We start from the raw sequence: 144,179 nt of genomic DNA on the forward strand, positions 1-144,179 counted from the left end.
TATTTGCAGATTTATCTCAAGGGAAGGGGCCTGACGGACATATTTCGAGATGTTTCTTCTTCTTGTTGTTCTTCTTCTGCACAGCTAAGCTGGAAGTGGCATTTGCAGCTCGCAATAGTGCAGAGTTATCTCAAAGAGAGGGGCCACGGTATTTCTGTATCTCTATTATGTTGGTGCGGCTTCGGAACTTTTAAATATCTTGATATATCTCGAGAACTACGCATCTGATCAAAAAATATCATAGAAGATAAAACGTAGGAAACTTGATTCTCTACAAAAAAGGTCTCTTAACATTTCGCCATAGCTCGCTTCGTTTCCGACATATTTGCAGATTTATCTCAAGGGAAGGGGCCTGTCGGACATATTTCGAGATATTTCTTCTTCTTGTTGTTCTTCTTCTGCACAGCTAAGCTGGAAGTGGCATTTGCGGCTCGCACTAGTGCAGAGTTATCTCAAAGAAAGGGGCCACGGTGTTTCTGTATCTCTATTATGTTGGTGCGGCTTCGGAACTTTTAAATATCTCGATATATCGCGAAAACTACGCTTCTGATCAAAAAATATCATAGAACATAAATTGTAGGAAACATAATTCTCTACAAAAAACGTCTCTTCACATTTTGCCATAGCTCGCTTCGTTTCCGAGATATTTGCAGATTTATCTCAAGAGAAGGGGCCTGACGGACATATTTCGAGATATTTCTTCTTCTTGTTGTTCTTCTTCTGCACAGCTAAGCTGGAAGTGGCATTTGCAGCTCGCAATAGTGCAGAGTTACCTCAAAGAAAGGGGCCACGGTGTTTCTGTATCTCTATTATCTTGGTGCCGCTTCGGAACTTTTAAATATCTGGATATATCTCGAGAACTACGCATCTGATCAAAAAATATCATAGAACATAAAAAGTAGGAAACTTAATTCTCTACAAAAAAGGTCTCTTAACATTTTGCCATACCTCGCTTCGTTTCCGAGATATTTGCAGATTTATCTCAAGGGAAGGGGCCTAACGGACATATTTCGAGATATTTCTTCTTCTTGTTGTTCTTCTTGTGCACAGCTAAACTGGAAGTGGCATTTCCAGCTCGCAATAGTGCAGAGTTATCTCAAAGAAAGGGGCCACGGTGTTTCTGTATCCCTATTATGTTGGTGCGGCTTCGGAACTTTTAAATATCTCGATATATCTCGAAAACTACGCTTCTGATCAAAAAATATCATAGAACATAAATTGTAGGAAACATAATTCTCTACAAAAAACGTCTCTTAACATTTTGCCATAGCTCGCTTCGTTTCCGAGATATTTGCAGATTCAACTCAAAGGAACTGGCCTGACGGACATATTTCGAGATATTTCTTCTTCTTGTTGTTCTTCCTCTGCACAGCTAAGCTGGAAGTGGCATTTGCAGCTCGCAATAGTCCAGAGATATCTCAAAGAAAGGGGCCACGGTGTTTCTGTAGCTCTATTATGTTGGTGCGGCTTCGGAACTTTTAAATATCTTGATATATCTCGAGAACTACGCGTCTGATCGAAAAATATCATAGAACATAAAAAGTAGGAAACATAATTCTCTACAAAAAAGGTCTCTTAACATTTTGCCATAGCTCGCTTCGTTTCCGAGATATTTGCAGATTTATCTCAAGGGAAGGGGCCTAACGGACATATTTCCAGATATTTCTTCTTCTTGTTGTTCTTCTTCTGCACAGCTAAGCTGGAAGTGGCATTTGCGGCTCGCACTAGTGCAGAGTTATCTCAAAGAAATGGGCCACGGTGTTTCTGTATCTCTATTAAGTTGGTGCAGCTTCAGGACTTTTAAATATCTTGATATATCTCGAGAACTACGCATCTGATCAAAAAATATCATGGAACATAAAAAGTAGAAAACTTAATTCTCTACAGAAAAGGTCTCTTAACATTTTGCCATAGCTCGCTTCGTTTCCGAGATATTTGCAGATTTATCTCAAGGGAAGGGGCCTGACGGACATATTTCGAGATATTTCTTCTTCTTGTTGTTCTTCTCCTGCACAGCTAAGCTGGAAGTGGCATTTGCAGCTCGCAATAGTGCAGAGTTATCGCAAAGAAAGGGGCCACGGTGTTTCTGTATCTCTATTATGTTGGTGCGGCTTCGGAACTTTTAAATATCTTGATATATCTCGAGAACTACGCATCTGATCAAAAAATATCATAGAACATAAAAAGTAGGAATCCTAATTTTCTACAAAAAAGGTCTCTGAACATTTTGCCGTAGCTCGCTTCGTTTCCGAGATATTTGCAGATTTATCTCAAGGGAAGGGGCCTGACGGACATATTTCGAGATATTTCTTCTTCTTGTTGTTCTTCTTCTGCACTGCTAAGCTGGAAGTGGCATTTGCTGCTCGCACTAGTGCAGAGTTATCTCAAAGAAAGGGGCCACGGTGTTTCTGTACCTCTATTATGTTGGTGCAGCTTCGGAGCTTTTAAATATCTTGATATATCTCGAGAACTACGCATCTGATCAAAAAATATCATAGAACATAAAAAGTAGGAAACCTAATTCTCTACAAAAAAGGTCTCTTAACGTTTTGCAATAGCTCGCTTCGTTTCCGAGATATTTGCAGATTTATCTCAAGGGAGGGGTCCTGACGGACATATTTCGAGATATTTCTTCTTCTTGTTCTTCTTCTTCTGCACAGCTAAACTGGAAGTGGCATTTCCAGCTCGCAATCGTGCAGAGTTATCTCAAAGAAAGGGGCCACGGTGTTTCTGTATCTCTATTATGTTGATGCGGCTTCGGAACTTTTAAATATCTTGATATATCTCGGGAACTACGCCTCCGATCGAAAAATATCATAGAACATAAAAAGTAGGAAACTTAATTCTCTACAAAAAAGGTCTCTTAACATTTTGCCATAGCTCGCTTCGTTTCCGAGATATTTGCAGATTAATCTCAAGGGAAGTGGCCTGACGGACATATTTCGAGATATTCCTTCTTCTTGTTGTTCTTCTTCTGCACAGCTAAGCTGGAAGTGGCATTTGCAGCTCGCAATAGTGCAGAGTTATCCCAAAGAAAGGGGCCACGGTGTTTCTGTATCTCTATTATGTTGGTGCGGCTTCGGAACTTTTAAATATCTCGATATATCTCGAAAACTACGCTTCTGATCAAAAAATATTGTAGAAGATAAATTGTAGGAAACATAATTCTCTACAAAAAAGGTCTCTTAACATTTTGCCATAGCTCGCTTCGTTTCCGAGATATTTGCAGATTTATCTCAAGGGAAGGGGCCTGACGGACATATTTCGAGATATTTCTTCTTCTTGTTGTTCTTCTTCTGCACAGCTAAGCTGGAAGTGGCATTTGCAGCGCGCAATAGTGCAGAGTTATCTCAAAGAAAGGGGCCACGGTGTTTCTGTATCTCTATTATGTTGGTGCGGCTTCTGAACTTTTAAATATCTTGATATATCTCGAGAACTACGCATCTGATCAAAAAATATCATACTACATAAAAAGTAGGAAACTTAATTCTCTACAAGAAAGGTCTCTAAACATTTTGCCATAGCTCGCTTCGTTTCCGAGATATTTGCAGATTTATCTCAAGGGAAGGGGCCTGACGGACATATTTCGAGATGTTTCTTCTTCTTGTTGTTCTTCTTCTGCACAGCTAAGCTGGAAGTGGCATTTGCAGCTCGCAATAGTGCAGAGTTATCTCAAAGAGAGGGGCCACGGTATTTCTGTATCTCTATTATGTTGGTGCGGCTTCGGAACTTTTAAATATCTTGATATATCTCGAGAACTACGCATCTGATCAAAAAATATCATACTACATAAAAAGTAGGAAACTTAATTCTCTACAAGAAAGGTCTCTAAACATTTTGCCATAGCTCGCTTCGTTTCCGAGATATTTGCAGATTTATCTCAAGGGAAGGGGCCTGACGGACATATTTCGAGATGTTTCTTCTTCTTGTTGTTCTTCTTCTGCACAGCTAAGCTGGAAGTGGCATTTGCAGCTCGCAATAGTGCAGAGTTATCTCAAAGAGAGGGGCCACGGTATTTCTGTATCTCTATTATGTTGGTGCGGCTTCGGAACTTTTAAATATCTTGATATATCTCGAGAACTACGCATCTGATCAAAAAATATCATAGAAGATAAAACGTAGGAAACTTGATTCTCTACAAAAAAGGTCTCTTAACATTTCGCCATAGCTCGCTTCGTTTCCGACATATTTGCAGATTTATCTCAAGGGAAGGGGCCTGTCGGACATATTTCGAGATATTTCTTCTTCTTGTTGTTCTTCTTCTGCACAGCTAAGCTGGAAGTGGCATTTGCGGCTCGCACTAGTGCAGAGTTATCTCAAAGAAAGGGGCCACGGTGTTTCTGTATCTCTATTATGTTGGTGCGGCTTCGGAACTTTTAAATATCTCGATATATCGCGAAAACTACGCTTCTGATCAAAAAATATCATAGAACATAAATTGTAGGAAACATAATTCTCTACAAAAAACGTCTCTTCACATTTTGCCATAGCTCGCTTCGTTTCCGAGATATTTGCAGATTTATCTCAAGAGAAGGGGCCTGACGGACATATTTCGAGATATTTCTTCTTCTTGTTGTTCTTCTTCTGCACAGCTAAGCTGGAAGTGGCATTTGCAGCTCGCAATAGTGCAGAGTTACCTCAAAGAAAGGGGCCACGGTGTTTCTGTATCTCTATTATCTTGGTGCCGCTTCGGAACTTTTAAATATCTGGATATATCTCGAGAACTACGCATCTGATCAAAAAATATCATAGAACATAAAAAGTAGGAAACTTAATTCTCTACAAAAAAGGTCTCTTAACATTTTGCCATACCTCGCTTCGTTTCCGAGATATTTGCAGATTTATCTCAATGGAAGGGGCCTGACGGGCATATTTCGAGATATTTCTTCTTCTTGTTGTTCTTCTTCTGCACAGCTAAGCTGGAAGTGGCATTTGCAGCGCGCAATAGTGCAGAGTTATCTCAAAGAAAGGGGCCACGGTGTTTCTGTATCTCTATTATGTTGGTGCGGCTTCGGAACTTTTAAATATCTTGATATATCTCGAGAACTACGCATCCGATCAAAAAATATCATAGAACATAAAAAGTAGGAAACATAATTCTCTACAAAAAAGGTCTCTTAACATTTTGCCATAGCACGCTTCGTTTCCGAGATATTTGCAGATTTATCTCGAGGGAAGGGGCCTGACGGACATATTTCGAGATATTTCTTCTTCTTGTTGTTCTTCTTCTGCACAGCTAAGCTGGAAGTGGCATTTGCAGCTCGCAATAGTGCAGAGTTACCTCAAAGAAAGGGGCCACGGTGTTTCTGTATCTCTATTATCTTGGTGCCGCTTCGGAACTTTTAAATATCTGGATATATCTCGAGAACTACGCATCTGATCAAAAAATATCATAGAACATAAAAAGTAGGAAACTTAATTCTCTACAAAAAAGGTCTCTTAACATTTTGCCATACCTCGCTTCGTTTCCGAGATATTTGCAGATTTATCTCGATGGAAGGGGCCTGACGGGCATATTTCGAGATATTTCTTCTTCTTGTTGTTCTTCTTCTGCACAGCTAAGCTGGAAGTGGCATTTGCAGCTCGCAATTGTGCAGAGTTATCTCAAAGAAAGGGGCCACGGTGTTTCTGTATCTCTATTATGTTGGTGCGGCTTCGGAACTTTTAAATATCTTGGTATATCTCGAGAACTACGCATCTGATCAAAAAATATCATCGAACATAAAAAGTAGGAAACTTAATTCTCTACAAAAAAGGTCTCTTAACATTTTGCCATAGCTCGCTTCGTTTCCGAGATATTTGCAGATTTATCTCAAGGGAAGTGGCCTGACGGACATATTTCGAGATATTCCTTCTTCTTGTTGTTCTTCTTCTGCACAGCTAAGCTGGAAGTGGCATTTGCAGCTCGCAATAGTGCAGAGTTATCCCAAAGAAAGGGGCCACGGTGTTTCTGTATCTCTATTATGTTGGTGCGGCTTCGGAACTTTTAAATATCTCGATATATCTCGAAAACTACGCTTCTGATCAAAAAATATCGTAGAAGATAAATTGTAGGAAACATAATTCTCTACAAAAAAGGTCTCTTAACATTTTGCCATAGCTCGCTTCGTTTCCGAGATATTTGCAGATTTATCTCAAGGGAAGGGGCCTGACGGACATATTTCGAGATATTTCTTCTTCTTGTTGTTCTTCTTCTGCACAGCTAAGCTGGAAGTGGCATTTGCAGCGCGCAATAGTGCAGAGTTATCTCAAAGAAAGGGGCCACGGTGTTTCTGTATCTCTATTATGTTGGTGCGGCTTCGGAACTTTTAAATATCTTGATATATCTCGAGAACTACGCATCTGATCAAAAAATATCATACTACATAAAAAGTAGGAAACTTAATTCTCTACAAGAAAGGTCTCTAAACATTTTGCCATAGCTCGCTTCGTTTCCGAGATATTTGCAGATTTATCTCAAGGGAAGGGGCCTGACGGACATATTTCGAGATGTTTCTTCTTCTTGTTGTTCTTCTTCTGCACAGCTAAGCTGGAAGTGGCATTTGCAGCTCGCAATAGTGCAGAGTTATCTCAAAGAGAGGGGCCACGGTATTTCTGTATCTCTATTATGTTGGTGCGGCTTCGGAACTTTTAAATATCTTGATATATCTCGAGAACTACGCATCTGATCAAAAAATATCATACTACATAAAAAGTAGGAAACTTAATTCTGTACAAGAAAGGTCTCTAAACATTTTGCCATAGCTCGCTTCGTTTCCGAGATATTTGCAGATTTATCTCAAGGGAAGGGGCCTGACGGACATATTTCGAGATGTTTCTTCTTCTTGTTGTTCTTCTTCTGCACAGCTAAGCTGGAAGTGGCATTTGCAGCTCGCAATAGTGCAGAGTTATCTCAAAGAGAGGGGCCACGGTATTTCTGTATCTCTGTTATGTTGGTGCGGCTTCGGAACTTTTAAATATCTTGATATATCTCGAGAACTACGCATCTGATCAAAAAATATCATAGAAGATAAAACGTAGGAAACTTGATTCTCTACAAAAAAGGTCTCTTAACATTTCGCCATAGCTCGCTTCGTTTCCGACATATTTGCAGATTTATCTCAAGGGAAGGGGCCTGTCGGACATATTTCGAGATATTTCTTCTTCTTGTTGTTCTTCTTCTGCACAGCTAAGCTGGAAGTGGCATTTGCGGCTCGCACTAGTGCAGAGTTATCTCAAAGAAAGGGGCCACGGTGTTTCTGTATCTCTATTATGTTGGTGCGGCTTCGGAACTTTTAAATATCTCGATATATCGCGAAAACTACGCTTCTGATCAAAAAATATGATAGAACATAAATTGTAGGAAACATAATTCTCTACAAAAAAGGTCTCTTAACATTTTGCCATAGCTCTCTTCGTTTCCGAGATATTTGCAGATTTATCTCAAGGGAAGGGGCCTGACGGACATATTTCGAGATATTTCTTCTTCTTGTTGTTCTTCTTCTGCACAGCTAAGCTGGAAGTGGCATTTGCGGCTCGCACTAGTGCAGAGTTATCTCAAAGAAAGGGGCCACGGTGTTTCTGTATCCCTATTATGTTGGTGCGGCTTCGGAACTTTTAAATATCTCGATATATCTCGAGAACTACGCTTCTGATCAAAAAATATCATAGAACATAAATTGTAGGAAACATAATTCTCTACAAAAAACGTCTCTTCACATTTTGCCATAGCTCGCTTCGTTTCCGAGATATTTGCAGATTTATCTCAAGAGAAGGGGCCTGACGGACATATTTCGAGATATTTCTTCTTCTTGTTGTTCTTCTTCTGCACAGCTAAGCTGGAAGTGGCATTTGCAGCTCGCAATAGTGCAGAGTTACCTCAAAGAAAGGGGCCACGGTGTTTCTGTATCTCTATTATCTTGGTGCCGCTTCGGAACTTTTAAATATCTGGATATATCTCGAGAACTACGCATCTGATCAAAAAATATCATAGAACATAAAAAGTAGGAAACTTAATTCTCTACAAAAAAGGTCTCTTAACATTTTGCCATACCTCGCTTCGTTTCCGAGATATTTGCAGATTTATCTCAATGGAAGGGGCCTGACGGGCATATTTCGAGATATTTCTTCTTCTTGTTGTTCTTCTTCTGCACAGCTAAGCTGGAAGTGGCATTTGCAGCGCGCAATAGTGCAGAGTTATCTCAAAGAAAGGGGCCACGGTGTTTCTGTATCTCTATTATGTTGGTGCGGCTTCGGAACTTTTAAATATCTTGATATATCTCGAGAACTACGCATCCGATCAAAAAATATCATAGAACATAAAAAGTAGGAAACATAATTCTCTACAAAAAAGGTCTCTTAACATTTTGCCATAGCTCGCTTCGTTTCCGAGATATTTGCAGATTTATCTCGAGGGAAGGGGCCTGACGGACATATTTCGAGATATTTCTTCTTCTTGTTGTTCTTCTTCTGCACAGCTAAGCTGGAAGTGGCATTTGCAGCTCGCAATAGTGCAGAGTTACCTCAAAGAAAGGGGCCACGGTGTTTCTGTATCTCTATTATCTTGGTGCCGCTTCGGAACTTTTAAATATCTGGATATATCTCGAGAACTACGCATCTGATCAAAAAATATCATAGAACATAAAAAGTAGGAAACTTAATTCTCTACAAAAAAGGTCTCTTAACATTTTGCCATACCTCGCTTCGTTTCCGAGATATTTGCAGATTTATCTCAATGGAAGGGGCCTGACGGGCATATTTCGAGATATTTCTTCTTCTTGTTGTTCTTCTTCTGCACAGCTAAGCTGGAAGTGGCATTTGCAGCGCGCAATAGTGCAGAGTTATCTCAAAGAAAGGGGCCACGGTGTTTCTGTATCTCTATTATGTTGGTGCGGCTTCGGAACTTTTAAATATCTTGATATATCTCGAGAACTACGCATCCGATCAAAAAATATCATAGAACATAAAAAGTAGGAAACTTAATTCTCTACAAAAAAGGTCTCTTAACATTTTGCCATAGCTCGCTTCGTTTCCGAGATATTTGCAGATTTATCTCGAGGGAAGGGGCCTGACGGACATATTTCGAGATATTTCTTCTTCTTGTTGTTCTTCTTCTGCACAGCTAAGCTGGAAGCGGCATTTGCGCCTCGCACTAGTGCAGAGTTATCTCAAAGAAAGGGGCCACGGTGTTTCTGTATCTCTATTATGTTGGTGCAGCTTCAGAACTTTTAAATATCTTGATATATCTCGAGAACTACGCATCTGATCAAAAAATATCATGGAACATAAAAAGTAGAAAACTTAATTCTCTACAAAAAAGGTCTCTTAACATTTTGCCGTAGCTCGCTTCGTTTCCGAGATATTTGCAGATTTATCTCAAGGGAGGGGTCCTGACGGACATATTTCGAGATATTTCTTCTTCTTGTTGTTCTTCTTCTGCACAGCTAAACTGGAAGTGGCATTTCCAGCTCGCAATAGTGCAGAGTTATCCCAAAGAAAGGGGCCACGCTGTTTCTGTATCTCTATTATGTTGGTGCGGCTTCGGAACTTTTAAATATCTCGATATATCTCGAAAACTACGCTTCTGATGAAAAAATATCATAGAATATAAATTGTAGGAAACATAATTCTCTACAAAAAAGGTCTCTTAACATTTTGCCATAGCTCGCTTCGTTTCCGAGATATTTGCAGATTTATCTCAAGGGAAGGGGCCTGACGGACATATTTCGAGATATTTCTTCTTCTTGTTGTTCTTCTTCTGCACAGCTAAGCTGGAAGTGGCATTTGCAGGTCGCAATAGTGCAGAGTTATCTCAAAGAAAGGGGCCACGGTGTTTCTGTATCTCTATTATGTTGGTGCGGCTTCGGAACTTTTAAATATCTTGATATATCTCGAGAACTACGCTTCTGATCAAAAAATATCATAGAACATAAAAAGTAGGAAACTTAATTCTCTACAAAAAAGGTCTGTTAACATTTTGCCATAGCTCGCTTCGTTTCCGAGATATTTGCAGATTTATCTCAAGGGAAGGGGCCTAACGGACATATTTCGAGATATTTCTTCTTCTTGTTGTTCTTCTTCTGCACAGCTAAACTGGAAGTGGCATTTCCAGCTCGCAATAGTGCAGAGTTATCTCAAAGAGAGGGGCCACGGTGTTTCTGTATCTCTATTATGTTGGTGCGGCTTCGGAACTTTTAAATATCTTGATATATCTCGAGAACTACGCATCTGATCAAAAAATATCATAGAAGATGAAAAGTAGGAAACTTAATTCTCTACAAAAAAGGTCTCTTAACATTTTGCCATAGCTCGCTTCGTTTCCGAGATATTTGCAGATATATCTCAAGGGAGGGGGCCTGACGGACATATTTCGAGATATTTCTTCTTCTTGTTGTTCTTCTTCTGCACAGCTAAGCTGGAAGTGGCATTTACAGCTCGGAATAGTGCAGAGTTATCTCAAAGAGAGGGGCCACGGTGTTTCTGTATCTCTATTATGTTGGTGCGGCTTCGGAACTTTTAAATATCTTGATATATCTCGAGAACTACGCATCTGATCAAAAAATATCATAGAACATGAAAAGTAGGAAACTTAATTCTCTACAAAAAAGGTCTCTTAACATTTTGCCATAGCTCTCTTCGTTTCCGAGATATTTGCAGATTTATCTCAAGGGAAGGGGCCTGACGGACATATTTCGAGATATTTCTTCTTCTTGTTGTTCTTCTTCTGCACAGCTAAGCTGGAAGTGGCATTTGCGGCTCGCACTAGTGCAGAGTTATCTCAAAGAAAGGGGCCACGGTGTTTCTGTATCCCTATTATGTTGGTGCGGCTTCGGAACTTTTAAATATCTCGATATATCTCGAGAACTACGCTTCTGATCAAAAAATATCATAGAACATAAATTGTAGGAAACAGAATTCTCTACAAAAAACGTCTCTTAACATTCTGCCATAGCTCGCTTCGTTTCCGAGATATTTGCAGATTTATCTCAAGGGAAGGGGCCTGACGGACATATTTCGAGATATTTCTTCTTCTTGTTGTTCTTCTTCTGCACAGCTAAGCTGGAAGTGGCATTTGCAGCTCGCAATAGTGCAGAGTTACCTCAAAGAAAGGGGCCACGGTGTTTCTGTATCTCTATTATCTTGGTGCCGCTTCGGAACTTTTAAATATCTGGATATATCTCGAGAACTACGCATCTGATCAAAAAATATCATAGAACATAAAAAGTAGGAAACTTAATTCTCTACAAAAAAGGTCTCTTAACATTTTGCCATACCTCGCTTCGTTTCCGAGATATTTGCAGATTTATCTCAATGGAAGGGGCCTGACGGGCATATTTCGAGATATTTCTTCTTCTTGTTGTTCTTCTTCTGCACAGCTAAGCTGGAAGTGGCATTTGCAGCGCGCAATAGTGCAGAGTTATCTCAAAGAAAGGGGCCACGGTGTTTCTGTATCTCTATTATGTTGGTGCGGCTTCGGAACTTTTAAATATCTTGATATATCTCGAGAACTACGCATCCGATCAAAAAATATCATAGAACATAAAAAGTAGGAAACTTAATTCTCTACAAAAAAGGTCTCTTAACATTTTGCCATAGCTCGCTTCGTTTCCGAGATATTTGCAGATTTATCTCGAGGGAAGGGGCCTGACGGACATATTTCGAGATATTTCTTCTTCTTGTTGTTCTTCTTCTGCACAGCTAAGCTGGAAGCGGCATTTGCGCCTCGCACTAGTGCAGAGTTATCTCAAAGAAAGGGGCCACGGTGTTTCTGTATCTCTATTATGTTGGTGCAGCTTCAGAACTTTTAAATATCTTGATATATCTCGAGAACTACGCATCTGATCAAAAAATATCATGGAACATAAAAAGTAGAAAACTTAATTCTCTACAAAAAAGGTCTCTTAACATTTTGCCGTAGCTCGCTTCGTTTCCGAGATATTTGCAGATTTATCTCAAGGGAGGGGTCCTGACTGACATATTTCGAGATATTTCTTCTTCTTGTTGTTCTTCTTCTGCACAGCTAAACTGGAAGTGGCATTTCCAGCTCGCAATAGTGCAGAGTTATCCCAAAGAAAGGGGCCACGCTGTTTCTGTATCTCTATTATGTTGGTGCGGCTTCGGAACTTTTAAATATCTCGATATATCTCGAAAACTACGCTTCTGATCAAAAAATATCATAGAATATAAATTGTAGGAAACATAATTCTCTACAAAAAAGGTCTCTTAACATTTTGCCATAGCTCGCTTCGTTTCCGAGATATTTGCAGATTTATCTCAAGGGAAGGGGCCTGACGGACATATTTCGAGATATTTCTTCTTCTTGTTGTTCTTCTTCTGCACAGCTAAGCTGGAAGTGGCATTTGCAGGTCGCAATAGTGCAGAGTTATCTCAAAGAAAGGGGCCACGGTGTTTCTGTATCTCTATTATGTTGGTGCGGCTTCGGAACTTTTAAATATCTTGATATATCTCGAGAACTACGCTTCTGATCAAAAAATATCATAGAACATAAAAAGTAGGAAACTTAATTCTCTACAAAAAAGGTCTGTTAACATTTTGCCATAGCTCGCTTCGTTTCCGAGATATTTGCAGATTTATCTCAAGGGAAGGGGCCTAACGGACATATTTCGAGATATTTCTTCTTCTTGTTGTTCTTCTTCTGCACAGCTAAACTGGAAGTGGCATTTCCAGCTCGCAATAGTGCAGAGTTATCTCAAAGAGAGGGGCCACGGTGTTTCTGTATCTCTATTATGTTGGTGCGGCTTCGGAACTTTTAAATATCTTGATATATCTCGAGAACTACGCATCTGATCAAAAAATATCATAGAACATGAAAAGTAGGAAACTTAATTCTCTACAAAAAAGGTCTCTTAACATTTTGCCATAGCTCTCTTCGTTTCCGAGATATTTGCAGATTTATCTCAAGGGAAGGGGCCTGACGGACATATTTCGAGATATTTCTTCTTCTTGTTGTTCTTCTTCTGCACAGCTAAGCTGGAAGTGGCATTTGCAGCTCGCAATAGTGCAGAGTTACCTCAAAGAAAGGGGCCACGGTGTTTCTGTATCTCTATTATCTTGGTGCCGCTTCGGAACTTTTAAATATCTGGATATATCTCGAGAACTACGCATCTGATCAAAAAATATCATAGAACATAAAAAGTAGGAAACTTAATTCTCTACAAAAAAGGTCTCTTAACATTTTGCCATACCTCGCTTCGTTTCCGAGATATTTGCAGATTTATCTCAATGGAAGGGGCCTGACGGGCATATTTCGAGATATTTCTTCTTCTTGTTGTTCTTCTTCTGCACAGCTAAGCTGGAAGTGGCATTTGCAGCGCGCAATAGTGCAGAGTTATCTCAAAGAAAGGGGCCACGGTGTTTCTGTATCTCTATTATGTTGGTGCGGCTTCGGAACTTTTAAATATCTTGATATATCTCGAGAACTACGCATCCGATCAAAAAATATCATAGAACATAAAAAGTAGGAAACTTAATTCTCTACAAAAAAGGTCTCTTAACATTTTGCCATAGCTCGCTTCGTTTCCGAGATATTTGCAGATTTATCTCGAGGGAAGGGGCCTGACGGACATATTTCGAGATATTTCTTCTTCTTGTTGTTCTTCTTCTGCACAGCTAAGCTGGAAGCGGCATTTGCGCCTCGCACTAGTGCAGAGTTATCTCAAAGAAAGGGGCCACGGTGTTTCTGTATCTCTATTATGTTGGTGCAGCTTCAGAACTTTTAAATATCTTGATATATCTCGAGAACTACGCATCTGATCAAAAAATATCATGGAACATAAAAAGTAGAAAACTTAATTCTCTACAAAAAAGGTCTCTTAACATTTTGCCGTAGCTCGCTTCGTTTCCGAGATATTTGCAGATTTATCTCAAGGGAGGGGTCCTGACTGACATATTTCGAGATATTTCTTCTTCTTGTTGTTCTTCTTCTGCACAGCTAAACTGGAAGTGGCATTTCCAGCTCGCAATAGTGCAGAGTTATCCCAAAGAAAGGGGCCACGCTGTTTCTGTATCTCTATTATGTTGGTGCGGCTTCGGAACTTTTAAATATCTCGATATATCTCGAAAACTACGCTTCTGATCAAAAAATATCATAGAATATAAATTGTAGGAAACATAATTCTCTACAAAAAAGGTCTCTCAACATTTTGCCATAGCTCGCTTCGTTTCCGAGATATTTGCAGATTTATCTCAAGGGAAGGGGCCTGACGGACATATTTCGAGATATTTCTTCTTCTTGTTGTTCTTCTTCTGCACAGCTAAGCTGGAAGTGGCATTTGCAGGTCGCAATAGTGCAGAGTTATCTCAAAGAAAGGGGCCACGGTGTTTCTGTATCTCTATTATGTTGGTGCGGCTTCGGAACTTTTAAATATCTTGATATATCTCGAGAACTACGCTTCTGATCAAAAAATATCATAGAACATAAAAAGTAGGAAACTTAATTCTCTACAAAAAAGGTCTGTTAACATTTTGCCATAGCTCGCTTCGTTTCCGAGATATTTGCAGATTTATCTCAAGGGAAGGGGCCTAACGGACATATTTCGAGATATTTCTTCTTCTTGTTGTTCTTCTTCTGCACAGCTAAACTGGAAGTGGCATTTACAGCTCGCAATAGTGCAGAGTTATCTCAAAGAGAGGGGCCACGGTGTTTCTGTATCTCTATTATGTTGGTGCGGCTTCGGAACTTTTAAATATCTTGATATATCTCGAGAACTACGCATCTGATCAAAAAATATCATAGAAGATGAAAAGTAGGAAACTTAATTCTCTACAAAAAAGGTCTCTTAACATTTTGCCATAGCTCGCTTCGTTTCCGAGATATTTGCAGATATATCTCAAGGGAGGGGGCCTGACGGACATATTTCGAGATATTTCTTCTTCTTGTTGTTCTTCTTCTGCACAGCTAAGCTGGAAGTGGCATTTACAGCTCGGAATAGTGCAGAGTTATCTCAAAGAGAGGGGCCACGGTGTTTCTGTATCTCTATTATGTTGGTGCGGCTTCGGAACTTTTAAATATCTTGATATATCTCGAGAACTACGCATCTGATCAAAAAATATCATAGAACATGAAAAGTAGGAAACTTAATTCTCTACAAAAAAGGTCTCTTAACATTTTGCCATAGCTCTCTTCGTTTCCGAGATATTTGCAGATTTATCTCAAGGGAAGGGGCCTGACGGACATATTTCGAGATATTTCTTCTTCTTGTTGTTCTTCTTCTGCACAGCTAAGCTGGAAGTGGCATTTGCGGCTCGCACTAGTGCAGAGTTATCTCAAAGAAAGGGGCCACGGTGTTTCTGTATCCCTATTATGTTGGTGCGGCTTCGGAACTTTTAAATATCTCGATATATCTCGAGAACTACGCTTCTGATCAAAAAATATCATAGAACATAAATTGTAGGAAACATAATTCTCTACAAAAAACGTCTCGTAACATTCTGCCATAGCTCGCTTCGTTTCCGAGATATTTGCAGATTTATCTCAAGGGAAGGGGCCTGACGGACATATTTCGAGATATTTCTTCTTCTTGTTGTTCTTCTTCTGCACAGCTAAGCTGGAAGTGGCATTTGCGGCTCGCACTAGTGCAGAGTTATGTCAAAGAAAGGGGCCACGGTGTTTCTGTATCCCTATTATGTTGGTGCGGCTTCGGAACTTTTAAATATCTCGATATATCTCGAGAACTACGCTTCTGATCAAAAAATATCATAGAACATAAATTGTAGGAAACATAATTCTCTACAAAAAACGTCTCTTAACATTCTGCCATAGCTCGCTTCGTTTCCGAGATATTTGCAGATTTATCTCAAGGGAAGGGGCCTGACGGACATATTTCGAGATATTTCTTCTTCTTGTTGTTCTTCTTCTGCACAGCTAAGCTGGAAGTGGCATTTACAGCTCGGAATAGTGCAGAGTTATCTCAAAGAAAGGGGCCACGGTGTTTCTGTATCTCTATTATGTTGGTGCGGCTTCGGAACTTTTAAATATCTTGATATATCTCGAGAACTACGCATCTGATCAAAAAATATCATAGAACATGAAAAGTAGGAAACTTAATTCTCTACAAAAAAGGTCTCTTAACATTTTGCCATAGCTCCCTCCGTTTCCGAGATATTTGCAGATTTATCTCAAGGGAAGGGGCCTGACGGACATATTTCGAGATATTTCTTCTTCTTGTTGTTCCTCTTCTGCACAGCTAAGCTGGAAGTGGCATTTGCGGCTCGCACTAGTGCAGAGTTATCTCAAAGAAAGGGGCCACGGTGTTTCTGTATCCCTATTATGTTGGTGCGGCTTCGGAACTTTTAAATATCTCGATATATCTCGAGAACTACGCTTCTGATCAAAAAATATCATAGAACATAAATTGTAGGAAACATAATTCTCTACAAAAAACGTCTCTTAACATTTTGCCATAGCTCGCTTCGTTTCCGAGATATTTGCAGATTCAGCTCAAAGGAACTGGCCTGACGGACATATTTCGAGATATTTCTTCTTCTTTTTGTTCTTCCTCTGCACAGCTAAGCTGGAAGTGGCATTTGCAGCTCGCAATAGTGCAGAGTTATCTCAAAGAAAGGGGCCACGGTGTTTCTGTATCTCTATTATGTTGGTGCGGCTTCGGAACTTTTAAATATCTTGATATATCTCGAGAACTACGCATCTGATCAAAAAATATCATAGAACATAAAAAGCAGGAAACTTAATTCTCTACAAAAAAGGTCTCTTAACATTTTGCCATAGCTCGCTTCGTTTCCGAGATATTTGCAGATTTATCTCAAGGGAAGGGGCCTGACGGACATATTTCGAGATATTTCTTCTTCTTGTTGTTCTTCTTCTGCACAGCTAAGCTGGAAGTGGCATTTGCGGCTCGCACTAGTGCAGACTTATCTCAAAGAAAGGGGCCACGGTGTTTCTGTATCTCTATTATGTTGGTGCGGCTTCGGAACTTTTAAATATCTTGATATATCTCGAGAACTACGCATCTGATCAAAAAATATCATAGAACATGAAAAGTAGGAAACTTAATTCTCTACAAAAGAGGTCTCTTAACATTTTGCCATAGCTCGCTTCCTTCCCGAGATATTTGCAGATATATCTCAAGGGAAGGGGCCTGACGGACATATTTCGAGATATTTCTTCTTCTTGTTGTTCTTCTTCTGCACAGCTAAGCTGGAAGTGGCATTTGCGGCTCGCACTAGTGCACAGTTATCTCAAAGAAAGGGGCCACGGTGTTTCTGTATCTCTATTATGTTGGTGCGTCTTCGGAACTTTTAAATATCTCGATATATCTCGAAAACTACGCTTCTGATCAAAAAATATCATAGAACATAAATTGTAGGAAACATAATTCTCTACAAAAAACGTCTCTTAACATTTTGCCATAGCTCTCTTCGTTTCCGAGATATTTGCAGATTTATCTCAAGGGAAGGGGCCTGACGGACATATTTCGAGATATTTCTTCTTCTTGTTGTTCTTCTTCTGCACAGCTAAGCTGGAAGTGGCATTTGCGGCTCGCACTAGTGCAGAGTTATCTCAAAGAAAGGGGCCACGGTGTTTCTGTATCCCTATTATGTTGGTGCGGCTTCGGAACTTTTAAATATCTCGATATATCTCGAGAACTACGCTTCTGATCAAAAAATATCATAGAACATAAATTGTAGGAAACATAATTCTCTACAAAAAAGGTCTCTTAACATTTTGCCATAGCTCGCTTCGTTTTCGAGATATTTGCAGATATATCTCAAGGGTAGGGGCCTGACGGACATATTTCGAGATATTTCTTCTTCTTGTTGTTCTTCTTCTGCACAGCTAAGCTGGAAGTGGCATTTACAGCTCGGAATAGTGCAGAGTTATCTCAAAGAGAGGGCCCACGGTGTTTCTGTATCTCTATTATGTTGGTGCGGCTTCGGAACTTTTAAATATCTTGATATATCTCGAGAACTACGCATCTGATCAAAAAATATCATAGAACATAAAAAGTAGGAAACTTAATTCTCTACAAAAAAGGTCTGTTAACATTTTGCCATAGCTCGCTTGGTTTCCGAGATATTTGCAGATTTATCTCAAGGGAAGGGGCCTAACGGACATATTTCGAGATATTTCTTCTTCTTGTTGTTCTTCTTCTGCACAGCTAAACTGGAAGTGGCATTTCCAGCTCGCAATAGTGCAGAGTTATCTCAAAGAGAGGGGCCACGGTGTTTCTGTATCTCTATTATGTTGGTGCGGCTTCGGAACTTTTAAATATCTTGATATATCTCGAGAACTACGCATCTGATCAAAAAATATCATAGAACATGAAAAGTAGGAAACTTAATTCTCTACAAAAAAGGTCTCTTAACATTTTGCCATAGCTCTCTTCGTTTCCGAGATATTTGCAGATTTATCTCAAGGGAAGGGGCCTGACGGACATATTTCGAGATATTTCTTCGTCTTGTTGTTCTTCTTCTGCACAGCTAAGCTGGAAGTGGCATTTGCGGCTCGCACTAGTGCAGAGTTATCTCAAAGAAAGGGGCCACGGTGTTTCTGTATCCCTATTATGTTGGTGCGGCTTCGGAACTTTTAAATATCTCGATATATCTCGAGAACTACGCTTCTGATCAAAAAATATCATAGAACATAAATTGTAGGAAACATAATTCTCTACAAAAAACGTCTCTTAACATTCTGCCATAGCTCGCTTCGTTTCCGAGATATTTGCAGATTTATCTCAAGGGAAGGGGCCTGACGGACATATTTCGAGATATTTCTTCTTCTTGTTGTTCTTCTTCTGCACAGCTAAGCTGGAAGTGGCATTTGCGGCTCGCACTAGTGCAGAGTTATCTCAAAGAAAGGGGCCACGGTGTTTCTGTATCCCTATTATGTTGGTGCGGCTTCGGAACTTTTAAATATCTCGATATATCTCGAGAACTACGCTTCTGATCAAAAAATATCATAGAACATAAATTGTAGGAAACATAATTCTCTACAAAAAAGGTCTCTTAACATTTTGCCATAGCTCGCTTCGTTTCCGAGATATTTGCAGATATATCTCAAGGGAAGGGGCCTGACGGACATATTTCGAGATATTTCTTCTTCTTGTTGTTCTTCTTCTGCACAGCTAAGCTGGAAGTGGCATTTACAGCTCGGAATAGTGCAGAGTTATCTCAAAGAAAGGGGCCACGGTGTTTCTGTATCTCTATTATGTTGGTGCGGCTTCGGAACTTTTAAATATCTTGATATATCTCGAGAACTACGCATCTGATCAAAAAATATCATAGAACATGAAAAGTAGGAAACTTAATTCTCTACAAGAAAGGTCTCTTAACATTTTGCCATAGCTCCCTCCGTTTCCGAGATATTTGCAGATTTATCTCAAGGGAAGGGGCCTGACGGACATATTTCGAGATATTTCTTCTTCTTGTTGTTCCTCTTCTGCACAGCTAAGCTGGAAGTGGCATTTGCGGCTCGCACTAGTGCAGAGTTATCTCAAAGAAAGGGGCCACGGTGTTTCTGTATCCCTATTATGTTGGTGCGGCTTCGGAACTTTTAAATATCTCGATATATCTCGAGAACTACGCTTCTGATCAAAAAATATCATAGAACATAAATTGTAGGAAACATAATTCTCTACAAAAAACGTCTCTTAACATTTTGCCATAGCTCGCTTTGTTTCCGAGATATTTGCAGATTCAGCTCAAAGGAACTGGCCTGACGGACATATTTCGAGATATTTCTTCTTCTTTTTGTTCTTCCTCTGCACAGCTAAGCTGGAAGTGGCATTTGCAGCTCGCAATAGTGCAGAGTTATCTCAAAGAAAGGGGCCACGGTGTTTCTGTATCTCTATTATGTTGGTGCGGCTTCGGAACTTTTAAATATCTTGATATATCTCGAGAACTACGCATCTGATCAAAAAATATCATAGAACATAAAAAGCAGGAAACTTAATTCTCTACAAAAAAGGTCTCTTAACATTTTGCCATAGCTCGCTTCGTTTCCGAGATATTTGCAGATTTATCTCAAGGGAAGGGGCCTGACGGACATATTTCGAGATATTTCTTCTTCTTGTTGTTCTTCTTCTGCACAGCTAAGCTGGAAGTGGCATTTGCGGCTCGCACTAGTGCAGACTTATCTCAAAGAGAGGGGCCACGGTGTTTCTGTATCTCTATTATGTTGGTGCGGCTTCGGAACTTTTAAATATCTTGATATATCTCGAGAACTACGCATCTGATCAAAAAATATCATAGAACATGAAAAGTAGGAAACTTAATTCTCTACAAAAGAGGTCTCTTAACATTTTGCCATAGCTCGCTTCCTTCCCGAGATATTTGCAGATATATCTCAAGGGAAGGGGCCTGACGGACATATTTCGAGATATTTCTTCTTCTTGTTGTTCTTCTTCTGCACAGCTAAGCTGGAAGTGGCATTTGCGGCTCGCACTAGTGCACAGTTATCTCAAAGAAAGGGTCCACGGTGTTTCTGTATCTCTATTATGTTGGTGCGTCTTCGGAACTTTTAAATATCTCGATATATCTCGAAAACTACGCTTCTGATCAAAAAATATCATAGAACATAAATTGTAGGAAACATAATTCTCTACAAAAAACGTCTCTTAACATTTTGCCATAGCTCGCTTCGTTTCCGAGATATTTGCAGATTCAGCTCAAAGGAACTGGCCTGACGGACATATTTCGAGATATTTCTTCTTCTTGTTGTTCTTCCTCTGCACAGCTAAGCTGGAAGTGGCATTTGCAGCTCGCAATAGTGCAGAGTTATCTCAAAGAAAGGGGCCACGGTGTTTCTGTATCTCTATTATGTTGGTGCGGCTTCGGAACTTTTAAATATCTTGATATATCTCGAGAACTACGCATCTGATCACAAAATATGATAGAACATAAAAAGTAGGAAACTTAATTCTCTACAAAAAAGGTCTCTTAACATTTTGCCATAGCTCGCTTGGTTTCCGAGATATTTGCAGATATATCTCAAGGGAAGGGGCCTGACGGACATATTTCGAGATATTTCTTCTTCTTGTTGTTCTTCTTCTGCACAGCTAAGCTGGAAGTGGCATTTGCGGCTCGCACTAGTGCAGAGTTATCTCAAAGAAAGGGGCCACGGTGTTTCTGTACCTCTATCATGTTGGTGCGGCTTCGGAACTTTTAAATATCTCGATATATCTCGAAAACTACGCTTCTGATCAAAAAATATCATAGAACATAAATTGTAGGAAACTTAATTCTCTACAAAAAAGGTCTCTTATCATTTTGCCATAGCTCGCTTCGTTTCCGAGATATTTGCAGATATATCTCAAGGGAAGGGGCCTGACGGACATATTTCGAGATATTTCTTCTTCTTGTTGTTCTTCTTCTGCACAGCTAAGCTGGAAGTGGCATTTGCGGCTCGCACTAGTGCAGAGTTATCTCAAAGAAAGGGGCCACGGTGTTTCTGTACCTCTATTATGTTGGTGCGGCTTCGGAACTTTTAAATATCTCGATATATCTCGAAAACTACGCTTCTGATCAAAAAATATCATAGAACATAAATTGTAGGAAACATAATTCTCTACAAAAAAGGTCTCTTAACATTTTGCCATAGCTCGCTTCGTTTCCGAGATATTTGCAGATATATCACAAGGGAAGGGGCCTGACGGACATATTTCGAGATATTTCTTCTTCTTGTTGTTCTTCTTCTGCACAGCTAAGCTGGAAGTGGCATTTGCAGCTCGCAATAGTGCGGAGTTATCTCAAAGAAAGGGGCCACGGTGTTTCTGTATCTCCATTATGTTGGTGCGGCTTCGGAACTTTTAAATATCTTGAGATATCTCGAGAACTACGCATCTGATCAAAAAATATCATAGAACACAAAAAGTAGGAAACTTAATTCTCTATAAAAAAGGTCTCTTAACATTTTGCCATAGCTCGCTTCGTTTCCGAGATATTTGCAGATTTATCTCAAGGGAAGGGGCCTGACGGACATATTTCGAGATATTTCTTCTTCTTGTTGTTCTTCTTCTGCACAGCTAAGCGGGAAGTGGCATTTGCAGCTCGCAACAGTGCAGAGTTATCTCAAAGAAAGGGGCCACGGTGTTTCTGTATCTCTATTATGTTGGTGCGGCTTCGGAACTTTTAAATATCTTGATATATCTCGAGAACTACGCATCTGATCAAAAAATATCATAGAACATAAAAAGTATGAAACATAATTCTCTACAAAAAAGGTCTCTAAACATTTTGCCATAGCTCGCTTCGTTTCCGAGATATTTGCAGATACATCTCAAGGGAAGGGGCCTGACGGACATATTTCGAGATATTTCTTCTTCTTGTTGTTCTTCTTCTGCACAGCTAAGCTGGAAGTGGCATTTGCAGCTCGCAATAGTGCAGAGTTATCTCAAAGAAAGGGGCCACGGTGTTTCTGTATCTCCATTATGTTGGTGCGGCTTCGGAACTTTTAAATATCTTGAGATATCTCGAGAACTACGCATCTGATCAAAAAAGATCATAGAACATAAAAAGTAGGAAACATAATTCTCTACAAAAAAGGTCTCTCAACATTTTGCCATAGCTCGCTTCGTTTCCGAGATATGTGCAGATACATCTCAAGGGAAGGGGCCTGACGGACATATTTCGAGATATTTCTTCTTCTTGTTGTTCTTCTTCTGCACAGCTAAGCTGGAAGTGGCATTTGCAGCTCGCAATAGTGCAGAGTTATCTCAAAGAAAGGGGCCACGGTGTTTCTGTATCTCCATTATGTTGGTGCGGCTTCGGAACTTTTTAATATCTTGAGATATCTCGAGAACTACGCATCTGATCAAAAAAGATCATAGAACATAAAAAGTAGGAAACTTAATTCTCTACAAAAAAGGTCTCTTAACATTTTGCCATAGCACGCTTCGTTTCCGAGATATTTGCAGATATATCTCAAGGGAAGGGGCCTGACGGACATATTTCGAGATATTTCTTCTTCTTGTTGTTCTTCTTCTGCACAGCTAAGCTGGAAGTGGCATTTGCAGCTCGCAATAGTGCAGAGTTATCTCAAAGAAAGGGGCCACGGTGTTTCTGTATCTCTATTATGTTGGTGCGGCTTCGGAACTTTTAAATATCTTGATATATCTCGAGAACTACGCATCTGATCAAAAAATATCATAGAACATAAAAAGTAGGAAACATAATTCTCTACAAAAAAGGTCTCTCAACATTTTGCCATAGCTCGCTTCGTTTCCGAGATATTTGCAGATACATCTCAAGGGAAGGGGCCTGACGGACATATTTCGAGATATTTCTTCTTCTTGTTGCTCTTCTTCTGCACAGCTAAGCTGGAAGTGGCATTTGCAGCTCGCGATAGTGCAGAGTTATCTCAAAGAAAGGGGCCACGTTGTTTCTGTACCTCTATTATGTTGGTGCATCTTCGGAACTTTTAAATATCTTGATATATCTCGAGATCTACGCATCTGATCAAAAAATATCATAGAACATGAAAAGTAGGAAACTTAATTCTCTACAAAAAAGGTCTCTTAACATTTTGCCATAGCTCGCTTCGTTTCCGAGATATTTGCAGATTTATCTCAAGGGAAGGGGCCTAACGGACATATTTCGTGATATTTCTTCTTCTTGTTGTTCTTCTTCTGCACAGCTAAGCTGGAAGTGGCATTTGCAGCTCGCAATAGTGCAGAGTTATCTCAAAGAAAGGGGCCACGGTGTTTCTGTATCTCTATTATGTTGGTGCGGCTTCGGAACTTTTAAATATCTTGATATATCTCGAGAACAACGCATCTGATCAAAAAATATCATAGAACATAAAAAGTAGGAAACTTAATTCTCTACAACAAAGGTCTCTTAACATTTTGCCATAGCTCGCTTCGTTTCCGAGATATTTGCAGATTTATCTCGAGGGAAGGGGCCTGACGGACATATTTCGAGATATTTCTTCTTCTTGTTGTTCTTCTTCTGCACAGCTAAGCTGGAAGTGGCATTTGCGGCTCGCACTAGTGCAGAGTTATCTCAAAGAAAGGGGCCACGGTGTTTCTGGATCTCTATTATGTTGGTGCGGCTTCGGAACTTTTAAATATCTCGATATATCTCGAAAACTATGCTTCTGATCAAAAAATATCATAGAACATAAATTGTAGGAAACATAATTCTCTACAAAAAAGGTCTCTTAACATTTTGCCATAGCTCGTTTCGTTTCCGAGATATTTGCAGATATATCTCAAGGGAAGGGGCCTGACGGACATATTTCGAGATATTTCTTCTTCTTGTTGTTCTTCTTCTGCACAGCTAAACTGGAAGTGGCATTTCCAGCTCGCAATAGTGCAGAGTTATCTCAAAGAAAGGGGCCACGGTGTTTCTGTATCTCTATTATGTTGGTGCGGCTTCGGAACTTTTAAATATCTTGATATATCTCGAGAACTACGCATCTGATCAAAAAATATCATAGAACATAAAAAGTAGGAAACTTAATTCTCTACAAACAAGGTCTCTTAACATTATGCCATAGCTCGCTTCGTTTCCGAGATATTTGCTGATTTATCTCAAGGGAAGGGGCCTGACGGACATATTTCGAGATATTTCTTCTTCTTGTTGTTCTTCTTCTGCACAGCTAAACTGGAAGTGGCATTTCCAGCTCGCAATAGTGCAGAGTTATCTCAAAGAAAGGGTCCACGGTGTTTCTGTATCTCTATTATGTTGGTGCGGCTTCGGAACTTTTAAATATCTTGATATATCTCGAGAACTACGCATCTGATCAAAAAATATCATAGAACATAAAAAGTAGGAAACTTAATTCTCTACAAGAAAGGTCTCTTAACATTTTGCCATAGCTCGCTTCGTTTCCGAGATATTTGCAGATTTATCTCAAGGGATGGGGCCTGACGGACATATTTCGAGATATTTCTTCTTCTTGTTGTTCTTCTTCTGCACAGCTAAGCTGGAAGTGGCATTTGCAGCTCGCAATAGTGCAGAGTTATCTCAAAGAAAGAGGCCACGGTGTTTCTGTATCTCTATTATGTTGGTGCGGCTTCGGAACTTTTAAATATCTTGATATATCTCGAGAACTACGCATCTGATCAAAAAATATCATAGAACATAAAAAGTAGGAAACTTAATTCTCTACAAATAAGGTCTCTTAACATTTTGCCATAGCCCGCTTCGTTTCCGAGATATTTGCAGATTTATCTCAAGGGAAGGGGCCTGACGGACATATTTCGAGATATTTCTTCTTCTTGTTGTTCTTCTTCTGCACAGCTAAGCTGGAAGTGGCATTTGCAGCTCGCAATAGTGCAGAGTAATCTCAAAGAAAGGGGCCACGGTGTTTCTGTATCTCTATTATGTTGGTGCGGCTTCGGAACTTTTAAATATCTTGATATATCTCGAGAACTACGCATCTGATCAAAAAATACCATAGAACATAAAAAGTAGGAAACTTAATTCTCTACAAAAAAGGTCTCTTAACATTTTGCCATAGCTCGCTTCGTTTCCGAGATATTTGCAGATATATCTCAAGGGAAGGGGCCTGACGGACATATTTCGAGATATTTCTTCTTCTTGTCGTTCTTCTTCTGCACAGCTAAGCTGGAAGTGGCATTTGCGGCTCGCACTAGTGCAGAGTTATCTCGAAGAAAGGGGCCACGGTGTTTCTGTATCTCTATTATGTTGGTGCGGCTTCGGAACTTTTAAATATCTTGATATATCTCGAGAACTACGCATCTGATCAAAAAATATCATAGAACATAAAAAGTAGGAAACTTAATTCTCTACAAAAAAGGTCTCTTAACATTTTGCCATAGCTCGCTTCGTTTCCGAGATATTTGCAGATTTATCTCAAGGGAAGGGGCCTGACGGACATATTTCGAGATATTTCTTCTTCTTGTTGTTCTTCTTCTGCACAGCTAAGCTGGAAGTGGCATTTGCAGCTCGCAATAGTGCAGAGTAATCTCAAAGAAAGGGGCCACGGTGTTTCTGTATCTCTATTATGTTGGTGCGGCTTCGGAACTTTTAAATATCTTGATATATCTCGAGAACTACGCATCTGATCAAAAAATACCATAGAACATAAAAAGTAGGAAACTTAATTCTCTACAAAAAAGGTCTCTTAACATTTTGCCATAGCTCGCTTCGTTTCCGAGATATTTGCAGATATATCTCAAGGGAAGGGGCCTGACGGACATATTTCGAGATATTTCTTCTTCTTGTTGTTCTTCTTCTGCACAGCTAAACTGGAAGTGGCATTTCCAGCTCGCAATAGTGCAGAGTTATCTCAAAGAAAGCGGCCACGGTGTTTCTGTACCTCTATTATGTTGGTGCAGCTTCGGAACTTTTAAATATCTTGATATATCTCGAGAACTACGCATCTGATCAAAAAATATCATAGAACATAGAAAGTAGGAAACTTAATTCTCTACAAAAAAGGTCTCTTAACATTTTGCCATAGCTCGCTTCGTTTCCGAGATATTTGCAGATTTATCTCAAGGGAAGGGGCCTGACGGACATATTTCGAGATATTTCTTCTTCTTGTTGTTCTTCTTCTGCACAGCTAAGCTGGAAGTGGCATTTGCAGCTCGCAATAGTGCAGAGTTATCGCAAAGAAAGGGGACACGGTGTTTCTGTATCTCTATTATGTTGCTGCGGCTTCGCAACTTTTAAATATCTTGATATATCTCGAGAACTACGCATCTGATCAAAAAATATCATAGAACATAAAAAGTAGGAAACTTAATTCTCTACAAGAAAGGTCTCTTAACATTTTGCCATAGCTCGCTTCGTTTCCGAGATATTTGCAGATTTATCTCAAGGGATGGGGCCTGACGGACATATTTCGAGATATTTCTTCTTCTTGTTGTTCTTCTTCTGCACAGCTAAGCTGGAAGTGGCATTTGCAGCTCGCAATAGTGCAGAGTTATCTCAAAGAAAGAGGCCACGGTGTTTCTGTATCTCTATTATGTTGGTGCGGCTTCGGAACTTTTAAATATCTTGATATATCTCGAGAACTACGCATCTGATCAAAAAATATCATAGAACATAAAAAGTAGGAAACTTAATTCTCTACAAATAAGGTCTCTTAACATTTTGCCATAGCCCGCTTCGTTTCCGAGACATTTGCAGATTTATCTCAAGGGAAGGGGCCTGACGGACATATTTCGAGATATTTCTTCTTCTTGTTGTTCTTCTTCTGCACAGCTAAGCTGGAAGTGGCATTTGCAGCTCGCAATAGTGCATAGTTATCTCAAAGAAAGGGGCCACGGTGTTTCTGTATCTCTATTATGTTGGTGCGGCTTCGGAACTTTTAAATATCTCGATATATCTCGAAAACTACGCTTCTGATCAAAAAATATCATAGAACATAAATTGTAGGAAACATAGTTCTCTACAAAAAAGGTCTCTTAACATTTTGCCATAGCTCGTTTCGTTTCCGAGATATTTGCAGATATATCTCAAGGGAAGGGGCCTGACGGACATATTTCGAGATATTTCTTCTTCTTGTTGTTCTTCTTCTGCACAGCTAAACTGGAAGTGGCATTTCCAGCTCGCAATAGTGCAGAGTTATCTCAAAGAAAGCGGCCACGGTGTTTCTGTACCTCTATTATGTTGGTGCGGCTTCGGAACTTTTAAATATCTTGATATATCTCGAGAACTACGCATCTGATCAAAAAATATCATAGAACATAAAAAGTAGGAAACTTAATTCTCTACAAACAAGGTCTCTTAACATTATGCCATAGCTCGCTTCGTTTCCGAGATATTTGCTGATTTATCTCAAGGGAAGGGGCCTGACGGACATATTTCGAGATATTTCTTCTTCTTGTTGTTCTTCTTCTGCACAGCTAAACTGGAAGTGGCATTTCCAGCTCGCAATAGTGCAGAGTTATCTCAAAGAAAGGGTCCACGGTGTTTCTGTATCTCTATTATGTTGGTGCGGCTTCGGAACTTTTAAATATCTTGATATATCTCGAGAACTACGCATCTGATCAAAAAATATCATAGAACATAAAAAGTAGGAAACTTAATTCTCTACAAGAAAGGTCTCTTAACATTTTGCCATAGCTCGCTTCGTTTCCGAGATATTTGCAGATTTATCTCAAGGGATGGGGCCTGACGGACATATTTCGAGATATTTCTTCTTCTTGTTGTTCTTCTTCTGCACAGCTAAGCTGGAAGTGGCATTTGCAGCTCGCAATAGTGCAGAGTTATCTCAAAGAAAGAGGCCACGGTGTTTCTGTATCTCTATTATGTTGGTGCGGCTTCGGAACTTTTAAATATCTTGATATATCTCGAGAACTACGCATCTGATCAAAAAATATCATAGAACATAAAAAGTAGGAAACTTAATTCTCTACAAATAAGGTCTCTTAACATTTTGCCATAGCCCGCTTCGTTTCCGAGATATTTGCAGATTTATCTCAAGGGAAGGGGCCTGACGGACATATTTCGAGATATTTCTTCTTCTTGTTGTTCTTCTTCTGCACAGCTAAGCTGGAAGTGGCATTTGCAGCTCGCAATAGTGCATAGTTATCTCAAAGAAAGGGGCCACGGTGTTTCTGTATCTCTATTATGTTGGTGCGGCTTCGGAACTTTTAAATATCTCGATATATCTCGAAAACTACGCTTCTGATCAAAAAATATCATATAACATAAATTGTAGGAAACATAGTTCTCTACAAAAAAGGTCTCTTAACATTTTGCCATAGCTCGCTTCGTTTCCGAGATATTTGCAGATTTATCTCAAGGGAAGGGGCCTAACGGACATATTTCGTGATATTTCTTCTTCTTGTTGTTCTTCTTCTGCACAGCTAAGCTGGAAGTGGCATTTGCAGCTCGCAATAGTGCAGAGTTATCTCAAAGAAAGGGGCCACGGTGTTTCTGTATCTCTATTATGTTGGTGCGGCTTCGGAACTTTTAAATATCTTGATATATCTCGAGAACAACGCATCTGATCAAAAAATATCATAGAACATAAAAAGTAGGAAACTTAATTCTCTACAACAAAGGTCTCTTAACATTTTGCCATAGCTCGCTTCGTTTCCGAGATATTTGCAGATTTATCTCGAGGGAAGGGGCCTGACGGACATATTTCGAGATATTTCTTCTTCTTGTTGTTCTTCTTCTGCACAGCTAAGCTGGAAGTGGCATTTGCGGCTCGCACTAGTGCAGAGTTATCTCAAAGAAAGGGGCCACGGTGTTTCTGGATCTCTATTATGTTGGTGCGGCTTCGGAACTTTTAAATATCTCGATATATCTCGAAAACTACGCTTCTGATCAAAAAATATCATAGAACATAAATTGTAGGAAACATAATTCTCTACAAAAAAGGTCTCTTAACATTTTGCCATAGCTCGTTTCGTTTCCGAGATATTTGCAGATTTATCTCGAGGGAAGGGGCCTGACGGACATATTTCGAGATATTTCTTCTTCTTGTTGTTCTTCTTCTGCACAGCTAAGCTGGAAGTGGCTTTTGCGGCTCGCACTAGTGCAGAGTTATCTCAAAGAAAGGGGCCACGGTGTTTCTGTATCTCTATTATGTTGGTGCGGCTTCGGAACTTTTAAATATCTCGATATATCTCGAGAACTACGCATCTGATCAAAAAATATCATAGAACATAAAAAGTAGGAAACTTAATTCTCTACAAAAAAGGTCTCTCAACATTTTGCCATAGCTCGCTTCGTTTCCGAGATATTTGCAGATATATCTCAAGGGAAGGGGCCTGACGGACATATTTCGAGATATTTCTTCTTCTTGTTGTTCTTCTTCTGCACAGCTAAACTGGAAGTGGCATTTCCAGCTCGCAATAGTGCAGAGTTATCTCAAAGAAAGGGGCCACGGTGTTTCTGTATCTCTATTATGTTGGTGCGGCTTCGGAACTTTTAAATATCTTGATATATCTCGAGAACTACGCGTCTGATCAAAAAATATTATAGAACATAAAAAGTAGGAAACATAATTCTCTACAAAAAAGGTCTCTTAACATTTTGCCATAGCTCGCTTCGTTTCCGAGATATTTGCAGATTTATCTCAAGGGAAGGGGCCTGACGGACATATTTCGAGATATTTCTTCTTCTTGTTGTTCTTCTTCTGCACAGCTAAGCTGGAAGTGGCATTTGCGGCTTGCACTAGTGCACAGTTATCTCAAAGAAAGGGGCCACGGTGTTTCTGTATCTCTATTATGTTGGTGCGGCTTCGGAACTTTTAAGTATCTCGATATATCTCGAAAACTACGCTTCTGATCAAAAAATATCATAGAACATAAATTGTAGGAAACATAATTCTCTACAAAAAAGGTCTCTTAACATTTTGCCATACCTCGCTTCGTTTCCGAGATATTTGCAGATTCATCTCAAAGGAAGGGGTCTGACGGACATATTTCGAGATATTTCTTCTTCTTGTTGTTCTTCTTCTGCACAGCTAAGCTGGAAGTGGCTTTTGCGGCTCGCACTAGTGCAGAGTTATCTCAAAGAAAGGGGCCACGGTGTTTCTGTATCTCTATTATGTTGGTGCGGCTTCGGAACTTTTAAATATCTCGATATATCTCGAGAACTACGCATCTGATCAAAAAATATCATAGAACATAAAAAGTAGGAAACTTAATTCTCTACAAAAAAGGTCTCTCAACATTTTGCCATAGCTCGCTTCGTTTCCGAGATATTTGCAGATATATCTCAAGGGAAGGGGCCTGACGGACATATTTCGAGATATTTCTTCTTCTTGTTGTTCTTCTTCTGCACAGCTAAACTGGAAGTGGCATTTCCAGCTCGCAATAGTGCAGAGTTATCTCAAAGAAAGGGGCCACGGTGTTTCTGTATCTCTATTATGTTGGTGCGGCTTCGGAACTTTTAAATATCTTGATATATCTCGAGAACTACGCGTCTGATCAAAAAATATTATAGAACATAAAAAGTAGGAAACATAATTCTCTACAAAAAAGGTCTCTTAACATTTTGCCATAGCTCGCTTCGTTTCCGAGATATTTGCAGATTTATCTCAAGGGAAGGGGCCTGACGGACATATTTCGAGATATTTCTTCTTCTTGTTGTTCTTCTTCTGCACAGCTAAGCTGGAAGTGGCATTTGCGGCTTGCACTAGTGCACAGTTATCTCAAAGAAAGGGGCCACGGTGTTTCTGTATCTCTATTATGTTGGTGCGGCTTCGGAACTTTTAAGTATCTCGATATATCTCGAAAACTACGCTTCTGATCAAAAAATATCATAGAACATAAATTGTAGGAAACATAATTCTCTACAAAAAAGGTCTCTTAACATTTTGCCATACCTCGCTTCGTTTCCGAGATATTTGCAGATTCATCTCAAAGGAAGGGGTCTGACGGACATATTTCGAGATATTTCTTCTTCTTGTTGTTCTTCTTCTGCACAGCTAAGCTCGAAGCGGCATTTGCAGCTCGCAATAGTGCAGAGTTATCTCAAAGAAAGAGGCCACGGTGTTTCTGTACCTCTATTATGTTGGTGCAGCTTCGGAACTTTTAAATATCTTGATATATCTCGAGAACTACGCATCTGATCAAAAAATATCATACTACATAAAAAGTAGGAAACTTAATTCTCTACAAGAAAGGTCCCTAAACATTTTGCCATAGCTCGCTTCGTTTCCGAGATATTTGCAGATTTATCTCAAGGGAAGGGGCCTGACGGACATATTTCGAGATATTTCTTCTTCTTGTTGTTCTTCTTCTGCACAGCTAAGCTGGAAGTGGCATTTGCAGCTCGCAATAGTGCAGAGTTATCTCAAAGAAAGGGGTCACGGTGTTTCTGTATCTCTATTATGTTGGTGCGGCTTCGGAACTTTTAAATATCTCGATATATCTCGAAAACTACGCTTCTGATCAAAAAATATCATAGAACGTAAATTGTAGGAAACATTATTCTCTACAAAAAAGGTCTCTTAACATTTTGCCATAGCTCGCTTCGTTTCCGAGATATTTGCAGATTCAGCTCAAAGGAACGGGCCTGACGGACATATTTCGAGATACTTCTTCTTCTTGTTGTTCTTCTTCTGCACAGCTAAGCTGGAAGTGGCATTTGCAGCTCGCACTAGTGCAGAGTTATCTCAAAGAAAGGGGCCACGGTGTTTCTTTATCTCTATTATGTTGGTGCGGCTTCGGAACTTTTAAATATCTTGATATATCTCGAGAACTACGCGTCTGATCAAAAAATATCATAGAACATAAAAAGTAGGAAACATAATTCTCTACAAAAAAGGTCTCTTAACATTTTGCCATAGCACGCTTCGTTTCCGAGATATTTGCAGATTTATCTCAAGGGAAGGGGCCTGACGGACATATTTCGAGATATTTCTTCTTCTTGTTGTTCTTCTTCTGCACAGCTAAGCTGGAAGTGGCATTTGCGGCTCGCACTAGTGCACAGTTATCTCAAAGAAAGGGGCCACGGTGTTTCTGTATCTCTATTATGTTGGTGCGGCTTCGGAACTTTTAAGTATCTCGATATATCTCGAAAACTACGCTTCTGATCAAAAAATATCATAGAACATAAATTGTAGGAAACATAATTCTCTACAAAAAACGTCTCTTAACATTTTGCCATAGCTCGCTTCGTTTCCGAGATATTTGCAGATTCAGCTCAAAGGAACTGGCCTGACGGACATATTTCGAGATATTTCTTCTTCTTGTTGTTCGTCCTCTGCACAGCTAAGCTGGAAGTGGCATTTGCAGCTCGCAATAGTGCAGAGTTATCTCAAAGAAAGGGGCCACGGTGTTTCTGTATCTCTATTATGTTGGTGCGGCTCCGGAACTTTTAAATATCTTGATATATCTCGAGAACTACGCATCTGATCAAAAAATATCATACAACATAAAAAGTAGGAAACTTAATTCTCTACAAAAAAGGTCTCTTAACATTTTGCCATAGCTCGCTTCGTTTCCGAGATATTTGCAGATATATCTCAAGGGAAGGGGCCTGACGGACATATTTCGAGATATTTCTTCTTCTTGTTGTTCTTCTTCTGCACAGCTAAGCTGGAAGTGGCATTTACAGCTCGCAATAGTGCAGAGTTATCTCAAAGAAAGGGGCCACGGTGTTTCTGTATCTCTATTATGTTGGTGCGGCTTCGGAACTTTTAAATATCTCGATATATCTCGAAAACTACGCTTCTGATCAAAAAATATCATAGAACGTAAATTGTAGGAAACATTATTCTCTACAAAAAAGGTCTCTTAACATTTTGCCATAGCTCGCTTCGTTTCCGAGATATTTGCAGATTCAGCTCAAAGGAACGGGCCTGACGGACATATTTCGAGATACTTCTTCTTCTTGTTGTTCTTCTTCTGCACAGCTAAGCTGGAAGTGGCATTTGCGGCTCGCACTAGTGCACAGTTATCTCAAAGAAAGGGGCCACGGTGTTTCTGTATCTCTATTATGTTGGTGCGGCTTCGGAACTTTTAAGTATCTCGATATATCTCGAAAACTACGCTTCTGATCAAAAAATATCATAGAACATAAATTGTAGGAAACATAATTCTCTACAAAAAACGTCTCTTAACATTTTGCCATAGCTCGCTTCGTTTCCGAGATATTTGCAGATTCAGCTCAAAGGAACTGGCCTGACGGACATATTTCGAGATATTTCTTCTTCTTGTTGTTCGTCCTCTGCACAGCTAAGCTGGAAGTGGCATTTGCAGCTCGCAATAGTGCAGAGTTATCTCAAAGAAAGGGGCCACGGTGTTTCTGTATCTCTATTATGTTGGTGCGGCTCCGGAACTTTTAAATATCTTGATATATCTCGAGAACTACGCATCTGATCAAAAAATATCATACAACATAAAAAGTAGGAAACTTAATTCTCTACAAAAAAGGTCTCTTAACATTTTGCCATAGCTCGCTTCGTTTCCGAGATATTTGCAGATATATCTCAAGGGAAGGGGCCTGACGGACATATTTCGAGATATTTCTTCTTCTTGTTGTTCTTCTTCTGCACAGCTAAGCTGGAAGTGGCATTTACAGCTCGCAATAGTGCAGAGTTATCTCAAAGAAAGGGGCCACGGTGTTTCTGTATCTCTATTATGTTGGTGCGGCTTCGGAACTTTTAAATATCTCGATATATCTCGAAAACTACGCTTCTGATCAAAAAATATCATAGAACGTAAATTGTAGGAAACATTATTCTCTACAAAAAAGGTCTCTTAACATTTTGCCATAGCTCGCTTCGTTTCCGAGATATTTGCAGATTCAGCTCAAAGGAACGGGCCTGACGGACATATTTCGAGATACTTCTTCTTCTTGTTGTTCTTCTTCTGCACAGCTAAGCTGGAAGTGGCATTTGCAGCTCGCACTAGTGCAGAGTTATCTCAAAGAAAGGGGCCACGGTGTTTCTTTATCTCTATTATGTTGGTGCGGCTTCGGAACTTTTAAATATCTTGATATATCTCGAGAACTACGCGTCTGATCAAAAAATATCATAGAACATAAAAAGTAGGAAACATAATTCTCTACAAAAAAGGTCTCTTAACATTTTGCCATAGCACGCTTCGTTTCCGAGATATTTGCAGATTTATCTCAAGGGAAGGGGCCTGACGGACATATTTCGAGATATTTCTTCTTCTTGTTGTTCTTCTTCTGCACAGCTAAGCTGGAAGTGGCATTTGCGGCTCGCACTAGTGCACAGTTATCTCAAAGAAAGGGGCCACGGTGTTTCTGTATCTCTATTATGTTGGTGCGGCTTCGGAACTTTTAAGTATCTCGATATATCTCGAAAACTACGCTTCTGATCAAAAAATATCATAGAACATAAATTGTAGGAAACATAATTCTCTACAAAAAACGTCTCTTAACATTTTGCCATAGCTCGCTTCGTTTCCGAGATATTTGCAGATTCAGCTCAAAGGAACTGGCCTGACGGACATATTTCGAGATATTTCTTCTTCTTGTTGTTCGTCCTCTGCACAGCTAAGCTGGAAGTGGCATTTGCAGCTCGCAATAGTGCAGAGTTATCTCAAAGAAAGGGGCCACGGTGTTTCTGTATCTCTATTATGTTGGTGCGGCTCCGGAACTTTTAAATATCTTGATATATCTCGAGAACTACGCATCTGATCAAAAAATATCATACAACATAAAAAGTAGGAAACTTAATTCTCTACAAAAAAGGTCTCTTAACATTTTGCCATAGCTCGCTTCGTTTCCGAGATATTTGCAGATATATCTCAAGGGAAGGGGCCTGACGGACATATTTCGAGATATTTCTTCTTCTTGTTGTTCTTCTTCTGCACAGCTAAGCTGGAAGTGGCATTTACAGCTCGCAATAGTGCAGAGTTATCTCAAAGAAAGGGGCCACGGTGTTTCTGTATCTCTATTATGTTGGTGCGGCTTCGGAACTTTTAAATATCTCGATATATCTCGAAAACTACGCTTCTGATCAAAAAATATCATAGAACGTAAATTGTAGGAAACATTATTCTCTACAAAAAAGGTCTCTTAACATTTTGCCATAGCTCGCTTCGTTTCCGAGATATTTGCAGATTCAGCTCAAAGGAACGGGCCTGACGGACATATTTCGAGATACTTCTTCTTCTTGTTGTTCTTCTTCTGCACAGCTAAGCTGGAAGTGGCATTTGCAGCTCGCACTAGTGCAGAGTTATCTCAAAGAAAGGGGCCACGGTGTTTCTTTATCTCTATTATGTTGGTGCGGCTTCGGAACTTTTAAATATCTTGATATATCTCGAGAACTACGCGTCTGATCAAAAAATATCATAGAACATAAAAAGTAGGAAACATAATTCTCTACAAAAAAGGTCTCTTAACATTTTGCCATAGCACGCTTCGTTTCCGAGATATTTGCAGATTTATCTCAAGGGAAGGGGCCTGACGGACATATTTCGAGATATTTCTTCTTCTTGTTGTTCTTCTTCTGCACAGCTAAGCTGGAAGTGGCATTTGCGGCTCGCACTAGTGCACAGTTATCTCAAAGAAAGGGGCCACGGTGTTTCTGTATCTCTATTATGTTGGTGCGGCTTCGGAACTTTTAAGTATCTCGATATATCTCGAAAACTACGCTTCTGATCAAAAAATATCATAGAACATAAATTGTAGGAAACATAATTCTCTACAAAAAACGTCTCTTAACATTTTGCCATAGCTCGCTTCGTTTCCGAGATATTTGCAGATTCAGCTCAAAGGAACTGGCCTGACGGACATATTTCGAGATATTTCTTCTTCTTGTTGTTCGTCCTCTGCACAGCTAAGCTGGAAGTGGCATTTGCAGCTCGCAATAGTGCAGAGTTATCTCAAAGAAAGGGGCCACGGTGTTTCTGTATCTCTATTATGTTGGTGCGGCTCCGGAACTTTTAAATATCTTGATATATCTCGAGAACTACGCATCTGATCAAAAAATATCATACAACATAAAAAGTAGGAAACTTAATTCTCTACAAAAAAGGTCTCTTAACATTTTGCCATAGCTCGCTTCGTTTCCGAGATATTTGCAGATATATCTCAAGGGAAGGGGCCTGACGGACATATTTCGAGATATTTCTTCTTCTTGTTGTTCTTCTTCTGCACAGCTAAGCTGGAAGTGGCATTTACAGCTCGCAATAGTGCAGAGTTATCTCAAAGAAAGGGGCCACGGTGTTTCTGTATCTCTATTATGTTGGTGCGGCTTCGGAACTTTTAAATATCTCGATATATCTCGAAAACTACGCTTCTGATCAAAAAATATCATAGAACGTAAATTGTAGGAAACATTATTCTCTACAAAAAAGGTCTCTTAACATTTTGCCATAGCTCGCTTCGTTTCCGAGATATTTGCAGATTCAGCTCAAAGGAACGGGCCTGACGGACATATTTCGAGATACTTCTTCTTCTTGTTGTTCTTCTTCTGCACAGCTAAGCTGGAAGTGGCATTTGCAGCTCGCACTAGTGCAGAGTTATCTCAAAGAAAGGGGCCACGGTGTTTCTTTATCTCTATTATGTTGGTGCGGCTTCGGAACTTTTAAATATCTTGATATATCTCGAGAACTACGCGTCTGATCAAAAAATATCATAGAACATAAAAAGTAGGAAACATAATTCTCTACAAAAAAGGTCTCTTAACATTTTGCCATAGCACGCTTCGTTTCCGAGATATTTGCAGATTTATCTCAAGGGAAGGGGCCTGACGGACATATTTCGAGATATTTCTTCTTCTTGTTGTTCTTCTTCTGCACAGCTAAGCTGGAAGTGGCATTTGCGGCTCGCACTAGTGCACAGTTATCTCAAAGAAAGGGGCCACGGTGTTTCTGTATCTCTATTATGTTGGTGCGGCTTCGGAACTTTTAAGTATCTCGATATATCTCGAAAACTACGCTTCTGATCAAAAAATATCATAGAACATAAATTGTAGGAAACATAATTCTCTACAAAAAACGTCTCTTAACATTTTGCCATAGCTCGCTTCGTTTCCGAGATATTTGCAGATTCAGCTCAAAGGAACTGGCCTGACGGACATATTTCGAGATATTTCTTCTTCTTGTTGTTCGTCCTCTGCACAGCTAAGCTGGAAGTGGCATTTGCAGCTCGCAATAGTGCAGAGTTATCTCAAAGAAAGGGGCCACGGTGTTTCTGTATCTCTATTATGTTGGTGCGGCTCCGGAACTTTTAAATATCTTGATATATCTCGAGAACTACGCATCTGATCAAAAAATATCATACAACATAAAAAGTAGGAAACTTAATTCTCTACAAAAAAGGTCTCTTAACATTTTGCCATAGCTCGCTTCGTTTCCGAGATATTTGCAGATATATCTCAAGGGAAGGGGCCTGACGGACATATTTCGAGATATTTCTTCTTCTTGTTGTTCTTCTTCTGCACAGCTAAGCTGGAAGTGGCATTTACAGCTCGCAATAGTGCAGAGTTATCTCAAAGAAAGGGGCCACGGTGTTTCTGTATCTCTATTATGTTGGTGCGGCTTCGGAACTTTTAAATATCTTGATATATCTCGAGAACTACGCATCTGATCAAAAAATATCATCGAACATAAAAAGTAGGGAACTTAATTCTCTACAAAAAAGGTCTCTTAACATTTTGCCATAGCTCGCTTCGTTTCCGAGATATTTGCAGATTTATCTCAAGGGAAGGGGCCTGACGGACATATTTCGAGATATTTCTTCTTCTTGTTGTTCTTCTTCTGCACAGCTGAGCTGGAAGTGGCATTTGCAGGTCGCAATAGTGCAGAGTTATCTCAAAGAAAGGGGCCACGGTGTTTCTGTATCTCTATTATGTTGGTGCGGCTTCGGAACTTTTAAATATCTCGATATATCTCGAAAACTACGCTTCTGATCAAAAAATATCATAGAACGTAAATTGTAGGAAACATTATTCTCTACAAAAAAGGTCTCTTAACATTTTGCCATACCTCGCTTCGTTTCCAAGATATTTGCAGATTCATCTCAAGGGAAGGGGTCTGACGGACATATTTCGAGATATTTCTTCTTCTTGTTGTTCTTCTTCTGCACAGCTAAGCTCGAAGCGGCATTTGCAGCTCGCAATAGTGCAGAGTTATCTCAAAGAAAGAGGCCACGGTGTTTCTGTACCTCTATTATGTTGGTGCAGCTTCGGAACTTTTAAATATCTTGATATATCTCGAGAACTACGCATCTGATCAAAAAATATCATACTACATAAAAAGTAGGAAACTTAATTCTCTACAAGAAAGGTCTCTAAACATTTTGCCATAGCTCGCTTCGTTTCCGAGATATTTGCAGATTTATCTCAAGGGAAGGGGCCTGACGGACATATTTCGAGATATTTCTTCTTCTTGTTGTTCTTCTTCTGCACAGCTAAGCTGGAAGTGGCATTTGCAGCTCGCAATAGTGCAGAGTTATCTCAAAGAAAGGGGTCACGGTGTTTCTGTATCTCTATTATGTTGGTGCGGCTTCGGAACTTTTAAATATCTCGATATATCTCGAAAACTACGCTTCTGATCAAAAAATATCATAGAACATAAATTGTAGGAAACATAATTTTCTACAAAAAAGGTCTCTTAACATTTTGCCATAGCTCGCTTCGTTTCCGAGATATTTGCAGATTTATCTCAAGGGAAGGGGCCTGACGGACATATTTCGAGATATTTCTTCTTCTTGTTGTTCTTCTTCTGCACAGCTAAGCTGGAAGTGGCATTTGCGGCTCGCACTAGTGCAGAGTTATCTCAAAGAAAGGGGCCACGGTGTTTCTGTATCTCTATTATGTTGGTGCGGCTTCGGAACTTTTAAATATCTTGATATATCTCGAGAACTGCGCATCTGATCAAAAAATATCATAGAACATAAAAAGTAGGAAACTTAATTCCCTACAAAAAAGGTCTCTTAACATTTTGCCATAGCTCGCTTCGTTTCCGAGATATTTGCAGATTTATCTCAAGGGAAGGGGCCTAACGGACATATTTCGAGATATTTCTTCTTCTTGTTGTTCTTCTTCTGCACAGCTAAGCTGGAAGTGGCATTTGCGGCTCGCACTAGTGCACAGTTATCTCAAAGAAAGGGGCCACGTTGTTTCTGTATCTCTATTATGTTGGTGCGGCTTCGGAACTTTTAAGTATCTCGATATATCTCGAAAACTACGCTTCTGATCAAAAAATATCATAGAACATAAATTGTAGGAAACATAATTCTCTACAAAAAACGTCTCTTAACATTTTGCCATAGCTCGCTTCGTTTCCGAGATATTTGCAGATTCAGCTCAAAGGAACTGGCCTGACGGACATATTTCGAGATATTTCTTCTTCTTGTTGTTCTTCCTCTGCACAGCTAAGCTGGAAGTGGCATTTGCGGCTCGCAATAGTGCAGAGTTATCTCAAAGAAAGGGGCCACGGTGTTTCTGTATCTCTATTATGATGGTGCGGCTTCGGAACTTTTAAATATCTTGATATATCTCGAGAACTACGCGTCTGATCAAAAAATATCATAGAACATAAAAAGTAGGAAACATAATTCTCTACAAAAAAGGTCTCTTAACATTTTGCCATAGCTCGCTTCGTTTCCGAGATATTTGCAGATTTATCTCAAGGGAAGGGGCCTCACGGACATATTTCGAGATATTTCTTCTTCTTGTTGTTCTTCTTCTGCACAGCTAAGCTGGAAGTGGCATTTGCGGCTCGCACTAGTGCACAGTTATCTCAAAGAAAGGGGCCACGGTGTTTCTGTATCTCTATTATGTTGGTGCGGCTTCGGAACTTTTAAGTATCTCGATATATCTCGAAAACTACGCTTCTGATCAAAAAATATCATAGAACATAAAAAGTAGGAAACATAATTCTCTACAAAAAACGTCTCTTAACATTTTGCCATAGCTCGCTTCGTTTCCGAGATATTTGCAGATTCAGCTCAAAGGAACTGGCCTGACGGACATATTTCGAGATATTTCTTCTTCTTGTTGTTCTTCCTCTGCACAGCTAAGCTGGAAGTGGCATTTGCAGCTCGCAATAGTGCAGAGTTATCTCAAAGAAAGGGGCCACGGTGTTTCTGTATCTCTATTATGTTGGTGCGGCTCCGGAACTTTTAAATATCTTGATATATCTCGAGAACTACGCGTCTGATCAAAAAATATCATAGAACATAAAAAGTAGGAAACATAATTCTCTACAAAAACGGTCTCTTAACATTTTGCCATAGCTCGCTTCGTTTCCGAGATATTTGCAGATATATCTCAAGGGAAGGGGCCTGACGGACATATTTCGAGATATTTCTTTTTCTTGTTGTTCTTCTTCTGCACAGCTAAGCTGGAAGTGGCATTTGCGGCTCGCACTGGTGCACAGTTATCTCAAAGAAAGGGGCCACGGTGTTTCTGTATCTCTATTATGTTGGTGCGGCTTCGGAACTTTTAAATATCTCGATATATCTCGAAAACTACGCTTCTGATCAAAAAATATCATAGAACCTAAATTGTAGGAAACATAATCCTCTACAAAAAAGGTCTCTTAACATTTTGCCATAGCTCGCTTCCTTTCCGAGATATTTGCAGATATATCTCAAGGGAAGGGGCCTGACGGACATATTTCGAGATATTTCTTCTTCTTGTTGTTCTTCTTCTGTACAGCTAAGCTGGAAGTGGCATTTGCAGCTCGCAATAGTGCAGAGTTATCTCAAAGAAAGGGGCCACGGTGTTTCTGTATCTCTATTATGTTGGTGCGGCTTCGGAACTTTTAAATATCTTGATATATCTCGAGAACTACGCATCTGACCAAAAAATATCATAGAACATGAAAAGTAGGAAACTTAATTCTCTACAAAAAAGGTCTCTTAACATTTTGCCATAGATCGCTTCGTTTCCGAGATATTTGCATATTTATCTCAAGGGAAGGGGCCTGACGGACATATTTCGAGATATTTCTTCTTCTTGTTGTTCTTCTTCTGCACAGCTAAGCTGGAAGTGGCATTTGCAGCTCGCAATAGTGCAGAGTTATCTCAAAGAAAGGGGCCACGGTGTTTCTGTATCTCTATTATGATGGTGCGGCTTCGGAACTTTTAAATATCTTGATATATCTCGAGAACTACGCATCTGATCAAAAAATATCATAGAACATAAAAAGTAGGAAACTTAATTCTCTACAAAAAAGGTTTCTTAACATTTTGCCATAGCTCGCTTCGTTTCCGAGATATTTGCATATTTATCTCAAGGGAAGGGGCCTGACGGACATATTTCGAGATATTTCTTCTTCTTGTTGTTCTTCTTCTGCACAGCTAAGCTGGAAGTGGCATTTGCAGCTCGCAATAGTGCAGAGTTATCTCAAAGAAAGGGGCCACGGTGTTTCTGTATCTCTATTATGTTGGTGCGGCTTCGGAACTTTTAAATATCTTGATATATCTCGAGAACTACGCATCTGATCAAAAAATATCATAGAACATGAAAAGTAGGAAACTTAATTCTCTACAAAAAAGGTCTCTTAACATTTTGCCATAGCTCTCTTCGTTTCCGAGATATTTGCAGATTTATCTCAAGGGAAGGGGCCTGACGGACATATTTCGAGATATTTCTTCTTCTTGTTGTTCTTCTTCTGCACAGCTAAGCTGGAAGTGGCATTTGCAGCTCGCAATAGTGCAGAGTTATCTCAAAGAAAGGGGCCACGGTGTTTCTGTATCTCTATTATGATGGTGCGGCTTCGGAACTTTTAAATATCTTGATATATCTCGAGAACTACGCATCTGATCAAAAAATATTATAGAACAGAAAAAGTAGGAAACTTAATTCTCTACAAAAAAGGTTTCTTAACATTTTGCCATAGCTCTCTTCGTTTCCGATATATTTGCAGATTTATCTCAAGGGAAGGGGCCTGACGGACATATTTCGAGATATTTCTTCTTCTTGTTGTTCTTCTTCTGCACAGCTAAGCTGGAAGTGGCATTTGCAGCTCGCAATAGTGCAGAGTTATCTCAAAGAAAGGGGCCACGGTGTTTCTGTATCTCTATTATGTTGGTGCGGCTTCGGAACTTTTAAATATCTTGATATATCTCGAGAACTACGCGTCTGATCAAAAAATATCATAGAACATAAAAAGTAGGAAACATAATTCTCTACAAAAACGGTCTCTTAACATTTTGCCATAGCTCGCTTCGTTTCCGAGATATTTGCAGATATATCTCAAGGGAAGGGGCCTGACGGACATATTTCGAGATATTTCTTTTTCTTGTTGTTCTTCTTCTGCACAGCTAAGCTGGAAGTGGCATTTGCGGCTCGCACTGGTGCACAGTTATCTCAAAGAAAGGGGCCACGGTGTTTCTGTATCTCTATTATGTTGGTGCGGCTTCGGAACTTTTAAATATCTCGATATATCTCGAAAACTACGCTTCTGATCAAAAAATATCATAGAACCTAAATTGTAGGAAACTTAATTCTCTACAAAAAAGGTTTCTTAACATTTTGCCATAGCTCGCTTCCTTTCCGAGATATTTGCAGATATATCTCAAGGGAAGGGGCCTGACGGACATATTTCGAGATATTTCTTCTTCTTGTTGTTCTTCTTCTGTACAGCTAAGCTGGAAGTGGCATTTGCAGCTCGCAATAGTGCAGAGTTATCTCAAAGAAAGGGGCCACGGTGTTTCTGTATCTCTATTATGTTGGTGCGGCTTCGGAACTTTTAAATATCTTGATATATCTCGAGAACTACGCATCTGACCAAAAAATATCATAGAACATGAAAAGTAGGAAACTTAATTCTCTACAAAAAAGGTCTCTTAACATTTTGCCATAGATCGCTTCGTTTCCGAGATATTTGCATATTTATCTCAAGGGAAGGGGCCTGACGGACATATTTCGAGATATTTCTTCTTCTTGTTGTTCTTCTTCTGCACAGCTAAGCTGGAAGTGGCATTTGCAGCTCGCAATAGTGCAGAGTTATCTCAAAGAAAGGGGCCACGGTGTTTCTGTATCTCTATTATGATGGTGCGGCTTCGGAACTTTTAAATATCTTGATATATCTCGAGAACTACGCATCTGATCAAAAAATATCATAGAACATAAAAAGTAGGAAACTTAATTCTCTACAAAAAAGGTTTCTTAACATTTTGCCATAGCTCGCTTCGTTTCCGAGATATTTGCATATTTATCTCAAGGGAAGGGGCCTGACGGACATATTTCGAGATATTTCTTCTTCTTGTTGTTCTTCTTCTGCACAGCTAAGCTGGAAGTGGCATTTGCAGCTCGCAATAGTGCAGAGTTATCTCAAAGAAAGGGGCCACGGTGTTTCTGTATCTCTATTATGTTGGTGCGGCTTCGGAACTTTTAAATATCTTGATATATCTCGAGAACTACGCATCTGATCAAAAAATATCATAGAACATGAAAAGTAGGAAACTTAATTCTCTACAAAAAAGGTCTCTTAACATTTTGCCATAGCTCTCTTCGTTTCCGAGATATTTGCAGATTTATCTCAAGGGAAGGGGCCTGACGGACATATTTCGAGATATTTCTTCTTCTTGTTGTTCTTCTTCTGCACAGCTAAGCTGGAAGTGGCATTTGCAGCTCGCAATAGTGCAGAGTTATCTCAAAGAAAGGGGCCACGGTGTTTCTGTATCTCTATTATGATGGTGCGGCTTCGGAACTTTTAAATATCTTGATATATCTCGAGAACTACGCATCTGATCAAAAAATATTATAGAACAGAAAAAGTAGGAAACTTAATTCTCTACAAAAAAGGTTTCTTAACATTTTGCCATAGCTCTCTTCGTTTCCGATATATTTGCAGATTTATCTCAAGGGAAGGGGCCTGACGGACATATTTCGAGATATTTCTTCTTCTTGTTGTTCTTCTTCTGCACAGCTAAGCTGGAAGTGGCATTTGCAGCTCGCAATAGTGCAGAGTTATCTCAAAGAAAGGGGCCACGGTGTTTCTGTATCTCTATTATGTTGGTGCGGCTTCGGAACTTTTAAATATCTTGATATATCTCGAGAACTACGCGTCTGATCAAAAAATATCATAGAACATAAAAAGTAGGAAACATAATTCTCTACAAAAACGGTCTCTTAACATTTTGCCATAGCTCGCTTCGTTTCCGAGATATTTGCAGATATATCTCAAGGGAAGGGGCCTGACGGACATATTTCGAGATATTTCTTTTTCTTGTTGTTCTTCTTCTGCACAGCTAAGCTGGAAGTGGCATTTGCGGCTCGCACTGGTGCACAGTTATCTCAAAGAAAGGGGCCACGGTGTTTCTGTATCTCTATTATGTTGGTGCGGCTTCGGAACTTTTAAATATCTCGATATATCTCGAAAACTACGCTTCTGATCAAAAAATATCATAGAACCTAAATTGTAGGAAACATAATCCTCTACAAAAAAGGTCTCTTAACATTTTGCCATAGCTCGCTTCCTTTCCGAGATATTTGCAGATATATCTCAAGGGAAGGGGCCTGACGGACATATTTCGAGATATTTCTTCTTCTTGTTGTTCTTCTTCTGTACAGCTAAGCTGGAAGTGGCATTTGCAGCTCGCAATAGTGCAGAGTTATCTCAAAGAAAGGGGCCACGGTGTTTCTGTATCTCTATTATGTTGGTGCGGCTTCGGAACTTTTAAATATCTTGATATATCTCGAGAACTACGCATCTGATCAAAAAATATCATAGAACATAAAAAGTAGGAAACTTAATTCTCTACAAAAAAGGTCTCTTAACATTTTGCCATAGCTCGCTTCGTTTCCGAGATATTTGCATATTTATCTCAAGGGAAGGGGCCTGACGGACATATTTCGAGATATTTCTTCTTCTTGTTGTTCTTCTTCTGCACAGCTAAGCTGGAAGTGGCATTTACAGCTCGCAATAGTGCAGAGTTATCTCAAAGAAAGGGGCCACGGTGTTTCTGTATCTCTATTATGTTGGTGCGGCTTCGGAACTTTTAAATATCTTGATATATCTCGAGAACTACGCATCTGATCAAAAAATATCATAGAACATGAAAAGTAGGAAACTTAATTCTCTACAAAAAAGGTCTCTTAACATTTTGCCATAGCTCTCTTCGTTTCCGAGATATTTGCAGATTTATCTCAAGGGAAGGGGCCTGACGGACATATTTCGAGATATTTCTTCTTCTTGTTGTTCTTCTTCTGCACAGCTAAGCTGGAAGTGGCATTTGCAGCTCGCAATAGTGCAGAGTTATCTCAAAGAAAGGGGCCACGGTGTTTCTGTATCTCTATTATGATGGTGCGGCTTCGGAACTTTTAAATATCTTGATATATCTCGAGAACTACGCATCTGATCAAAAAATATCATAGAACATAAAAAGTAGGAAACTTAATTCTCTACAAAAAAGGTTTCTTAACATTTTGCCATAGCTCGCTTCGTTTCCGAGATATTTGCATATTTGTCTCAAGGGAAGGGGCCTGACGGACATATTTCGAGATATTTCTTCTTCTTGTTGTTCTTCTTCTGCACAGCTAAGCTGGAAGTGGCATTTACAGCTCGCAATAGTGCAGAGTTATCTCAAAGAAAGGGGCCACGGTGTTTCTGTATCTCTATTATGTTGGTGCGGCTTCGGAACTTTTAAATATCTTGATATATCTCGAGAACTACGCATCTGATCAAAAAATATCATAGAACATAAAAAGTAGGAAACTTAATTCTCTACAAAAAAGGTCTCTTAACATTTTGCCATAGCTCGCTTCGTTTCCGAGATATTTGCAGATTTATCTCAAGGGAAGGGGCCTAACGGACATATTTCGAGATATTTCTTCTTCTTGTTGTTCTTTTTCTGCACAGCTAAGCTGGAAGTGGCATTTGCGGCTCACAATAGTGCAGAGATATCTCAAAGAAAGGGGCCACGGTGTTTCTGTATCTCTATTATGTTGGTGCGGCTTCGGAACTTTTAAATATCTTGATATATCTCGAGAACTACGCGTCTGATCAAAAAATATCATAGAACATAAAAAGTAGGAAACATAATTCTCTACAAAAAAGGTCTCTTAACATTTTGCCATAGCTCGCTTCGTTTCCGAGATATTTGCAGATTTATCTCAAGGGAAGGGGCCTGACGGACATATTTCGAGATATTTCTTCTTCTTGTTGTTCTTCTTCTGCACAGCTAAGCTGGAAGTGGCATTTGCAGCTCGCAATAGTGCAGAGTTATCTCAAAGAAAGGGGCCACGGTGTTTCTGTATCTCTATTATGTTGGTGCGGCTTCGGAACTTTTAAGTATCTTGATCTATCTCGAGAACTACGCTTCTGATCAAAAAATATCATAGAACATAAATTGTAGGAAATATAATTCTCTACAAATAACGTCTCTTAACATTTTGCCATAGCTCGCTTCGTTTCCGAGATATTTGCAGATTTATCTCAAGGGCAGTGGCCTGACGGACATATTTCGAGATATTTCTTCTTCTTGTTGTTCTTCTTCTGCACAGCTAAGCTGGAAGTGGCATTTGCGGCTCGCACTAGTGCAGAGTTATCTCAAAGAAAGGGGCCACGGTGTTTCTGTATCCCTATTATGTTGGTGCGGCTTCGGAACTTTTAAATATCTCGATATATCTCGAAAACTACGCTTCTGATCAAAAAATATCATAGAACATAAATTGTAGGAAACATAATTCTCTACAAAAAACGTCTCTTAACATTTTGCCATAGCTCGCGTCGTTTCCGAGATATTTGCAGATTCAGCTCAAAGGAACTGGCCTGACGGACATATTTCGAGATATTTCTTCTTCTTGTTGTTCTTCCTCTGCACAGCTAAGCTGGAAGTGGCATTTGCAGCTCGCAATAGTGCAGAGTTATCTCAAAGAAAGGGGCCACGGTGTTTCTGTATCTCTATTATGTTGGTGCGGCTTCGGAACTTTTAAATATCTTGATATATCTCGAGAACTACGCATCTGATCAAAAAATATCATAGAACATAAAAAGTAGGAAACTTAATTCTCTACAAAAAAGGTCTCTTAACATTTTGCCATAGCTCACTTCGTTTCCGAGATATTTGCAGATTTATCTCAAGGGAAGGGGCCTGACGGACATATTTCGAGATATTTCTTCTTCTTGTTGTTCTTCTTCTGCACAGCTAAGCTGGAAGTGGCATTTGCGGCTCGCACTAGTGCAGAGTTATCTCAACGAAAGGGGCCACGGTGTTTCTGTATCTCTATTATGTTGGTGCGGCTTCGGAACTTTTAAATATCTCGATATATCTCGAAAACTACGCTTCTGATCAAAAAATATCATAGAACATAAAAAGTAGGAAACTTAATTCTCTACAAAAAAGGTCTCTCAACATTTTGCCATAGCTCGCTTCGTTTCCGAGATATTTGCAGATTTATCTCAAGGGAAGGGGCCTAACGGACATATTTCGAGATATTTCTTCTTCTTGTTGTTCTTCTTCTGCACAGCTAAACTGGAAGTGGCATTTCCAGCTCGCAATAGTGCAGAGTTATCTCAAAGAAAGGGGCCACGGTGTTTCTGTATCTCTATTATGTTGGTGCGGCTTCGGAACTTTTAAATATCTTGATATATCTCGAGAACTACGCATCTGATCAAAAAATATCATCGAACATAAAAAGTAGGCAACTTAATTCTCTACAAAAAAGGTCTCTTAACATTTTGCCATAGCTCGCTTCGTTTCCGAGATATTTGCAGATTTATCTCAAGGGAAGTGGCCTGACGGACATATTTCGAGATATTTCTTCTTCTTGTTGTTCTTCTTCTGCACAGCTAAGCTGGGTGGCATTTGCAGCTCGCAATACTGCAGAGTTATCCCAAAGAAAGGGGCCACGGTGTTTCTGTATCTCTATTATGTTGGTGAGGCTTCGGAACTTTTAAATATCTCGATATATCTCGAAAACTACGCTTCTGATCAAAAAATATCATAGAACATAAATTGTAGGAAACATAATTCTCTACAAAAAAGGTCTCTTAACATTTTGCCATAGCTCGCTTCGTTTCCGAGATATTTGCAGATTTATCTCAAGGGAAGGGTCCTGATGGACATATTTCGAGATATTTCTTCTTCTTGTTGTTCTTCTTCTGCACAGCTAAACTGGAAGTGGCATTTCCAGCTCGCAATCGTGCAGAGTTATCTCAAAGAAAGGGGCCACGGTGTTTCTGTATCTCTATTATGTTGGTGCGGCTTCGGAACTTTTAAATATCTTGATATATCTCGCGAACTACGCCTCTGATCGAAAAATATCATAGAACATAAAAAGTAGGAAACTTAATTATCTACAAAAAAGGTCTCTTAACATTTTGCCATAGCTCGCTTCGTTTCCGAGATATTTGCAGATTTATCTCAAGGGAAGGGGCCTGACGGACATATTTCGAGATATTTCTTCTTCTTGTTGTTCTTCTTCTGCACAGCTAAGCTGGAAGTGACATTTGCAGCTCGCAATAGTGCAGAGTTATCTCAAAGAGAGGGGCCACGGTGTTTCTGTATCTCTATTATGTTTGGTGCGGCTTCGGAACTTTTAAATATCTCGATATATCTCGAAAACTACGCTTCTGATCAAAAAATATCATAGAACATAAAAAGTAGGAAACTTAATTCTCTACAAAAAAGGTCTCTTAACATTTTGCCATAGCTCGCTTCGTTTCCGAGATATTTGCAGATTTATCTCAAGGGAAGGGGCCTAACGGACATATTTCGAGATATTTCTTCTTCTTGTTGTTCTTCTTCTGCACAGCTAAACTGGAAGTGGCATTTCCAGCTCGCAATAGTGCAGAGTTATCTCAAAGAAAGGGGCCACGGTGTTTCTGTATCTCTATTATGTTGGTGCGGCTTCGGAACTTTTAAATATCTTGATATATCTCGAGAACTACGCATCTGATCAAAAAATATCATAGAACCTAAAAAGTAGGAAACTTAATTCTCTACAAAAAAGGTCTCTTAACATTTTGCCATAGCTCGCTGCGTTTCCGAGATATTTGCAGATTTATCTCAAGGGAAGGGGCCTGACGGACATATTTCGAGATATTTCTTCTTCTTGTTGTTCTTCTTCTGCACAGCTGAGCTGGAAGTGGCATTTGCAGGTCGCAATAGTGCAGAGTTATCTCAAAGAAAGGGGCCACGGTGTTTCTGTATCTCTATTATGTTGGTGCGGCTTCGGAACTTTTAAATATCTCGATATATCTCGAAAACTACGCTTCTGATCAAAAAATATCATAGAACGTAAATTGTAGGAAATATTATTCTCTACAAAAAAGGTCTCTCAACATTTTGCCATAGCTCGCTTCGTTTCCGAGATATTTGCAGATTCAGCTCAAAGGAACTGGCCTGACGGACATATTTCGAGATATTTCTTCTTCTTGTTGTTCTTCCTCTGCACAGCTAAGCTGGAAGTGGCATTTGCAGCTCGCAATAGTGCAGAGTTATCTAAAAGAAAGGGGCCACGGTGTTTCTGTATCTCTATTATGTTGGTGCGGCTTCGGAACTTTTAAATATCTTGATATATCTCGAGAACTACGCATCTGATCAAAAAATATCATAGAACATAAAAAGTAGGAAACTTAATTCTCTACAAAAAAGGTCTCTTAACATTTTGCCATAGCTCGCTTCGTTTCCGAGATATTTGCAGATTTATCTCAAGGGAAGGGGCCTGACGGACATATTTCGAGATATTTCTTCTTGTTGTTGTTCTTCTTCTGCACAGCTAAGCTGGAAGTGGCATTTGCGGCTCGCACTAGTGCAGAGTTATCTCAACGAAAGGGGCCACGGTGTTTCTGTATCTCTATTATGTTGGTGCGGCTTCGGAACTTTTAAATATCTCGATATATCTCGAAAACTACGCTTCTGATCAAAAAATATCATAGAACATAAAAAGTAGGAAACTTAATTCTCTACAAAAAAGGTCTCTCAACATTTTGCCATAGCTCGCTTCGTTTCCGAGATATTTGCAGATTTATCTCAAGGGAAGGGGCCTAACGGACATATTTCGAGATATTTCTTCTTCTTGTTGTTCTTCTTCTGCACAGCTAAACTGGAAGTGGCATTTCCAGCTCGCAATAGTGCAGAGTTATCTAAAAGAAAGGGGCCACGGTGTTTCTGTATCTCTATTATGTTGGTGCGGCTTCGGAACTTTTAAGTATCTTGATCTATCTCGAGAACTACGCTTCTGATCAAAAAATATCATACAACATAAAAAGTAGGAAACTTAATTCTCTACAAAAAAGGTCTCTTAACATTTTGCCATAGCTCGCTTCGTTTCCGAGATATTTGCAGATTTATCTCAAGGGAAGGGGCCTGACGGACATATTTCGAGATATTTCTTCTTCTTGTTGTTCTTCTTCTGCACAGCTAAGCTGGAAGTGGCATTTGCGGCTCGCACTAGTGCAGAGTTATCTCAACGAAAGGGGCCACGGTGTTTCTGTATCTCTATTATGTTGGTGCGGCTTCGGAACTTTTAAATATCTCGATATATCTCGAAAACTACGCTTCTGATCAAAAAATATCATAGAACATAAAAAGTAGGAAACTTAATTCTCTACAAAAAAGGTCTCTCAACATTTTGCCATAGCTCGCTTCGTTTCCGAGATATTTGCAGATTTATCTCAAGGGAAGGGGCCTAACGGACATATTTCGAGATATTTCTTCTTCTTGTTGTTCTTCTTCTGCACAGCTAAACTGGAAGTGGCATTTCCAGCTCGCAATAGTGCAGAGTTATCTCAAAGAAAGGGGCCACGGTGTTTCTGTATCTCTATTATGTTGGTGCGGCTTCGGAACTTTTAAGTATCTTGATCTATCTCGAGAACTACGCTTCTGATCAAAAAATATCATAGAACATAAATTGTAGGAAATATAATTCTCTACAAAAAACGTCTCTTAACATTTTGCCATAGCTCGCTTCGTTTCCGAGATATTTGCAGATTTATCTCAAGGGAAGTGGCCTGACGGACATATTTCGAGATATTTCTTCTTCTTGTTGTTCTTCTTCTGCACAGCTAAGCTGGAAGTGGCATTTGCGGCTCGCACTAGTGCAGAGTTATCTCAAAGAAAGGGGCCACGGTGTTTCTGTATCCCTATTATGTTGGTGCGGCTTCGGAACTTTTAAATATCTTGATATATCTCGAGAACTACGCATCTGATCAAAAAATATCATAGAACATAAAAAGTAGGAAACTTAATTCTCTACAAAAAAGGTCTCTTAATATTTTGCCATACCTCGCTTCGTTTCCGAGATATTTGCATATTTATCTCAAGGGAAGGGGCCTGACGGACATATTTCGAGATATTTCTTCTTCTTGTTGTTCTTCTTCTGCACAGCTAAGCTGGAAGTGGCATTTGCAGCTCGCACTAGTGCAGAGTTATCTCAAAGAAAGGGGCCACGGTGTTTCTGTATCTTTATTATGTTGGTGCGGCTTCGGAACTTTTAAATATCTCGATATATCTCGAAAACTACGCCTCTGATCAAAAAATATCATAGAACATAAAAAGTAGGAAACTTAATTCTCTACAAAAAAGGTCTCTTAACATTTTGCAATAGCTCGCTTCGTTTCCGAGATATTTGCAGATTTATCTCAAGGGAAGGGGCCTAACGGACATATTTCGAGATATTTCTTCTTCTTGTTGTTCTTCTTCTGCACAGCTAAACTGGAAGTGGCATTTCCAGCTCGCAATAGTGCAGAGTTATCTCAAAGAAAGGGGCCACGGTGTTTCTGTATCTCTATTATGTTGGTGCGGCTTCGGAACTTTTAAATATCTTGATATATCTCGAGAACTACGCATCTGATCAAAAAATATCATAGAACATAAAAAGTAGGAAACTTAATTCTCTACAAAAAAGGTCTCTTAACATTTTGCCATAGCTCGCTTCGTTTCCGAGATATTTGCAGATTTATCTCAAGGGAAGGGGCCTGACGGACATATTTCGAGATATTTCTTCTTCTTGTTGTTCTTCTTCTGCACAGCTGAGCTGGAAGTGGCATTTGCAGGTCGCAATAGTGCAGAGTTATCTCAAAGAAAGGGGCCACGGTGTTTCTGTATCTCTATTATGTTGGTGCGGCTTCGGAACTTTTAAATATCTCGATATATCTCGAAAACTACGCTTCTGATCAAAAAATATCTTAGAACGTAAATTGTAGGAAATATTATTCTCTACAAAAAAGGTCTCTCAACATTTTGCCATAGCTCGCTTCATTTCCGAGATATTTGCAGATTCATCTCAAGGGAAGGGGTCTGACGGACATATTTCGAGATATTTCTTCTTCTTGTTGTTCTTCTTCTGCACAGCTAAGCTCGAAGTGGCATTTGCAGCTCGCAATAGTGCAGAGTTATCTCAAAGAAAGAGGCCACGTTGTTTCTGTACCTCTATTATGTTGGTGCAGCTTCGGAACTTTTAAGTATCTTGATATATCTCGAGAACTACGCATCTGATCAAAAAATATCATCGAACATAAAAAGTAGGCAACTTAATTCTCTACAAAAAAGGTCTCTTAACATTTTGCCATAGCTCGCTTCGTTTCCGAGATATTTGCAGATTTATCTCAAGGGAAGTGGCCTGACGGACATATTTCGAGATATTTCTTCTTCTTGTTGTTCTTCTTCTGCACAGCTAAGCTGGGTGGCATTTGCAGCTTGCAATACTGCAGAGTTATCCCAAAGAAAGGGGCCACGGTGTTTCTGTATCTCTATTATGTTGGTGCGGCTTCGGAACTTTTAAATATCTCGATATATCTCGAAAACTACGCTTCTGATCAAAAAATATCATAGAACATAAATTGTAGGAAACATAATTCTCTACAAAAAAGGTCTCTTAACATATTGCCATAGCTCGCTTCGTTTCCGAGATATTTGCAGATTTATCTCAAGGGAAGGGGCCTGACGGACATATTTCGAGATATTTCTTCTTCTTGTTGTTCTTCTTCTGCACAGCTAAGCTGGAAGTGGCATTTGCGGCTCGCACTAGTGCAGAGTTATCTCAAAGAAAGGGGCCACGGTGTTTCTGTATCCCTATTATGTTGGTGCGGCTTCGGAACTTTTAAATATCTTGATATATCTCGAGAACTACGCATCTGATCAAAAAATATCATAGAACATAAAAAGTAGGAAACTTAATTCTCTACAAAAAAGGTCTCTTAACATTTTGCCATACCTCGCTTCGTTTCCGAGATATTTGCATATTTATCTCAAGGGAAGGGGCCTGACGGACATATTTCGAGATATTTCTTCTTCTTGTTGTTCTTCTTCTGCACAGCTAAGCTGGAAGTGGCATTTGCAGCTCGCACTAGTGCAGAGTTATCTCAAAGAAAGGGGCCACGGTGTTTCTGTATCTTTATTATGTTGGTGCGGCTTCGGAACTTTTAAATATCTCGATATATCTCGAAAACTACGCTTCTGATCCAAAAATATCATAGAATATAAAAAGTAGGAAACTTAATTCTCTACAAAAAAGGTCTCTTAACATTTTGCCATAGCTCGCTTCGTTTCCGAGATATTTGCAGATTTATGTCAAGGGAAGGGGCCTGACGGACATATTTCGAGATATTTCTTCTTCTTGTTGTTCTTCTTCTGCACAGCTAAACTGGAAGTGGCATTTCCAGCTCGCAATAGTGCAGAGTTATCTCAAAGAAAGGGGCCACGGTGTTTCTGTATCTCTATTATGTTGGTGCGGCTTCGGAACTTTTAAATATCTTGATATATCTCGAGAACTACGCGTCTGATCAAAAAATATCATAGAACATAAAAAGTAGGAAACTTAATTCTCTACAAAAACGGTCTCTTAACATTTTGCCATAGCTCGCTTCGTTTCCGAGATATTTGCAGATATATCTCAAGGGAAGGGGCCTGACGGACATATTTCGAGATATTTCTTCTTCTTGTTGTTCTTCTTCTGCACAGCTAAGCTGGAAGTGGCATTTGCGGCTCGCACTAGTGCACAGTTATCTCAAAGAAAGGGGTCACGGTGTTTCTGTATCTCTATTATGTTGGTGCGTCTTCGGAACTTTTAAATATCTCGATATATCTCGAAAACCACGCTTCTGATCAAAAAATATCATAGAACATAAATTGTAGGAAACATAATTCTCTACAAAAAACGTCTCTTAACATTTTGCCATAGCTCGCTTCGTTTCCGACATATTTGCAGATACAGCTCAAAGGAACTGGCCTGACGGACATATTTCGAGATATTTCTTCTTCTTGTTGTTCTTCCTCTGCGCAGCTAAGCTGGAAGTGGCATTTGCAGCTCGCAATAGTGCAGAGTTATCTCAAAGAAAGGGGCCACGGTGTTTCTGTATCTCTATTATGTTGGTGCGGCTTCGGAACTTTTAAATATCTTGATATATCTCGAGAACTACGCATCTGATCAAAAAATATCATAGAACATAAAAAGTAGGAAACTTAATTCTATACAAAAAAGGTCTCTTAACATTTTGCCATAGCTCGCTTCGTTTCCGAGATATTTGCATATTTATCTCAAGGGAAGGGTCCTGATGGACATATTTCGAGATATTTCTTCTTCTTGTTGTTCTTCTTCTGCACAGCTAAACTGGAAGTGGCATTTCCAGCTCGCAATCGTGCAGAGTTATCTCAAAGAAAGGGGCCACGGTGTTTCTGTATCTCTATTATGTTGGTGCGGCTTCGGAACTTTTAAATATCTTGATATATCTCGAGAACTACGCCTCTGATCGAAAAATATCATAGAACATAAAAAGTAGGAAACTTAATTATCTACAAAAAAGGTCTCTTAACATTTTGCCATAGCTCGCTTCGTTTCCGAGATATTTGCAGATTTATCTCAAGGGAAGGGGCCTGACGGACATATTTCGAGATATTTCTTCTTCTTGTTGTTCTTCTTCTGCACAGCTAAGCTGGAAGTGGCATTTGCAGCTCGCAATAGTGCAGAGTTATCTCAAAGAGAGGGGCCACGGTGTTTCTGTATCTCTATTATGTTTGGTGCGGCTTCGGAACTTTTAAGTATCTTGATCTATCTCGAGAACTACGCTTCTGATCAAAAAATATCATAGAACATAAATTGTAGGAAATATAATTCTCTACAAAAAACGTCTCTTAACATTTTGCCATAGCTCGCTTCGTTTCCGAGATATTTGCAGATTTATCTCAAGGGAAGTGGCCTGACGGACATATTTCGAGATATTTCTTCTTCTTGTTGTTCTTCTTCTGCACAGCTAAGCTGGAAGTGGCATTTGCGGCTCGCACTAGTGCAGAGTTATCTCAAAGAAAGGGGCCACGGTGTTTCTGTATCCCTATTATGTTGGTGCGGCTTCGGAACTTTTAAATATCTTGATATATCTCGAGAACTACGCATCTGATCAAAAAATATCATAGAACATAAAAAGTAGGAAACTTAATTCTCTACAAAAAAGGTCTCTTAACATTTTGCCATAGCTCGCTTCGTTTCCGAGATATTTGCAGATTTATCTCAAGGGAAGGGGCCTAACGGACATATTTCGAGATATTTCTTCTTCTTGTTGTTCTTCTTCTGCACAGCTAAACTGGAAGTGGCATTTCCAGCTCGCAATAGTGCAGAGTTATCTCAAAGAAAGGGGCCACGGTGTTTCTGTATCTCTATTATGTTGGTGCGGCTTCGGAACTTTTAAATATCTTGATATATCTCGAGAACTACGCATCTGATCAAAAAATATCATAGAACATAAAAAGTAGGAAACTTAATTCTCTACAAAAAAGGTCTCTTAACATTTTGCCATAGCTCGCTTCGTTTCCGAGATATTTGCAGATTTATCTCAAGGGAAGTGGCCTGACGGACATATTTCGAGATATTTCTTCTTCTTGTTGTTCTTCTTCTGCACAGCTAAGCTGGAAGTGGCATTTGCGGCTCGCACTAGTGCAGAGTTATCTCAAAGAAAGGGGCCACGGTGTTTCTGTATCCCTATTATGTTGGTGCGGCTTCGGAACTTTTAAATATCTCGATATATCTCGAAAACTACGCTTCTGATCAAAAAATATCATAGAACATAAATTGTAGGAAACATAATTCTCTACAAAAAACGTCTCTTAACATTTTGCCATAGCTCGCTTCGTTTCCGAGATATTTGCAGATTCAGCTCAAAGGAACTGGCCTGACGAACATATTTCGAGATATTTCTTCTTCTTGTTGTTCTTCTTCTGCACAGCTAAGCTGGAAGTGGCATTTGCGGCTCGCACTAGTGCAGAGTTATCTCAAAGAAAGGGGCCACGGTGTTTCTGTATCTTTATTATGTTGGTGCGGCTTCGGAACTTTTAAATATCTCGATATATCTCGAAAACTACGCTTCTGATCAAAAAATATTATAGAACATAAAAAGTAGGAAACTTAATTCTCTACAAAAAAGGTCTCTTAACATTTTGCCATAGCTCGCTTCGTTTCCGAGATATTTGCAGATTTATCTCAAGGGAAGGGTCCTGATGGACATATTTCGAGATATTTCTTCTTCTTGTTGTTCTTCTTCTGCACAGCTAAACTGGAAGTGGCATTTCCAGCTCGCAATCGTGCAGAGTTATCTCAAAGAAAGGGGCCACGGTGTTTCTGTATCTCTATTATGTTGGTGCGGCTTCGGAACTTTTAAATATCTTGATATATCTCGAGAACTACGCCTCTGATCGAAAAATATCATAGAACATAAAAAGTAGGAAACTTAATTATCTACAAAAAAGGTCTCTTAACATTTTGCCATAGCCCGCTTCGTTTCCGAGATATTTGCAGATTTATCTCAAGGGAAGGGGCCTGACGGACATATTTCGAGATATTTCTTCTTCTTGTTGTTCTTCTTCTGCACAGCTAAGCTGGAAGTGGCATTTGCCGCTCGCAATAGTGCAGAGTTATCTCAAAGAGAGGGGCCACGGTGTTTCTGTATCTCTATTATGTTTGGTGCGGCTTCGGAACTTTTAAGTATCTTGATCTATCTCGAGAACTACGCTTCTGATCAAAAAATATCATAGAACATAAATTGTAGGAAATATAATTCTCTACAAAAAACGTCTCTTAACATTTTGCCATAGCTCGCTTCGTTTCCGAGATATTTGCAGATTTATCTCAAGGGAAGTGGCCTGACGGACATATTTCGAGATATTTCTTCTTCTTGTTGTTCTTCTTCTGCACAGCTAAGCTGGAAGTGGCATTTGCGGCTCGCACTAGTGCAGAGTTATCTCAAAGAAAGGGGCCACGGTGTTTCTGTATCCCTATTATGTTGGTGCGGCTTCGGAACTTTTAAATATCTCGATATATCTCGAAAACTACGCTTCTGATCAAAAAATATCATAGAACATAAATTGTAGGAAACATAATTCTCTACAAAAAATGTCTCTTAACATTTTGCCATAGCTCGCTTCGTTTCCGAGATATTTGCAGATTCAGCTCAAAGGAACTGGCCTGACGAACATATTTCGAGATATTTCTTCTTCTTGTTGTTCTTCTTCTGCACAGCTAAGCTGGAAGTGGCATTTGCGGCTCGCAATCGTGCAGAGTTATCTCAAAGAAAGGGGCCACGGTGTTTCTGTATCTCTATTATGTTGGTGCGGCTTCGGAACTTTTAAATATCTTGATATATCTCGAGAACTACGCCTCTGATCGAAAAATATCATAGAACATAAATTGTAGGAAACATAATTCTCTACAAAAAACGTCTCTTAACATTTTGCCATAGCTCGCTTCGTTTCCGAGATATTTGCAGATTCAGCTCAAAGGAACTGGCCTGACGAACATATTTCGAGATATTTCTTCTTCTTGTTGTTCTTCTTCTGCACAGCTAAGATGGAAGTGGCATTTGCGGCTCGCACTAGTGCAGAGTTATCTCAAAGAAAGGGGCCACGGTGTTTCTGTATCTTTATTATGTTGGTGCGGCTTCGGAACTTTTAAATATCTCGATATATCTCGAAAACTACGCTTCTGATCAAAAAATATTATAGAACATAAAAAGTAGAAAACTTAATTCTCTACAAAAAAGGTCTCTTAACATTTTGCCATAGCTCGCTTCGTTTCCGAGATATTTGCAGATTTATCTCAAGGGAAGGGGCCTAACGGACATATTTCGAGATATTTCTTCTTCTTGTTGTTCTTCTTCTGCACAGCTAAACTGGAAGTGGCATTTCCAGCTCGCAATAGTGCAGAGTTATCTCAAAGAAAGGGGCCACGGTGTTTCTGTATCTCTATTATGTTGGTGCGGCTTCGGAACTTTTAAATATCTTGATATATCTCGAGAACTACGCATCTGATCAAAAAATATCATAGAACATAAAAAGTAGGAAACTTAATTCTCTACAAAAAAGGTCTCTTAACATTTTGCCATAGCTCGCTTCGTTTCCGAGATATTTGCAGATTTATCTCAAGGGAAGGGGCCTGACGGACATATTTCGAGATATTTCTTCTTCTTGTTGTTCTTCTTCTGCACAGCTGAGCTGGAAGTGGCATTTGCAGGTCGCAATAGTGCAGAGTTATCTCAAAGAAAGGGGCCACGGTGTTTCTGTATCTCTATTATGTTGGTGCGGCTTCGGAACTTTTAAATATCTCGATATATGTCGAAAACTACGCTTCTGATCAAAAAATATCATAGAACGTAAATTGTAGGAAATATTATTCTCTACAAAAAAGGTCTCTCAACATTTTGCCATAGCTCGCTTCGTTTCCGAGATATTTGCAGATTCATCTCAAGGGAAGGGGTCTGACGGACATATTTCGAGATATTTCTTCTTCTTGTTGTTCTTCTTCTGCACAGCTAAGCTGGAAGTGGCATTTGCAGCTCGCAATAGTGCAGAGTTATCCCAAAGAAAGGGGCCACGGTGTTTCTGTATCTCTATTATGTTGGTGCGGCTTCGGAACTTTTAAATATCTCGATATATCTCGAAAACTACGCTTCTGATCAAAAAATATCATAGAACATAAATTGTAGGAAACATAATTCTCTACAAAAAAGGTCTCTTAACATTTTGCCATAGCTCGCTTCGTTTCCGAGATATTTGCAGATGTATCTCAAGGGAAGGATCCTGATGGACATATTTCGAGATATTTCTTCTTCTTGTTGTTCTTCTTCTGCACAGCTAAACTGGAAGTGGCATTTCCAGCTCGCAATCGTGCAGAGTTATCTCAAAGAAAGGGGCCACGGTGTTTCAGTATCTCTATTATGTTGGTGCGGCTTCGGAACTTTTAAATATCTTGATATATCTCGAGAACTACGCCTCTGATCGAAAAATATCATAGAACATAAAAAGTAGGAAACTTAATTATCTACAAAAAAGGTCTCTTAACATTTTGCCATAGCTCGCTTCGTTTCCGAGATATTTGCAGATTTATCTCAAGGGAAGGGGCCTGACGGACATATTTCGAGATATTTCTTCTTCTTGTTGTTCTTCTTCTGCACAGCTAAGCTGGAAGTGGCATTTGCCGCTCGCAATAGTGCAGAGTTATCTCAAAGAGAGGGGCCACGGTGTTTCTGTATCTCTATTATGTTTGGTGCGGCTTCGGAACTTTTAAGTATCTTGATCTATCTCGAGAACTACGCTTCTGATCAAAAAATATCATAGAACATAAATTGTAGGAAATATAATTCTCTACAAAAAACGTCTCTTAACATTTTGCCATAGCTCGCTTCGTTTCCGAGATATTTGCAGATTTATCTCAAGGGAAGGGGCCTGACGGACATATTTCGAGATATTTCTTCTTCTTGTTGTTCTTCTTCTGCACAGCCAAGCTGGAAGTGGCATTTGCCGCTCGCAATAGTGCAGAGTTATCTCAAAGAGAGGGGCCACGGTGTTTCTGTATCTCTATTATGTTTGGTGCGGCTTCGGAACTTTTAAGTATCTTGATCTATCTCGAGAACTACGCTTCTGATCAAAAAATATCATAGAACATAAATTGTAGGAAATATAATTCTCTACAAAAAACGTCTCTTAACATTTTGCCATAGCTCGCTTCGTTTCCGAGATATTTGCAGATTTATCTCAAGGGAAGTGGCCTGACGGAAATATTTCGAGATATTTCTTCTTCTTGTTGTTCTTCTTCTGCACAGCTAAGCTGAAAGTGGCATTTGCGGCTCGCACTAGTGCAGAGTTATCTCAAAGAAAGGGGCCACGGTGTTTCTGTATCCCTATTATGTTGGTGCGGCTTCGGAACTTTTAAATATCTCGATATATCTCGAAAACTACGCTTCTGATCAAAAAATATCATAGAACATAAATTGTAGGAAACATAATTCTCTACAAAAAACGTCTCTTAACATTTTGCCATAGCTCGCTTCGTTTCCGAGATATTTGCAGATTTATCTCAAGGGAAGGGTCCTGATGGACATATTTCGAGATATTTCTTCTTCTTGTTGTTCTTCTTCTGCACAGCTAAACTGGAAGTGGCATTTCCAGCTCGCAATCGTGCAGAGTTATCTCAAAGAAAGGGGCCACGGTGTTTCTGTATCTCTATTATGTTGGTGCGGCTTCGGAACTTTTAAATATCTTGATATATCTCGCGAACTACGCCTCTGATCGAAAAATATCATAGAACATAAAAAGTAGGAAACTTAATTATCTACAAAAAAGGTCTCTTAACATTTTGCCATAGCTCGCTTCGTTTCCGAGATATTTGCAGATTTATCTCAAGGGAAGGGGCCTGACGGACATATTTCGAGATATTTCTTCTTCTTGTTGTTCTTCTTCTGCACAGCTAAGCTGGAAGTGGCATTTGCAGCTCGCAATAGTGCAGAGTTATCTCAAAGAGAGGGGCCACGGTGTTTCTGTATCTCTATTATGTTTGGTGCGGCTTCGGAACTTTTAAGTATCTTGATCTATCTCGAGAACTACGCTTCTGATCAAAAAATATCATAGAACATAAATTGTAGGAAATATAATTCTCTACAAAAAAGGTCTCTTAACATTTTGCCATAGCCCGCTTCGTTTCCGAGATATTTGCAGATTTATCTCAAGGCAAGGGGCCTGACGGACATATTTCGAGATATTTCTTCTTCTTGTTGTTCTTCTTCTGCACAGCTAAGCTGGAAGTGGCATTTGCGGCTCGCACTAGTGCAGAGTTATCTCAAAGAAAGGGGCCACGGTGTTTCTGTATCTCTATTATGTTGGTGCGGCTTCGGAACTTTTAAATATCTCGATATATCTCGAAAACTACGCTTCTGATCAAAAAAGATCATAGAACATAAATTGTAGGAAACATAATTCTCTACAAAAAAGGTCTCTTAACATTTTGCCATAGCTCGCTTCGTTTCCGATATATTTGCAGATATATCTCAAGGGAAGGGGCCTGACGGACATATTTCGAGATATTTCTTCTTCTTGTTGTTCTTCTTCTGCACAGCTAAGCTGGAAGTGGCATTTACAGCTCGCAATAGTGCAGAGTTATCTCAAAGAAAGGGGCCACGGTGTTTCTGTATCTCTATTATGTTGGTGCGGCTTCGGAACTTTTAAATATCTTGATATATCTCGAGAACTACGCATCTGATCAAAAAATATCATAGAACATAAAAAGTAGGAAACTTAATTCTCTACAAAAAAGGTCTCTTAACATTTTGCCATAGCTCGCTTCGTTTCCGAGATATTTGCAGATTTATCTCAAGGGAAGGGGCCTGACGGACATATTTCGAGATATTTCTTCTTCTTGTTGTTCTTCTTCTGCACAGCTAAGCTGGAAGTGGCATTTGCGGCTCGCACTAGTGCAGAGTTATCTCAAAGAAAGGGGCCACGGTGTTTCTGTATCCCTATTATGTTGGTGCGGCTTCGGAACTTTTAAATATCTCGATATATCTCGAAAACTACGCTTCTGATCAAAAAATATCATAGAACATAAATTGTAGGAAACATAATTCTCTACAAAAAACGTCTCTTAACATTTTGCCATAGCTCGCTTCGTTTCCGAGATATTTGCAGATTCAGCTCAAAGGAACTGGCCTGACGGACATATTTCGAGATATTTCCTCTTCTTGTTGTTCTTCTTCTGCACAGCTAAGCTGGAAGTGGCATTTGCGGCTCGCACTAGTGCAGAGTTATCTCAAAGAAAGGGGCCACGGTGTTTCTGTATCTTTATTATGTTGGTGCGGCTTCGGAACTTTTAAATATCTCGATATATCTCGAAAACTACGCTTCTGATCAAAAAATATGATAGAACATAAAAAGTAGGAAACTTAATTCTCTACAAAAAAGGTCTCTTAACATTTTGCCATAGCTCGCTTCGTTTCCGAGATATTTGGAGATTTATCTCAAGGGAAGGGGCCTAACGGACATATTTCGAGATATTTCTTCTTCTTGTTGTTCTTCTTCTGCACAGCTAAACTGGAAGTGGCATTTCCAGCTCGCAATAGTGCAGAGTTATCTCAAAGAAAGGGGCCACGGTGTTTCTGTATCTCTATTATGTTGGTGCGGCTTCGGAACTTTTAAATATCTTGATATATCTCGAGAACTACGCATCTGATCAAAAAATATCATAGAACATAAAAAGTAGGAAACGTAATTCTCTACAAAAAAGGTCTCTTAACATTTTGCCATAGCTCGCTTCGTTTCCGAGATATTTGCAGATTCAGCTCAAAGGAACTGGCCTGACGGACATATTTCGAGATATTTCTTCTTCTTGTTGTTCTTCTTCTGCACAGCTGAGCTGGAAGTGGCATTTGCAGGTCGCAATAGTGCAGAGTTATCTCAAAGAAAGGGGCCACGGTGTTTCTGTATCTCTATTATGTTGGTGCGGCTTCGGAACTTTTAAATATCTCGATATATCACGAAAACTACGCTTCTGATCAAAAAATATCATAGAACGTAAATTGTAGGAAATATTATTCTCTACAAAAAAGGTCTCTTAACATTTTGCCATAGCTCGCTTCGTTTCCGAGATATTTGCAGATTTATCTCAAGGGAAGGGTCCTGATGGACATATTTCGAGATATTTCTTCTTCTTGTTGTTCTTCTTCTGCACAGCTAAGCTGGAAGTGGCATTTGCAGGTCGCAATAGTGCAGAGTTATCTCAAAGAAAGGGGCCACGGTGTTTCTGTACCTCTATTATGTTGGTGCAGCTTCGGAGCTTTTAAATATCTTGATATATCTCGAGAACTACGCCTCTGATCGAAAAATATGATAGAACATAAAAAGTAGGAAACCTAATTCTCTACAAAAAAGGTCTCTTAACATTTTCCCATAACTGGCATCGTTTCCGAGATATTTGCAGATTTAGCTCAAGGGAAGGGGCCTGACGGACATATTCCGAGATATTTCTTCTTCTTGTTGTTCCTCTTCTGCACAGCTAAGCTGGAAGTGGCATTTGCAGCTCGCAATAGTGCAGAGTTATCTCAAAGAAAGGGGCCACGGTGTTTCTGTATCTCTATTATGTTGGTGCGGCTTCGGAACTTTTAAATATCTCGATATATCTCGAAAACTACGCTTCTGATCAAAAAATATCATAAAACATAAATTGTAGGAAACATAATTCTCTACAAAAAAGGTCTCTTTATATTTTGCCATAGCTCGCTTCGTTTCCGAGATATTTGCAGATTTATCTCAAGGGAAGGGTCCTGATGGACATATTGCGAGATATTTCTTCTTCTTGTTGTTCTTCTGCACAGCTAAACTGGAAGTGGCATTTCCAGCTCGCAATCGTGCAGAGTTATCTCAAAGAAAGGGGCTACGGTGTTTCTGTATCTCTATTATGTTGGTGCGGCTTCGGATCTTTTAAATATCTTGATATATCTCGAGAACTACGCATCTGATCAAAAAATATCATAGAACATAAAAAGTAGGAAACTTAATTCTCTACAAAAAAGGTCTCTTAACGTTTTGCAATAGCTCGCTTCGTTTCCGAGATATTTGCAGATTTATCTCAAGGGAAGGGTCCTGACGGACATATTTCGAGATATTTCTTCTTCTTGTTGTTCTTCTTCTGCACAGCTAAGCTGGAAGTGGCATTTGCAGCTCGCAATAGTGCAGAGTTATCTCAAAGAAAGGGGCCACGGTGTTTCTGTACCTCTATTATGTTGGTGCAGCTTCGGAGCTTTTAAATATCTTGATATATCTCGAGAACTACGCATCTGATCAAAAAATATCATAGAACATAAAAAGTAGGAAACTTAATTCTCTACAAAAAAGGTCTCTTAACATTTTGCCATAGCTCGCTTCGTTTCCGAGATATTTGCAGATTTATCTCAAGGGAAGGGGCCTGACGGACATATTTCGAGATATTTCTTCTTCTTGTTGTTCTTCTTCTGCACAGCTAAGCTGGAAGGGGCATTTGCAGCGCGCAATAGTGCAGAGTTATCTCAAAGAATGGGGCCACGGTGTTTCTGTATCTCTATTATGTTGGTGCGGCTTCGGAACTTATAAATATCTCGATATATCTCGAAAACTACGCTTCTGATCAAAAAATATCAGAGAACGTAAATTGTAGGAAACATAATTCTCTACAAAAAAGGTCTCTTAACATTTTGCCGTAGCTCGCTTCGTTTCCGAGATATTTGCAGATTTATCTCAAGGGAAGGGGCCTGACGGACATATTTCGAAATATTTCTTATTCTTGTTGTTCTTCTTCTGCACAGCTAAGCTGGAAGTGGCATTTGCAGCTCGCAATAGTGCAGAGTTATCTCAAAGAAAGGGGCCACGGTGTTTCTGTACCTCTATTATGTTGGTGCAGCTTCGGAGCTTTTAAATATCTTGATATATCTCGAGAACTACGCCTCTGATCGAAAAATGTCAGAGAACATAAAAAGTAGGAAACTTAATTCTCTACAAAAAAGGTCTCTTAACATTTTGCCATAGCTCGCTTCGTTTCCGAGATATTTGCAGATTTATCTCAAGGGAAGGGGCCTGACGGACATATTTCGAGATATTTCTTCTTCTTGTTGTTCTTCTTCTGCACAGCTAAGCTGGAAGCGGCATTTGCGGCTCGCACTAGTGCAGAGTTATCTCAAAGAAAGGGGCCACGGTGTTTCTGTATCTCTATTATGTTGGTGCGGCTTCGGATCTTTTAAATATCTCGATATATCTCGAAAACTACGCTTCTGATCAAAAAATATCATAGAACATAAATTGTAGGAAACATAATTCTCTACAAAAAAGGTCTCTTAACATTTTGCCGTAGCTCGCTTCGTTTCCGAGATATTTGCAGATTTATCTCAAGGGAAGGGGCCTGACGGACATATTTCCAGATATTTCTTCTTTTTGTTGTTCTTCTTCTGCACAGCTAAGCTGGAAGTGGCATTTGCAGCTCGCAATAGTGCAGAGTTATCTCAAAGAAAGGGGCCACGGTGTTTCTGTACCTCTATTATGTTGGTGCGGCTTCGGAACTTTTAAATATCTTGATATATCTCGAGAACTACGCATCCGATCAAAAAATATCATAGAACATAAAAAGTAGGAAACTTAATTCTCTACAAAAAAGGTCTCTTAACATTTTGCCATAGCTCGCTTCGTTTCCGAGATATTTGCAGATTTATCTCGAGGGAAGGGGCCTGACGGACATATTTCGAGATATTTCTTCTTCTTGTTGTTCTTCTTCTGCACAGCTAAGCTGGAAGCGGCATTTGCGGCTCGCACTAGTGCAGAGTTATCTCAAAGAAAGGGGCCACGGTGTTTCTGTATCTCTATTATGTTGGTGCGGCTTCGGAACTTTTAAATATCTCGATATATCTCGAAAACTACGCTTCTGATCAAAAAATATCATAGAACATAAATTGTAGGAAACATAATTCTCTACAAAAAACGTCTCTCAACATTTTGCCATAGCTCGCTTCGTTTCCGAGATATTTGCAGATTCAGCTCAAAGGAACTGGCCTGACGGACATATTTCGAGATATTTCTTCTTCTTGTTGTTCTCCCTCTGCACAGCTAAGCTGGAAGTGGCATTTGCGGCTCGCACTAGTGCAGAGTTATCTCAAAGAAAGGGGCCACGGTGTTTCTGTATCTCTATTATGTTGGTGCGGCTTCGGAACTTTTAAATATCTTGATATATCTCGAGAACTACGCATCTGATCGAAAAATATCATAGAACATAAAAAGTAGGAAACTTAATTCTCTACAAAAAAGGTCTCTTAACATTTTGCCATAGCTCGCTTCGTTTCCGAGATATTTGCAGATTTATCTCAAGGGAAGGGGCCTGACGGACATATTTCGAGATATTTCTTCTTCTTGTTGTTCTTCTTCTGCACAGCTAAGCTGGAAGTGGCATTTGCGGCTCGCACTAGTGCAGAGTTATCTCAAAGAAAGGGGCCACGGTGTTTCTGTATCTCCATTATGTTGGTGCGGATTCGGAACTTTTAAATATCTTGATATATCTCGAGAACTACGCATCTGATCAAAAAATATCATAGAACATAAAAAGTAGGAAACTTAATTCTCTACACAAAAGGTCGCTTAACATTTTGCCATAGCTCGCTTCGTTTCCGAGATATTTGCAGATATATCTCAAGGGCAGGGGCCTGACGGACATATTTCGAGATATTTCTTCTTCTTGTTGTTCTTCTTCTGCACAGCTAAACTGGAAGTGGCATTTCCAGCTCGCAATAGTGCAGAGTTATCTCAAAGAAAGGGGCCACGGTGTTTCTGTATCTCTATTATGTTGGTGCGGCTTCGGAACTTTTAAATATCTTGATATATCTCGAGAACTACGCATCTGATCAAAAAATGTCATAGAACATAAAAAGTATGAAACTTAATTCTCTACAAATAAGGTCTCTTAACATTTTGCCATAGCTCGCTTCGTTTCCGAGATATTTGCAGATTTATCTCAAGGGAAGGGGGCCTCACGGACATATTTCGAGATATTTCTTCTTCTTGTTGTTCTTCTTCTGCACAGCTAAGCTGGAAGTGGCATTTGCAGCTCGCAATAGTGCAGAGATATCTCAAAGAAAGGGGCCACGGTGTTTCTGTATCTCTATTATGTTGGTGCGGCTTCGGAACTTTTAAATATCTTGATATATCTCGAGAACTACGCGTCTGATCAAAAAATATCATAGAACATAAAAAGTAGGAAACATAATTCTGAACAAAAAAGGTCTCTTAACATTTTGCCATAGCTCGCTTCGTTTCCGAGATATTTGCAGATATATCTCAAGGGCAGGGGCCTGACGGACATATTTCGAGATATTTCTTCTTCTTGTTGTTCTTCTTCTGCACAGCTAAGCTGGAAGTGGCATTTGCAGCTCGCAATAGTGCAGAGATATCTCAAAGAAAGGGGCCACGGTGTTTCTGTATCTCTATTATGTTGGTGCGGCTTCGGAACTTTTAAATATCTTGATATATCTCGAGAACTACGCGTCTGATCAAAAAATATCATAGAACATGAAAAGTAGGAAACTTAATTCTCTACAAAAAAGGTCTCTTAACATTTTGCCATAGCTCTCTTCGTTTCCGAGATATTTGCAGATATATCTCAAGGGAAGGGGCCTGACGGACATATTTCGAGATATTTCTTCTGCTTGTTGTTCTTCTTCTGCACAGCTAAGCTGGAAGTGGCATTTGCGGCTCGCACTAGTGCAGAGTTATCTCAAAGAAAGGGGCCACGGTGTTTCTGTATCTCTATTATGTTGGTGCGGCTTCGGAACTTTTAAATATCTTGATATATCTCGAGAACTACGCATCTGATCAAAAAATGTCATAGAACATAAAAAGTAGGAAACTTAATTCTCTACAAATAAGGTCTCTTAACATTTTGCCATAGCTCGCTTCGTTTCCGAGATATTTGCAGATTTATCTCAAGGGAAGGGGGCCTCACGGACATATTTCGAGATATTTCTTCTTCTTGTTGTTCTTCTTCTGCACAGCTAAGCTGGAAGTGGCATTTGCAGCTCGCAATAGTGCAGAGATATCTCAAAGAAAGGGGCCACGGTGTTTCTGTATCTCTATTATGTTGGTGCGGCTTCGGAACTTTTAAATATCTTGATATATCTCGAGAACTACGCGTCTGATCAAAAAATATCATAGAACATAAAAAGTAGGAAACATAATTCTGAACAAAAAAGGTCTCTTAACATTTTGCCATAGCTCGCTTCGTTTCCGAGATATTTGCAGATATATCTCAAGGGCAGGGGCCTGACGGACATATTTCGAGATATTTCTTCTTCTTGTTGTTCTTCTTCTGCACAGCTAAGCTGGAAGTGGCATTTGCAGCTCGCAATAGTGCAGAGATATCTCAAAGAAAGGGGCCACGGTGTTTCTGTATCTCTATTATGTTGGTGCGGCTTCGGAACTTTTAAATATCTTGATATATCTCGAGAACTACGCGTCTGATCAAAAAATATCATAGAACATGAAAAGTAGGAAACTTAATTCTCTACAAAAAAGGTCTCTTAACATTTTGCCATAGCTCTCTTCGTTTCCGAGATATTTGCAGATATATCTCAAGGGAAGGGGCCTGACGGACATATTTCGAGATATTTCTTCTGCTTGTTGTTCTTCTTCTGCACAGCTAAGCTGGAAGTGGCATTTGCGGCTCGCACTAGTGCAGAGTTATCTCAAAGAAAGGGGCCACGGTGTTTCTGTATCTCTATTATGTTGGTGCGGCTTCGGAACTTTTAAATATCTTGATATATCTCGAGAACTACGCATCTGATCAAAAAATGTCATAGAACATAAAAAGTAGGAAACTTAATTCTCTACAAATAAGGTCTCTTAACATTTTGCCATAGCTCGCTTCGTTTCCGAGATATTTGCAGATTTATCTCAAGGGAAGGGGGCCTCACGGACATATTTCGAGATATTTCTTCTTCTTGTTGTTCTTCTTCTGCACAGCTAAGCTGGAAGTGGCATTTGCAGCTCGCAATAGTGCAGAGATATCTCAAAGAAAGGGGCCACGGTGTTTCTGTATCTCTATTATGTTGGTGCGGCTTCGGAACTTTTAAATATCTTGATATATCTCGAGAACTACGCGTCTGATCAAAAAATATCATAGAACATAAAAAGTAGGAAACATAATTCTGAACAAAAAAGGTCTCTTAACATTTTGCCATAGCTCGCTTCGTTTCCGAGATATTTGCAGATATATCTCAAGGGCAGGGGCCTGACGGACATATTTCGAGATATTTCTTCTTCTTGTTGTTCTTCTTCTGCACAGCTAAGCTGGAAGTGGCATTTGCAGCTCGCAATAGTGCAGAGATATCTCAAAGAAAGGGGCCACGGTGTTTCTGTATCTCTATTATGTTGGTGCGGCTTCGGAACTTTTAAATATCTTGATATATCTCGAGAACTACGCGTCTGATCAAAAAATATCATAGAACATGAAAAGTAGGAAACTTAATTCTCTACAAAAAAGGTCTCTTAACATTTTGCCATAGCTCTCTTCGTTTCCGAGATATTTGCAGATATATCTCAAGGGAAGGGGCCTGACGGACATATTTCGAGATATTTCTTCTGCTTGTTGTTCTTCTTCTGCACAGCTAAGCTGGAAGTGGCATTTGCGGCTCGCACTAGTGCAGAGTTATCTCAAAGAAAGGGGCCACGGTGTTTCTGTATCTCTATTATGTTGGTGCGTCTTCGGAACTTTTAAATATCTCGATATATCTCGAAAACTACGCTTCTGATCAAAAAATATCATAGAACATAAATTGTAGGAAACATAATTCTCTACAAAAAACGTCTCTTAACATTTTGCCATAGCTCGTTTCGTTTCCGAGATATTTGCAGATTCAGCTCAAAGGAACTGGCCTGACGGACATATTTCGAGATATTTCTTCTTCTTGTTGTTCTTCCTCTGCACAGCTAAGCTGGAAGTGGCATTTGCAGCTCGCAATAGTGCAGAGTTATCTCAAAGAAAGGGGCCACGGTGTTTCTGTATCTCTATTATGTTGGTGCGGCTTCGGAACTTTTAAATATCTTGATATATCTCGAGAACTACGCGTCTGATCAAAAAATATCATAGAACGTAAAAAGTAGGAAACATAATTCTGTACAAAAAAGGTCTCTTAACATTTTGCCATAGCTCGCTTCGTTTCCGAGATATTTGCAGATTTATCTTAAGGGAAGGGGCCTGACGGACATATTTCGAGATATTTCTTCTTCTTGTTGTTCTTCTTCTGCACAGCTAAGCTGGAAGTGGCATTTACAGCTCGCAATAGTGCAGAGTTATCTCAAAGAAAGGGGCCACGGTGTTTCTGTATCTCTATTATGTTGGTGCGTCTTCGGAACTTTTAAATATCTCGATATATCTCGAAAACTACGCTTCTGATCAAAAAATATCATAGAACATAAATTGTAGGAAACATAATTCCCTACAAAAAACATCTCTTAACATTTTGCCATAGCTCGTTTCGTTTCCGAGATATTTGCAGATTCAGCTCAAAGGAACTGGCCTGACGGACATATTTCGAGATATTTCTTCTACTTGTTGTTCTTCCTCTGCACAGCTAAGCTGGAAGTGGCATTTGCAGCTCGCAATAGTGCAGAGTTATCTCAAAGAAAGGGGCCACGGTGTTTCTGTATCTCTATTATGTTGGTGCGGCTTCGGAACTTTTAAATATCTTGATATATCTCGAGAACTACGCATCTGATCAAAAAATATCATAGAACATAAAAAGTAGGAAACTTAATTCTCTACAAAAAAGGTCTCTTAACATTTTGCCATAGCTCGATTCGTTTCCGAGATATTTGCATATTTATCTCAAGGGAAGGGGCCTGACGGACATATTTCGAGATATTTCTTCTTCTTGTTGTTCTTTTTCTGCACAGCTAAACTGGAAGTGGCATTTCCAGCTGGCAATCGTGCAGAGTTATCTCAAAGAAAGGGGCCACGGTGTTTCTGTATCTCTATTATGTTGGTGCGGCTTCGGAACTTTTAAATATCTTGATATATCTCGATAACCCCGCCTCTGATCGAAAAATATCATAGAACATAAAAAGTAGGAAACTTAATTCTCTACAAAAAAAGTCTCTTAACATTTTGCCATAGCACGCTTCGTTTCCGAGATATTTGCAGATTTATCTCAAGGGAAAGGGCCTGACGGACATATTTCGAGATATTTCTTCTTCTTGTTGTTCTTCTTCTGCACAGCTAAGCTGGAAGTGGCATTTGCGGCTCGCACTAGTGCAGAGTTATCTCAAAGAAAGGAGCCACGGTGTTTCTGTATCTCTATTATGTTGGTGCGGCTTCGGAACTTTTAAATATCTCGATATATCTCGAAAACTACGCTTCTGATCAAAAAATATCATAGAACATAAATTGTAGGAAACTTAATTGTCTACAAAAAAGGTCTCTTAACATTTTGCCATAGCTCGCTTCGTTTCCGAGATATTTGCAGATTCATCTCAAAGGAACTGGCCTGACGGACATATTTCGAGAAATTTCTTCTTCTTGTTGTTCTTCCTCTGCACAGCTAAGCTGGAAGTGGCATTTGCAGCTCGCAATAGTGCAGAGTTATCTCAAAGAAAGGGGCCACGGCGTTTCTGTATCTCTATTATGTTGGTGCGGCTTCGGAACTTTTAAATATCTCGATATATCTCGAAAACTACGCTTCTGATCAAAAAATATCATAGAACATGAAAAGTAGGAAACTTAATTCTCTACAAAAAAGGTCTCTTAACATTTTGCCATAGCTCTCTTCGTTTCCGAGATATTTGCAGATTTATCTCAAGGGAAGGGGCCTGACGGACATATTTCGAGATATTTCTTCTTCTTGTTGTTCTTCTCCTGCACAGCTAAGCTCGAAGTGGCATTTGCGGCTCGCACTAGTGCAGAGTTATCTCAAAGAAAGGAGCCACGGTGTTTCTGTATCTCTATTATGTTGGTGCGGCTTCGGAACTTTTAAATATCTCGATATATCTCGAAAACTACGCTTCTGATCAAAAAATATCATAGAACATAAATTGTAGGAAACTTAATTGTCTACAAAAAAGGTCTCTTAACATTTTGCCATAGCTCGCTTCGTTTCCGAGATATTTGCAGATTCATCTCAAAGGAACTGGCCTGACGGACATATTTCGAGAAATTTCTTCTTCTTGTTGTTCTTCCTCTGCACAGCTAAGCTGGAAGTGGCATTTGCAGCTCGCAATAGTGCAGAGTTATCTCAAAGAAAGGGGCCACGGCGTTTCTGTATCTCTATTATGTTGGTGCGGCTTCGGAACTTTTAAATATCTCGATATATCTCGAAAACTACGCTTCTGATCAAAAAATATCATAGAACATAAATTGTAGGAACCATAATTCTCTACAAAAAAGGTCTCTCAACATTTTGCCATAGCTCGCTTCGTTTCCGAGATATTTGCAGATATATCTCAAGGGAAGGGGCCTGACGGACATATTTCGAGATATTTCTTCTTCTTGTTGTTCTTCTTCTGCACAGCTAAGCTGGAAGTGGCATTTGCCGCTCGCACTAGTGCAGAGTTATCTCAAAGAAAGGGGCCACGGTGTTTCTGTATCTCTATTATGTTGGTGCGGCTTCGGAGCTTTTAAATATCTCGATATATCTCGAAAACTACGCTTCTGATCAAAAAATATCGTAGAACATAAATTGTAGCAAACATAATTCTCTACAAAAAAGGTCTCTTAACATTTTGCCATACCTCGCTTCGTTTCCGAGATATTTGCAGATATATCTCAAGGGAAGCGGCCTGACGGGCATATTTCGAGATATTTCTTCTTCTTGTTGTTCTTCCCCTGCACATCTAAGCTGGAAGTGGCATTTGCAGCTCGCAATAGTGCAGAGTTATCTCAAAGAAAGGGGCCACGGTGTTTCTGTATCTCTATTATGTTGGTGCGGCTTCGGAACTTTTAAATATCTTGATATATCTCGAGAACTACGCGTCTGATCAAAAAATATCATAGAACGTAAAAAGTAGGAAACATAATTCTGTACAAAAAAGGTCTCTTAACATTTTGCCATAGCTCGCTTCGTTTCCGAGATATTTGCAGATTTATCTCAAGGGAAGGGGCCTGACGGACATATTTCGAGACATTTCTTCTTCTTGTTGTTCTTCTTCTGCACAGCTAAGCTGGAAGTGGCATTTACAGCTCGCAATAGTGCAGAGTTATCTCAAAGAAAGGGGCCACGGTGTTTCTGTATCTCTATTATGTTGGTGCGTCTTCGGAACTTTTAAATATCTCGATATATCTCGAAAACTACGCTTCTGATCAAAAAATATCATAGAACATAAATTGTAGGAAACATAATTCTCTACAAAAAACATCTCTTAACATTTTGCCATAGCTCGTTTCGTTTCCGAGATATTTGCAGATTCAGCTCAAAGGAACTGGTCTGACGGACATGTTTCGAGATATTTCTTCTTCTTGTTGTTCTTCCTCTGCACAGCTAAGCTGGAAGTGGCATTTGCAGCTCGCAACAGTGCAGAGTTATCTCAAAGAAAGGGGCCACGGTGTTTCTGTATCTCTATTATGTTGGTGCGGCTTCGGAACTTTTAAATATCTTGATATATCTCGAGAACTACGCATCTGATCAAAAAATATCATAGAACATAAAAAGTAGGAAACTTAATTCTCTACAAAAAAGGTCTCTTAACATTTTGCCATAGCTCGCTTCGTTTCCGAGATATTTGCATATTTATCTCAAGGGAAGGGGCCTGACGGACATATTTCGAGATATTTCTTCTTCTTGTTGTTCTTCTTCTGCACAGCTAAGCTGGAAGTGGCAATTACAGCTCGCAATAGTGCAGAGTTATCTCAAAGAAAGGGGCCACGGTGTTTCTGTATCTCTATTATGTTGGTGCTGCTTCGGAACTTTTAAATATCTTGATATATCTCGAGAACTACGCATCTGATCAAAAAATATCATAGAACATGAAAAGTAGGAAACTTAATTCTCTACAAAAAAGGTCTCTTAACATTTTGCCATAGCTCTCTTCGTTTCCGAGATATTTGCAGATTTATCTCAAGGGAAGGGGCCTGACGGACATATTTCGAGATATTTCTTCTTCTTGTTGTTCTTCTTCTGCACAGCTAAGCTCGAAGTGGCATTTGCAGCTCGCAATAGTGCAGAGTTATCTCAAAGAAAGAGGCCACGGTGTTTCTGTACCTCTATTATGTTGGTGCAGCTTCGGAACTTTTAAATATCTTGATATATCTCGAGAACTACGCATCTGATCAAAAAATATCATCGAACATAAAAAGTAGGAAACTTAATTCTCTACAAAAAAGGTCTCTTAACATTTTGCCATAGCTCGCTTCGTTTCCGAGATATTTGCAGATTTATCTCAAGGGAAGGGTCCTGATGGACATATTTCGAGATATTTCTTCTTCTTGTTGTTCTTTTTCTGCACAGCTAAACTGGAAGTGGCATTTCCAGCTCGCAATCGTGCAGAGTTATCTCAAAGAAAGGGGCCACGGTGTTTCTGTATCTCTATTATGTTGGTGCGGCTTCGGAACTTTTAAATATCTTGATATATCTCGATAACCCCGCCTCTGATCGAAAAATATCATAGAACATAAAAAGTAGGAAACTTAATTCTCTACAAAAAAAGTCTCTTAACATTTTGCCATAGCACGCTTCGTTTCCGAGATATTTGCAGATTTATCTCAAGGGAAGGGGCCTGACGGACATATTTCGAGATATTTCTTCTTCTTGTTGTTCTTCTTCTGCACAGCTAAGCTGGAAGTGGCATTTGCGGCTCGCACTAGTGCAGAGTTATCTCAAAGAAAGGAGCCACGGTGTTTCTGTATCTCTATTATGTTGGTGCGGCTTCGGAACTTTTAAATATCTCGATATATCTCGAAAACTACGCTTCTGATCAAAAAATATCATAGAACATAAATTGTAGGAAACTTAATTGTCTACAAAAAAGGTCTCTTAACATTTTGCCATAGCTCGCTTCGTTTCCGAGATATTTGCAGATTCATCTCAAAGGAACTGGCCTGACGGACATATTTCGAGAAATTTCTTCTTCTTGTTGTTCTTCCTCTGCACAGCTAAGCTGGAAGTGGCATTTGCAGCTCGCAATAGTGCAGAGTTATCTCAAAGAAAGGGGCCACGGCGTTTCTGTATCTCTATTATGTTGGTGCGGCTTCGGAACTTTTAAATATCTCGATATATCTCGACAACTACGCTTCTGATCAAAAAATATCATAGAACATAAATTGTAGGAAACATAATTCTCTACAAAAAAGGTCTCTTAACATTTTGCCATAGCTCGCTTCGTTTCCGAGATATTTGCAGATTTATCTCAAGGGAAGGGGCCTGACGGACATATTTCGAGATATTTCTTCTTCTTGTTGTTCTTCTTCTGCACAGCTAAGCTGGAAGTGGCATTTGCGGCTCGCACTAGTGCAGAGTTATCTCAAAGAAAGGGGCCACGGTGTTTCTGTATCTCTATTATGTTGGTGCGGCTTCGGAACTTTTAAATATCTCGATATATCTCGAAAACTACGCTTCTGATCAAAAAATATCATAGAACATAAATTGTAGGAAACAGAATTCTCTACAAAAAAGGTCTCTGAACATTTTGCCATAGGTCGCTTCGTTTCCGAGATATTTGCAGATTTGTCTCAAGGGAAGCGGCCTGACGGACATATTTCGAGATATTTCTTCTTCTTGTTGTTCTTCTTCTGCACAGCTAAGCTGGAAGTGGCATTTGCAGCTCGCAATAGTGCAGAGTTATCTCAAAGAAAGGGGCCACGGTGTTTCTGTATCTCTATTATGTTGGTGCGGCTTCGGAACTTTTAAATATCTTGATATATCTCGAGAACTACGCATCTGATCAAAAAATATCATAGAACATAAAATGTAGGAAACTTAATTCTCTACAAAAAAGGTCTCTTAACAATTGGCCATAGCTCTCTTCGTTTCCGAGATATTTGCAGATTTATCTCAAGGGAAGGGGCCTGACGGACATATTTCGAGATATTTCTTCTTCTTGATGTTCTTCTTCTGCACAGCTAAGCTGGAAGTGGCATTTGCAGCTCGCAATAGTGCAGAGTTATCTCAAAGAAAGGGGCCACGGTGTTTCTGTATCTCTATTATGTTGGTGCGGCTTCGGAACTTTTAAATATCTTGATATATCTCGAGAACTACGCATCTGATCAAAAAATATCATAGAACATAAAAAGTAGGAAACTTAATTCTCTACAAAAAAGGTCTCTCAACATTTTGCCATAGCTCGCTTCGTTTCCGAGATATTTGCAGATATATCTCAAGGGAAGGGGCCTGACGGACATATTTCGAGATATTTCTTCTTCTTGTTGTTCTTCTTCTGCACAGCTAAGCTGGAAGTGGCATTTACAGCTCGCAATAGTGCAGAGTTATCTCAAAGAAAGGGGCCACGGTGTTTCTGTATCTCTATTATGTTGGTGCGGCTTCGGAACTTTTAAATATCTTGGTATATCTCGAGAACTACGCATCTGATCAAAAAATATCATAGAACATAAAAAGTAGGAAACTTAGTTCTCTACAAAAAAGGCCTCTTAACATTTTGCCATAGCTCGCTTCGTTTCCGAGATATTTGCAGATTCAGCTCAAAGGAACTGGCCTGACGGACATATTTCGAGATATTTCTTCTTCTTGTTGTTCTTCCTCTGCACAGCTAAGCTGGAAGTGGCATTTGCAGCTCGCAATAGTGCAGAGTTATCTCAAAGAAAGGGGCCACGGTGTTTCTGTATCTCTATTATGTTGGTGCGGCTTCGGAACTTTTAAATATCTTGATATATCTCGAGAACTACGCATCAGATAAAAAAATATCATAGAACATAAATTGTAGGAAACATAATTCTCTACAAAAAAGGTCTCTTAACATTTTGCCATAGCTCGCTTCGTTTCCGAGATATTTGCAGATACATCTCAAGGGAAGGGGCCTGACGGACATATTTCGAGATATTTCTTCTTCTTGTTGTTCTTCTTCTGCACAGCTAAGCTGGAAGTGGCATTTGCGGCTCGCACTAGTGCAGAGTTATCTCAAAGAAAGGGGCCACGGTGTTTCTGTATCTCTATTATGTTGGTGCGGCTTTGGAACTTTTAAATATCTCGATATATCTCGAAAACTACGCTTCTGATCAAAAAATATCATAGAACATAAATTGTAGGAAACATAATTCTCTACAAAAAAGGTCTCTTAACATTTTGCCATAGCTCGCTTCGTTTCCGAGATATTTGCAGATATATCTCAAGGGAAGGGGCCTGACGGACATATTTCGAGATATTTCTTCTTCTTGTTGTTCTTCTTCTGCACAGCTAAGCTGGAAGTGGCATTTGCGGCTCGCAATAGTGCAGAGTTATCTCAAAGAAAGGGGCCACGGTGTTTCTGTATCTCTATTATGTTGGTGCGGCTTCGGAACTTTTAAATATCTCGATATATCTCGAAAACTACGCTTCTGATCAAAAAATATCATAGAACATAAATTGTAGGAAACAGAATTCTCTACAAAAAAGGTCTCTGAACATTTTGCCATAGGTCGCTTCGTTTCCGAGATATTTGCAGATTTGTCTCAAGGGAAGGGGCCTGACGGACATATTTCGAGATATTTCTTCTTCTTGTTGTTCTTCTTCTGCACAGCTAAGCTGGAAGTGGCATTTACAGCTCGCAATAGTGCAGAGTTATCTCAAAGAAAGGGGCCACGGTGTTTCTGTATCTCTATTATGTTGGTGCGGCTTCGGAACTTTTAAATATCTTGATATATCTCGAGAACTACGCATCTGATCAAAAAATATCATAGAAGATAAAAAGTAGGAAACTTAATTCTCTACAAAAAAGGTCTCTTAACATTTTGCCATAGCTCGCTTCGTTTCCGAGATATTTGCAGATATATCTCAAGGGAAGGGGCCTGACGGACATATTTCGAGATATTTCTTCTTCTTGTTGTTCTTCTTCTGCACAGCTAAGCTGGAAGTGGCATTTGCAGCTCGCAATAGTGCAGAGTTATCTCAAAGAAAGGGGCCACGGTGTTTCTGTATCTCTATTATGTTGGTGCGGCTTCGGAACTTTTAAATATCTTGATATATCTCGAGAACTACGCATCTGATCAAAAAATATCATAGAACATAAAATGTAGGAAACTTAATTCTCTACAAAAAAGGTCTCTTAACAATTGGCCATAGCTCTCTTCGTTTCCGAGATATTTGCAGATTTATCTCAAGGGAAGGGGCCTGACGGACATATTTCGAGATATTTCTTCTTCTTGATGTTCTTCTTCTGCACAGCTAAGCTGGAAGTGGCATTTGCAGCTCGCAATAGTGCAGAGTTATCTCAAAGAAAGGGGCCACGGTGTTTCTGTATCTCTATTATGTTGGTGCGGCTTCGGAACTTTTAAATATCTTGATATATCTCGAGAACTACGCATCTGATCAAAAAATATCATAGAACATAAAAAGTAGGAAACTTAATTCTCTACAAAAAAGGTCTCTCAACATTTTGCCATAGCTCGCTTCGTTTCCGAGATATTTGCAGATATATCTCAAGGGAAGGGGCCTGACGGACATATTTCGAGATATTTCTTCTTCTTGTTGTTCTTCTTCTGCACAGCTAAGCTGGAAGTGGCATTTACAGCTCGCAATAGTGCAGAGTTATCTCAAAGAAAGGGGCCACGGTGTTTCTGTATCTCTATTATGTTGGTGCGGCTTCGGAACTTTTAAATATCTTGATATATCTCGAGAACTACGCATCTGATCAAAAAATATCATAGAACATAAAAAGTAGGAAACTTAGTTCTCTACAAAAAAGGCCTCTTAACATTTTGCCATAGCTCGCTTCGTTTCCGAGATATTTGCAGATTCAGCTCAAAGGAACTGGCCTGACGGACATATTTCGAGATATTTCTTCTTCTTGTTGTTCTTCCTCTGCACAGCTAAGCTGGAAGTGGCATTTGCAGCTCGCAATAGTGCAGAGTTATCTCAAAGAAAGGGGCCACGGTGTTTCTGTATCTCTATTATGTTGGTGCGGCTTCGGAACTTTTAAATATCTTGATATATCTCGAGAACTACGCATCAGATAAAAAAATATCATAGAACATAAATTGTAGGAAACATAATTCTCTACAAAAAAGGTCTCTTAACATTTTGCCATAGCTCGCTTCGTTTCCGAGATATTTGCAGATACATCTCAAGGGAAGGGGCCTGACGGACATATTTCGAGATACTTCTTCTTCTTGTTGTTCTTCTTCTGCACAGCTAAGCTGGAAGTGGCATTTGCGGCTCGCACTAGTGCAGAGTTATCTCAAAGAAAGGGGCCACGGTGTTTCTGTATCTCTATTATGTTGGTGCGGCTTTGGAACTTTTAAATATCTCGATATATCTCGAAAACTACGCTTCTGATCAAAAAATATCATAGAACATAAATTGTAGGAAACATAATTCTCTACAAAAAAGGTCTCTTAACATTTTGCCATAGCTCGCTTCGTTTCCGAGATATTTGCAGATATATCTCAAGGGAAGGGGCCTGACGGACATATTTCGAGATATTTCTTCTTCTTGTTGTTCTTCTTCTGCACAGCTAAGCTGGAAGTGGCATTTGCGGCTCGCAATAGTGCAGAGTTATCTCAAAGAAAGGGGCCACGGTGTTTCTGTATCTCTATTATGTTGGTGCGGCTTCGGAACTTTTAAATATCTCGTTATATCTCGAAAACTACGCTTCTGATCAAAAAATATCATAGAAGATAAATTGTAGGAAACATAATTCTCTACAAAAAAGGTCTCTTAACATTTTGCCATAGCTAGCTTCGTTTCCGAGATATTTGCAGATATATCTCAAGGGAAGGGGCCTGACGGACATATTTCGAGATATTTCTTCTTCTTGTTGTTCTTCTTCTGCACAGCTAAACTGGAAGTGGCATTTACAGCTCACAATAGTGCAGAGTTATCTCAAAGAAAGGGGCCACGGTGTTTCTGTATCTCTATTATGTTGGTGCGGCTTCGGAACTTTTAAATATCTTGATATATCTCGAGAACTACGCATCTGATCCAAAAATATTATAGAACATAAAAAGTAGGAAACTTAATTCTCTACAAAAAAGGTCTCTTAACATTTTGCCATAGCTCGCTTCGTTTCCGAGATATTTGCAGATTTATCTCAAGGGAAGGGGCCTGACGGACATATTTCGAGATATTTCTTCTTCTTGTTGTTCTTCTTCTGCACAGCTAAACTGGAAGTGGCGTTTCCAGCTCGCAATAGTGCAGAGTTATCTCAAAGAAAGGGGCCACGGTTTTTCTGTATCTCTATTATGTTGGTGCGGCTTCGGAACTTTTAAATATCTTGATATATCTCGAGAACTACGCATCTGATCAAAAAATATCATAGAACATAAAAAGTAGGAAACTTAATTCTCTACAAAAAAGGTGTCTTAACATTTTGCCATAGCTCGCTTCGTTTCCGAGATATTTGCAGATACATCTCAAGGGAAGGGGCCTGACGGACATTTTTCGAGATATTTCTTCTTCTTGTTGTTCTTCTTCTGCACAGCTAAGCTGGAAGTGGCATTTGCGGCTCGCACTAGTGCAGAGTTATCTCAAAGAAAGGGGCCACGGTGTTTCTGTATCTCTATTATGTTGGTGCGGCTTCGGAACTTTTAAATATCTTGATATATCTCGAGAACTACGCATCTGATCAAAAAATATCATACAACATAAAAAGTAGGAAACTTAATTCTCTACAAAAAAGGTTTCTTAACGTTTTGCCATAGCTCGCTTCGTTTCCGAGATATTTGCAGATTTATCTCAAGGGAAGGGGCCTGTCGGACAGATTTCGAGATATTTCTTCTTCTTGTTGTTCTTCTTCTGCACAGCTAAGCTGGAAGTGGCATTTACAGCTCACAATAGTGCAGAGTTATCTCAAAGAAAGGGGCCACGGTGTTTCTGTATCTCTATTATGTTGGTGCGGCTTCGGAACTTTTAAATATCTTGATATATCTCGATAACCCCGCCTCTGATCGAAAAATATCATAGAACATAAAAAGTAGGAAACTTAATTCTCTACAAAAAAAGTCTCTTAACATTTTGCCATAGCACGCTTCGTTTCCGAGATATTTGCAGATTTATCTCAAGGGAAGGGGCCTGACGGACATATTTCGAGATATTTCTTCTTCTTGTTGTTCTTCTTCTGCACAGCTAAGCTGGAAGTGGCATTTGCGGCTCGCACTAGTGCAGAGTTATCTCAAAGAAAGGAGCCACGGTGTTTCTGTATCTCTATTATGTTGGTGCGGCTTCGGAACTTTTAAATATCTCGATATATCTCGAAAACTACGCTTCTGATCAAAAAATATCATAGAACATAAATTGTAGGAAACTTAATTGTCTACAAAAAAGGTCTCTTAACATTTTGCCATAGCTCGCTTCGTTTCCGAGATATTTGCAGATTCATCTCAAAGGAACTGGCCTGACGGACATATTTCGAGAAATTTCTTCTTCTTGTTGTTCTTCCTCTGCACAGCTAAGCTGGAAGTGGCATTTGCAGCTCGCAATAGTGCAGAGTTATCTCAAAGAAAGGGGCCACGGCGTTTCTGTATCTCTATTATGTTGGTGCGGCTTCGGAACTTTTAAATATCTCGATATATCTCGAAAACTACGCTTCTGATCAAAAAATATCATAGAACATAAATTGTAGCAAACATAATTCTCTACAAAAAAGGTCTCTTAACATTTTGCCATAGCTCGCTTCGTTTCCGAGATATTTGCAGATTTATCTCAAGGGAAGGGGCCTGACGGACATATTTCGAGACATTTCTTCTTCTTGTTGTTCTTCTTCTGCACAGCTAAGCTGGAAGTGGCATTTACAGCTCGCAATAGTGCAGAGTTATCTCAAAGAAAGGGGCCACGGTGTTTCTGTATCTCTATTATGTTGGTGCGTCTTCGGAACTTTTAAATATCTCGATATATCTCGAAAACTACGCTTCTGATCAAAAAATATCATAGAACATAAATTGTAGGAAACAGAATTCTCTACAAAAAAGGTCTCTGAACATTTTGCCATAGGTCGCTTCGTTTCCGAGATATTTGCAGATTTATCTCAAGGGAAGGGGCCTGACGGACATATTTCGAGATATTTCTTCTTCTTGTTGTTCTTCTTCTGCACAGCTAAGCTGGAAGTGGCATTTACAGCTCGCAATAGTGCAGAGTTATCTCAAAGAAAGGGGCCACGGTGTTTCTGTATCTCTATTATGTTGGTGCGGCTTCGGAACTTTTAAATATCTTGATATATCTCGAGAACTACGCATCTGATCAAAAAATATTATAGAACATAAAAAGTAGGAAACTTAATTCTCTACAAAAAAGGTCTCTTAACATTTTGCCATAGCTCGCTTCGTTTCCGAGATATTTGCAGATTTATCTCAAGGGAAGGGGCCTGACGGACATATTTCGAGATATTTCTTCTTCTTGTTGTTCTTCTTCTGCACAGCTAAACTGGAAGTGGCGTTTCCAGCTCGCAATAGTGCAGAGTTATCTCAAAGAAAGGGGCCACGGTGTTTCTGTATCTCTATTATGTTGGTGCGGCTTCGGAACTTTTAAATATCTCGATATATCTCGAAAACTACGCTTCTGATCAAAAAATATCATAGAAGATAAAAAGTAGGAAACTTAATTCTCTACAAAAAAGGTGTCTTAACATTTTGCCATAGCTCGCTTCGTTTCCGAGATATTTGCAGATACATCTCAAGGGAAGGGGCCTGACGGACATTTTTCGAGATATTTCTTCTTCTTGTTGTTCTTCTTCTGCACAGCTAAGCTGGAAGTGGCATTTGCGGCTCGCACTAGTGCAGAGTTATCTCAAACAAAGGGGCCACGGTGTTTCTGTATCTCTATTATGTTGGTGCGGCTTCGGAACTTTTAAATATCTTGATATATCTCGAGAACTACGCATCTGATCAAAAAATATCATACAACATAAAAAGTAGGAAACTTAATTTTCTACAAAAAAGGTTTCTTAACGTTTTGCCATAGCTCGCTTCGTTTCCGAGATATTTGCAGATTTATCTCAAGGGAAGGGGCCTGTCGGACAGATTTCGAGATATTTCTTCTTCTTGTTGTTCTTCTTCTGCACAGCTAAGCTGGAAGTGGCATTTACAGCTCACAATAGTGCAGAGTTATCTCAAAGAAAGGGGCAACGGTGTTTCTGTATCTCTATTATGTTGGTGCGGCTTCGGAACTTTTAAATATCTTGATATATCTCGAGAACTACGCATCTGATCCAAAAATATTATAGAACATAAAAAGTAGGAAACTTAATTCTCTACAAAAAAGGTCTCTTAACATTTTGCCATAGCTCGCTTCGTTTCCGAGATATTTGCAGATTTATCTCAAGGGAAGGGGCCTGACGGACATATTTCGAGATATTTCTTCTTCTTGTTGTTCTTCTTCTGCACAGCTAAACTGGAAGTGGCATTTCCAGCTCGCAATAGTGCAGAGTTATCTCAAAGAAAGGGGCCACGGTGTTTCTGTATCTCTATTATGTTGGTGCGGCTTCGGAACTATTAAATATCTTGATATATCTCGAGAACTACGCATCTGATCAAAAAATATCATAGAACATAAAAAGTAGGAAACTTAATTCTCTACAAAAAAGGTGTCTTAACATTTTGCCATAGCTCGCTTCGTTTCCGAGATATTTGCAGATACATCTCAAGGGAAGGGGCCTGACGGACATATTTCGAGATATTTCTTCTTCTTGTCGTTCTTCTTCTGCACAGCTAAGCTGGAAGTGGCATTTGCGGCTCGCACTAGTGCAGAGTTATCTCAAAGAAAGGGGCCACGGTGTTTCTGTATCTCTATTATGTTGGTGCGGCTTCGGAACTTTTAAATATCTTGATATATCTCGAGTACTACGCATCTGAACAAAAAATATCATAGAACATAAAAAGTAGGAAACTTAATTCTCTCCAAAAAGGTTTGTTAAGGTTTTGCCATAGCTCGCTTCGTTTCCGAGATATTTGCAGATTTATCTCAAGGGAAGGGGCCTGTCGGACAGATTTCGAGATATTTCTTCTTCTTGTTGTTCTTCTTCTGCACAGCTAAGCTGGAAGTGGCATTTACAGCTCACAATAGTGCAGAGTTATCTCAAAGAAAGGGGCCACGGTGTTTCTGTATCTCTATTATGTTGGTGCGGCTTCGGAACTTTTAAATATCTTGATATATCTCGAGAACTACGCATCTGATCAAAAAATATTATAGAACATAAAAAGTAGGAAACTTAATTCTCTACAAAAAAGGTGTCTTAACATTTTGCCATAGCTCGCTTCGTTTCCGAGATATTTGCAGATTTATCTCAAGGGAAGGGGCCTGACGGACATATTTCGAGATATTTCTTCTTCTTGTTGTTCTTCTTCTGCACAGCTAAGCTGGAAGTGGCATTTGCGGCTCGCACTAAACGCAGAGTTATCTCAAAGAAAGGGGCCACGGTGTTTCTGTATCTCTATTATGTTGGTGCGGCTTCGGAACTTTTAAATATCTCGATATATCTCGAAAACTACGCTTCTGATCAAAAAATATCATAGAACATAAATTGTAGGAAACATAATTCTCTACAAAAAAGGTCTCTTAACATTTTGCCATAGCTCGCTTCGTTTCCGAGATATTTGCAGATATATCTCAAAGGAAGGGGCCTGACGGACATATTTCGAGATATTTCTTCTTCTTGTTGTTCTTCTTCTGCACAGCTAAGCTGGAAGTGGCATTTGCGGCTCGCAATAGTGCAGAGTTATCTCAAAGAAAGGGGCCACGGTGTTTCTGTATCTCTATTATGTTGGTGCGGCTTCGGAACTATTAAATATCTTGATATATCTCGAGAACTACGCATCTGATCAAAAAATATCATAGAACATAAAAAGTAGGAAACTTAATTCTCTACAAAAAAGGTGTCTTATCATTTTGCCATAGCTCGCTTCGTTTCCGAGATATTTGCAGATTTATCTCAAGGGAAGGGGCCTGACGGACATATTTCGAGATATTTCTTCTTCTTGTTGTTCTTCTTCTGCACAGCTAAGCTGGAAGTGGCATTTGCGGCTCGCACTAAACGCAGAGTTATCTCAAAGAAAGGGGCCACGGTGTTTCTGTATCTCTATTATGTTGGTGCGGCTTCGGAACTTTTAAATATCTCGATATATCTCGAAAACTACGCTTCTGATCAAAAAATATCATAGAACATACATTGTAGGAAACATAATTCTCTACAAAAAAGGTCTCTTAACATTTTGCCATAGCTCGCTTCGTTTCCGAGATATTTGCAGATATATCTCAAAGGAAGGGGCCTGACGGACATATTTCGAGATATTTCTTCTTCTTGTTGTTCTTCTTCTGCACAGCTAAGCTGGAAGTGGCATTTGCGGCTCGCAATAGTGCAGAGTTATCTCAAAGAAAGGGGCCACGGTGTTTCTGTATCTCTATTATGTTGGTGCGGCTTCGGAACTTTTAAATATCTCGATATATCTCGAAAACTACGCTTCTGATCAAAAAATATCATAGAACATAAATTGTAGGAAACATAATTCTCTACAAAAAAGGTCTCTTAACATTTTGCCATAGCTCGCTTCGTTTCCGAGATATTTGCAGATTTATCTCAAGGGAAGGGGCCTGACGGACATATTTCGAGATATTTCTTCTTCTTGTTGTTCTTCTTCTGCACAGCTAAACTGGAAGTGGCATTTCCAGCTCGCAATAGTGCAGAGTTATCTCAAAGAAAGGGGCCACGGTGTTTCTGTATCTCTATTATGTTGGTGCGGCTTCGGAACTTTTAAATATCTTGATATATCTCGAGAACTACGCATCTGATCAAAAAATATCATAGAACATAAAAAGTAGGAAACTTAATTCTCTACAAAAAAGGTGTCTTAACATTTTGCAATAGCTCGCTTCGTTTCCGAGATATTTGCAGATTTATCTCAAGGGAAGGGGCCTGACGGACATATTTCGAGATATTTCTTCTTCTTGTTGTTCTTCTTCTGCACAGCTAAGCTGGAAGTGGCATTTGCGGCTCGCACTAAACGCAGAGTTATCTCAAAGAAAGGGGCCACGGTGTTTCTGTATCTCTATTATGTTGGTGCGGCTTCGGAACTTTCAAATATCTCGATATATCTCGAAAACTACGCTTCTGATCAAAAAATATCATAGAACATAAATTGTAGGAAACATAATTCTCTACAAAAAAGGTCTCTTAACATTTTGCCATAGCTCGCTTCGTTTCCGAGATATTTGCAGATACATCTCAAGGGAAGGGGCCTGACGGACATTTTTCGAGATATTTCTTCTTCTTGTTGTTCTTCTTCTGCACAGCTAAGCTGGAAGTGGCATTTGCGGCTCGCACTAGTGCAGAGTTATCTCAAAGAAAGGGGCCACGGTGTTTCTGTATCTCTATTATGTTGGTGCGGCTTCGGAACTTTTAAATATCTCGATATATCTCGAAAACTACGCTTCTGATCAAAAAATATCATAGAAGATAAATTGTAGGAAACATAATTCTCTACAAAAAAGGTCTCTTAACATTTTGCCATAGCTAGCTTCGTTTCCGAGATATTTGCAGATATATCTCAAGGGAAGGGGCCTGACGGACATATTTCGAGATATTTCTTCTTCTTGTTGTTCTTCTTCTGCACAGCTAAACTGGAAGTGGCATTTACAGCTCACAATAGTGCAGAGTTATCTCAAAGAAAGGGGCCACGGTGTTTCTGTATCTCTATTATGTTGGTGCGGCTTCGGAACTTTTAAATATCTTGATATATCTCGAGAACTACGCATCTGATCAAAAAATATCATAGAACATAAAAAGTAGGAAACTTAATTCTCTACAAAAAAGGTGTCTTAACATTTTGCCATAGCTCGCTTCGTTTCCGAGATATTTGCAGATACATCTCAAGGGAAGGGGCCTGACGGACATTTTTCGAGATATTTCTTCTTCTTGTTGTTCTTCTTCTGCACAGCTAAGCTGGAAGTGGCATTTGCGGCTCGCACTAGTGCAGAGTTATCTCAAAGAAAGGGGCCACGGTGTTTCTGTATCTCTATTATGTTGGTGCGGCTTCGGAACTTTTAAATATCTTGATATATCTCGAGAACTACGCATCTGATCAAAAAATATCATACAACATAAAAAGTAGGAAACTTAATTTTCTACAAAAAAGGTTTCTTAACGTTTTGCCATAGCTCGCTTCGTTTCCGAGATATTTGCAGATTTATCTCAAGGGAAGGGGCCTGTCGGACAGATTTCGAGATATTTCTTCTTCTTGTTGTTCTTCTTCTGCACAGCTAAGCTGGAAGTGGCATTTACAGCTCACAATAGTGCAGAGTTATCTCAAAGAAAGGGGCAACGGTGTTTCTGTATCTCTATTATGTTGGTGCGGCTTCGGAACTTTTAAATATCTTGATATATCTCGAGAACTACGCATCTGATCCAAAAATATTATAGAACATAAAAAGTAGGAAACTTAATTCTCTACAAAAAAGGTCTCTTAACATTTTGCCATAGCTCGCTTCGTTTCCGAGATATTTGCAGATTTATCTCAAGGGAAGGGGCCTGACGGACATATTTCGAGATATTTCTTCTTCTTGTTGTTCTTCTTCTGCACAGCTAAACTGGAAGTGGCATTTCCAGCTCGCAATAGTGCAGAGTTATCTCAAAGAAAGGGGCCACGGTGTTTCTGTATCTCTATTATGTTGGTGCGGCTTCGGAACTATTAAATATCTTGATATATCTCGAGAACTACGCATCTGATCAAAAAATATCATAGAACATAAAAAGTAGGAAACTTAATTCTCTACAAAAAAGGTGTCTTAACATTTTGCCATAGCTCGCTTCGTTTCCGAGATATTTGCAGATTTATCTCAAGGGAAGGGGCCTGACGGACATATTTCGAGATATTTCTTCTTCTTGTTGTTCTTCTTCTGCACAGCTAAGCTGGAAGTGGCATTTGCGGCTCGCACTAAACGCAGAGTTATCTCAAAGAAAGGGGCCACGGTGTTTCTGTATCTCTATTATGTTGGTGCGGCTTCGGAACTTTTAAATATCTCGATATATCTCGAAAACTACGCTTCTGATCAAAAAATATCATAGAACATAAATTGTAGGAAACATAATTCTCTACAAAAAAGGTCTCTTAACATTTTGCCATAGCTCGCTTCGTTTCCGAGATATTTGCAGATACATCTCAAGGGAAGGGGCCTGACGGACATATTTCGAGATATTTCTTCTTCTTGTTGTTCTTCTTCTGCACAGCTAAGCTGGATGTGGCATTTGCGGCTCGCACTAGTGCAGAGTTATCTCAAAGAAAGGGGCCACGGTGTTTCTGTATCTCTATTATGTTGGTGCGGCTTCGGAACTTTTAAATATCTTGATATATCTCGTGAACTACGCATCTGATCAAAAAATATCATAGAACATAAAAAGTAGGAAACTTAATTCTCTACAAAAAAGGTGTCTTAACATTTTGCCATAGCTCGCTTCGTTTCCGAGATATTTGCAGATTTATCTCAAGGGAAGGGGCCTGTCGGACAGATTTCGAGATATTTCTTCTTCTTGTTGTTCTTCTTCTGCACAGCTAAGCTGGAAGTGGCATTTACAGCTCACAATAGTGCAGAGTTATCTCAAAGAAAGGGGCCACGGTGTTTCTGTATCTCTATTATGTTGGTGCGGCTTCGGAACTTTTAAATATCTTGATATATCTCGAGAACTACGCATCTGATAAAAAAATATTATAGAACATAAAAAGTAGGAAACTTAATTCTCTACAAAAAAGGTCTCTTAACATTTTGCCATAGCTCGCTTCGTTTCCGAGATATTTGCAGATTTATCTCAAGGGAAGGGGCCTGACGGACATATTTCGAGATATTTCTTCTTCTTGATGTTCTTCTTCTGCACAGCTAAACTGGAAGTGGCATTTCCAGCTCGCAATAGTGCAGAGTTATCTCAAAGAAAGGGGCCACGGTGTTTCTGTATCTCTATTATGTTGGTGCGGCTTCGGAACTTTTAAATATCTTGATATATCTCGAGAACTACGCATCTGATCAAAAAATATCATAGAACATAAAAAGTAGGAAACTTAATTCTCTACAAAAAAGGTGTCTTAACATTTTGCAATAGCTCGCTTCGTTTCCGAGATATTTGCAGATTTATCTCAAGGGAAGGGGCCTGACGGACATATTTCGAGATATTTCTTCTTCTTGTTGTTCTTCTTCTGCACAGCTAAGCTGGAAGTGGCATTTGCGGCTCGCACTAAACGCAGAGTTATCTCAAAGAAAGGGGCCACGGTGTTTCTGTATCTCTATTATGTTGGTGCGGCTTCGGAACTTTCAAATATCTCGATATATCTCGAAAACTACGCTTCTGATCAAAAAATATCATAGAACATAAATTGTAGGAAACATAATTCTCTACAAAAAAGGTCTCTTAACATTTTGCCATAGCTCGCTTCGTTTCCGAGATATTTGCAGATACATCTCAAGGGAAGGGGCCTGACGGACATTTTTCGAGATATTTCTTCTTCTTGTTGTTCTTCTTCTGCACAGCTAAGCTGGAAGTGGCATTTGCGGCTCGCACTAGTGCAGAGTTATCTCAAAGAAAGGGGCCACGGTGTTTCTGTATCTCTATTATGTTGGTGCGGCTTCGGAACTTTTAAATATCTCGATATATCTCGAAAACTACGCTTCTGATCAAAAAATATCATAGAACATAAATTGTAGGAAACATAATTCTCTACAAAAAAGGTCTCTTAACATTTTGCCATAGCTCGCTTCGTTTCCGAGATATTTGCAGATATATCTCAAAGGAAGGGGCCTGACGGACATATTTCGAGATATTTCTTCTTCTTGTTGTTCTTCTTCTGCACAGCTAAGCTCGAAGTGGCATTTACAGCACGCAATAGTGCAGAGTTATCTCAAAGAAAGGGGCCACGGTGTTTCTGTATCTCTATTATGTTGGTGCGGCTTCGGAAATTTTAAATATCTTGATATATCTCGTGAACTACGCATCTGATCAAAAAATATCATAGAACATAAAAAGTAGGAAACTTAATTCTCTACAAAAAAGGTGTCTTAACATTTTGCCATAGCTCGCTTCGTTTCCGAGATATTTGCAGATTTATCTCAAGGGAAGGGGCCTGACGGACATATTTCGAGATATTTCTTCTTCTTGTTGTTCTTCTTCTGCACAGCTAAGCTGGAAGTGGCATTTGCGGCTCGCACTAAACGCAGAGTTATCTCAAAGAAAGGGGCCACGGTGTTTCTGTATCTCTATTATGTTGGTGCGGCTTCGGAACTTTTAAATATCTCGATATATCTCGAAAACTACGCTTCTGATCAAAAAATATCATAGAACATAAATTGTAGGAAACATAATTCTCTACAAAAAAGGTCTCTTAACATTTTGCCATAGCTCGCTTCGTTTCCGAGATATTTGCAGATACATCTCAAGGGAAGGGGCCTGACGGACATATTTCGAGATATTTCTTCTTCTTGTTGTTCTTCTTCTGCACAGCTAAGCTGGAAGTGGCATTTGCGGCTCGCACTAGTGCAGAGTTATCTCAAAGAAAGGGGCCACGGTGTTTCTGTATCTCTATTATGTTGGTGCGGCTTCGGAACTTTTAAATATCTTGATATATCTCGAGTACTACGCATCTGAACAAAAAATATCATAGAACATAAAAAGTAGGAAACTTAATTCTCTCCAAAAAGGTTTGTTAAGGTTTTGCCATAGCTCGCTTCGTTTCCGAGATATTTGCAGATTTATCTCAAGGGAAGGGGCCTGTCGGACAGATTTCGAGATATTTCTTCTTCTTGTTGTTCTTCTTCTGCACAGCTAAGCTGGAAGTGGCATTTACAGCTCACAATAGTGCAGAGTTATCTCAAAGAAAGGGGCCACGGTGTTTCTGTATCTCTATTATGTTGGTGCGGCTTCGGAACTTTTAAATATCTTGATATATCTCGAGAACTACGCATCTGATCAAAAAATATTATAGAACATAAAAAGTAGGAAACTTAATTCTCTACAAAAAAGGTGTCTTAACATTTTGCCATAGCTCGCTTCGTTTCCGAGATATTTGCAGATTTATCACAAGGGAAGGGGCCTGACGGACATATTTCGAGATATTTCTTCTTCTTGTTGTTCTTCTTCTGCACAGCTAAGCTGGAAGTGGCATTTGCGGCTCGCACTAAACGCAGAGTTATCTCAAAGAAAGGGGCCACGGTGTTTCTGTATCTCTATTATGTTGGTGCGGCTTCGGAACTTTTAAATATCTCGATATATCTCGAAAACTACGCTTCTGATCAAAAAATATCATAGAACATAAATTGTAGGAAACATAATTCTCTACAAAAAAGGTCTCTTAACATTTTGCCATAGCTCGCTTCGTTTCCGAGATATTTGCAGATATATCTCAAAGGAAGGGGCCTGACGGACATATTTCGAGATATTTCTTCTTCTTGTTGTTCTTCTTCTGCACAGCTAAGCTGGAAGTGGCATTTGCGGCTCGCAATAGTGCAGAGTTATCTCAAAGAAAGGGGCCACGGTGTTTCTGTATCTCTATTATGTTGGTGCGGCTTCGGAACTATTAAATATCTTGATATATCTCGAGAACTACGCATCTGATCAAAAAATATCATAGAACATAAAAAGTAGGAAACTTAATTCTCTACAAAAAAGGTGTCTTAACATTTTGCCATAGCTCGCTTCGTTTCCGAGATATTTGCAGATTTATCTCAAGGGAAGGGGCCTGACGGACATATTTCGAGATATTTCTTCTTCTTGTTGTTCTTCTTCTGCACAGCTAAGCTGGAAGTGGCATTTGCGGCTCGCACTAAACGCAGAGTTATCTCAAAGAAAGGGGCCACGGTGTTCCTGTATCTCTATTATGTTGGTGCGGCTTCGGAACTTTTAAATATCTCGATATATCTCGAAAACTACGCTTCTGATCCAAAAATATCATAGAACATAAATTGTAGGAAACATAATTCTCTACAAAAAAGGTCTCTTAACATTTTGCCATAGCTCGCTTCGTTTCCGAGATATTTGCAGATATATCTCAAAGGAAGGGGCCTGACGGACATATTTCGAGATATTTCTTCTTCTTGTTGTTCTTCTTCTGCACAGCTAAGCTGGAAGTGGCATTTGCGGCTCGCAGTAGTGCAGAGTTATCTCAAAGAAAGGGGCCACGGTGTTTCTGTATCTCTATTATGTTGGTGCGGCTTCGGAACTTTTAAATATCTCGATATATCTCGAAAACTACGCTTCTGATCAAAAAATATCATAGAACATAAATTGTAGGAAACATAATTCTCTACAAAAAAGGTCTCTTAACATTTTGCCATAGCTAGCTTCGTTTCCGAGATATTTGCAGATATATCTCAAGGGAAGGGGCCTGACGGACATATTTCGAGATATTTCTTCTTCTTGTTGTTCTTCTTCTGCACAGCTAAGCTCGAAGTGGCATTTACAGCACGCAATAGTGCAGAGTTATCTCAAAGAAAGGGGCCACGGTGTTTCTGTATCTCTATTATGTTGGTGCGGCTTCGGAAATTTTAAATATCTTGATATATCTCGTGAACTACGCATCTGATCAAAAAATATCATAGAACATAAAAAGTAGGAAACTTAATTCTCTACAAAAAAGGTGTCTTAACATTTTGCCATAGCTCGCTTCGTTTCCGAGATATTTGCAGATTTATCTCAAGGGAAGGGGCCTGTCGGACAGATTTCGAGATATTTCTTCTTCTTGTTGTTCTTCTTCTGCACAGCTAAGCTGGAAGTGGCATTTACAGCTCACAATAGTGCAGAGTTATCTCAAAGAAAGGGGCCACGGTGTTTCTGTATCTCTATTATGTTGGTGCGGCTTCGGAACTTTTAAATATCTTGATATATCTCGAGAACTACGCATCTGATCAAAAAATATTATAGAACATAAAAAGTAGGAAACTTAATTCTCTACAAAAAAGGTCTCTTAACATTTTGCCATAGCTCGCTTCGTTTCCGAGATATTTGCAGATTTATCTCAAGGGAAGGGGCCTGACGGACATATTTCGAGATATTTCTTCTTCTTGATGTTCTTCTTCTGCACAGCTAAACTGGAAGTGGCATTTCCAGCTCGCAATAGTGCAGAGTTATCTCAAAGAAAGGGGCCACGGTGTTTCTGTATCTCTATTATGTTGGTGCGGCTTCGGAACTTTTAAATATCTTGATATATCTCGAGAACTACGCATCTGATCAAAAAATATCATAGAACATAAAAAGTAGGAAACTTAATTCTCTACAAAAAAGGTGTCTTAACATTTTGCAATAGCTCGCTTCGTTTCCGAGATATTTGCAGATTTATCTCAAGGGAAGGGGCCTGACGGACATATTTCGAGATATTTCTTCTTCTTGTTGTTCTTCTTCTGCACAGCTAAGCTGGAAGTGGCATTTGCGGCTCGCACTAAACGCAGAGTTATCTCAAAGAAAGGGGCCACGGTGTTTCTGTATCTCTATTATGTTGGTGCGGCTTCGGAACTTTCAAATATCTCGATATATCTCGAAAACTACGCTTCTGATCAAAAAATATCATAGAACATAAATTGTAGGAAACATAATTCTCTACAAAAAAGGTCTCTTAACATTTTGCCATAGCTCGCTTCGTTTCCGAGATATTTGCAGATACATCTCAAGGGAAGGGGCCTGACGGACATTTTTCGAGATATTTCTTCTTCTTGTTGTTCTTCTTCTGCACAGCTAAGCTGGAAGTGGCATTTGCGGCTCGCACTAGTGCACAGTTATCTCAAAGAAAGGGGCCACGGTGTTTCTGTATCTCTATTATGTTGGTGCGGCTTCGGAACTTTTAAATATCTCGATATATCTCGAAAACTACGCTTCTGATCAAAAAATATCATAGAACATAAATTGTAGGAAACATAATTCTCTACAAAAAAGGTCTCTTAACATTTTGCCATAGCTCGCTTCGTTTCCGAGATATTTGCAGATATATCTCAAAGGAAGGGGCCTGACGGACATATTTCGAGATATTTCTTCTTCTTGTTGTTCTTCTTCTGCACAGCTAAGCTGGAAGTGGCATTTGCGGCTCGCAATAGTGCAGAGTTATCTCAAAGAAAGGGGCCACGGTGTTTCTGTATCTCTATTATGTTGGTGCGGCTTCGGAACTTTTAAATATCTCGATATATCTCGAAAACTACGCTTCTGATCAAAAAATATCATAGAACATAAATTGTAGGAAACATAATTCTCTACAAAAAAGGTCTCTTAACATTTTGCCATAGCTAGCTTCGTTTCCGAGATATTTGCAGATATATCTCAAGGGAAGGGGCCTGACGGACATATTTCGAGATATTTCTTCTTCTTGTTGTTCTTCTTCTGCACAGCTAAGCTCGAAGTGGCATTTACAGCACGCAATAGTGCAGAGTTATCTCAAAGAAAGGGGCCACGGTGTTTCTGTATCTCTATTATGTTGGTGCGGCTTCGGAAATTTTAAATATCTTGATATATCTCGTGAACTACGCATCTGATCAAAAAATATCATAGAACATAAAAAGTAGGAAACTTAATTCTCTACAAAAAAGGTGTCTTAACATTTTGCCATAGCTCGCTTCGTTTCCGAGATATTTGCAGATTTATCTCAAGGGAAGGGGCCTGTCGGACAGATTTCGAGATATTTCTTCTTCTTGTTGTTCTTCTTCTGCACAGCTAAGCTGGAAGTGGCATTTACAGCTCACAATAGTGCAGAGTTATCTCAAAGAAAGGGGCCACGGTGTTTCTGTATCTCTATTATGTTGGTGCGGCTTCGGAACTTTTAAATATCTTGATATATCTCGAGAACTACGCATCTGATCAAAAAATATTATAGAACATAAAAAGTAGGAAACTTAATTCTCTACAAAAAAGGTCTCTTAACATTTTGCCATAGCTCGCTTCGTTTCCGAGATATTTGCAGATTTATCTCAAGGGAAGGGGCCTGACGGACATATTTCGAGATATTTCTTCTTCTTGTTGTTCTTCTTCTGCACAGCTAAACTGGAAGTGGCATTTCCAGCTCGCAATAGTGCAGAGTTATCTCAAAGAAAGGGGCCACGGTGTTTCTGTATCTCTATTATGTTGGTGCGGCTTCGGAACTTTTAAATATCTTGATATATCTCGAGAACTACGCATCTGATCAAAAAATATCATAGAACATAAAAAGTAGGAAACTTAATTCTCTACAAAAAAGGTGTCTTAACATTTTGCAATAGCTCGCTTCGTTTCCGAGATATTTGCAGATTTATCTCAAGGGAAGGGGCCTGACGGACATATTTCGAGATATTTCTTCTTCTTGTTGTTCTTCTTCTGCACAGCTAAGCTGGAAGTGGCATTTGCGGCTCGCACTAGTGCAGAGTTATCTCAAAGAAAGGGGCCACGGTGTTTCTGTATCTCTATTATGTTGGTGCGGCTTCGGAACTTTTAAATATCTTGATATATCTCGAGAACTACGCATCTGATCAAAAAATATCATAGAACATAAAAAGTAGGAAACTTAATTCTCTACAAAAAAGGTTTCTTAACGTTTTGCCACAGCTCGCTTCGTTTCCGAGATATTTGCAGATTTATCTCAAGGGAAGGGGCCTGTCGGACAGATTTCGAGATATTTCTTCTTCTTGTTGTTCTTCTTCTGCACAGCTAAGCTGGAAGTGGCATTTACAGCTCACAATAGTGCAGAGTTATCTCAAAGAAAGGGGCCACGGTGTTTCTGTATCTCTATTATGTTGGTGCGGCTTCGGAACTTTTAAATATCTTGATATATCCCGAGAACTACGCATCTGATCAAAAAATATTATAGAACATAAAAAGTAGGAAACTTAATTCTCTACAAAAAAGGTCTCTTAACATTTTGCCATAGCTCGCTTCGTTTCCGAGATATTTGCAGATTTATCTCAAGGGAAGGGGCCTGACGGACATATTTCGAGATATTTCTTCTTCTTGTTGTTCTTCTTCTGCACAGCTAAGCTGGAAGTGGCATTTGCGGCTCGCACTAAACGCAGAGTTATCTCAAAGAAAGGGGCCACGGTGTTTCTGTATCTCTATTATGTTGGTGCGGCTTCGGAACTTTTAAATATCTCGATATATCTCGAAAACTACGCTTCTGATCAAAAAATATCATAGAAGGTAAATTGTAGGAAACATAATTCTCTACAAAAAAGGTCTCTTAACATTTTGCCATAGCTCGCTTCGTTTCCGAGATATTTGCAGATCTATCTCAAGGGAAGGGGCCTGACGGACATATTTCGAAATATTTCTTATTCTTGTTGTTCTTCTTCTGCACAGCTAAGCTGGAAGTGGCATTTGCAGCCCGCAATAGTGCAGAGATATCTCAAAGAAAGGGGCCACGGTGTTTCTGTATCTCTATTATGTTGGTGCGGCTTCGGAACTTTTAAATATCTTGATATATCTCGAGAACTACGCATCTGATAAAAAAATATCATAGAACATAAATTGTAGGAAACATAATTCTCTACAAAAAAGGTCTCTTAACATTTTGCCATAGCTCGCTTCGTTTCCGAGATATTTGCAGATATATCTCAAGGGCAGGGGCCTGACGGACATATTTCGAGATATTTCTTCTTCTTGTTGTTCTTCTTCTGCACAGCTAAGCTGGAATTGGCATTTACAGCTCGCAATAGTGCAGAGTTATCTCAAAGAAAGGGGCCACGGTGTTTCTGTATCTCTATTATGTTGGTGCGGCTTCGGAACTTTTAAATATCTTGATATATCTCGAGAACTACGCATCTGATCAAAAAATATCATACAACATAAAAAGTAGGAAACTTAATTCTCTACAAAAAAGGTCTCTTAACATTTTGCCATAGCTCTCTTCGTTTCCGAGATATTTGCAGATTTATCTCAAGGGAAGGGGCCTGACGGACATATTTCGAGATACTTCTTCTTCTTGTTGTTCTTCTTCTGCACAGCTAAGCTGGAAGTGGCATTTGCAGCTCGCAATAGTGCAGAGTTATCTCAAAGAAAGGGGCCACGGTGTTTCTGTATCTCTATTATGTTGGTGCGGTTTCGGAACTTTTAAATATCTTGATATATCTCGAGAACTACGCATCTGATCAAAAAATATCATAGAACATAAAAAGTAGGAAACTTAATTCTCTCCAAATAAGGTCTCTTAACATTTTGCCATAGCTCGCTTCGTTTCCGAGATATTTGCAGATTTATCTCAAGGGAAGGGGCCTGACGGACATATTTCGAGATATTTCTTCTTCTTGTTGTTCTTCTTCTGCACAGCTAAGCTGGAAGTGGCATTTGCGGCTCGCACTAGTGCACAGTTATCTCAAAGAAAGGGGCCACGGTGTTTCTGTATCTCTATTATGTTGGTAAGGCTTCGGAACTTTTAAATATCTCGATATATCTCGAAAACTACGCTTCTGATCAAAAAATATCATAGAACATAAATTGTAGGAAACATAATTCTCTACAAAAAACGTCTCTTAACATTTTGCCATAGCTCGCTTCGTTTCCGAGATATTTGCAGATTCAGCTCAAAGGAACTGGCCTGACGGACATATTTCGAGATATTTCTTCTTCTTGTTGTTCTTCCTCTGCACAGCTAAGCTGGAAGTGGCATTTGCAGCTCGCAATAGTGCAGAGTTATCTCAAAGAAAGGGGCCACGGTGTTTCTGTATCTCTATTATGTTGGTGCGGCTTCGGAACTTTTAAATATCTTGATATATCTCGAGAACTACGCATCTGATCAAAAAATATCATAGAACATAAAAAGTAGGAAACTTAATTCTCTACAAAAAAGGTCTCTTAACATTTTGCCATAGCTCACTTCGTTTCCGAGATATTTGCAGATTTATCTCAAGGGAAGGGGCCTGACGGACATATTTCGAGATATTTCTTCTTCTTGTTGTTCTTCTTCTGCACAGCTAAGCTGGAAGTGGCATTTACAGCTCGCAATAGTGCAGAGTTATCTCAAAGAAAGGGGCCACGGTGTTTCTGTATCTCTATTATGTTGGTGCGGCTTCGGAACTTTTAAATATCTTGATATATCTCGAGAACTACGCATCTGATCAAAAAATGTCATAGAACATAAAAAGTAGGAAACTTAATTCTCTACAAAAAAGGTCTCTTAACATTTTGCCATAGCTCGCTTCGTTTCCGAGATATTTGCAGATTTATCTCAAGGGAAGGGGCCTGACGGACATATTTCGAGATATTTCTTCTTCTTGTTGTTCTTCTTCTGCACAGCTAAGCTAGAAGTGGCATTTGCGGCTCGCACTAGTGCAGAGTTATCTCAAAGAAAGGGGCCACGGTGTTTCTGTATCTCTATTATGTTGGTGCGGCTTCGGAACTTTTAAATATCTCGATATATCTCGAAAACTACGCTTCTGATCAAAAAATATCATAGAACATAAATTGTAGGAAACATAATTCTCTACAAAAAAGGTCTCTTAACATTTTGCCATAGCTCGCTTCGTTTCCGAGATATTTGCAGATATATCTCAAGGGCAGGGGCCTGACGGACATATTTCGAGATATTTCTTCTTCTTGTTGTTCTTCTTCTGCACAGCTAAGCTGGAAGTGGCATTTACAGCTCGCAATAGTGCAGAGTTATCTCAAAGAAAGGGGCCACGGTGTTTCTGTATCTCTATTATGTTGGTGCGGCTTCGGAACTTTTAAATATCTTGATATATCTCGAGAACTACGCATCTGATCAAAAAATATCATACAACATAAAAAGTAGGAAACTCAATTCTCTACAAAAAAGGTCTCTTAACATTTTGCCATAGCTCTCTTCGTTTCCGAGATATTTGCAGATTTATCTCAAGGGAAGGGGCCTGACGGACATATTTCGAGATACTTCTTCTTCTTGTTGTTCTTCTTCTGCACAGCTAAGCTGGAAGTGGCATTTGCAGCTCGCAATAGTGCAGAGTTATCTCAAAGAAAGGGGCCACGGTGTTTCTGTATCTCTATTATGTTGGTGCGGCTTCGGAACTTTTAAATATCTTGATATATATCGAGAACTACGCATCTGATCAAAAAATATCATAGAACATAAAAAGTAGGAAACTTAATTCTCTACAAAAAAGGTCTCTTAACATTTTGCCATAGCTCGCTTCGTTTCCGAGATATTTGCAGATTTATCTCAAGGGAAGGGGCCTGACGGACATATTTCGAGATATTTCTTCTTCTTGTTGTTCTTCTTCTGCACAGCTAAGCTGGAAGTGGCATTTGCGGCTCGCACTAGTGCAGAGTTATCTCAAAGAAAGGGGCCACGGTGTTTCTATGTCTCTATTATGTTGGTGCGGTTTCGGAACTTTTAAATATCTTGATATATCTCGAGAACTACGCATCTGATCAAAAAATATCATAGAACATAAAAAGTAGGAAACTTAATTCTCTACAAATAAGGTCTCTTAACATTTTGCCATAGCTCGCTTCGTTTCCGAGATATTTGCAGATTTATCTCAAGGGAGGGGGCCTCACGGACATATTTCGAGATATTTCTTCTTCTTGTTGTTCTTCTTCTGCACAGCTAAGCTGGAAGTGGCATTTGCAGCTCGCAATAGTGCAGAGATATCTCAAAGAAAGGGGCCACGGTGTTTCTGTATCTCTATTATGTTGGTGCGGCTTCGGAACTTTTAAATATCTTGATATATCTCGAGAACTACGCGTCTGATCAAAAAATATCATAGAACATAAAAAGTAGGAAACATAATTCTCTACAAAAACGGTCTCTTAACATTTTGCCATAGCTCGCTTCGTTTCCGAGATACTTGCAGATATATCTCAAGGGAAGGCGCCTGACGGACATATTTCGAGATATTTCTTCTTCTTGTTGTTCTTCTTCTGCACAGCTAAGCTGGAAGTGGCATTTACAGCTCGCAATAGTGCAGAGTTATCTCAAAGAAAGGTGCCACGGTGTTTCTGTATCTCTATTATGTTGGTGCGTCTTCGGAACTTTTAAATATCTCGATATATCTCGAAAACTACGCTTCTGATCAAAAAATATCATAGAACATAAATTGTAGGAAACATAATTGTCTACAAAAAAGGTCTCTTAACATTTTGCCATAGCTCGTTTCGTTTCCGAGATATTTGCAGATATATCTCAAGGGAAGGGGCCTGACGGACATATTTCGAGATATTTCTTCTTCTTGTTGTTCTTCTTCTGCACAGCTAAGCTGGAAGTGGCATTTGCAGCTCGCAATAGTGCAGAGTTATCTCAAAGAAAGGGGCCACGGTGTTTCTGTATCTCTATTATGTTGGTGCGGCTTCGGAACTTTTAAATATCTTGATATATCTCGAGAACTACGCGTCTGATCAAAAAATATCATAGAACATAAAAAGTAGGAAACTTAATTCTCTACAAAAACGGTCTCTTAACATTTTGCCATAGCTCGCTTCGTTTCCGAGATATTTGCAGATTTATCTCAAGGGAAGGGGCCTGACGGACATATTTCGAGATATTTCTTCTTCTTGTTGTTCTTCTTCTGCACAGCTAAGCTGGAAGTGGCATTTGCGGCTCGCACTAGTGCACAGTTATCTCAAAGAAAGGGGCCACGGTGTTTCTGTATCTCTATTATGTTGGTAAGGCTTCGGAACTTTTAAATATCTCGATATATCTCGAAAACTACGCTTCTGATCAAAAAATATCATAGAACATAAATTGTAGGAAACATAATTCTCTACAAAAAACGTCTCTTAACATTTTGCCATAGCTCGCTTCGTTTCCGAGATATTTGCAGATTCAGCTCAAAGGAACTGGCCTGACGGACATATTTCGAGATATTTCTTCTTCTTGTTGTTCTTCCTCTGCACAGCTAAGCTGGAAGTGGCATTTGCAGCTCGCAATAGTGCAGAGTTATCTCAAAGAAAGGGGCCACGGTGTTTCTGTATCTCTATTATGTTGGTGCGGCTTCGGAACTTTTAAATATCTTGATATATCTCGAGAACTACGCATCTGATCAAAAAATATCATAGAACATGAAAAGTAGGAAACTTAATTCTCTACAGAAAAGGTCTCTTAACATTTTGCCATAGCTCACTTCGTTTGCGAGATATTTGCAGATTTATCTCAAGGGAAGGGGCCTGACGGACATATTTCGAGATATTTCTTCTTCTTGTTGTTCTTCTTCTGCACAGCTAAGCTGGAAGTGGCATTTACAGCTCGCAATAGTGCAGAGTTATCTCAAAGAAAGGGGCCACGGTGTTTCTGTATCTCTATTATGTTGGTGCGGCTTCGGAACTTTTAAATATCTTGATATATCTCGAGAACTACGCATCTGATCAAAAAATGTCATAGAACATAAAAAGTAGGAAACTTAATTCTCTACAAAAAAGGTCTCTTAACATTTTGCCATAGCTCGCTTCGTTTCCGAGATATTTGCAGATTTATCTCAAGGGAAGGGGCCTGACGGACATATTTCGAGATATTTCTTCTTCTTGTTGTTCTTCTTCTGCACAGCTAAGCTAGAAGTGGCATTTGCGGCTCGCACTAGTGCAGAGTTATCTCAAAGAAAGGGGCCACGGTGTTTCTGTATCTCTATTATGTTGGTGCGGCTTCGGAACTTTTAAATATCTCGATATATCTCGAAAACTACGCTTCTGATCAAAAAATATCATAGAACATAAATTGTAGGAAACATAATTCTCTACAAAAAAGGTCTCTTAACATTTTGCCATAGCTCGCTTCGTTTCCGAGATATTTGCAGATATATCTCAAGGGCAGGGGCCTGACGGACATATTTCGAGATATTTCTTCTTCTTGTTGTTCTTCTTCTGCACAGCTAAGCTGGAAGTGGCATTTACAGCTCGCAATAGTGCAGAGTTATCTCAAAGAAAGGGGCCACGGTGTTTCTGTATCTCTATTATGTTGGTGCGGCTTCGGAACTTTTAAATATCTTGATATATCTCGAGAACTACGCATCTGATCAAAAAATATCATACAACATAAAAAGTAGGAAACTTAATTCTCTACAAAAAAGGTCTCTTAACATTTTGCCATAGCTCTCTTCGTTTCCGAGATATTTGCAGATTTATCTCAAGGGAAGGGGCCTGACGGACATATTTCGAGATACTTCTTCTTCTTGTTGTTCTTCTTCTGCACAGCTAAGCTGGAAGTGGCATTTGCAGCTCGCAATAGTGCAGAGTTATCTCAAAGAAAGGGGCCACGGTGTTTCTGTATCTCTATTATGTTGGTGCGGCTTCGGAACTTTTAAATATCTTGATATATCTCGAGAACTACGCGTCTGATCAAAAAATATCATAGAACATAAAAAGTAGGAAACATAATTCTCTACAAAAACGGTCTCTTAACATTTTGCCATAGCTCGCTTCGTTTCCGAGATACTTGCAGATATATCTCAAGGGAAGGGGCCTGACGGACATATTTCGAGATATTTCTTCTTCTTGTTGTTCTTCTTCTGCACAGCTAAGCTGGAAGTGGCATTTACAGCTCGCAATAGTGCAGAGTTATCTCAAAGAAAGGTGCCACGGTGTTTCTGTATCTCTATTATGTTGGTGCGTCTTCGGAACTTTTAAATATCTCGATATATCTCGAAAACTACGCTTCTGATCAAAAAATATCATAGAACATAAATTGTAGGAAACATAATTGTCTACAAAAAAGGTCTCTTAACATTTTGCCATAGCTCTCTTCGTTTCCGAGATATTTGCAGATTTATCTCAAGGGAATGGGCCTGACGGACATATTTCGAGATATTTCTTCTTCTTGTTGTTCTTCTTCTGCACAGCTAAGCTGGAAGTGGCATTTGCAGCTCGCAATAGTGCAGAGTTATCTCAAAGAAAGGGGCCACGGTGTTTCTGTATCTCTATTATGTTGGTGCGGCTTCGGAACTTTTAAATATCTTGATATATCTCGAGAACTACGCGTCTGATCAAAAAATATCATAGAACATAAAAAGTAGGAAACTTAATTCTCTACAAAAAAGGTCTCTTAACATTTTGCCATAGCTCGCTTCCTTTCCGAGATATTTGCAGATTTATCTCAAGGGAAGGGGCCTAACGGACATATTTCGAGATATTTCTTCTTCTTGTTGTTCTTCTTCTGCACAGCTAAGCTGGAAGTGGCATTTGCGGCTCGCACTAGTGCAGAGTTATCTCAAAGAAAGGGGCCACGGTGTTTCTGTATCTCTATTATGTTGGTGCGGCTTCGGAACTTTTAAATATCTTGATATATCTCGAGAACTGCGCATCTGATCAAAAAATATCATAGAACATAAAAAGTAGGAAACTTAATTCTCTACAAAAAAGGTCTCTTAACATTTTGCCATAGCTCGCTTCGTTTCCGAGATATTTGCAGATTTATCTCGAGGGAAGGGGCCTAACGGACATATTTCGATATATTTCTTCTTCTTGATGTTCTTCTTCTGCACAGCTAAACTGGAAGTGGCATTTCCAGCTCGCAATAGTGCAGAGTTATCTCAAAGAAAGGGGCCACGGTGTTTCTGTATCTCTATGATGTTGGTGCGGCTTCGGAACTTTTAAATATCTTGATATATCTCGAGAACTACGCATCTGATCAAAAAATATCATAGAACATAAAAAGTAGGAAACTTAATTCTCTTCCAAAAATGTCTCTTAACATTTTGCCATAGCTCGCTTCGTTTCCGAGATATTTGCAGATTTATCTCAAGGGAAGGGGCCTGACGGACATATTTCGAGATATTTCTTCTTCTTGTTGTTCTTCTTCTGCACAGCTAAGCTGGAAGTGGCATTTGCGGCTCGCACTAGTGCAGAGTTATCTCAAAGGAAGGGGCCACGGTGTTTCTGTATCTCTATTATGTTGGTGCGGCTTCGGAACTTTTAAATATCTCGATATATCTCGAAAACTACGCTTCTGATCAAAAAATATCATAGAACATGAAAAGTAGGAAACTTAATTCTCTACAAAAAAGGTCTCTTAACATTTTGCCATAGCTCTCTTCGTTTCCGAGATATTTGCAGATTCATCTCAAGGGAAGGGGCCTGACGGACATATTTCGAGATATTTCTTCTTCTTGTTGTTCTTCTTCTGCACAGCTAAGCTGGAAGTGGCATTTGCAGCTCGCAATAGTGCAGAGTTATCTCAAAGAAAGGGGCCACGGTGTTTCTGTATCTCTATTATGTTGGTGCGGCTTCGGAACTTTTAAATATCTTGATATATCTCGAGAACTACGCATCTGATCAAAAAATATCATAGAACATAAAAAGTAGGAAACTTAATTCTCTACAAAAAAGGTCTCTTAACATTTTGCCATAGCTCGCTTCGTTTCCGAGATATTTGCAGATTTATCTCAAGGGAAGGGGCCTGACGGACATATTTCGAGATATTTCTTCTTCTTGTTGTTCTTCTTCTGCACAGCTAAGCTGGAAGTGGCACTTGCAGCTCGCACTAGTGCAGAGTTATCTCAAAGAAAGGGGCCACGGTGTTTCTGTATCTCTATTATGTTGGTGCGGCTTCGGAACTTTTAAATATCTCGATATATCTCGAAAACTACGCTTCTGATCAAAAAATATCATAGAACATAAATTGTAGGAAACATAATTCTCTACAAAAAAGGTCTCTTAACATTTTGCCATAGCTCGCTTCGTTTCCGAGATATTTGCAGATATATCTCAAGGGAAGGGGCCTGACGGACATATTTCGAGATATTTCTTCTTCTTGTTGTTCTTCTTCTGCACAGCTAAGCTGGAAGTGGCATTTACAGCTCGCAATAGTGCAGAGTTATCTCAAAGAAAGGGGCCACGGTGTTTCTGTATCTCTATTATGTTGGTGCGGCTTCGGAACTTTTAAATATCTTGATATATCTCGAGAACTACGCATCTGATCAAAAAATATCATAGAACATGAAAAGTAGGAAACTTAATTCTCTACAAAAAAGGTCTCTTAACATTTTGCCATAGCTCACTTCGTTTGCGAGATATTTGCAGATTTATCTCAAGGGAAGGGGCCAGACGGACATATTTCGAGATATTTCTTCTTCTTGTTGTTCTTCTTCTGCACAGCTAAGCTGGAAGTGGCATTTACAGCTCGCAATAGTGCAGAGTTATCTCAAAGAAAGGGGCCACGGTGTTTCTGTATCTCTATTATGTTGGTGCGGCTTCGGAACTTTTAAATATCTTGATATATCTCGAGAACTACGCATCTGATCAAAAAATGTCATAGAACATAAAAAGTAGGAAACTTAATTCTCTACAAAAAAGGTCTCTTAACATTTTGCCATAGCTCGCTTCGTTTCCGAGATATTTGCAGATTTATCTCAAGGGAAGGGGCCTGACGGACATATTTCGAGATATTTCTTCTTCTTGTTGTTCTTCTTCTGCACAGCTAAGCTAGAAGTGGCATTTGCGGCTCGCACTAGTGCAGAGTTATCTCAAAGAAAGGGGCCACGGTGTTTCTGTATCTCTATTATGTTGGTGCGGCTTCGGAACTTTTAAATATCTCGATATATCTCGAAAACTACGCTTCTGATCAAAAAATATCATAGAACATAAATTGTAGGAAACATAATTCTCTACAAAAAAGGTCTCTTAACATTTTGCCATAGCTCGCTTCGTTTCCGAGATATTTGCAGATATATCTCAAGGGCAGGGGCCTGACGGACATATTTCGAGATATTTCTTCTTCTTGTTGTTCTTCTTCTGCACAGCTAAGCTGGAAGTGGCATTTACAGCTCGCAATAGTGCAGAGTTATCTCAAAGAAAGGGGCCACGGTGTTTCTGTATCTCTATTATGTTGGTGCGGCTTCGGAACTTTTAAATATCTTGATATATCTCGAGAACTACGCATCTGATCAAAAAATATCATACAACATAAAAAGTAGGAAACTTAATTCTCTACAAAAAAGGTCTCTTAACATTTTGCCATAGCTCTCTTCGTTTCCGAGATATTTGCAGATTTATCTCAAGGGAAGGGGCCTGACGGACATATTTCGAGATACTTCTTCTTCTTGTTGTTCTTCTTCTGCACAGCTAAGCTGGAAGTGGCATTTGCAGCTCGCAATAGTGCAGAGTTATCTCAAAGAAAGGGGCCACGGTGTTTCTGTATCTCTATTATGTTGGTGCGGCTTCGGAACTTTTAAATATCTTGATATATCTCGAGAACTACGCGTCTGATCAAAAAATATCATAGAACATAAAAAGTAGGAAACATAATTCTCTACAAAAACGGTCTCTTAACATTTTGCCATAGCTCGCTTCGTTTCCGAGATACTTGCAGATATATCTCAAGGGAAGGGGCCTGACGGACATATTTCGAGATATTTCTTCTTCTTGTTGTTCTTCTTCTGCACAGCTAAGCTGGAAGTGGCATTTGCGGCTCGCACTAGTGCAGAGTTATCTCAAAGAAAGGGGCCACGGTGTTTCTGTATCTCTATTATGTTGGTGCGGCTTCGGAACTTTTAAATATCTTGATATATCTCGAGAACTGCGCATCTGATCAAAAAATATCATAGAACATAAAAAGTAGGAAACTTAATTCTCTACAAAAAAGGTCTCTTAACATTTTGCCATAGCTCGCTTCGTTTCTGAGATATTTGCAGATTTATCTCGAGGGAAGGGGCCTAACGGACATATTTCGATATATTTCTTCTTCTTGATGTTCTTCTTCTGCACAGCTAAGCTGGAAGTGGCATTTGCGGCTCGCACTAGTGCAGAGTTATCTCAAAGGAAGGGGCCACGGTGTTTCTGTATCTCTATTATGTTGGTGCGGCTTCGGAACTTTTAAATATCTCGATATATCTCGAAAACTACGCTTCTGATCAAAAAATATCATAGAACATGAAAAGTAGGAAACTTAATTCTCTACAAAAAAGGTCTCTTAACATTTTGCCATAGCTCTCTTCGTTTCCGAGATATTTGCAGATTCATCTCAAGGGAAGGGGCCTGACGGACATATTTCGAGATATTTCTTCTTCTTGTTGTTCTTCTTCTGCACAGCTAAGCTGGAAGTGGCATTTGCAGCTCGCAATAGTGCAGAGTTATCTCAAAGAAAGGGGCCACGGTGTTTCTGTATCTCTATTATGTTGGTGCGGCTTCGGAACTTTTAAATATCTTGATATATCTCGAGAACTACGCATCTGATCAAAAAATATCATAGAACATAAAAAGTAGGAAACTTAATTCTCTACAAAAAAGGTCTCTTAACATTTTGCCATAGCTCGCTTCGTTTCCGAGATATTTGCAGATTTATCTCAAGGGAAGGGGCCTGACGGACATATTTCGAGATATTTCTTCTTCTTGTTGTTCTTCTTCTGCACAGCTAAGCTGGAAGTGGCACTTGCAGCTCGCACTAGTGCAGAGTTATCTCAAAGAAAGGGGCCACGGTGTTTCTGTATCTCTATTATGTTGGTGCGGCTTCGGAACTTTTAAATATCTCGATATATCTCGAAAACTACGCTTCTGATCAAAAAATATCATAGAACATAAATTGTAGAAAACATAATTCTCTACAAAAAAGGTCTCTTAACATTTTGCCATAGCTCGCTTCGTTTCCGAGATATTTGCAGATATATCTCAAGGGAAGGGGCCTGACGGACATATTTCGAGATATTTCTTCTTCTTGTTGTTCTTCTTCTGCACAGCTAAGCTGGAAGTGGCATTTACAGCTCGCAATAGTGCAGAGTTATCTCAAAGAAAGGGGCCACGGTGTTTCTGTATCTCTATTATGTTGGTGCGGCTTCGGAACTCTTCAATATCTTGATATATCTCGAGAACTACGCATCTGATCAAAAAATATCATAGAACATGAAAAGTAGGAAACTTAATTCTCTACAAAAAAGGTCTCTTAACATTTTGCCATAGCTCTCTTCGTTTCCGAGATATTTGCAGATTTATCTCAAGGGAAGGGGCCTGACGGACATATTTCGAGATATTTCTTCTTCTTGTTGTTCTTCTTCTGCACAGCTAAGCTGGAAGTGGCATTTGCGTCTCGCACTAGTGCAGAGTTATCTCAAAGAAAGGGGCCACGGTGTTTCTGTATCTCTATTATGTTGGTGCGGCTTCGGAACTTTTAAATATCTCGATATATCTCGAAAACTACGCTTCTGATGAAAAAATTTCGTAGAACATAAATTGTAGGAAACATAATTCTCTACAAAAAAGATCTCTTAACATTTTGCGATAGCTCGCTTCGTTTCCGAGATATTTGCAGATTTATCTCAAGGGAAGGGGCCTGACGGACATATTTCGAGATATTTCTTCTTCTTGTTGTTCTTCTTCTGCACAGCTGAGCTGGAAGTGGCATTTGCGGCTCGCACTAGTGCAGAGTTATCTCAAAGAAAGGGGCCACGGTGTTTCTGTATCTCTATTATGTTGGTGCGGCTTCGGAACTTTTAAATATCTCGATATATCTCGAAAACTACGCTTCTGATCAAAAAATATCATAGAACATAAATTGTAGGAAACATAATTCTCTACAAAAAATGTCTCTGAACATTTTGCCATAGCTCGCTTCGTTTCCGAGATATTGGCAGATTCAGCTCAAAGGAACTGGCCTGACGGACATATTTCGAGATATTTCTTCTTCTTGTTGTTCTTCTTCTGCACAGCTAAGCTGGAAGTGGCATTTGCAGCTCGCACTAGTGCAGAGTTATCTCAAAGAAAGGGGCCACGGTGTTTCTGTATCTCTATTATGTTGGTGCGGCTTGGGAACTTTTAAATATCTCGATATATCTCGAAAACTACGCTTCTGATCAAAAAATATCATAGAACATAAAAAGTAGGAAACTTAATTCTCTACAAAAAAGGTCTCTTAACATTTTGCCATAGCTCGCTTCGTTTCCGAGATATTTGCAGATTTATCTCAAGGGAAGTGGCCTGACGGACATATTTCGAGATATTTCTTCTTCTTGTTGTTCTTCTTCTGCACAGCTAAGCTGGAAGTGGCATTTGCAGCTCGCAATAGTGCAGAGTTATCCCAAAGAAAGGGGCCACGGTGTTTCTGTATCTCTATTATGTTGGTGCGGCTTCGGAACTTTTAAATATCTCGATATATCTCGAAAACTACGCTTCTGATAAAAAATATCATACAACATAAAAAGTAGGAAACTTAATTCTCTACAAAAAAGGTCTCTTAACGTTTTGCAATAGCTCGCTTCGTTTCCGAGATATTTGCAGATTTATCTCAAGGGAAGGGGCCTGACGGACATATTTCGAGATATTTCTTCCTCTTGTTGTTCTTCTTCCGCACAGCTAAGCTGGAAGTGGCATTTGCAGCGCGCAATAGTGCAGAGTTATCTCAAAGAAAGGGGCCACGGTGTTTCTGTATCTCTATTATGTTGGTGCGGCTTCGGAACTTTTAAATATCTTGATATATCTCGAGAACTACGCATCTGATCAAAAAATATCATACTACGTAAAAAGTAGGAAACTTAATTCTCTACAAGAAAGGTCTCTAAACATTTTGCCATAGCTCGCTTCGTTTCCGAGATATTTGCAGATTTATCTCAAGGGAAGGGGCCTGACGGACATATTTCGAGATATTTCTTCTTCTTGTTGTTCTTCCTCTGCACAGCTAAGCTGGAAGTGGCATTTACAGCTCGCAATAGTGCAGAGTTATCTCAAAGAAAGGGGCCACGGTGTTTCTGTATCTGTATTATGTTGGTGCGGCTTCGGAACTTTTAAATATCTCGATATATCTCGAAAACTACGCTTCTGATCAAAAAATATCATAGAACATAAATTGTAGGAAACATAATTTTCTACAAAAAACGTCTCAACATTTTGCCATAGCTCGCTTCGTTTCCGAGATATTTGCAGATTCAGCTCAAAGGAACTGGCCTGACGGACATATTTCGAGATATTTCTTCTTCTTGTTGTTCTTCCTCTGCACAGCTAAGCTGGAAGTGGCATTTGCAGCTCGCAATAGTGCAGAGTTATCTCAAAGAAAGGGGCCACGGTGTTTCTGTATCTCTATTATGTTGGTGCGGCTTCGGAACTTTTAAATATCTTGATATATCTCGAGAACTACGCATCTGATCAAAAAATATCATAGAACATAAAAAGTAGGAAACTTAATTCTCTACAAGAAAGGTCTCTTAACATTTTGCCATAGCTCGCTTCTTTTCCGAGATATTTGCAGATTTATCTCAAGGGAAGGGGCCTGACGGACATATTTCGAGATATTTCTTCTTCTTGTTGTTCTTCTTCTGCACAGCTAAGCTGGAAGTAGCATTTGCAGCTCGCACTAGTGCAGAGTTATCTCAAAGAAAGGGGCCACGGTGTTTCTGTATCTCTATTATGTTGGTGCGGCTTCGGAACTTTTAAATATCTCGATATATCTCGAAAACTACGCTTCTGATCAAAAAATATCGTAGAACATAAATTGTAGGAAACATAATTCTCTACAAAAAAGGTCTCTTAACATTTTGCGATAGCTCGCTTCGTTTCCGAGATATTTGCAGATTTATCTCAAGGGAAGGGGCCTGACGGACATATTTCGAGATATTTCTTCTTCTTGTTGTTCTTCTTCTGCACAGCTAAGCTGGAAGTGGCATTTGCGGCTCGCACTAGTGCAGAGTTATCTCAAAGAAAGGGGCCACGGTGTTTCTGTATCCCTATTATGTTGGTGCGGCTTCGGAACTTTTAAATATCTTGATATATCTCGAGAACTACGGCTCTGATCAAAAAATATCATAGAACATGAAAAGTAGGAAACTTAATTCTCTACAAAAAAGGTCTATTAACATTTTGCCATAGCTCGCTTCGTTTCCGAGATATTTGCAGATTTATCTCAAGGGAAGGGGCCTGACGGACATATTTCGAGATATTTCTTCTTCTTGTTGTTCTTCTTCTGCACAGCTAAGCTGGAAGTGGCATTTGCAGCTCGCACTAGTGCAGAGTTATCTCAAAGAAAGGGGCCACGGTGTTTCTGTATCTCTATTATGTTGGTGCGGCTTCGGAACTTTTAAATATCTCGATATATCTCGAAAACTACGCTTCTGATCAAAAAATATCATAGAACATAAATTGTAGGAAACATAATTCTCTACAAAAAAGGTCTCTTAACATTTTGCCATAGCTCGCTTCGTTTCCGAGATATTTGCAGATATATCTCAAGGGAAGGGGCCTGACGGACATATTTCGAGATATTTCTTCTTCTTGTTGTTCTTCTTCTGCACAGCTAAGCTGGAAGTGGCATTTACAGCTCGCAATAGTGCAGAGTTATCTCAAAGAAAGGGGCCACGGTGTTTCTGTATCTCTATTATGTTGGTGCGGCTTCGGAACTCTTCAATATCTTGATATATCTCGAGAACTACGCATCTGATCAAAAAATATCATAGAACATGAAAAGTAGGAAACTTAATTCTCTACAAAAAAGGTCTCTTAACATTTTGCCATAGCTCTCTTCGTTTCCGAGATATTTGCAGATTTATCTCAAGGGAAGGGGCCTGACGGACATATTTCGAGATATTTCTTCTTCTTGTTGTTCTTCTTCTGCACAGCTAAGCTGGAAGTGGCATTTGCGTCTCGCACTAGTGCAGAGTTATCTCAAAGAAAGGGGCCACGGTGTTTCTGTATCTCTATTATGTTGGTGCGGCTTCGGAACTTTTAAATATCTCGATATATCTCGAAAACTACGCTTCTGATGAAAAAATTTCGTAGAACATAAATTGTAGGAAACATAATTCTCTACAAAAAACGTCTCTTAACATTTTGCCATAGCTCGCTTCGTTTCCGAGATATTGGCAGATTCAGCTCAAAGGAACTGGCCTGACGGACATATTTCGAGATATTTCTTCGTCTTGTTGTTCTTCTTCTGCACAGCTAAGCTGGAAGTGGCATTTGCAGCTCGCACTAGTGCAGAGTTATCTCAAAGAAAGGGGCCACGGTGTTTCTGTATCTCTATTATGTTGGTGCGGCTTCGGAACTTTTAAATATCTCGATATATCTCGAAAACTACGCTTCTGATCAAAAAATATCATAGAACATAAAAAGTAGGAAACTTAATTCTCTACAAAAAAGGTCTCTTAACATTTTGCCATAGCTCGCTTCGTTTCCGAGATATTTGCAGATTTATCTCAAGGGAAGTGGCCTGACGGACATATTTCGAGATATTTCTTCTTCTTGTTGTTCTTCTTCTGCACAGCTAAGCTGGAAGTGGCATTTGCAGCTCGCACTAGTGCAGAGTTATCTCAAAGAAAGGGGCCACGGTGTTTCTGTATCTCTATTATGTTGGTGCGGCTTCGGAACTTTTAAATATCTCGATATATCTCGAAAACTACGCTTCTGATCAAAAAATATCATACAACATAAATTGTAGGAAACATAATTCTCTACAAAAAAGGTCTCTTAACATTTTGCCATAGCTCGCTTCGTTTCCGAGATATTTGCAGATTTATCTCAAGGGAAGGGGCCTGACGGACATATTTCGAGATATTTCTTCCTCTTGTTGTTCTTCTTCCGCACAGCTAAGCTGGAAGTGGCATTTGCAGCGCGCAATAGTGCAGAGTTATCTCAAAGAAAGGGGCCACGGTGTTTCTGTATCTCTATTATGTTGGTGCGGCTTCGGAACTTTTAAATATCTTGATATATCTCGAGAACTACGCATCTGATCAAAAAATATCATACTACATAAAAAGTAGGAAACTTAATTCTCTACAAGAAAGGTCTCTAAACATTTTGCCATAGCTCGCTTCGTTTCCGAGATATTTGCAGATTTATCTCAAGGGAAGGGGCCTGACGGACATATTTCGAGATATTTCTTCTTCTTGTTGTTCTTCTTCTGCACAGCTAAGCTGGAAGTGGCATTTGCAGCTCGCAATAGTGCAGAGTTATCTCAAAGAGAGGGGCCACGGTGTTTCTGTATCTCTATTATGTTGGTGCGGCTTCGGAACTTTTAAATATCTCGATATATCTCGAAAACTACGCTTCTGATCAAAAAATATCATAGAACATAAATTGTAGGAAACATAATTCTCTACAAAAAACGTCTCTTAACATTTTGCCATAGCTCGCTTCGTTTCCGAGATATTTGCAGATTCAACTCAAAGGAACTGGCCTGACGGACATATTTCGAGATATTTCTTCTTCTTGTTGTTCTTCTTCTGCACAGCTAAGCTGGAAGTGGCATTTGCAGCTCGCACTAGTGCAGAGTTATCTCAAAGAAAGGGGCCACGGTGTTTCTGTATCTCTATTATGTTGGTGCGGCTTCGGAACTTTTAAATATCTCGATATATCTCGAAAACTACGCTTCTGATCAAAAAATATCATAGAACATAAATTGTAGGAAACATAATTCTCTACAAAAAACGTCTCAACATTTTGCCATAGCTCGCTTCGTTTCCGAGATATTTGCAGATTCAGCTCAAAGGAACTGGCCTGACGGACATATTTCGAGATATTTCTTCTTCTTGTTGTTCTTCCTCTGCACAGCTAAGCTGGAAGTGGCATTTGCAGCTCGCAATAGTGCAGAGTTATCTCAAAGAAAGGGGCCACGGTGTTTCTGTATCTCTATTATGTTGGTGCGGCTTCGGAACTTTTAAATATCTCGATATATCTCGAGAACTACGGCTCTGATCAAAAAATATCATAGAACATGAAAAGTAGGAAACTTAATTCTCTACAAAAAAGGTTTCTTAACATTTTGCCATAGCTCGCTTCGTTTCCGAGATATTTGCAGATTTATCTCAAGGGAAGGGGCCTGACGGACATATTTCGAGATATTTCTTCTTCTTGTTGTTCTTCTTCTGCACAGCTAAGCTGGAAGTGGCATTTGCAGCTCGCACTAGTGCAGAGTTATCTCAAAGAAAGGGGCCACGGTGTTTCTGTATCTCTATTATGTTGGTGCGGCTTCGGAACTTTTAAATATCTCGATATATCTCGAAAACTACGCTTCTGATCAAAAAATATCATAGAACATAAATTGTAGGAAACATAATTCTCTACAAAAAAGGTCTCTTAACATTTTGCCATAGCTCGCTTCGTTTCCGAGATATTTGCAGATATATCTCAAGGGAAGGGGCCTGACGGACATATTTCGAGATATTTCTTCTTCTTGTTGTTCTTCTTCTGCACAGCTAAGCTGGAAGTGGCATTTACAGCTCGCAATAGTGCAGAGTTATCTCAAAGAAAGGGGCCACGATGTTTCTGTATCTCTATTATGTTGGTGCGGCTTCGGAACTTTTAAATATCTCGATATATCTCGAAAACTACGCTTCAGATCAAAAAATATCATACAACATAAATTGTAGGAAACATAATTCTCTACAAAAAAGGTCTCTTAACATTTTGCCATAGCTCGCTTCGTTTCCGAGATATTTGCAGATTTATCTCAAGGGAAGGGGCCTGACGGACATATTTCGAGATATTTCTTCCTCTTGTTGTTCTTCTTCCTCACAGCTAAGCTGGAAGTGGCATTTGCAGCTCGCACTAGTGCAGAGTTATCTCAAAGAAAGGGGCCACGGTGTTTCTGTATCTCTATTATGTTGGTGCGGCTTCGGAACTTTTAAATATCTCGATATATCTCGAAAACTACGCTTCTGATCAAAAAATATCATAGAACATAAATTGTAGGAAACATAATTCTCTACAAAAAAGGTCTCTTAACATTTTGCCATAGCTCGCTTCGTTTCCGAGATATTTGCAGATATATCTCAAGGGAAGGGGCCTGACGGACATATTTCGAGATATTTCTTCTTCTTGTTGTTCTTCTTCTGCACAGCTAAGCTGGAAGTGGCATTTACAGCTCGCAATAGTGCAGAGTTATCTCAAAGAAAGGGGCCACGGTGTTTCTGTATCTCTATTATGTTGGTGCGGCTTCGGAACTCTTCAATATCTTGATATATCTCGAGAACTACATATCTGATCAAAAAATATCATAGAACAGGAAAAGTAGGAAACATAATTCTCTACAAAAAAGGTCTCTTAACATTTTGCCATAGCTCGCTTCGTTTCCGAGATATTTGCAGATTTATCTCAAGGGAAGGGGCCTGACGGACATATTTCGAGATATTTCTTCCTCTTGTTGTTCTTCTTCCGCACAGCTAAGCTGGAAGTGGCATTTGCAGCGCGCAATAGTGCAGAGTTATCTCAAAGAAAGGGGCCACGGTGTTTCTGTATCTCTATTATGTTGGTGCGGCTTCGGAACTTTTAAATATCTTGATATATCTCGAGAACTACGCATCTGATCAAAAAATATCATACTACATAAAAAGTAGGAAACTTAATTCTCTACAAGAAAGGTCTCTAAACATTTTGCCATAGCTCGCTTCGTTTCCGAGATATTTGCAGATTTATCTCAAGGGAAGGGGCCTGACGGACATATTTCGAGATATTTCTTCTTCTTGTTGTTCTTCTTCTGCACAGCTAAGCTGGAAGTGGCATTTGCAGCTCGCAATAGTGCAGAGTTATCTCAAAGAGAGGGGCCACGGTGTTTCTGTATCTCTATTATGTTGGTGCGGCTTCGGAACTTTTAAATATCTCGATATATCTCGAAAACTACGCTTCTGATCAAAAAATATCATAGAACATAAATTGTAGGAAACATAATTCTCTACAAAAAACGTCTCTTAACATTTTGCCATAGCTCGCTTCGTTTCCGAGATATTTGCAGATTCAGCTCAAAGGAACTGGCCTGACGGACATATTTCGAGATATTTCTTCTTCTTGTTGTTCTTCTTCTGCACAGCTAAGCTGGAAGTGGCATTTGCAGCTCGCACTAGTGCAGAGTTATCTCAAAGAAAGGGGCCACGGTGTTTCTGTATCTCTATTATGTTGGTGCGGCTTCGGAACTTTTAAATATCTCGATATATCTCGAAAACTACGCTTCTGATCAAAAAATATCATAGAACATAAAAAGTAGGAAACTTAATTCTCTACAAAAAAGGTCTCTTAACATTTTGCCATAGCTCGCTTCGTTTCCGAGATATTTGCAGATTTATCTCAAGGGAAGTGGCCTGACGGACATATTTCGAGATATTTCTTCTTCTTGTTGTTCTTCTTCTGCACAGCTAAGCTGGAAGTGGCATTTGCAGCTCGCAATAGTGCAGAGTTATCCCAAAGAAAGGGGCCACGGTGTTTCTGTATCTCTATTATGTTGGTGCGGCTTCGGAACTTTTAAATATCTCGATATATCTCGAAAACTACGCTTCTGATAAAAAATATCATACAACATAAAAAGTAGGAAACTTAATTCTCTACAAAAAAGGTCTCTTAACGTTTTGCAATAGCTCGCTTCGTTTCCGAGATATTTGCAGATTTATCTCAAGGGAAGGGTCCTGACGGACATATTTCGAGATATTTCTTCTTCTTGTTGTTCTTCTTCTGCAAAGCTAAACTGGAAGTGGCATTTCCAGCTCGCAATAGTGCAGAGTGATCCCAAAGAAAGGGGCCACGATGTTTCTGTATCTCTATTATGTTGGTGCGGCTTCGGAACTTTTAAATATCTCGATATATCTCGAAAACTACGCTTCTGATCAAAAAATATCATACAACATAAATTGTAGGAAACATAATTCTCTACAAAAAAGGTCTCTTAACATTTTGCCATAGCTCGCTTCGTTTCCGAGATATTTGCAGATTTATCTCAAGGGAAGGGGCCTGACGGACATATTTCGAGATATTTCTTCCTCTTGTTGTTCTTCTTCCTCACAGCTAAGCTGGAAGTGGCATTTGCAGCTCGCACTAGTGCAGAGTTATCTCAAAGAAAGGGGCCACGGTGTTTCTGTATCTCTATTATGTTGGTGCGGCTTCGGAACTCTTCAATATCTTGATATATCTCGAGAACTACACATCTGATCAAAAAATATCATAGAACAGGAAAAGTAGGAAACTTAATTCTCTACAAAAAAGGTCTCTTAACATTTTGCCATAGCTCTCTTCGTTTCCGAGATATTTGCAGATTTATCTCAAGGGAAGGGGCCTGACGGACATATTTCGAGATATTTCTTCTTCTTGTTGTTCTTCTTCTGCACAGCTAAGCTGGAAGTGGCATTTGCGGCTCGCACTAGTGCAGAGTTATCTCAAAGAAAGGGGCCACGGTGTTTCTGTATCTCTATTATGTTGGTGCGGCTTCGGAACTTTTAAATATCTCGATATATCTCGAAAACTACGCTTCTGATCAAAAAATTTCGTAGAACATAAATTGTAGGAAACATAATTCTCTACAAAAAAGATCTCTTAACATTTTGCGATAGCTCGCTTCGTTTCCGAGATATTTGCAGATTTATCTCAAGGGAAGGGGCCTGACGGACATATTTCGAGATATTTCTTCTTCTTGTTGTTCTTCTTCTGCACAGCTGAGCTGGAAGTGGCATTTGCGGCTCGCACTAGTGCAGAGTTATCTCAAAGAAAGGGGCCACGGTGTTTCTGTATCTCTATTATGTAGGTGCGGCTTCGGAACTTTTAAATATCTCGATATATCTCGAAAACTACGCTTCTGATCAAAAAATATCATAGAACATAAATTGTAGGAAACATAATTCTCTACAAAAAACGTCTCTTAACATTTTGCCATAGCTCGCTTCGTTTCCGAGATATTGGCAGATTCAGCTCAAAGGAACTGGCCTGACGGACATATTTCGAGATATTTCTTCGTCTTGTTGTTCTTCTTCTGCACAGCTAAGCTGGAAGTGGCATTTGCAGCTCGCACTAGTGCAGAGTTATCTCAAAGAAAGGGGCCACGGTGTTTCTGTATCTCTATTATGTTGGTGCGGCTTCGGAACTTTTAAATATCTCGATATATCTCGAAAACTACGCTTCTGATCAAAAAATATCATAGAACATAAAAAGTAGGAAACTTAATTCTCTACAAAAAAGGTCTCTTAACATTTTGCCATAGCTCGCTTCGTTTCCGAGATATTTGCAGATTTATCTCAAGGGAAGTGGCCTGACGGACATATTTCGAGATATTTCTTCTTCTTGTTGTTCTTCTTCTGCACAGCTAAGCTGGAAGTGGCATTTGCAGCTCGCAATAGTGCAGAGTTATCCCAAAGAAAGGGGCCACGGTGTTTCTGTATCTCTATTATGTTGGTGCGGCTTCGGAACTTTTAAATATCTCGATATATCTCGAAAACTACGCTTCTGATAAAAAATATCATACAACATAAAAAGTAGGAAACTTAATTCTCTACAAAAAAGGTCTCTTAACGTTTTGCAATAGCTCGCTTCGTTTCCGAGATATTTGCAGATTTATCTCAAGGGAAGGGTCCTGACGGACATATTTCGAGATATTTCTTCTTGTTGTTCTTCTTCTGCACAGCTAAACTGGAAGTGGCATTTCCAGCTCGCAATAGTGCAGAGTTATCCCAAAGAAAGGGGCCACGATGTTTCTGTATCTCTATTATGTTGGTGCGGCTTCGGAACTTTTAAATATCTCGATATATCTCGAAAACTACGCTTCTGATCAAAAAATATCATACAACATAAATTGTAGGAAACATAATTCTCTACAAAAAAGGTCTCTTAACATTTTGCCATAGCTCGCTTCGTTTCCGAGATATTTGCAGATTTATCTCAAGGGAAGGGGCCTGACGGACATATTTCGAGATATTTCTTCCTCTTGTTGTTCTTCTTCCTCACAGCTAAGCTGGAAGTGGCATTTGCAGCTCGCACTAGTGCAGAGTTATCTCAAAGAAAGGGGCCACGGTGTTTCTGTATCTCTATTATGTTGGTGCGGCTTCGGAACTTTTAAATATCTCGATATATCTCGAAAACTACGCTTCTGATCAAAAAATATCATAGAACATAAATTGTAGGAAACATAATTCTCTACAAAAAAGGTCTCTTAACATTTTGCCATAGCTCGCTTCGTTTCCGAGATATTTGCAGATATATCTCAAGGGAAGGGGCCTGACGGACATATTTCGAGATATTTCTTCTTCTTGTTGTTCTTCTTCTGCACAGCCAAGCTGGAAGTGGCATTTACAGCTCGCAATAGTGCAGAGTTATCTCAAAGAAAGGGGCCACGGTGTTTCTGTATCTCTATTATGTTGGTGCGGCTTCGGAACTCTTCAATATCTTGATATATCTCGAGAACTACGCATCTGATCAAAAAATATCATAGAACATAAATTGTAGGAAACATAATTCTCTACAAAAAAGGTCTCTTAACATTTTGCCATAGCTCGCTTCGTTTCCGAGATATTTGCAGATATATCTCAAGGGAAGGGGCCTGACGGACATATTTCGAGATATTTCTTCTTCTTGTTGTTCTTCTTCTGCACAGCTAAGCTGGAAGTGGCATTTACAGCTCGCAATAGTGCAGAGTTATCTCAAAGAAAGGGGCCACGGTGTTTCTGTATCTCTATTATGTTGGTGCGGCTTCGGAACTCTTCAATATCTTGATATATCTCGAGAACTACGCATCTGATCAAAAAATATCATAGAACATGAAAAGTAGGAAACTTAATTCTCTACAAAAAAGGTCTCTTAACATTTTGCCATAGCTCTCTTCGTTTCCGAGATATTTGCAGATTTATCTCAAGGGAAGGGGCCTGACGGACATATTTCGAGATATTTCTTCGTCTTGTTGTTCTTCTTCTGCACAGCTAAGCTGGAAGTGGCATTTGCAGCTCGCACTAGTGCAGAGTTATCTCAAAGAAAGGGGCCACGGTGTTTCTGTATCTCTATTATGTTGGTGCGGCTTCGGAACTTTTAAATATCTCGATATATCTCGAAAACTACGCTTCTGATCAAAAAATATCATAGAACATAAAAAGTAGGAAACTTAATTCTCTACAAAAAAGGTCTCTTAACATTTTGCCATAGCTCGCTTCGTTTCCGAGATATTTGCAGATTTATCTCAAGGGAAGTGGCCTGACGGACATATTTCGAGATATTTCTTCTTCTTGTTGTTCTTCTTCTGCACAGCTAAGCTGGAAGTGGCATTTGCAGCTCGCAATAGTGCAGAGTTATCCCAAAGAAAGGGGCCACGAGGTTTCTGTATCTCTATTATGTTGGTGCGGCTTCGGAACTTTTAAATATCTCGATATATCTCGAAAACTACGCTTCTGATCAAAAAATATCATAGAACGTAAAAAGTAGGAAACTTAATTCTCTACAAAAAAGGTCTCTTAACATTTTGCCATAGCTCGCTTCGTTTCCGAGATATTTGCAGATTTATCTCAAGGGAAGTGGCCTGACGGACATATTTCGAGATATTTCTTCTTCTTGTTGTTCTTCTTCTGCACAGCTAAGCTGGAAGTGGCATTTGCAGCTCGCAATAGTGCAGAGTTATCCCAAAGAAAGGGGCCACGGTGTTTCTGTATCTCTATTATGTTGGTGCGGCTTCGGAACTTTTAAATATCTCGATATATCTCGAAAACTACGCTTCTGATAAAAAATATCATACAACATAAAAAGTAGGAAACTTAATTCTCTACAAAAAAGGTCTCTTAACGTTTTGCAATAGCTCGCTTCGTTTCCGAGATATTTGCAGATTTATCTCAAGGGAAGGGTCCTGACGGACATATTTCGAGATATTTCTTCTTGTTGTTCTTCTTCTGCACAGCTAAACTGGAAGTGGCATTTCCAGCTCGCAATAGTGCAGAGTTATCCCAAAGAAAGGGGCCACGATGTTTCTGTATCTCTATTATGTTGGTGCGGCTTCGGAACTTTTAAATATCTCGATATATCTCGAAAACTACGCTTCTGATCAAAAAATATCATACAACATAAATTGTAGGAAACATAATTCTCTACAAAAAAGGTCTCTTAACATTTTGCCATAGCTCGCTTCGTTTCCGAGATATTTGCAGATTTATCTCAAGGGAAGGGGCCTGACGGACATATTTCGAGATATTTCTTCCTCTTGTTGTTCTTCTTCCTCACAGCTAAGCTGGAAGTGGCATTTGCAGCTCGCACTAGTGCAGAGTTATCTCAAAGAAAGGGGCCACGGTGTTTCTGTATCTCTATTATGTTGGTGCGGCTTCGGAACTTTTAAATATCTCGATATATCTCGAAAACTACGCTTCTGATCAAAAAATATCATACAACATAAATTGTAGGAAACATAATTCTCTACAAAAAAGGTCTCTTAACATTTTGCCATAGCTCGCTTCGTTTCCGAGATATTTGCAGATATATCTCAAGGGAAGGGGCCTGACGGACATATTTCGAGACATTTCTTCTTCTTGTTGTTCTTCTTCTGCACAGCTAAGCTGGAAGTGGCATTTACAGCTCGCAATAGTGCAGAGTTATCTCAAAGAAAGGGGCCACGGTGTTTCTGTATCTCTATTATGTTGGTGCGGCTTCGGAACTCTTCAATATCTTGATATATCTCGAGAACTACGCATCTGATCAAAAAATATCATAGAACATGAAAAGTAGGAAACTTAATTCTCTACAAAAAAGGTCTCTTAACATTTTGCCATAGCTCTCTTCGTTTCCGAGATATTTGCAGATTTATCTCAAGGGAAGGGGCCTGACGGACATATTTCGAGATATTTCTTCTTCTTGTTGTTCTTCTTCTGCACAGCTAAGCTGGAAGTGGCATTTGCGGCTCGCACTAGTGCAGAGTTATCTCAAAGAAAGGGGCCACGGTGTTTCTGTATCTCTATTATGTTGGTGCGGCTTCGGAACTTTTAAATATCTCGATATATCTCGAAAACTACGCTTCTGATCAAAAAATATCATAGAACATAAAAAGTAGGAAACTTAATTCTCTACAAAAAAGGTCTCTTAACATTTTGCCATAGCTCGCTTCGTTTCCGAGATATTTGCAGATTTATCTCAAGGGAAGTGGCCTGACGGACATATTTCGAGATATTTCTTCTTCTTGTTGTTCTTCTTCTGCACAGCTAAGCTGGAAGTGGCATTTGCAGCTCGCAATAGTGCAGAGTTATCCCAAAGAAAGGGGCCACGGTGTTTCTGTATCTCTATTATGTTGGTGCGGCTTCGGAACTTTTAAATATCTCGATATATCTCGAAAACTACGCTTCTGATAAAAAATATCATACAACATAAAAAGTAGGAAACTTAATTCTCTACAAAAAAGGTCTCTTAACGTTTTGCAATAGCTCGCTTCGTTTCCGAGATATTTGCAGATTTATCTCAAGGGAAGGGTCCTGACGGACATATTTCGAGATATTTCTTCTTCTTGTTGTTCTTCTTCTGCACAGCTAAACTGGAAGTGGCATTTCCAGCTCGCAATAGTGCAGAGTTATCCCAAAGAAAGGGGCCACGATGTTTCTGTATCTCTATTATGTTGGTGCGGCTTCGGAACTTTTAAATATCTCGATATATCTCGAAAACTACGCTTCTGATCAAAAAATATCATACAACATAAATTGTAGGAAACATAATTCTCTACAAAAAAGGTCTCTTAACATTTTGCCATAGCTCGCTTCGTTTCCGAGATATTTGCAGATTTATCTCAAGGGAAGGGGCCTGACGGACATATTTCGAGATATTTCTTCCTCTTGTTGTTCTTCTTCCTCACAGCTAAGCTGGAAGTGGCATTTGCAGCTCGCACTAGTGCAGAGTTATCTCAAAGAAAGGGGCCACGGTGTTTCTGTATCTCTATTATGTTGGTGCGGCTTCGGAACTTTTAAATATCTCGATATATCTCGAAAACTACGCTTCTGATCAAAAAATATCATAGAACATAAATTGTAGGAAACATAATTCTCTACAAAAAAGGTCTCTTAACATTTTGCCATAGCTCGCTTCGTTTCCGAGATATTTGCAGATATATCTCAAGGGAAGGGGCCTGACGGACATATTTCGAGATATTTCTTCTTCTTGTTGTTCTTCTTCTGCACAGCTAAGCTGGAAGTGGCATTTACAGCTCGCAATAGTGCAGAGTTATCTCAAAGAAAGGGGCCACGGTGTTTCTGTATCTCTATTATGTTGGTGCGGCTTCGGAACTCTTCAATATCTTGATATATCTCGAGAACTACGCATCTGATCAAAAAATATCATAGAACAGGAAAAGTAGGAACCTTAATTCTCTACAAAAAAGGTCTCTTAACATTTTGCCATAGCTCTCTTCGTTTCCGAGATATTTGCAGATTTATCTCAAGGGAAGGGGCCTGACGGACATATTTCGAGATATTTCTTCTTCTTGTTGTTCTTCTTCTGCACAGCTAAGCTGGAAGTGGCATTTGCGGCTCGCACTAGTGCAGAGTTATCTCAAAGAAAGGGGCCACGGTGTTTCTGTATCTCTATTATGTTGGTGCGGCTTCGGAACTTTTAAATATCTCGATATATCTCGAAAACTACGCTTCTGATCAAAAAATTTCGTAGAACATAAATTGTAGGAAACATAATTCTCTACAAAAAAGATCTCTTAACATTTTGCGATAGCTCGCTTCGTTTCCCAGATATTTGCAGATTTATCTCAAGGGAAGGGGCCTGACGGACATATTTCGAGATATTTCTTCTTCTTGTTGTTCTTCTTCTGCACAGCTGAGCTGGAAGTGGCATTTGCGGCTCGCACTAGTGCAGAGTTATCTCAAAGAAAGGGGCCACGGTGTTTCTGTATCTCTATTATGTAGGTGCGGCTTCGGAACTTTTAAATATCTCGATATATCTCGAAAACTACGCTTCTGATCAAAAAATATCATACAACATAAATTGTAGGAAACATAATTCTCTACAAAAAAGGTCTCTTAACATTTTGCCATAGCTCGCTTCGTTTCCGAGATATTTGCAGATATATCTCAAGGGAAGGGGCCTGACGGACATATTTCGAGATATTTCTTCTTCTTGTTGTTCTTCTTCTGCACAGCCAAGCTGGAAGTGGCATTTACAGCTCGCAATAGTGCAGAGTTATCTCAAAGAAAGGGGCCACGGTGTTTCTGTATCTCTATTATGTTGGTGCGGCTTCGGAACTCTTCAATATCTTGATATATCTCGAGAACTACGCATCTGATCAAAAAATATCATAGAACATAAATTGTAGGAAACATAATTCTCTACAAAAAAGGTCTCTTAACATTTTGCCATAGCTCGCTTCGTTTCCGAGATATTTGCAGATATATCTCAAGGGAAGGGGCCTGACGGACATATTTCGAGATATTTCTTCTTCTTGTTGTTCTTCTTCTGCACAGCTAAGCTGGAAGTGGCATTTACAGCTCGCAATAGTGCAGAGTTATCTCAAAGAAAGGGGCCACGGTGTTTCTGTATCTCTATTATGTTGGTGCGGCTTCGGAACTCTTCAATATCTTGATATATCTCGAGAACTACGCATCTGATCAAAAAATATCATAGAACATGAAAAGTAGGAAACTTAATTCTCTACAAAAAAGGTCTCTTAACATTTTGCCATAGCTCTCTTCGTTTCCGAGATATTTGCAGATTTATCTCAAGGGAAGGGGCCTGACGGACATATTTCGAGATATTTCTTCGTCTTGTTGTTCTTCTTCTGCACAGCTAAGCTGGAAGTGGCATTTGCAGCTCGCACTAGTGCAGAGTTATCTCAAAGAAAGGGGCCACGGTGTTTCTGTATCTCTATTATGTTGGTGCGGCTTCGGAACTTTTAAATATCTCGATATATCTCGAAAACTACGCTTCTGATCAAAAAATATCATAGAACATAAAAAGTAGGAAACTTAATTCTCTACAAAAAAGGTCTCTTAACATTTTGCCATAGCTCGCTTCGTTTCCGAGATATTTGCAGATTTATCTCAAGGGAAGTGGCCTGACGGACATATTTCGAGATATTTCTTCTTCTTGTTGTTCTTCTTCTGCACAGCTAAGCTGGAAGTGGCATTTGCAGCTCGCAATAGTGCAGAGTTATCCCAAAGAAAGGGGCCACGATGTTTCTGTATCTCTATTATGTTGGTGCGGCTTCGGAACTTTTAAATATCTCGATATATCTCGAAAACTACGCTTCTGATCAAAAAATATCATAGAACATAAAAAGTAGGAAACTTAATTCTCTACAAAAAAGGTCTCTTAACATTTTGCCATAGCTCGCTTCGTTTCCGAGATATTTGCAGATTTATCTCAAGGGAAGTGGCCTGACGGACATATTTCGAGATATTTCTTCTTCTTGTTGTTCTTCTTCTGCACAGCTAAGCTGGAAGTGGCATTTGCAGCTCGCAATAGTGCAGAGTTATCCCAAAGAAAGGGGCCACGGTGTTTCTGTATCTCTATTATGTTGGTGCGGCTTCGGAACTTTTAAATATCTCGATATATCTCGAAAACTACGCTTCTGATAAAAAATATCATACAACATAAAAAGTAGGAAACTTAATTCTCTACAAAAAAGGTCTCTTAACGTTTTGCAATAGCTCGCTTCGTTTCCGAGATATTTGCAGATTTATCTCAAGGGAAGGGTCCTGACGGACATATTTCGAGATATTTCTTCTTGTTGTTCTTCTTCTGCACAGCTAAACTGGAAGTGGCATTTCCAGCTCGCAATAGTGCAGAGTTATCCCAAAGAAAGGGGCCACGATGTTTCTGTATCTCTATTATGTTGGTGCGGCTTCGGAACTTTTAAATATCTCGATATATCTCGAAAACTACGCTTCTGATCAAAAAATATCATACAACATAAATTGTAGGAAACATAATTCTCTACAAAAAAGGTCTCTTAACATTTTGCCATAGCTCGCTTCGTTTCCGAGATATTTGCAGATTTATCTCAAGGGAAGGGGCCTGACGGACATATTTCGAGATATTTCTTCCTCTTGTTGTTCTTCTTCCTCACAGCTAAGCTGGAAGTGGCATTTGCAGCTCGCACTAGTGCAGAGTTATCTCAAAGAAAGGGGCCACGGTGTTTCTGTATCTCTATTATGTTGGTGCGGCTTCGGAACTTTTAAATATCTCGATATATCTCGAAAACTACGCTTCTGATCAAAAAATATCATACAACATAAATTGTAGGAAACATAATTCTCTACAAAAAAGGTCTCTTAACATTTTGCCATAGCTCGCTTCGTTTCCGAGATATTTGCAGATATATCTCAAGGGAAGGGGCCTGACGGACATATTTCGAGATATTTCTTCTTCTTGTTGTTCTTCTTCTGCACAGCTAAGCTGGAAGTGGCATTTACAGCTCGCAATAGTGCAGAGTTATCTCAAAGAAAGGGGCCACGGTGTTTCTGTATCTCTATTATGTTGGTGCGGCTTCGGAACTCTTCAATATCTTGATATATCTCGAGAACTACGCATCTGATCAAAAAATATCATAGAACATGAAAAGTAGGAAACTTAATTCTCTACAAAAAAGGTCTCTTAACATTTTGCCATAGCTCGCTTCGTTTCCGAGATATTTGCAGATTTATCTCAAGGGAAGTGGCCTGACGGACATATTTCGAGATATTTCTTCTTCTTGTTGTTCTTCTTCTGCACAGCTAAGCTGGAAGTGGCATTTGCAGCTCGCAATAGTGCAGAGTTATCCCAAAGAAAGGGGCCACGGTGTTTCTGTATCTCTATTATGTTGGTGCGGCTTCGGAACTTTTAAATATCTCGATATATCTCGAAAACTACGCTTCTGATAAAAAATATCATACAACATAAAAAGTAGGAAACTTAATTCTCTACAAAAAAGGTCTCTTAACGTTTTGCAATAGCTCGCTTCGTTTCCGAGATATTTGCAGATTTATCTCAAGGGAAGGGTCCTGACGGACATATTTCGAGATATTTCTTCTTCTTGTTGTTCTTCTTCTGCACAGCTAAACTGGAAGTGGCATTTCCAGCTCGCAATAGTGCAGAGTTATCCCAAAGAAAGGGGCCACGATGTTTCTGTATCTCTATTATGTTGGTGCGGCTTCGGAACTTTTAAATATCTCGATATATCTCGAAAACTACGCTTCTGATCAAAAAATATCATACAACATAAATTGTAGGAAACATAATTCTCTACAAAAAAGGTCTCTTAACATTTTGCCATAGCTCGCTTCGTTTCCGAGATATTTGCAGATTTATCTCAAGGGAAGGGGCCTGACGGACATATTTCGAGATATTTCTTCCTCTTGTTGTTCTTCTTCCTCACAGCTAAGCTGGAAGTGGCATTTGCAGCTCGCACTAGTGCAGAGTTATCTCAAAGAAAGGGGCCACGGTGTTTCTGTATCTCTATTATGTTGGTGCGGCTTCGGAACTTTTAAATATCTCGATATATCTCGAAAACTACGCTTCTGATCAAAAAATATCATAGAACATAAATTGTAGGAAACATAATTCTCTACAAAAAAGGTCTCTTAACATTTTGCCATAGCTCGCTTCGTTTCCGAGATATTTGCAGATATATCTCAAGGGAAGGGGCCTGACGGACATATTTCGAGATATTTCTTCTTCTTGTTGTTCTTCTTCTGCACAGCTAAGCTGGAAGTGGCATTTACAGCTCGCAATAGTGCAGAGTTATCTCAAAGAACGGGGCCACGGTGTTTCTGTATCTCTATTATGTTGGTGCGGCTTCGGAACTCTTCAATATCTTGATATATCTCGAGAACTACGCATCTGATCAAAAAATATCATAGAACAGGAAAAGTAGGAACCTTAATTCTCTACAAAAAAGGTCTCTTAACATTTTGCCATAGCTCTCTTCGTTTCCGAGATATTTGCAGATTTATCTCAAGGGAAGGGGCCTGACGGACATATTTCGAGATATTTCTTCTTCTTGTTGTTCTTCTTCTGCACAGCTAAGCTGGAAGTGGCATTTGCGGCTCGCACTAGTGCAGAGTTATCTCAAAGAAAGGGGCCACGGTGTTTCTGTATCTCTATTATGTTGGTGCGGCTTCGGAACTTTTAAATATCTCGATATATCTCGAAAACTACGCTTCTGATCAAAAAATTTCGTAGAACATAAATTGTAGGAAACATAATTCTCTACAAAAAAGATCTCTTAACATTTTGCGATAGCTCGCTTCGTTTCCCAGATATTTGCAGATTTATCTCAAGGGAAGGGGCCTGACGGACATATTTCGAGATATTTCTTCTTCTTGTTGTTCTTCTTCTGCACAGCTGAGCTGGAAGTGGCATTTGCGGCTCGCACTAGTGCAGAGTTATCTCAAAGAAAGAGGCCACGGTGTTTCTGTATCTCTATTATGTAGGTGCGGCTTCGGAACTTTTAAATATCTCGATATATCTCGAAAACTACGCTTCTGATCAAAAAATATCATAGAACATAAATTGTAGGAAACATAATTCTCTACAAAAAACGTCTCTTAACATTTTGCCATAGCTCGCTTCGTTTCCGAGATATTGGCAGATTCAGCTCAAAGGAACTGGCCTGACGGACATATTTCGAGATATTTCTTCGTCTTGTTGTTCTTCTTCTGCACAGCTAAGCTGGAAGTGGCATTTGCAGCTCGCACTAGTGCAGAGTTATCTCAAAGAAAGGGGCCACGGTGTTTCTGTATCTCTATTATGTTGGTGCGGCTTCGGAACTTTTAAATATCTCGATATATCTCGAAAACTACGCTTCTGATAAAAAATATCATACAACATAAAAAGTAGGAAACTTAATTCTCTACAAAAAAGGTCTCTTAACGTTTTGCAATAGCTCGCTTCGTTTCCGAGATATTTGCAGATTTATCTCAAGGGAAGGGTCCTGACGGACATATTTCGAGATATTTCTTCTTCTTGTTGTTCTTCTTCTGCACAGCTAAACTGGAAGTGGCATTTCCAGCTCGCAATAGTGCAGAGTTATCCCAAAGAAAGGGGCCACGATGTTTCTGTATCTCTATTAGGTTGGTGCGGCTTCGGAACTTTTAAATATCTCGATATATCTCGAAAACTACGCTTCTGATCAAAAAATATCATACAACATAAATTGTAGGAAACATAATTCTCTACAAAAAAGGTCTCTTAACATTTTGCCATAGCTCGCTTCGTTTCCGAGATATTTGCAGATTTATCTCAAGGGAAGGGGCCTGACGGACATATTTCGAGATATTTCTTCCTCTTGTTGTTCTTCTTCCTCACAGCTAAGCTGGAAGTGGCATTTGCAGCTCGCACTAGTGCAGAGTTATCTCAAAGAAAGGGGCCACGGTGTTTCTGTATCTCTATTATGTTGGTGCGGCTTCGGAACTTTTAAATATCTCGATATATCTCGAAAACTACGCTTCTGATCAAAAAATATCATAGAACATAAATTGTAGGAAACATAATTCTCTACAAAAAAGGTCTCTTAACATTTTGCCATAGCTCGCTTCGTTTCCGAGATATTTGCAGATATATCTCAAGGGAAGGGGCCTGACGGACATATTTCGAGATATTTCTTCTTCTTGTTGTTCTTCTTCTGCACAGCTAAGCTGGAAGTGGCATTTACGGCTCGCAATAGTGCAGAGTTATCTCAAAGAAAGGGGCCACGGTGTTTCTGTATCTCTATTATGTTGGTGCGGCTTCGGAACTCTTCAATATCTTGATATATCTCGAGAACTACGCATCTGATCAAAAAATATCATAGAACATGAAAAGTAGGAAACTTAATTCTCTACAAAAAAGGTCTCTTAACATTTTGCCATAGCTCTCTTCGTTTCCGAGATATTTGCAGATTTATCTCAAGGGAAGGGGCCTGACGGACATATTTCGAGATATTTCTTCTTCTTGTTGTTCTTCTTCTGCACAGCTAAGCTGGAAGTGGCATTTGCGGCTCGCACTAGTGCAGAGTTATCTCAAAGAAAGGGGCCACGGTGTTTCTGTATCTCTATTATGTTGGTGCGGCTTCGGAACTTTTAAATATCTCGATATATCTCGAAAACTACGCTTCTGATCAAAAAATTTCGTAGAACATAAATTGTAGGAAACATAATTCTCTACAAAAAAGATCTCTTAACATTTTGCGATAGCTCGCTTCGTTTCCGAGATATTTGCAGATTTATCTCAAGGGAAGGGGCCTGACGGACATATTTCGAGATATTTCTTCTTCTTGTTGTTCTTCTTCTGCACAGCTGAGCTGGAAGTGGCATTTGCGGCTCGCACTAGTGCAGAGTTATCTCAAAGAAAGGGGCCACGGTGTTTCTGTATCTCTATTATGTAGGTGCGGCTTCGGAACTTTTAAATATCTCGATATATCTCGAAAACTACGCTTCTGATCAAAAAATATCATAGAACATAAATTGTAGGAAACATAATTCTCTACAAAAAACGTCTCTTAACATTTTGCCATAGCTCGCTTCGTTTCCGAGATATTGGCAGATTCAGCTCAAAGGAACTGGCCTGACGGACATATTTCGAGATATTTCTTCGTCTTGTTGTTCTTCTTCTGCACAGCTAAGCTGGAAGTGGCATTTGCAGCTCGCACTAGTGCAGAGTTATCTCAAAGAAAGGGGCCACGGTGTTTCTGTATCTCTATTATGTTGGTGCGGCTTCGGAACTTTTAAATATCTCGATATATCTCGAAAACTACGCTTCTGATCAAAAAATATCATAGAACATAAAAAGTAGGAAACTTAATTCTCTACAAAAAAGGTCTCTTAACATTTTGCCATAGCTCGCTTCGTTTCCGAGATATTTGCAGATTTATCTCAAGGGAAGTGGCCTGACGGACATATTTCGAGATATTTCTTCTTCTTGTTGTTCTTCTTCTGCACAGCTAAGCTGGAAGTGGCATTTGCAGCTCGCAATAGTGCAGAGTTATCCCAAAGAAAGGGGCCACGGTGTTTCTGTATCTCTATTATGTTGGTGCGGCTTCGGAACTTTTAAATATCTCGATATATCTCGAAAACTACGCTTCTGATAAAAAATATCATACAACATAAAAAGTAGGAAACTTAATTCTCTACAAAAAAGGTCTCTTAACGTTTTGCAATAGCTCGCTTCGTTTCCGAGATATTTGCAGATTTATCTCAAGGGAAGGGTCCTGACGGACATATTTCGAGATATTTCTTCTTCTTGTTGTTCTTCTTCTGCACAGCTAAACTGGAAGTGGCATTTGCAGCTCGCAATAGTGCAGAGTTATCCCAAAGAAAGGGGCCACGATGTTTCTGTATCTCTATTATGTTGGTGCGGCTTCGGAACTTTTAAATATCTCGATATATCTCGAAAACTACGCTTCTGATCAAAAAATATCATACAACATAAATTGTAGGAAACATAATTCTCTACAAAAAAGGTCTCTTAACATTTTGCCATAGCTCGCTTCGTTTCCGAGATATTTGCAGATTTATCTCAAGGGAAGGGGCCTGACGGACATATTTCGAGATATTTCTTCCTCTTGTTGTTCTTCTTCCGCACAGCTAAGCTGGAAGTGGCATTTGCAGCGCGCAATAGTGCAGAGTTATCTCAAAGAAAGGGGCCACGGTGTTTCTGTATCTCTATTATGTTGGTGCGGCTTCGGAACTTTTAAATATCTTGATATATCTCGAGAACTACGCATCTGATCAAAAAATATCATACTACATAAAAAGTAGGAAACTTAATTCTCTACAAGAAAGGTCTCTAAACATTTTGCCATAGCTCGCTTCGTTTCCGAGATATTTGCAGATTTATCTCAAGGGAAGGGGCCTGACGGACATATTTCGAGATATTTCTTCTTCTTGTTGTTCTTCTTCTGCACAGCTAAGCTGGAAGTGGCATTTGCAGCTCGCAATAGTGCAGAGTTACCTCAAAGAGAGGGGCCACGGTGTTTCTGTATCTCTATTATGTTGGTGCGGCTTCGGAACTTTTAAATATCTCGATATATCTCGAAAACTACGCTTCTGATCAAAAAATATCATAGAACATAAATTGTAGGAAACATAATTCTCTACAAAAAACGTCTCTTAACATTTTGCCATAGCTCGCTTCGTTTCCGAGATATTTGCAGATTCAGCTCAAAGGAACTGGCCTGACGGACATATTTCGAGATATTTCTTCTTCTTGTTGTTCTTCTTCTGCACAGCTAAGCTGGAAGTGGCATTTGCAGCTCGCAATAGTGCAGAGTTATCTCAAAGAGAGGGGCCACGGTGTTTCTGTATCTCTATTATGTTGGTGCGGCTTCGGAACTTTTAAATATCTCGATATATCTCGAAAACTACGCTTCTGATCAAAAAATATCATAGAACATAAATTGTAGGAAACATAATTCTCTACAAAAAACGTCTCTTAACATTTTGCCATAGCTCGCTTCGTTTCCGAGATATTTGCAGATTCAGCTCAAAGGAACTGGCCTGACGGACATATTTCGAGATATTTCTTCTTCTTGTTGTTCTTCTTCTGCACAGCTAAGCTGGAAGTGGCATTTGCAGCTCGCACTAGTGCAGAGTTATCTCAAAGAAAGGGGCCACGGTGTTTCTGTATCTCTATTATGTTGGTGCGGCTTCGGAACTTTTAAATATCTCGATATATCTCGAAAACTACGCTTCTGATCAAAAAATATCATAGAACATAAAAAGTAGGAAACTTAATTCTCTACAAAAAAGGTCTCTTAACATTTTGCCATAGCTCGCTTCGTTTCCGAGATATTTGCAGATTTATCTCAAGGGAAGTGGCCTGACGGACATATTTCGAGATATTTCTTCTTCTTGTTGTTCTTCTTCTGCACAGCTAAGCTGGAAGTGGCATTTGCAGCTCGCAATAGTGCAGAGTTATCCCAAAGAAAGGGGCCACGGTGTTTCTGTATCTCTATTATGTTGGTGCGGCTTCGGAACTTTTAAATATCTCGATATATCTCGAAAACTACGCTTCTGATAAAAAATATCATACAACATAAAAAGTAGGAAACTTAATTCTCTACAAAAAAGGTCTCTTAACGTTTTGCAATAGCTCGCTTCGTTTCCGAGATATTTGCAGATTTATCTCAAGGGAAGGGTCCTGACGGACATATTTCGAGATATTTCTTCTTCTTGTTGTTCTTCTTCTGCACAGCTAAACTGGAAGTGGCATTTGCAGCTCGCAATAGTGCAGAGTTATCCCAAAGAAAGGGGCCACGATGTTTCTGTATCTCTATTATGTTGGTGCGGCTTCGGAACTTTTAAATATCTCGATATATCTCGAAAACTACGCTTCTGATCAAAAAATATCATACAACATAAATTGTAGGAAACATAATTCTCTACAAAAAAGGTCTCTTAACATTTTGCCATAGCTCGCTTCGTTTCCGAGATATTTGCAGATTTATCTCAAGGGAAGGGGCCTGACGGACATATTTCGAGATATTTCTTCCTCTTGTTGTTCTTCTTCCGCACAGCTAAGCTGGAAGTGGCATTTGCAGCGCGCAATAGTGCAGAGTTATCTCAAAGAAAGGGGCCACGGTGTTTCTGTATCTCTATTATGTTGGTGCGGCTTCGGAACTTTTAAATATCTTGATATATCTCGAGAACTACGCATCTGATCAAAAAATATCATACTACATAAAAAGTAGGAAACTTAATTCTCTACAAGAAAGGTCTCTAAACATTTTGCCATAGCTCGCTTCGTTTCCGAGATATTTGCAGATTTATCTCAAGGGAAGGGGCCTGACGGACATATTTCGAGATATTTCTTCTTCTTGTTGTTCTTCTTCTGCACAGCTAAGCTGGAAGTGGCATTTGCAGCTCGCAATAGTGCAGAGTTACCTCAAAGAGAGGGGCCACGGTGTTTCTGTATCTCTATTATGTTGGTGCGGCTTCGGAACTTTTAAATATCTCGATATATCTCGAAAACTACGCTTCTGATCAAAAAATATCATAGAACATAAATTGTAGGAAACATAATTCTCTACAAAAAACGTCTCTTAACATTTTGCCATAGCTCGCTTCGTTTCCGAGATATTTGCAGATTCAGCTCAAAGGAACTGGCCTGACGGACATATTTCGAGATATTTCTTCTTCTTGTTGTTCTTCTTCTGCACAGCTAAGCTGGAAGTGGCATTTGCAGCTCGCAATAGTGCAGAGTTATCTCAAAGAGAGGGGCCACGGTGTTTCTGTATCTCTATTATGTTGGTGCGGCTTCGGAACTTTTAAATATCTCGATATATCTCGAAAACTACGCTTCTGATCAAAAAATATCATAGAACATAAATTGTAGGAAACATAATTCTCTACAAAAAACATCTCTTAACATTTTGCCATAGCTCGCTTCGTTTCCGAGATATTTGCAGATTCAGCTCAAAGGAACTGGCCTGACGGACATATTTCGAGATATTTCTTCTTCTTGTTGTTCTTCTTCTGCACAGCTAAGCTGGAAGTGGCATTTGCAGCTCGCACTAGTGCAGAGTTATCTCAAAGAAAGGGGCCACGGTGTTTCTGTATCTCTATTATGTTGGTGCGGCTTCGGAACTTTTAAATATCTCGATATATCTCGAAAACTACGCTTCTGATCAAAAAATATCATAGAACATAAAAAGTAGGAAACTTAATTCTCTACAAAAAAGGTCTCTTAACATTTTGCCATAGCTCGCTTCGTTTCCGAGATATTTGCAGATTTATCTCAAGGGAAGTGGCCTGACGGACATATTTCGAGATATTTCTTCTTCTTGTTGTTCTTCTTCTGCACAGCTAAGCTGGAAGTGGCATTTGCAGCTCGCAATAGTGCAGAGTTATCCCAAAGAAAGGGGCCACGGTGTTTCTGTATCTCTATTATGTTGGTGCGGCTTCGGAACTTTTAAATATCTCGATATATCTCGAAAACTACGCTTCTGATAAAAAATATCATACAACATAAAAAGTAGGAAACTTAATTCTCTACAAAAAAGGTCTCTTAACGTTTTGCAATAGCTCGCTTCGTTTCCGAGATATTTGCAGATTTATCTCAAGGGAAGGGTCCTGACGGACATATTTCGAGATATTTCTTCTTCTTGTTGTTCTTCTTCTGCACAGCTAAACTGGAAGTGGCATTTCCAGCTCGCAATAGTGCAGAGTTATCCCAAAGAAAGGGGCCACGATGTTTCTGTATCTCTATTATGTTGGTGCGGCTTCGGAACTTTTAAATATCTCGATATATCTCGAAAACTACGCTTCTGATCAAAAAATATCATACAACATAAATTGTAGGAAACATAATTCTCTACAAAAAAGGTCTCTTAACATTTTGCCATAGCTCGCTTCGTTTCCGAGATATTTGCAGATTTATCTCAAGGGAAGGGGCCTGACGGACATATTTCGAGATATTTCTTCCTCTTGTTGTTCTTCTTCCTCACAGCTAAGCTGGAAGTGGCATTTGCAGCGCGCAATAGTGCAGAGTTATCTCAAAGAAAGGGGCCACGGTGTTTCTGTATCTCTATTATGTTGGTGCGGCTTCGGAACTTTTAAATATCTTGATATATCTCGAGAACTACGCATCTGATCAAAAAATATCATACTACATAAAAAGTAGGAAACTTAATTCTCTACAAGAAAGGTCTCTAAACATTTTGCCATAGCTCGCTTCGTTTCCGAGATATTTGCAGATTTATCTCAAGGGAAGGGGCCTGACGGACATATTTCGAGATATTTCTTCTTCTTGTTGTTCTTCTTCTGCACAGCCAAGCTGGAAGTGGCATTTGCAGCTCGCAATAGTGCAGAGTTATCTCAAAGAGAGGGGCCACGGTGTTTCTGTATCTCTATTATGTTGGTGCAGCTTCGGAACTTTTAAATATCTCGATATATCTCGAAAACTACGCTTCTGATCAAAAAATATCATAGAACATAAATTGTAGGAAACATAATTCTCTACAAAAAACGTCTCTTAACATTTTGCCATAGCTCGCTTCGTTTCCGAGATATTTGCAGATTCAGCTCAAAGGAACTGGCCTGACGGACATATTTCGAGATATTTCTTCTTCTTGTTGTTCTTCCTCTGCACAGCTAAGCTGGAAGTGGCATTTACAGCTCGCAATAGTGCAGAGTTATCTCAAAGAAAGGGGCCACGGTGTTTCTGTATCTCTATTATGTTGGTGCGGCTTCGGAACTTTTAAATATCTCGATATATCTCGAAAACTACGCTTCTGATCAAAAAATATCATAGAACATAAATTGTAGGAAACATAATTTTCTACAAAAAACGTCTCAACATTTTGCCATAGCTCGCTTCGTTTCCGAGATATTTGCAGATTCAGCTCAAAGGAACTGGCCTGACGGACATATTTCGAGATATTTCTTCTTCTTGTTGTTCTTCCTCTGCACAGCTAAGCTGGAAGTGGCATTTGCAGCTCGCAATAGTGCAGAGTTATCTCAAAGAAAGGGGCCACGGTGTTTCTGTATCTCTATTATGTTGGTGCGGCTTCGGAACTTTTAAATATCTTGATATATCTCGAGAACTACGCATCTGATCAAAAAATATCATAGAACATAAAAAGTAGGAAACTTAATTCTCTACAAGAAAGGTCTCTTAACATTTTGCCATAGCTCGCTTCGTTTCCGAGATATTTGCAGATTTATCTCAAGGGAAGGGGCCTGACGGACATATTTCGAGATATTTCTTCTTCTTGTTGTTCTTCTTCTGCACAGCTAAGCTGGAAGTGGCATTTGCAGCTCGCACTAGTGCAGAGTTATCTCAAAGAAAGGGGCCACGGTGTTTCTGTATCTCTATTATGTTGGTGCGGCTTCGGAACTTTTAAATATCTCGATATATCTCGAAAACTACGCTTCTGATCAAAAAATATCGTAGAACATAAATTGTAGGAAACATAATTCTCTACAAAAAAGGTCTCTTAACATTTTGCGATAGCACGCTTCGTTTCCGAGATATTTGCTGATTTATCTCAAGGGAAGGGGCCTGACGGACATATTTCGAGATATTTCTTCTTCTTGTTGTTCTTCTTCTGCACAGCTAAGCTGGAAGTGGCATTTGCGGCTCGCACTAGTGCAGAGTTATCTCAAAGAAAGGGGCCACGGTGTTTCTGTATCCCTATTATGTTGGTGCGGCTTCGGAACTTTTAAATATCTTGATATATCTCGAGAACTACGGCTCTGATCAAAAAATATCATAGAACATGAAAAGTAGGAAACTTAATTCTCTACAAAAAAGGTCTCTTAACATTTTGCCATTGCTCGCTTCGTTTCCGAGATATTTGCAGATTTATCTCAAGGGAAGGGGCCTGACGGACATATTTCGAGATATTTCTTCTTCTTGTTGTTCTTCTTCTGCACAGCTAAGCTGGAAGTGGCATTTGCAGCTCGCACTAGTGCAGAGTTATCTCAAAGAAAGGGGCCACGGTGTTTCTGTATCTCTATTATGTTGGTGCGGCTTCGGAACTTTTAAATATCTCGATATATCTCGAAAACTACGCTTCTGATCAAAAAATATCATAGAACATAAATTGTAGGAAACATAATTCTCTACAAAAAAGGTCTCTTAACATTTTGCCATAGCTCGCTTCGTTTCCGAGATATTTGCAGATATATCTCAAGGGAAGGGGCCTGACGGACATATTTCGAGATATTTCTTCTTCTTGTTGTTCTTCTTCTGCACAGCTAAGCTGGAAGTGGCTTTTACAGCTCGCAATAGTGCAGAGTTATCTCAAAGAAAGGGGCCACGGTGTTTCTGTATCTCTATTATGTTGGTGCGGCTTCGGAACTCTTCAATATCTTGATATATCTCGAGAACTACGCATCTGATCAAAAAATATCATAGAACATGAAAAGTAGGAAACTTAATTCTCTACAAAAAAGGTCTCTTAACATTTTGCCATAGCTCTCTTCGTTTCCGAGATATTTGCAGATTTATCTCAAGGGAAGGGGCCTGACGGACATATTTCGAGATATTTCTTCTTCTTGTTGTTCTTCTTCTGCACAGCTAAGCTGGAAGTGGCATTTGCGGCTCGCACTAGTGCAGAGTTATCTCAAAGAAAGGGGCCACGGTGTTTCTGTATCTCTATTATGTTGGTGCGGCTTCGGAACTTTTAAATATCTCGATATATCTCGAAAACTACGCTTCTGATCAAAAAATTTCGTAGAACATAAATTGTAGGAAACATAATTCTCTATAAAAAAGATCTCTTAACATTTTGCGATAGCTCGCTTCGTTTCCGAGATATTTGCAGATTTATCTCAATGGAAGGGGCCTGACGGACATATTTCGAGATATTTCTTCTTCTTGTTGTTCTTCTTCTGCACAGCTGAGCTGGAAGTGGCATTTGCGGCTCGCACTAGTGCAGAGTTATCTCAAAGAAAGGGGCCACGGTGTTTCTGTATCTCTATTATGTTGGTGCGGCTTCGGAACTTTTAAATATCTCGATATATCTCGAAAACTACGCTTCTGATCAAAAAATATCATAGAACATAAATTGTAGGAAACATAATTCTCTACAAAAAAGGTCTCTTAACATTTTGCCATAGCTCGCTTCGTTTCCGAGATATTTGCAGATATATCTCAAGGGAAGGGGCCTGACGGACATATTTCGAGATATTTCTTCTTCTTGTTGTTCTTCTTCTGCACAGCTAAGCTGGAAGTGGCATTTACAGCTCGCAATAGTGCAGAGTTATCTCAAAGAAAGGGGCCACGGTGTTTCTGTATCTCTATTATGTTGGTGCGGCTTCGGAACTTTTAAATATCTTGATATATCTCGAGAACTACGCATCTGATCAAAAAATATCATAGAACATGAAAAGTAGGAAACTTAATTCTCTACAAAAAAGGTCTCTTAACATTTTGCCATAACTCTCTTCGTTTCCGAGATATTTGCAGATTTATCTCAAGGGAAGGGGCCTGACGGACATATTTCGAGATATTTCTTCTTCTTGTTGTTCTTGTTCTGCACAGCTAAGCTGGAAGTGGCATTTGCAGCTCGCAATAGTGCAGAGTTATCCCAAAGAAAGGGGCCACGGTGTTTCTGTATCTCTATTATGTTTGTGCGGCTTCGGAACTTTTAAATATCTTGATATATCTCGAGAACTACGCATCTGATCAAAAAATATCATACTACATAAAAAGTAGGAAACTTAATTCTCTACAAGAAAGGTCTCTAAACATTTTGCCATAGCTCGCTTCGTTTCCGAGATATTTGCAGATCTATCTCAAAGGAACTGGCCTGACGGACATATTTCGAGATATTTCTTCTTCTTGTTGTTCTTCCTCTGCACAGCTAAGCTGGAAGTGGCATTTGCAGCTCGCAATAGTGCAGAGTTATCTCAAAGAAAGGGGCCACGGTGTTTCTGTATCCCTATTATGTTGGTGCGGCTTCGGAACTTTTAAATATCTTGATATATCTCGAGAACTACGCATCTGATCAAGAAATATCATAGAACATGAAAAGTAGCAAACTTAATTCTCTACAAAAAAGGTCTCTTAACATTTTGCCATAGCTCGCTTCGTTTCCGAGATATTTGCATATTTATCTCAAGGGAAGGGGCCTGACGGACATATTTCGAGATATTTCTTCTTCTTGTTGTTCTTCTTCTGCACAGCTAAGCTGGAAGTGGCATTTACAGCTCGCAATAGTGCAGAGTTATCTCAAAGAAAGGGGCCACGGTGTTTCTGTATCTCTATTATGTTGGTGCGGCTTCGGAACTTTTAAATATCTTGATATATCTCGAGAACTACGCATCTGATCAAAAAATATCATAGAACATAAAAAGTAGGAAACTTAATTCTCTACAAAAAAGGTCTCTTAACATTTTGCCATAGCTCGCTTCGTTTCCGAGATATTTGCATATTTATCTCAAGGGAAGGGGCCTGACGGACATATTTCGAGATATTTCTTCTTCTTGTTGTTCTTCTTCTGCACAGCTAAGCTGGAAGTGGCATTAGCGGCTCGCACTAGTGCAGTGTTATCTCAAAGAAAGGGGCCACGGTGTTTCTGTATCTCTATTATGTTGGTGCGTCTTCGGAACTTTTAAATATCTCGATATATCTCGAAAACTACGCTTCTGATCAAAAAATATCATAGAACATAAATTGTAGGAAACATAATTCTCTACAAAAAAGGTCTCTTAACATTTTGCCATAGCTCGCTTCGTTTCCGAGATATTTGCAGATATATCTCAAGGGAAGGGGCCTGACGGACATATTTCGAGATATTTCTTCTTCTTGTTGTTCTTCTTCTGCACAGCTAAGCTGGAAGTGGCATTTGCAGCTCGCAATAGTGCAGAGATATCTCAAAGAAAGGGGCCACGGTGTTTCTGTATCTCTATTATGTTGGTGCGGCTTCGGAACTTTTAAATATCTTGATATATCTCGAAGACTACGCTTCTGATCAAAAAATATCATAGAACATAAATTGTAGGAAACATAATTCTCTACAAAAAACGTCTCTTAACATTTTGCCATAGCTCGCTTGGTTTCCGAGATATTTGCAGATTCAGCTCAAAGGAACTGGCCTGACGGACATATTTCGAGATATTTCTTCTTCTTGTTGTTCTTCCTCTGCACAGCTAAGCTGGAAGTGGCATTTGCAGCTCGCAATAGTGCAGAGTTATCTCAAAGAAAGGGGCCACGGTGTTTCTGTATCTCTATTATGTTGGTGCGGCTTCGGAACTTTTAAACATCTTGATATATCTCGAGAACTACGCGTCTGATCAAAAAATATCATGGAACATAAAAAGTAGGAAACTTAATTCTCTACAAAAAAGGTCTCTTAACATTTTGCCATAGCTCGCTTCGTTTCCGAGATATTTGCATCTTTATCTCAAGGGAAGGGGCCTGACGGACATATTTCGAGATATTTCTTCTTCTTGTTGTTGTTCTTCTGCACAGCTAAGCTGGAAGTGGCATTAGCGGCTCGCACTAGTGCAGAGTTATCTCAAAGAAAGGGGCCACGGTGTTTCTGTATCTCTATTATGTTGGTGCGTCTTCGGAACTTTTAAATATCTCGATATATCTCGAAAACTACGCTTCTGATCAAAAAATATCATAGAACATAAATTGTAGGAAACATAATTCTCTACAAAAAAGGTCTCTTAACATTTTGCCATAGCTCGCTTCGTTTCCGAGATATTTGCAGATATATCTCAAGGGAAGGGGCCTGACGGACATATTTCGAGATATTTCTTCTTCTTGTTGTTCTTCTTCTGCACAGCTAAGCTGGAAGTGGCATTTACAGCTCGCAATAGTGCAGAGTTATCTCAAAGAAAGGGGCCACGGTGTTTCTGTATCTCTATTATGTTGGTGCGGCTTCGGAACTTTTAAATATCTTGATATATCTCGAGAACTACGCATCTGATCAAAAAATATCATAGAACATAAAAAGTAGGAAACTTAATTCTCTACAAACAAGGTCTCTTAACATTTTGCCATAGCTCGCTTCGTTTCCGAGATATTTGCAGATATATCTCAAGGGAAGGGGCCTCACCGACATATTTCGAGATATTTCTTCTTCTTGTTGTTCTTCTTCTGCACAGCTAAGCTGGAAGTGGCATTTGCAGCTCGCAATAGTGCAGAGATATCTCAAAGAAAGGGGCCACGGTGTTTCTGTATCTCTATTATCTTGGTGCGGCTTCGGAACTTTTAAATATCTTGATATATCTCGAGAACTACGCGTCTGATCAAAAAATATCATAGAACATAAAAAGTAGGAAACTTAATTCTCTACAAAAAAGGTCTCTTAATATTTTGCAATAGCTCGCTTCGTTTCCGAGATATTTGCAGATTTATCTCAAGGGAAGGGGCCTAACGGACATATTTCGAGATATTTCTTCTTCTTGATGTTCTTCTTCTGCACAGCTAAACTGGAAGTGGCATTTCCAGCTCGCAATAGTGCAGAGTTATCTCAAAGAAAGGGGCCACGGTGTTTCTGTATCTCTATTATGTTGGTGCGGCTTCGGAACTTTTAAATATCTCGATATATCTCGAAGACTACGCTTCTGATCAAAAAATATCATAGAACATAAATTGTAGGAAACATAATTCTCTACAAAAAACGTCTCTTAACATTTTGCCATAGCTCGCTTCGTTTCCGAGATATTTGCAGATTCAGCTCAAAGGAACTGGCCTGACGGACATATTTCGAGATATTTCTTCTTCTTGTTGTTCTTCCTCTGCACAGCTAAGCTGGAAGTGGCATTTGCAGCTCGCAATAGTGCAGAGTTATCTCAAAGAAAGGGGCCACGGTGTTTCTGTATCTCTATTATGTTGGTGCGGCTTCGGAACTTTTAAATATCTTGATATATCTCGAGAACTACGCATCTGATCAAAAAATATCATAGTACATGAAAAGTAGGAAACTTAATTCTCTACAAAAAAGGTCTCTTAACATTTTGCCATAGCTCGCTTCGTTTCCGAGATATTTGCATATTTATCTCAAGGGAAGGGGCTTGACGGACATATTTCGAGATATTTCTTCTTCTTGTTGTTCTTCTTCTGCACAGCTAAGCTGGAAGTGGCATTTGCGGCTCGCACTAGTGCAGAGTTATCTCAAAGAAAGGGGCCACGGTGTTTCTGTATCTCTATTATGTTGGTGCGGCTTCGGAACTTTTAAATATCTTGATATATCTCGAGAACTACGCATCTGATCAAAAAATATCATAGAACATAAAAAGTAGGAAACTTAATTCTCTACAAAAAAGGTCTCTTAACATTTTGCCATAGCTCGCTTCGTTTCCGAGATATTTGCAGATTTATCTCAAGGGAAGGGGCCTGACGGACATATTTCGAGATATTTCTTCTTCTTGTTGTTCTTCTTCTGCACAGCTGAGCTGGAAGTGGCATTTGCAGGTCGCAATAGTGCAGAGTTATCTCAAAGAAAGGGGCCACGATGCTTCTGTATCTCTATTATGTTGGTGCGGCTTCGGAACTTTTAAATATCTCGATACATCTCGAAAACTACGCTTCTGATCAAAAAATATCATAGAACGTAAATTGTAGGAAACATTATTCTCTACAAAAAAGGTCTCTTAACATTTTGCCATAGCTCGCTTCGTTTCCGAGATATTTGCAGATTCATCTCAAGGGAAGGGGTCTGACGGACATATTTCGAGATATTTCTTCTTCTTGTTGTTCTTCTTCTGCACAGCTAAGCTCGAAGTGGCATTTGCAGCTCGCAATAGTGCAGAGTTATCTCAAAGAAAGAGGCCACGGTGCTTCTGTACCTCTATTATGTTGGTGCAGCTTCGGAACTTTTAAATATCTTGATATATCTCGAGAACTACGCATCTGATCAAAAAATATCATAGAACATGAAAAGTAGGAAACTTAATTCTCTACAAAAAAGGTCTCTTAACATTTTGCAATAGCTCTCTTCGTTTCCGCGATATTTGCAGATTTATCTCAAGGGAAGGGGCCTGACGGACATATTTCGAGATATTTCTTCTTCTTGTTGTTCTTCTTCTGCACAGCTAAGCTGGAAGTGGCATTTCCGGCTCGCACTAGTGCAGAGTTATCTCAAAGAAAGGGGCCACGGTGTTTCTGTATCTCTATTATGTTGGTGCGGCTTCGGAACTTTTAAATATCTCGATATATCTCGAAAACTACGCTTCTGATCAAAAAATATCATACAACATAAAAAGTAGGAAACTTAATTCTCTACAAAAAAGGTCTCTTAACATTTTGCCATAGCTCGCTTCGTTTCCGAGATATTTGCAGATTTATCTCAAGGGAAGGGGCCTAACGGACATATTTCGAGATATTTCTTCTTCTTGTTGTTCTTCTTCTGCACAGCTAAACTGGAAGTGGGATTTCCAGCTCGCAATAGTGCAGAGTTATCTCAAAGAAAGGGACCACGGTGTTTCAGTATCTCTATTATGTTGGTGCGGCTTCGGAACTTTTAAATATCTTGATATATCTCGAGAACTACGCATCTGATCAAAAAATATCATAGAACATGAAAAGTAGGAAACTTAATTCTCTACAAAAAAGGTCTCTTAACATTTTGCCATAGCTCTCTTCGTTTCCGAGATATTTGCAGATTTATCTCAAGGGAAGGGGCCTGACGGACATATTTCGAGATATTTCTTCTTCTTGTTGTTCTTCTTCTGCACAGCTAAGCTGGAAGTGGCATTAGCGGCTCGCACTAGTGCACAGTTATCTCAAAGAAAGGGGCCACGGTGTTTCTGTATCTCTATTATGTTGGTGCGTCTTCGGAACTATTAAATATCTCGATATATCTCGAAAACTACGCTTCTGATCAAAAAATATCATAGAACATAAATTGTAGGAAACATAATTGTCTACAAAAAACGTCTCTTAACATTTTGCCATAGCTCGCTTCGTTTCCGAGATATTTGCAGATTCAGCTCAAAGGAACTGGCCTGACGGACATATTTCGAGATATTTCTTCTTCTTGTTGTTCTTCCTCTGCACAGCTAAGCTGGAAGTGGCATTTGCAGCTCGCAATAGTGCAGAGTTATCTCAAAGAAAGGGGCCACGGTGTTTCTGTATCTCTATTATGTTGGTGCGGCTTCGGAACTTTTAAACATCTTGATATATCTCGAGAACTACGCGTCTGATCAAAAAATATCATAGAACATAAAGAGTAGGAA

This window comes from Osmia lignaria, unplaced genomic scaffold (assembly GCF_051020975.1).
Source record: "Osmia lignaria lignaria isolate PbOS001 unplaced genomic scaffold, iyOsmLign1 scaffold0001, whole genome shotgun sequence".
Classification (NCBI taxonomy): domain Eukaryota; kingdom Metazoa; phylum Arthropoda; class Insecta; order Hymenoptera; family Megachilidae; genus Osmia; species Osmia lignaria.